Source organism: Oncorhynchus gorbuscha, linkage group LG05 (assembly GCF_021184085.1).
Source record: "Oncorhynchus gorbuscha isolate QuinsamMale2020 ecotype Even-year linkage group LG05, OgorEven_v1.0, whole genome shotgun sequence".
NCBI classification, from domain to species: domain Eukaryota; kingdom Metazoa; phylum Chordata; class Actinopteri; order Salmoniformes; family Salmonidae; genus Oncorhynchus; species Oncorhynchus gorbuscha.
Genome location: NC_060177.1, coordinates 59189897 through 59333529, shown reverse-complemented (window position 1 = coordinate 59333529; position 143633 = coordinate 59189897). Strand labels below are relative to the sequence as shown.

Below are 143633 nucleotides of genomic sequence, written 5' to 3'. Positions count from 1 at the left end.
GACGCAATCCAAGCGTGGGCTGCGCCGGAGATGCCCAACTCGGAGAGGGTGGAGAGGAGGATCTGATGGTTCACAGTATCGAAGGCAGCCGATAGGTCTAGAAGGATGAGAGCAGAGGAGAGAGAGTTAGCTTTAGCGGTGCGGAGCGCCTCCGTGATACAGAGAAGAGCAGTCTCAGTTGAATGACTAGTCTTGAAACCTGACTGATTTGGATCAAGAAGGTCATTCTGAGAGAGATAGCGGGAGAGCTGACCAAGGACGGCACGTTCAAGAGTTTTGGAGAGAAAAGAAAGAAGGGATACTGGTCTGTAGTTGTTGACATCGGAGGGATCGAGTGTAGGTTTTTTCAGAAGGGGTGCAACTCTCGCTCTCTTGAAGATGGAAGATTGAAGATGGAAGGGACGTAGCCAGCGGTTAGTTCTTTAAAGGTTCCCAGAACATTTCATTAAGTTATTGGAGTTGTTAGGGATGTTGTAAGAATATTCTTTGTTTGCATTGCACAGAACAATCCTACAATGTTGCACATTGTCACACAATTTCCATATAAGTCCGTCTTTATGACATTCATAGCCTATGTGTTTTAGGTTTAACATTTGAGGACAGTGTTGTAGCTGATCTAGGACACATTGTATTTTAATTTCATTCACAGGACATTTTAACAGCATTTGAATCATACACATATACACTTCATATTTTGACAATCTCCACATGTGGGCTTTGAACCTGCAATGTTTTGTTCCTAGGCCAGGTATTTTATCCTATGCACCACCAGAGAAGCTCTATTAGATCTTATTTTTTCAGTATATAACCATGGCAGTATGTTCTCTTAGGCATTCCATGCTTCCTGGTAACTGGGTTATTCATCATCACTTCACCCATCTTGTTTACATGCTGCATACTTCTGCACCCACATTTACAATGTAGCCAAGACTATGAGTGCTGATCTAGGATCAGTTTTGCTTTTCAGATCATGAAAAATAAGCCAAGGGGGACCATATCAAGTGTTATATTATATATTATTTTTTACAGTTAGTCTAAATTCTGGATTTATACATCTGGATGAAATAAAGGCATTCATTTTAGTAGATTATATCTGAGCATCCATTCCACTGTTTGTTTTCATAAGAAAATGGTTAAAGAATGTGTGTATTTTATGATTTTATTTCTTCATCATGTGTTGACGTTCTTATGAATTTTTATTTTAGTTGGATAGAGCTTCCCTTAAATAACTTGTATTATTGTCTATTCATATGCTTCTTAAATACAGACTCAGAACCTTCAAACAAAACTTTTTTTTAACCTTTTCTCAATTTCAATCAAAACACAAAGTGCCTTTAGAAAGTATTCACACCCCTTGACTTTTAACAAAACGTTGTTGTGTTGTGCCTGAATTTAAAATGGATTCAATTGAGATTGTGTAGTTTGCCTACACGAAAGACTCATAATGTCAAAGTGGAATTGTGTTTTTTAAATGTTAACAAAGTCATAAAAATTGAAAAGTGGAAATGTTCAACCCCTTTATTATGGTAAGCCTAAATAAGTTCAGGAGTAAAAATGTGCTTAACAAGTCTCATAATAAGTTGGATGGATTCATTCTGTGTGCAATAATAGTGTTTAACATGATTTTTGAATGACAACCTCATCTCTGTACTACACACAAACAACTATCTGTAAGGTCCCTCAGTCGAGCAGTGAATTGCAAACAGAGATTCAACCACAAAGACCAGAGAAATTTTCCAATGCCTCTCAAAGAAGGGCACCTTTTAGTAGATATACACTACCGGTCAAATGTTTTAGAAAACCTACTCATTCGAGGGCTTTTCTTTATTTTTACTATCAAAACTATGAAATAACACACATGGAATCATGTAGTAACCAAAAAAGTGTTAAACAAATCAAAATATATGTTATATTTGAGATTCTTCAAAAAGCTACTCTTTGCCTTGATGACAGCTCTGCACACTCCTGGCATTCTCTCAACCAGCTTCATGAGGTAGTCACCTGGAATGCATTTCAATTAACAGGTGTGCCTTGTTAAAAGTTAATTTGTGGAATTTCTTTCCTTTTAATGCATTTGAGCCAATCGGTTGTGTTGTGACAAGGTAGGGGGGGTAAATAGAAGATAGCTCTATTTGGTAAAAGGTTTCTTCAAGTGCAATCGCAAAAAAACATCAAGCGCTATGATGAAACTGGCTCTCATGAGGACCGCCACAGGAATGGAAGACCCAGAATTACCTCTGCTGCAGAGGATAAGTTCATTAGAGTTACCAACCTCAGAAATTGCAGCCCAAATAAATGCTTCACAGAGGTCAAGTAACAGACACATTTCAACATCAACTGTTTAGAGGAGACTGTGTGAATTGATTCAACAACAAAAACACTACTAACGGACACCAATAAGAAAAAGAGACTTGCCTGGGCCAAGAAACATGAGCAATGAACGAAATGAATGAATGAAATTTGTCCTGTGGTCTGGAGTCCAAATTTGAGATTTTTGGTTCCAACCGCCGTGTCTTTGTGAGATGCGGTGTGAGTGAACGGATAATCTCTGCATGTGTATTTCCCACCGTAAAGCATGGAGGAGGAGGTGTGATGGTGTGGGGGTGCTTTTCTGGTTAGACTGTCTGTGATTAATTTAGAATTTAAGGCACACTTAACCACCATGGCTACCACAGCATTCTGCAGTGATACGCCATCCCATCTGGTTTGGGCTTAGTTGAACTATCATTTGTTTTTCAATAGAACAATGACCAAACACACCTCCAGGCTGTGTAAGGGTTATTTGACCAAGAAGGAGAGTGATGGAGTGCTACATCAGATGACCTGGCCTCCACAATCGCCCGACCTCAAACAAATTGAGATGGTTATGGATGAGTCGGACCGCAGAGTGAAGGAAAAGCAGCCAACAAGTGCTCAGCATATGTGGGAACTTCTTCAAGACTGTTGGAAAAGCATTCCAGGTGAAGCTGGTTGAGAGAATGCCAATAATGTGCAAAGCTGTCATCAAAGCAAAGGGTGGCTATTTGAAGTATCTTAAAAAGAAAATATATTTAGATTTGTTAAAAACGTTTTTGGTTACTACATGATTTCATGTGTTATTTTATAGTTTTGATGTCTTCACTATTATTCTACAATGTGGATAATAGTACAAAATAAAGAAAAACCCTTGAATGAGTAGGTGTTCTGAAACTTTTGACTGGTAGTAGATAGATATAGATATATAAGATACAAGTGTCCTTCATAACTAATTTGCCGGAAACCGCTCAGGGATTTCACCATAAGGGAAATGTTGACTTTAAAACAGTTACAGAGTTTACTATTTGTGATAGGAGAAAACTGAGGATTGATCAACAACACTGTAGTTACTCCTCAATACTATTTTATTTTTTCTTTATTTAACCAGGCAAGTCAGTTAAGAACAAATTCTTCTTTTCAATGACAGCCTGGGAACAGTGGGTTAACTGCCTGTTCAGGAGCAGAACGACAGATTTGTACCTTGTCAGCTCGGGGGTTTGAACTCACAACCTTCTGGTTACTAGCCCAACACTCTTACCACTAGGCTACCCTGCCACCACTAACCTAAATGACAGAGTGAAATGAAGGAAGCCTGTACAGAATAAAAAATATTCAAAAAAATGCATCCTGTTTGCAATAAGGCAACAAAAAAATGACAAAAAAATGTGGCAAAGAAATTACCTTTATGTCCTGAATACAAAGTGTTATGTTTGGGGAAATCCAACACAACAAATCACTGAGTACCAGTCTTCATATTTTCAAGCATGGTGGTGGCTGATTCATGTTATGTGTCTGCTTGTCATCGGCAAGGACTAGGGTGTTTTTTTACCATAAAAATACCATTGGAATAGAGCTAAGCACAGGCAAACCCCTAGAGGAAAACCTGGTTGAGTCTGCTTTCCAACAGACACTGTGAGACAAATGCACCTTTCAGGGAACATTTGCCGGGACCTAATGAATGTTCTGGGAACTTTCACGGAACTAGTCTTGTTTTGATGGGAAAACATTAGTGGTACATTGTTTTATCACATTACCTGGAAACCTAATGAGAACTTTTGGGGAATGTTCTGTGGTGGTTGTTACAGATGCTGTGCACAACATTTGAATGAATGTTAGGAGAACAATCCAAGGATATTTCATTTAAAATATTTCCCTTTCAACGTCTTTAGTACGTTATCATTCTAATGTTAGATAAAACAAGAACTTATTGGGAATCTTAGCTAATGTTCTGAGAATGTTACCGGTTCGCTAAGAAGAGATTGAATGCAGCTTGGGGAACACAAGACATGCCCACCACAGAGCATGTGATACAGCTCATTACTGGGCACACAGAGTGGAGAGAGCAGGGGACAGGTAGGTACATCAACAACTCCATCACTCAATCGTCACACAACCTGTAACACTTCTCAAAACATTCAGGTGGCTATTTAGCTCCTGTTTTGAATACTACATGCGATATCGAAAATCAAGATACAATCCTGACATAGAAACTATCTAAGGGCTACCTGAGGAAACATTCACAGTAGCAGGCCCCAAACAAAACTCACACATGCATGTTACATGTACAGGTCAGGAAATGTAGCTGCTTTTTTAACAGTTCTCAACCCAACATCCAAACAGAGATTGAGCCATTAGCAGACTGTCCCCAATCAGAGGAAAGGGAAGGGAAGGGGGATAAAATCTATTTGGGTCAGCGACATTGATCTCCCACACTACAACATGGCTCTGGGGGTCAGGGCTGTGTGTGTGTTTGTTAGAGAGAGTGTGTTTGGAATGTAGGATTGGGGAAGAAGGGTATTGTGAACTGCAAACAGTCTTGTGAACCCTCCCTAACCTTGAAGCTATCGCATGACCTGAGACAAAGCATTACTGACATTAAAAAGGCCTCAACTTCTCAGCATTGGAGTTTCAAATACGTAATCAATGGGGCCACATGTGCGCACATTTTCTGCACCGCCAGTAGAGTGCTCTTTCTCCCCCTAGAACACAACGTTGCAGCCTGTTTTCCGCTGTGTGTTCATGTTAATGTCAGCAATAATGAAGACCTGAAGCACGCGAAGTGGAGACAGGAGCTCGGTTGGAAACATAAACAGTGGAAAATCCGGAGAAAGACCAGGATGTGAAAAACCTGTCAGATTCTCTGTGTCAGACGGCTCCTGTGCTACAGCACAATCGGCTCAGACTGGGAGGGGAACAAATGGCCTAATTCACACTGGGTGTGTGAGTGCCTCTGCTGTCTAGCACTGTGAGCGGGGAATTAGATCTATGGTTTGTAGCCTTCATCCCTTTCCAGACAGACTTGTTCCGGCTCAGAGGCGCTGCCTAATCCGCACCTCTCTCCCGCTTGCGCTCCTGGAAAATGACTTCACACAGCTGCCTCAAACGGCCAACATAGCAATTCTCGTATGACTGAACTCCAAAAAAACACCTCAGCAGACCTCCCATAGCTCATTTAACATACCAATCCCTCAAATGCCCCCCCACCTCTAGAAGGAAACAAAAAGGAAAACAACAACAGCCCCTTTTGATCATTTAAGGGCCCTTTTCTCTGGTGAACTGTCAGAATCAGCAATACTGGGTGAGTAATGCCTGTGGACATACTGTACCTACCCCCAATAGTAGGTGATGAATGAAAGACAGAGCTTCATCCAATAGTACATGGTTTAGGGCTAGACATAAAACAGGGCTAGACATACACTGAGTGTACAAAACATTCGGAACACCTACTCTTTCCATGACATAGATAGACTGACCAGGTGAATCCAGGTGAAAGTTATGATCCCTTATGGAAGGACCTTGTTAAATCCACTTCTGTCCGTGTAGATGAACGGGGAGGAGACAGGTTAAAGGCGGATTTTTAAGCCTTGAGACAATTGAGATGTGGATTGTGTATGGTGTGCCATTCAGAGGGTGAACGGGCAAGACAAAAGATTTACAGTGCATTTGGGAAGTATTCGGACCCCTTGCCTTTTTCCACATTTGTTGTATTACAGCCTCGTTCTAAAATGGATAAAATAACACATAATCCTCATCAATCTACACATAATACCCCATAATCAATGCGAAAACAGGTTAATACATTTTTGCACATTTATTACAAATAAAAAAACAGAAATACATTATTTGCATAAGTAATCAGACCCTTTGCTATGAGACACGAAATTAAGCTCAGGTGCATCTTGTTTCCATTGATCCTCAGCAAAAAATGTCTGCAGCATTGAAGGTCTCCAAGAACACAGTGGCCTCAATCATACTTAAATAGAATAAGTTGTTCCTAGAACTGTCCGCCTGGCCAAACTGAGCAATCGGGGTGAAGGACCTTGGTCATGGTGACCAAGAACCCAATGGTCACTCTGACAGAGCTCTGGAGTTCGTCTGTGGAGATGTGAGAACCTTCCAGAAAGACAACCATCTCTGCAGCACTCCAGCAATCAGGCCTTTATGGTAGAGTGGCCAGATGGAAGCCACACCTCAGCAAAAAGGCACATGGCAGCCTGCTTGGAGTTGGCCAAAATGCACCTAAAGACTCTCAGGCCATGAGAAACAACATTCTCTGGTCTGATGAAACCAAGATTGAACTCATTGGTCTGAATGCTAAACGTCACGTCTGGAAGAAACCTGGCAACATCCCTATGGTGAAGCATGGTGGTGGCAGCATAATACTGTGGGGAAGGTTTTTCAGTGGCAGGGAGACTAGTCAGGATCGAGGGAAAGATGAACAGAGCAAAGTACAGAGATTATTGATGAAAACCTGCTCCAGAGCGTTCAGGACCTCAGACTGGGGCAAAGGTTCACCTTCCAATAGGACTACGACCCATAAGCACACAGCCAAGACAAAGCAGGAGTGGCTTCGGGACAAGTCTCTGAATGTCCTTGAGTGGTCCAGCCAGAGCCTGGACTTGAACCCGATTGAACATCTCATGAGAGACCTGAAAAAAGCTGTGCAGCGACACTCCCCATCCAACCTGACAGAGCTTGAGAGGATCTGCGAAGAAAAATAGGAGAAACTCCCCAAGTACAGGTGTGCCAAGCTTGTAGCATCATACCCAAGAATACTCGAGGCTGTAATCGCTGACAAAGGTGCTTCAACAGAGTACTGAATAAAGGGTCTGAATACTCGTGGTCCTTCTGTAGCTCAGTTGGTAGAGCATGGCGCTTGTAACGCCAGGGTAGTGGGTTCGATCCCCGGGACCACCCATACGTAGAATGTATGCACACATGACTGTAAGTCGCTTTGGATAAAAGCGTCTGCTAAATGGCATATATATATACTTAGGTAAATGTTATATACATTTGCAAAAAATAACGTTTTTTTGCTTCGTCATTATGGGGTATTGTGTGTAGATTGATGAGGTATACAAACTATTTAATCCATTTAAGAATAAGGTGGTAAAGTAACAAAATGTGTAAAAAGTCAAGGGGTCTGAATACTTTCCGAATGCACTGTAAGTACCTTTGAACAGGGTATGGTAGTAGGTGCCAGGCGCTCCGGTTTGAGTGGGTCAAGAACTGCAACGCTGCTGGGTTTTTCCCACTCAACAGTTTCCCATGTGTATCAAGAATGGTCCACCACCCAAAGGACATCCAGCCAACTTGACACAACTGTGGGAAGCAACATGGGCCAGCATCCCTGTGTAATGCTCTCGACACCTTGTAGAGTCCATACCCCGACGAATTGAGGCTGTTCAGGGCAGAAGAGGATGCAACTCCATATTAGGAAGGTGTTAACATGTCAACCACCATACTGAAGCATCATACTCAGGTGAGAGAGGACCACTTTGATGAAACGTCACACTAATACTATCTGAGATGCCCTTGGAAGGAGGTTGGGTCACATGAAGTTTAATAATGAGCCAATCTTGTTCCGTGGTAAGACTTCTGTTGCTGGGAATTGCTCTGTTCCTATCTTGTTCCCAACACTCGCCCAGGGGGATGAAGACAGGTTGACTTTTGTCCCATGACAATATCAAGACCAGGCTCCCCTCCTCTCTGGGAACACCAGGCACAGCAAGTTCTCACATCAAATCTGACTATTGGGCTGAATGTTTCTGTTAGTTTTTATCAATGAAAAGGGACAAGCAAGATAGTGATGACTGGAGGGGGGATCGTAGGAACACTGGTCCATTTGGGTCATTCAGGGTAAGTCAGTGTAGTGGCAGGGCCCTCAGACAAACACTTGAGTACAGAAGACGGGAAACTGTGAGAGCTCCTTCACACGCCCTTGAATACCCACAATGCTCCATGAATACCCACCTAAAAGAATAGGTTTCAAAGCCCTGCACTCATTCACCTGCTCTTGTGCTTACTCAGAATAGGATGTTGAGGGAAGGAGTAGAGAAGGAATAGTAAGGGGAAGAATGAAAAGGGGAAATTCAAGTGGCTAGTACACTGAACAAAAATATAAAACGCAACATGTAATGTTTTGGTCACGTGTTTCATGAGCTACCAAAAAATCCCAGAAAAGCTCCATATGCATAAAAAGTTTATTTGTCTCAAAATGTGTGCACAAATGTGTTTACATCCCTGTTAGTAAGCATATCTCCTTTACCAAGATAATCCATCCACCTGACAGGTGCGGCATATCAAGAGGCTGATTCAACAGCATGATCATTACGCAGGTGCACCTTGTGCTGGGGACAATAAAAGGCCACTCTAAAATGTGCAGTTTTGTCACACAACACAATGCCACAGATGTCTCCAGTTTTGAGGGAGAATGCAATTGGCATGCTGACTGCAAGTATGTTTACCAGAGCAGTTGCCAGAGAATGGAATGTTCATTTCCTTACCATAAGCCCCTTTCAGCATAGTGTGGAAGGACCACTAGAGGGCAGGCTGGGCTCATGGATAGTAGCCCAACAAAGCATGGGAGACAAGGTAACCAGAGTCAATTAAGCACAGCTGACGGTACTAATGAGATACTCTCCTTCCCCTATAAAAGAGAGAATGGAACCAGCAGAGAGGGAGAAACTATCTCTGGAAAATGGTCACCGAGAGAGAGAAGCTGTGCTGAAAGAACCACGAAGACGGTGACAAATCCGTGATTTATGTTTGTTGTAGTTTAAAGATTATCCTATGGTGTTCTTGTTTCATCTGGAGAAGAAGATGTGTTTTTTCCTTGGAAGATTTTTCATTGATTATGTTAATGTTTTTGTTGACAAAATTCCCTCAATAGAGAACCGTGTTCAATCAGAAAAACCTACTCCTGACTCGTTTATTCCACCTTCCCGCTTTAGAGTGACGCCTAATTACTTGGTACGCTCACATTGGTGGAGGATGCGGGCATTAGGTGGACGACTGACACAAGGATAAGTGAGTAAATTAATATTCTTCCAGAAGACCCGGAGGAACCATTCAAGAACGATGGATAACGCCCTACTACAACAATTGATCACGGCACAGCAGACAACCATAGAACTCCTGCAACAACAGCTGAGTCGACGAGAAGAACCTAGAGTTAGGCCAAGAGCGGCTGCTCACGCCATCTTACCTCGTCTCTCCAAGGAGGATGATATTGAGGCCTTCCTCATGACCTTCGAAAGAACGGCCACCTTGGAAGAGTGGCCGCCCACAGAATGGGCTAGCGCATTAGCTCCTCTTTTGACCGGGGTGGCTCAGGAAGCCTATTTTGACCTGGATTCCCGCGAAGCTGCGGACTATGGGCGACTAAAAACCGAGATCCTGTCCCGGTACCAGCTGACTTCCAGAGATAGGGCTGTAAAGTTCCATCGATGGACCTATACAGCTGATCAACCCGTCCGTGCCCAGATCTTCGCCTTAATACGACTGACGAAACAGTGGCTAGAACCTGGAGTAGGACATGTGATAGAGACTCTCGTAGTGGACAAGATATTGAGAGAATTACCCAGTGACTTAAAAAGGGTTGTGGGGCAAGCCAACCCGTTGTCAGCCGATGACATAGCCCAGGCGGTGGAAACATATCGGTCTACAGGGGAGCTGTTAAAAAGTGACAAGGAGGAACGGAAGGAGTCTTCCAATCCCGTACCACGACTCACCCCGGCGCGCCCGCCACCGAAACGTCCAAGCCCCCCCGGAGGTGGGAGAAGTCAGCCACCACACAGCCGGGTCGGTGTTATAAGTGTCAGTCTCCCAACCATTATGCCCCACAATGTCCTAGCAAGGATGAGCCCATGGTCACGGAGTCGTCACTGCCTACCCCCACACATCCCGTTTTGAGGGGGCAGGATCAACACTGTTGGTTAGCAGAGATAGCCCCAGCCTCAGAGATTCCGGTGCGAGTTGAAGGACAAGATGTGGTAGCTATTCTCGACTCGGGAAGTATGGTTACGTTAGTAGAGGAGCGGATGGTGACCTCCGCAACACTGCTACCAGACAAAGTAGCCGTATCCTGTATCCATGGAGACACCCACTATTACCCCACTGTGAATCTGCCTATTCTCACTCCAAAAGGAAGGTGTACAGTCAGGGCAGGGAAAGTGCCCCAGCTGAAGGTGCCATTATTGATCAGGAGAGACTGTCCCCTATATAAGGAGCTTCGGCAGATGACGTTATGCACGGGAAGAAGGGGGACAGGAAAGAAGAGAATCTCCAAGCCCGAGGTAGTGGTACTACAAGGAGACGTAGCCGCGTCCTCGTCCTCTACTGCAGAGGAAGAAATAGCGACCCAAAGTTTACGACAGATATTCCAGGAAACCACCGATGAAGACACCTGTGAAGGGTTATACACCACGCAGGAAGGAAGGAGCAACCAGGCACTAAGGGATATATTTGAAGCTCCATCCGAGGAGGGAACCTGGAAGGGATTCTCCTCGGTCTCCCCTGATGGGGATGTGGAACAACCTCCACATCCCTCTACTGAGGTTGACCTGCCCCAGGAATTAAAGGGACAGTTCGGCACCTCGCAGCATAGAGACCCAGACCTAAGGGAGGCCATGAGGAAGGTGAAGGTGATCGACGGGAGGAACGTCGACGGATCAGGTAAGCCCCCTCTTCCTTACTATGCAATCAGGCGGGGTCTCTTATACTGGGTCGTACGACGAAGGGGGGAAAACCAGGGATTACTAATGGTGCCTAGACCATACAGGGATACAGTTCTACAGTTAGCCCATTCCCACGTCCTAGGAGGACACCTGGCACGAGACAAGACTATTGACAGAATCATGCAGAGATTCTATTGGCCCCGTGTCACCCGAGATGTGGCCAGGTATTGTAAGACGTGTGATCAATGTCAACGTACAGCCCCACGGCCACACCTACGTAACCCTTTGATTCCTCTCCCTATCATAGAGACTCCCTTTGAACGCATAGCTATGGACCTCGTAGGACCCCTCCCAAAATCCGCCAGAGGACACGAGTACATCCTAGTGGTTATAGATTATGCTATCAAGTTCCCGGAGGCCATACCCCTGCGTAACATGTCGTCAAAGGGAATTGCCAAGGAGTTATTCCTGATGTTCTCTCGTATGGGCCTTCCCAAGACGATCTTAACCGATCAAGGAACCCCGTTCATGTCCCGGTTGATGAAGGACTTGTGTCGGTTATATCAGGTTCAACAGATACGTACAAGCATATTCCACCCTCAAACAGATGGGTTGTGTGAACGCTTGAACAAAACAATTAAAAGCATGTTGAGAAGAGTGGTGTCCCGAGACGGGAAAAACTGGGACATGCTTCTCCCACACTTAATGTTTGCCCTGCGAGAAGTACCTCAGGCATCCACTGGATTCTCTCCGTTTGAATTGCTCTATGGCAGACCCTGTCGAGGAATCCTCGACTTAGCCAAGGAGACCTGGGAGACCCAACCATGCCCCTTTCGATCCACAATAGAACACGTTACCCTGATGAGAGACCGCCTGTCAGCAGTGTGGCCCATAGTCAAGGAGCATATGGAGAAGGCCCAAAGGACCCAAGGCCGGGCCTATGATAAATCTGCGACCCCCCGTGAGTTCACCGTGGGAGAGAAAGTGATGGTGCTTGTGCCCACGGCTGAACATCGCTTGCTGGCGCAGTGGAGGGGGCCCTACGAGGTAATGAAAAGGGTCTCACCGGTCAATTACCTCATCAAGCAACCTGACAGGAGGAAGAAGGTCCAACTCTATCACATAAACCTGCTGAAGATGTACCATGGACGAGAGGAGGAGGTGGCTTTGATGGCCCTGGAGGGAAAAGAAAAAAAAGAGGCTCTACCACAGGTGCGCCGTGGCCAAACTCTCCTACCGGAGCAGTCAAGACAGCTAGACAAGCTGATTATGAACTTTGGTCGAATATTCTCTCCATTCCCAGGACAAACAGATGTCCTGTTCCACCATATCCACACTGAACCCGGCAAGAAAGTGCATATCCGCCCTTACAGGATTCCTGAGGCTCGCCGAGTCATCGCTAAGAAAGAGGTGAGGGAGATGTTGAGGATGGGCGTGATCGAGCCCTCGACGAGCGAGTGGTCCAGTCCCATAGTCCTGGTCCCCAAAGCCGATGGTAGTATGAGACTCTGCAACGACTTTAGGGGCGTGAATGCCATCTCTACATTCGATGCGTATCCCATGCCCCGCGTGGATGAACTCTTGGAGCGCTTAGGAAAGGCCAAGTTCATCACTACCCTGGATTTGACGAAGGGATATTGGCAAGTCCCGGTGGCTCCGGAGGATCGCCCAAAGACTGCCTTCGCCACCCCAGAGGGGCTTTTCCAGTATGTGAGGATGCCCTTCGGACTGCACGGAGCCGCTGCAACCTTCCAACGCCTCATGGATGCCATTCTACGGCCCCATCAAGAGTATGCAGCGGCGTACATAGACGATGTGGTCATCCACAGCGAGGACTGGGATAGTCATCTCCTGCGATTACGGGCGGTGCTCGTGAGTTTGGAAGCCACAGGGTTGACAGCCAATCCAAATAAATGCTGCCTGGGCCTGTCCGAAGCGGAATACCTGGGGTATACCGTGGGGAATGGGAAAATACGCCCGCAGGCAGAGAAGACCAGGGCAATTCGTGACTGGCCTCGACCCCGGACCAAGCGAGACGTTCGGGCCTTCTTAGGGATAACAGGATATTATCGCCGTTTTATCCCGGGATATGCAACCATTGCCAACCCCCTCACAAACCTCATCAGGAAAAACCTGCCAAACCAGGTAGAGTGGAAAGACGAGGCGGAAGAGGCCTTTCAATTGTTAAAAGATGGCCTGTGTTCTGATCCCGTTCTACAGGCTCCGGACTTCTCACAAGAGTTCATTGTGCAGGTCGACGCCTTGGATACAGGGCTCGGGGCCGTACTAGCTCAGGGTGAAGGTGAAGCAGAGAAGCCGATTCTCTTCATTAGTAGGAAACTCAGCGATCGGGAACAGAGGTATGCGACCGTAGAGAAAGAGGCCTTAGCCATCAAGTGGGCCCTCGATTATCTCCGGTACTACCTACTGGGTCGGAGGTTTGCATTAGTTACTACTGACCATGCGCCCCTCACGTGGATGGCTGGTAAGAGAAACAATAACAACAGAATAGCCAGATGGTTTTTGTCTTTACAACCGTTCTCTTTCCATGTCATCCACAGGGCCGGATCGAGGAACGGGAATGCAGACGCGCTGTCCCGACGCGACCAAGACGGTGCGTCTGGCGCCCGACCCTCCGGTTCGGTCCTGGGGGGGAAGGTATGTGGAAGGACCACTAGAGGGCAGGCTGGGCTCATGGATAGTAGCCCAACAAAGCATGGGAGACAAGGTAACCAGAGTCAATTAAGCACAGCTGACGGTACTAATGAGATACTCTCCTTCCCCTATAAAAGAGAGAATGGAACCAGCAGAGAGGGAGAAACTATCTCTGGAAAATGGTCACCGAGAGAGAGAAGCTGTGCTGAAAGAACCACGAAGACGGTGACAAACCCGTGATTTATGTTTGTTGTAGTTTAAAGATTATCCTATGGTGTTCTTGTTTCATCTGGAGAAGAAGATGTGTTTTTTCCTTGGAAGATTTTTCATTGATTATGTTAATGTTTTTGTTGACAAAATTCCCTCAATAGAGAACCGTGTTCAATCAGAAAAACCTACTCCTGACTCGTTTATTCCACCTTCCCACTTTAGAGTGACGCCTAATTACTTGGTACGCTCACAATAGTTTTAGAGAATTTGGCAGTACGTCCAACCGGCCTCAGAACCACAGACCACATGTAAGGCGTTGTTTGGGCGTGGGGTTTGCTGATTCAACGTTGGGAATAGAGTGCCCCATGGTGGTGGTAGGGTTATGGTATGCGCAGGCATAAGCTATGGACAACGAACAATTGCATTTTATCAATGGTAATTTGAATGCACATAGATACAGTGACAATATCCTGAGGCCCAATGTTGTGCCATTCACCCACTGCCATCACGTCATGATTCAGCATGATAATGCACAGATCTGTACACACATCCTGAAAGCTGAAAATGTCCCAGTTCTTCCATGGCCTCCAGACTTGTCAACCATTGGGCATGTTTGGGATGCTCTGGATCGATGTGTACAACAGCGTGTTTAAGTTCCTGCTAATATCCAGCAACTTCACACAGCCATTGAAGAGGAGTGGGACAACATTCCACAGGTCACAATCAACAGCCTGATCAACTCTATGCGAAGAAGTTGTGTCGCTCTGCATGAGGCAAATTGTGGTCACACCAGATACTGTCTGGTTTTCTGATCCACGCCACAACGTATTTTTAAAGGTATGTGACCAACAGATGCATATCTGTATTCCCAGTCATGTGACATCCATAGATCAAGGCCTAATGAATATATTTCAATTGACTGATTTCCTCATATGAACTGTAAAATATTTGAAATTGTTGCATGCTGCGTTTATATTTTTGTTCAGTACAAATGGACAATATCTGAGTTTGGGCCATTATCGTCGAGACCCTGCAAGCACTTGGATCACTGGTGTAAAATGACATAACATGTATATGCCAATGCAGCCCACCAGTGAACAGAGGGAGTGACCTGTAGAATACAAGGTCTGAGATCACTAAGCAGATGTTCTGACTACGACCAGACGGCAGCAGTCAGCTGATGCTGAAAAAAAAAACCACATAACTTTCGAACTTCCCAAGAACTCCTGCAGCATCAACAGTGAAATATAAGAGAGATACAATATTAAAATGGAAGGGAAATCATTCAAACCTGAGATGCCAGGGTAAAGAGGGGAGCGAGAGAGGTGATTTATCTCCTTCACGGCCTTTTGACACTAAATTAAACTGTTGAGTCCATTCCCCCGTGCCAGCTAGTTATCTTTCCGGGCTAATTTAACACTATAATTTACATTCCATATAAAATACATCCTTATGTGGCGCTGTCAAGGCGTACATCATTCGCGGAGAGTGCTCCAGTTTCGGTGAAAAGAACTAAATTAGATCATATTCATGATGCAATTAAACACTTCAGTGGGAATCGATGTAAAACCGATGAGCCCTGAAAACAATGCATATGGCTGAGAACATTAGAACACATTACCTTCCCCTGGATCCCTCGCTCCAGACGCAATTTAAAATCCTCCACCATCCACTCTCCGTCTCTCCAGATTCATAACGCACGGCGATAATAAATGAATTTTTCACAAAATTATTCAACTACTAAATTGCCCATGGTAACTGAATATCAGATGAAAGTGATGTGAATTATTAAGTAGAGAAACTGTTTGTTCTCACCATGGGTGTAATAATTGCCCCAAATGAGGAGGAAAGGGGAGAGAGAGAGGGGAAGGTTACTGTAAAGGTTTTTTTACAATAAACATTACTGTTGACGTAAAACTGTGAAAACTTTGTCTGCCGCCTGGGCCTCCCGCTGAGACGATGGCATCGACCAATTTCCCTTGGGCGGTAGTGTGGGTTTTCTTATGGATACAGAGATGAGTACATTACCAGCCTCTGCTGCACATACACACACATAGATCTGACAACACACTCTCAGGAGCTGGCACACCACTGTAACACCAAGCCAATGTTGCACCAACATCACCACATTTTACATAATCAGACAGACAGATAGACAGACAGCACGGCACGACACAAACAGCAGCACACTGGATCACATCAACTACCTGTCACCGTCTTCTCCGCAGCCATCAACTACAATTTGACTGGACATGTCACAATTGGATTCAGTGGGAAAATAGAGAAATTGTATTTTTTAAATGCCTTTAGCTACAGTAAAAAAAATACATCTTTAGCACACCTTCCACTTTGAGTAGACAGCACTGAAGATTCCATTTCCACACCACCACACCCTCTTTTCCCTGTCAAAAGTCCAAACTTGTTCACAGTAAAAGATGGATCTAATGAAATTCAAAATTGAAGAGGCAGAGGGGGCAGGAGGGCAACAATTTGTAACCATTTCTGACAGAGTGAGTTCGCCTCTCCAACTGAAACAGTAATTATGCTTAATGGTCCTTTAATCTGTCCATCAGGCTGGAGGTGAGCAGCCAGGTTACGCTAAAGTGCTGGGCGCGTCACGCCGTGTCAGGGCCTAGCCAGTGGGGCGAACTCCTCCAGTAGAGACCCCATGAACACTCATATCACCATGCCAAACCACAGGTCTCTGGGATCCAGGCTGTACTGATAGACACATCACCTCCTGACGTTAGCACTTACTGCTTAACAATCACAATAATTGGGGTACAAGGGCAGGGGAAAAACTGAACGCACTCTCAGGGAAACACACCCCGAATTTTAAGAAGAAGAAGTGAAAAGAGGGCAAATGATTCAATTATGAAGGAAACATTTGGAAAGAGTTCCATACTTGGGTTTTTTGGAATTACTACCAATATGTTAAATAAAGTGAAATTAAAGGTTCAATTGAAGAGAAAAAAAGAAAAAAGGACTAAGTGAATAATTCATGTGATGTGTTGTCCACAGGTCCCAAACTATTCTCTCCAGCTGGAGTCATGGTACTCACATTAACTCCAGGAGGATCTGTCCAGGTTTCACAGAATTAGGACCTATGAAAGTAAAATGGGGAGGGGGTTCAACATGCTAATTCAACTTGAACTAGGAATCCAGGGATATGACCGGGGTGATCCCAGAGCCCTGCAGTCTGCATATCTGATCCAGAGATCCCCCTCCTTACTGGGGATGCCAAGATGGAGACATATCCATCAGGGAGATACTACTAGATTTATCCCAACAGCATTACCAGAAACACAGGAGCCGTGCCAGTACAGGGCCGAACAAATAATACCTTTGTACCCAGTGTCATTTGTACTCAACTTAGGAGTCTGGCTGTCTCCAGGGCTCAAAGAGAGAACTGCTAGTCCCGGCCATGAATCTACACTTCTGCCCGGCTTATTTTGTTATCTTGGACAAGCATTCTCCCACAGCATTTCACTGGTAGAATAAAGAGGGGCGAGAGAACGAACCACTCCCAACCCCACCACTGTTGTTCCCCAGGCTGTCAACACTTCTCAGCCTGCCTCACCCCCGCCTAGCCACATCGATACAGAGAAGTGACTGCCGTTTGCTTCATGATTGGCTTTCTTTCTTTTCCTCTTTCCTCTTTTCCCTTTCTTTTCACCACCCCCACTATTTCCGGTCCAATCAGTCCGGCTGGCCTGGACAACAGGACAGAGGCATTGTCTCTTTAAGTGAGAGCCGCAGACAGCGTATAACCTCATCCCCTTCCCATTTCCCCGCTTTATTAGCCCAGCGCTACACCACTGTTTATACTAGTGGGTATTCCGTGTTTGCTGGAACAATTACAGTATAACAAATGGTCCATCAATGCCCTCTATCAGGGTAGACCTGACAGGAATCCTATACGTAGGGCGGCCATTCGCCCCCCTGCTCCGCGTCTCTGGGGTCCCATGCTTTAGTAGCCATGACAACATGCAAGCCACTCTCCACGCTTGCCACTTGACGGTGAGAGATGGGCGCCCGTGAGTGGCTGTGGAAATTAGCCTTTGACATGTCGTATTCCACTGCATTCCCGCCCTCCAAGGGGCTCTGCACAGGGAACCTCCTTTTCACAAACAAACACACACCCTTTTTCACCCCTCGTGATACTGTAAGTTACAATCCCCTGTTCCATTCCAAATATAAAAAGCAGCGAGGGAGGGAACAAAACATCCCATAAACCAAGTGCATGAAATAGACAGATGGTGAGTGAGAGTGTAGAAGAGGTATCAATAGATTATCATCAGACATAAAGACCAAGCCTCAGACAACTGTCCTATTCCCTTTCCCGGTACATAAACTACTTCTCAAAAATACGATTCATCCCAGAAAACAAGACTGACATTTAATTGAGCAGCTCCTGTGCTCTACATTAAACACAGGAAAGTATTTGTTTTTCAGTCAAGAAGCAGCTGTTCATTATGCCTCACCTTTTGGCTTATTGATACAAGAAACTCGGGGGTTTTGGGAAGGGACTGAATTGCATGGGACTTCTCTGTGTTGAAGAATGGACTATGGATGTAATACACTACATGGCCAAAAGTATGTGGACACTTGCTCGTCGAACATCTCATTCCAAAATCATGGGCATTAATATGGAGTTGGTTCCCCTTTTGCTCCAATAACAACCTCCAATGTTCTGTGAAAGCTTTCCAGTAGATGTTGGACCATTGCTGCGGGGACTTGCTTCCATGCAGCCACAAGAGCATTAGTGTGGTCGGTCACTGATGTTGAGCAATTAAGCCATCATCCCAAAGATGGTTAATGGGATTGTGGTCCTTCTGTAGCTCAGTTGGTAGAGCATGGCGCTTGTAACGCCAGGGTAGTGGGTTCAATCCCCGGGACCACCCATACGTAGAATGTATGCACACATGACTGTAAGTCGCTTTGGATAAAAGCGTCTGCTAAATGGCATATATTATTATTATTATTATAGGTCAGGGCTCTGTGCAGGCCAGTCAAGTTCTTCCAAACCGATCTTGACAACCCATTTCTGTTTGGACCTCGCTTTCGTCTCGAATGTTATTGTATGATGTAGCATTAAGATTTTCCTTCACTGGAACTAAGGGGCCTAGTCTGAACCATGAAAAACAGCTGGCACTATCCATTTGGCAGGTAGCGTTATCCTAGCATCCGCCAAACACAGATTTGTTCGTCGGTCAGGCAGTGAAGCGTGATTCATCACTCCAAAGAACTTGTTTCCACTGCTCCCGAGTCCAATAGCAGCGAGCCTTACACCTATCCAGCCGACACTTGGCATTGCGCATGGTAATCGTAGGCTTGTGTGCGGCAACTCGGCCATGGAAACCCATTTCCTTTTTTTCTTCTTTTCTTCTTTTTTTTCTTTTACCCCTTTTTCTCCCCAATTTCGTGTTATCCAATTGTTGTAGTAGCTACTATCTTGTCTCATCGCTACAACTCCCATATGGGCTCGGGAGAGACGAAGGTTGAAAGTCAAGCGTCCTCCGATACACAACCCAACCAAGCCTTACTGCTTCTTAACACTGCGCGCATCCAACCCGGAAGCCAGCCGCACCAATGTGTCGGAGGAAACACCGTGCACCTGGCAACCTTGGTTAGCGCACACTGCACCCGGCCCGCCACAGGAGTCACTGGTGCGCGATGAGACAAGGACATCCCTACCGACCAATCCCTCCCTAATCCGGACGACGCTAGGCCAATTGTGCGTCGCCCCACGGACCTCCCGGTCGCGGCCGGTTACGACAGAGCCTGGGCGCAAACCCAGGGACTCTGATGGCACAGCTGGCGCTGCAGTACAGCGCCCTTAACCACTGCGCCACCCGGGAGGCCAAAAACCCATTTCATGAAGATCCCAACGAACAGTTCTTGTTTTGCAACTGAGGACAAAGACTTTTACACGCTACGTGCTTCAGCACTCGGCGGTCCAGGTATGTGAGCTTGTGTGGCCTACACTTCGCGCCTGAGCCATTGTTGCTCCAAGACTTTTCCACTTCACAATAACAGCACTTACAGTTGACCGGGGCAGCTCTAGCAGGGCAGAAATTTGATGAACTGACTTGTTGGAAAGGTGACATCCTATGACGATGCCACGTTGAAACTCACTGAGCTTTTCAGTAAGGCCATTCTACTGGCAATGTTTGTCTATAGAGATTCCATGGCTGTGCTTGATCTTATACACCTGTCAGCAAGGCTGAGGCTGAAATAGCTGAATTGACTAATTTGAAAGGGTGTCCACAAACTTTTGAATATATAGTGTATAAAGGCTGTAGTTCAGAGAATGATGCTTGGGTGGTTAATCTTCATGTCTGTGTTTCCTGTGTGTGAGGTTTTGAATCTTATAAACACTGTATCAAAGAAGAACTGTAAAGTCAAGACAATAAGGGAGCAGGATGAACATCAAACAGCTGGGGACAGAAAACCTGGATAGAGGGCCTCAAGAGTGGCGCAGCGGTCTAAGGCACTGCATCGCAGTGTTAGAGGCATCACAACAGACCCAGGTTTGGCCGGGGGGACTTTAATTGGCTCATCATGCTCTAGCAACTCCTAGTGGCAGGCCGGGCGCCTGCAGGCTGACCTCGGTCGTCAGGTGAATGGTGTTTCCTCCGACACATTGGTGCGCTTGGCTTTCTGGGATAAGCGGGTGGGTGTTAAGAAGCATGGTTTTGCGAGTCATCTTTTGGAGGTCGCATGACTCGACATTCGCTTCCTGAGCCCGTTGGGGAGTTGCAGCGATGAGATGAGATCGCAATTGGGGAGAAAAAGGGGGTAAAATACACACACACAAAAAAAGTTTACATACCCTTAGGTTGGAGTCATTAAAACTCATTTTTCAACAACTCCACAAATTTCTTGTTAATAAACTATAGTTTTGGCAAGTCGGTTAAGGCATCTACTTTGTGCATGACACAAGTAATTTTACCAACAATTGTTTACATACAGACTATTTCACTTATAATTCACTGTATCACAATTCCAGTGGGTCAGAAGTTTACATACACTAAGTTGACTGTGCCTTAAACAGCTTAGAAAATTCCCGAAAATATGTCATGGCTTTAGAAGCTTCTGATAGGCTAATTGACATCATTTTGAGTCATTTGGAGGTGTACCTGTGGATGTATTTCAAGGTCTACCTTCAAACTCAGTGCCTCTTTGCTTGGCATCATGGGAAAATCAAAATAAATCAGCCAAGATAGCAACAAAAAAAAGAAACGTCCCTTATTCAGGACCCTGTCTTTCAATGATAATTCATAAAAATCTAAATAACTTCACAGATCTTCATTGTAAAGTGTTTAAACACTGTTTCCTATGATTGTTCAATGAACCATAAACAATTAATGAACATGCACCTGTGGAATGGTCATTAAGAGACTAACTGCTTACAGACGGTAGGCAATTAAGGTCACAGTTATGAAAACTTAGGACACTAAAGAGGCCTTTCTACTGACTCTGAAAAACACCAAATGAAAGATGCTCAGGGTCCCTGCTCATCTGTGTGAACGTGCCTTAGGCATGCTGCAAGGAGGCATGAGGACTGCAGATGTGACCAGGGCAATAAATAGCAATGTCCGTACTGTGAGACGCCTAAGACAGCGCTACAGGGAGACAGGACGGACAGCTGATCGTCCTCGCAGTGGCAGACCGTGTAACAACACCTGCACAGGATCGGTACATCCGAACATCACACCTGGGGGACAGGTACAGGATGGCAACAACTGTCTGAGTTACACCAGGAACGCACAATCCCTCCATCAGTGCTCAGACTGTCCGCTATAGGCTGAGAAAGGCTGTACTGAGGGCTTGTCGGCCTGTTGTAAGGCAGGTCTCACCAGACATCACCGGCAACTATGTTGCCTATGGGAACAAACCCACTGTCGCCGGACCAGACAGGACTGGCAAAAAGTGCTCTTCACTGACGAGTCACGGTTTTGTCTCACCAGGGGTGATGGTCGGATTCGCGTTTATCGTTGAAGGAATGAGCCTTGCACCGAGGCCTGTACTCTGGAGCAGGATCGATTTGGAGGTGGAGGGTCCGTCATGGTCTGGGGCGGTATGTCACAGCATCATCGGACTGAGCTTGTTGTCATTGCAGTGAAATCTCAACGCTGTGCATTACAGGGAAGACATCCTCCTCCCTCATGTGGTACCCTTCCTGCAGACTCATCCTGACCTGACCCTCCAGCATGACAATGCCACCAGCGATACTGCTCGTTCTGTACGTGATTTCCTGCAAGACAGGAATGTCAGTGTTCTGCCATGTCCTACAAAGAGCCCAGATTTCAATTCCATTGAGCATGTTTGGGACCTGTTGGATCGGAGGTGTAACTCAGGGCTAGGGCCCTTCCCCCCAGAAATGTCCGGGAACTTGCAGGTGCCTTGGTGGAAGAGTGGGGTAACATCGCACAGCAAGAACTGGCAAATCTGGTGCAGTCTACAAACATACTTCCACTTTGACATTAAGGGGTATTGTGTGTAGGCCAGAAACAAAACCATCTCTATTTAATCCATGTTGAATTCAGTCTGTAACATAATAAAATGTGGGAAAGGTGTGAATACTTTCTGAAGCCACTGTAGCGAAAGAAACAGCCCAGGCGCTGTACTTATCAGGCACATTACACTTTGACACATACACCTCTTTGGTGTTTATGCTAAACTACAGTTGGAAGCTTAAAGTCATAAAATGCTTATGTGAAATAAGGAAACAAAGCTTTAAAAATGTCTTGCACTGTTAGGAGCAGGAGTTTTAGGGTTTGTGATTAATTCTATTTGGATAAACATGAAAGGGAGGGGAGAAATGTTTCCAGCTCTAGGAGGTAGGGTGTCAACTGATATAACCCAGCGCTGACATCGAGCAGAGCGGGCTCGCTCATTGATGTGGCAGCGTCTCATTTTCACCAGTTTGGGAGCAGACAGTTTTGCAGTGCCTTGCGGTTCTGAGTTATCTTCTGACTTTGTCTAATTCAATCAACACAACTCAGATCTGACTGTGAAATGGCACTCAGATCCCTTCAAGCTCAGCAAGTCAGAAAACACAGAATAAGTGGAACAGTCAAACTGACAAAATGAGCAAAGCACATAAGAAATAACTGCTACTTTATCTCGAGCTGAGACCTCGTCCACTGTGGATGATGAGGAGGAGGGCATGCAAGCTGGCCATCGGCTTTCTGTTGAAGTTACAGGATTGCATTCAGAGGGGACACAGGAGTCAAGTGCTGTGATGACGCTGCAGATGCTGCCTTGCTGTAATGTAGTGTACAGTAGGAGGTCAGCTTGTCACAGGAGACTGAATTCCCCCAGTTAATCACCTCCTCATAATGCTGATGTATCATTTCTGATACAACACTACCAAAATAGATAACATACAATTATCTCCAACATATACACTGGATACTGGCTCTACCAGACAAAACATTTTAGCAAACAGACACAACATTCGGATTTAAAGGCCATTAGGGATTAAATTGTTTGCCGATTTCGAGTGGGCGAAATGGTAGGAGAGAAAGGAACACAGGAAGGGAACACCCACCCTCAGCCAGCCCCCAAAATAAGCCCTGCCAGATCACCACAATCCCCTTCCATTCACCTCCTAATTCAAAGCGCCATTACATTATTAGATTTAATAAGCTCAAATAGCAGTTTGGGCCCCATCGTCATTATAAAGCCTTTACTTTCCTGCTGACTGCCAAATCTGTTTTGCACTAGCTACAGACTGCCAAACCCAACAATGGCAGATTAGTGAAGCCCTTCTCCCTTTGCAACAGAGGTTAATAAAAAGTGACGGGGCTAAGTCAGGTCCAATTAAGTATGCTGAGAGATATTATAGTAGTTTGTTACATCAGATGGTTATTGGATTAAACAGCATGCACAACAATTACACTTAAATTTTAATTTTCGGCACGCATAGGAAATAGGCTCTGAGTCTGAGAGCGCACGTGTCAGAACAAAGGCAGTATTACAATAACCCCTATTGTTCTATCTCCCACTTCGACTAGACATTAGGGCTGGGAATTGCCAGGGACCTCACAATATGATATTATCACGATACTTAGGTGCCAATACGGTATGTATTGCGATTTTCACGATTCTATATGTATTGTGATTCAATACTGTGATTTTGTTGAGATTCAATGTTCCAAACATATTACTCACCATATGTCTGCTGCAAAAGGGACAAGAGAGAGCCATGAGAAAATGAGTTTTAGATCAGTCATGGAATTAAAAGTGCTGAAAACAAATTGGCTCACTATTTAAAAAGAAGATGGAAAAACACTAGAGTTTTGGTGCAGGTACAGCAAACTAGCGCAAAAAAAAGAATATTGCGACAGTCAAAAAGACACGATATATCGTCAAAAATAATATCCCGATATGTAACTGTATCGATCCCCCCCCCGATGGTCAAAAAGACACGATATATCGTCAAAAATAATATCCCGATATGTAACTGTATCGATTCCCCCCGATAGTCAAAACGATACGATATATAGTCAAAAATAATATCCCGATATGTAACTGTATCGATCCCCCCCCCCCCCCGATAGTCAAAAAGACACGATATATCGTCAAAAATAATATCCCGATATGTAACTGTATCGACCCCCCCCCCCGATAGTCCAAAAACACGATATATCGTCAAAAATAATATCCCGATATGTAACTGTATCGATCCCCCCCGATAGTCAAAAAGACACGATATATTGTCAAAAATAATATCCCGATATGTAACTGTATCAATCCCCCCCCACTACTACTACTGTGGACAGATCTATGGAATTTGTGGACAGATCTAAATTAGATTACAATTACAATTTAACTAGGCAAGCCAGTTAAGAACCATTTCTTATTTTCAATGACAGCCTAGGAACAGTGGGTTAACTACCTTGTTCAGGGGAAGGATGACAGAATTTTACCTTGTCAGCTCAGGGATTTGATCTTGCAACCGTTCGGTTGCAAGTCCAATGCTCTAACCACTAGGCTACCTGCCACCCCAAACTGGAAGTGTACTAACCCTTGCTAGCATTTATTGAATTGACCAGGCTACTTTAAGCCTTAGTCATTGGTTTTATGTCTTCCTGAATACAGAGTTAGTCAATTTCTCTATACATTTCCATGTAGTAAATCTAGTCTAATTTACAGTATCTACCTTTCCCATCCATGAAACGACCAGAACAATGAGACAAAGTCAATCATCCAAAGACCTTATTTTATAGTGCAGATGAGAGGCCTGCAGTCTGAAATGAAAGCCCACCAGAGGAGATAGTAGCCTAAACACACAACTTTAACAATGGCAGGTAGTAGGGCATTCTGTCCAGTGGTCATCCACCCATCCCTGCACCCCACACTCAGACGGCCCAGTTAGCCAATGCATTGTTAGCACTGCTGGGGTCACTGCAGCCCACCATTAACCCATCCGATTTTTACGACCCTCTGCTTTATTAGATGAGAAATCAGCTGTCCGTATCTGCCAGAAAAATGGACTTCCTCATCTGCAGTCAAATGCTCTTCCCATCTTCTCAGAAATGGCCCATACATGTTCCAGCTCCGTTATACCTGCTGCAGCCAGGCAGCCAGAAGCAGGCCAGGGGAGAAGGGGTTCAATCAGCGTGTCTCCTGGGGTATTCCCCACTGTCCCGTTCGCTTCCATAAATCTCAGTGCTTTACGATTAAGTACATGAAATGAGTCATAGTTCTGGACGGTAAATAAGATCTTGTCAGTGGAGCTGAGGCCAAGCCAGGCTCCTCCTCCTCCAGAGAGACCCTCAGTATCCCAGCCCTCAGAATACTGCTATTGAACTGAAGCTAAAATGTTCCAATAAATAAGGCTGATATTTTCCTGTGGACGTTTATGGTGCCACCCTGAAGCACGATTTGTAAACATATATAAAAGAAGAAAAAATAACAAAACAGCAGTGTAAATTCAGACAAATTTACTCTTTTGCTGTAAATCCAGGCACTGGCTCCTCTCTTATCGATATTATGAAAAAACATCACCATTGGCAAGAAATCCACAAACCACCTGACCCTCTACTGTCTAACGCATTCACATGCAGTTGCTATGACAATGTACTGTGTTTGTATCTTTTGTAGAAATTCTTCTCACTGGTAAAAAGCTAGGTAATCAATGAATCAATCCAGCCATCTAAAGCAGGCATATCCATACTGTACATGTATGAATCAAAGATGTATTTAATGTACTGAAGGCATTTATTAGACTCTTAATGCATACATGAAAGTAACTATGCAGATATCCCTTTTGAGTAGATTCACTTTTATATTTAAACTTATGGCAATGTTTAGGAATTTGAAAAAACAGTGTGTCTGAAGAATGCTCTTGTGGACCTGACAGACCGGTCTCAGGACCGGCCCTGAGGGTTGATGAGCTCAAAATGTACTTAGATGCACTGATGGACACTTGCTTCCCAGCCTCAGCTAATCATTGTGGCCGGTTCGTTTACACTGGTCCAAAATGACTCCCTGAATGAAAGCCTTTGCATATTAAGTAGACAAACAGACAATGGAGTCACACTGCTGGTGCACAAGAGAGGAACCAAATATCAGCAGTGACCTGGTGGGAAGAGACACAGTGTGCTCTAGAGTGTGTACAAATGGAAATTGACAATCTAATTGATAGTCAGCAGCATGTTAGATAGATGGTATTCAAATACTGTGGATACTGGGAATGTATCTTGAACATAGTGCCTTCAGAAAGTATTCATACCGACTTATTCCACATTTTGTTGTGCTACAGGCTGATTTCAAAATGGATGAAATCAAAAACAAATCTCACCCATCTACACACAATACCCCATAATGACAAAGTGAAAACCTGTTTTTTGACATTTTTTAAAATGTATTGAAAATTAAATACAGAAATATCTTATTTGCATAAGTATTCATACCCCTGAGTTAATACATGTTAGAATCCCCTTCGGCAGTGATTACAGCTGTGAGTCTCTAAGAGCTTTACACACCAGGATTGTACAATATTTGCATATCATTGTTAAAAAAAAAATCAAGTTCTGTCAAGTTGGTTGTTGATCACTGCGAGGCAGCCATTTTCAAGTGTCTACATAGATTTTCAAGCTGGTTTAAGTCAAAACTGTAAATAGGCCAATCAGGAACATTCAATGTTGTCTTGGTAATCAACTGCAGTGTATATTTGGCCTATTAGGTTATTGTCCTGCTGAAAGGTAAATTTGTCTCCCAGTATCTGTTGGATAGCAGACTTAACCAGGTTTATCTCTAGGATTTTGCCTGTGCTTAGCTATATTCCGTCCTTGCCAATGACAAGCATACCCATAACATGATGCAGCCACCACCATGCTTGAAAATATGAAGAGTGGTACTCTTTTGTCAATTGGAGGTGTACCTGTGGATGTATTTCAAGGCCTACCTTCAAACTCAGTGCCTCTTTGCTTTTCATGTGAAAATCAAAAGAAATTAGCCAAGACATCAGAATTCTAGACCTCCACAAGTCTGGTTCATCCTTGGGATCAATTTCAAAACACCTGAAGGTGCCACGTTCATCTCTACAAACAATAGTACGCAGGTATAAACACCATGGAACCACGCAGCCGTCATACCGCTCAGGAAGGAGATGCGTTCCGTCTCCTAGAGATGAACGTACTTTGGTGAGAAAAGTGCAAATCAATCCCAGAACAACAGCAAAGGACCCTGTGAAGATGCTGGAGGAAACAGGTACAAAAGTATCTATATCACAGTAAAACAAGTCCTATATCGACATAACCTGTCCACTCAGCAAGGAAGAAGCCATTCCTCCAAAACCGTCGTAAAAAAAGTGAGACTATGGTTTGCAACTGCACATGGGGACAAAGATTGTACTTTTTGGAGAAATGTCCTGTGGTCTGATGAAACAAAAATAGAACTGGTTGGTCATAATGACCATCGTTATGTTTGGAGGAAAAAGGGGGAGGTTTGCAAGCTGAAGAACACCATCCCAACCGTGAAGCACGGGGGTGGCAGCATCATGTTGTGGGGGTGCTTTGCTGCAGGAAGGACTGGTGCGCTTCACAAAATAGATGGCATCATGAGGTAGGACAATTATGTGGATATATTGAAGCAATATCTGAAGACATCAGTCAGGAAGTTAAAGCTTGGTCGCAAATGGTTCTTCCAAATGGACAATGACCCCAAGCATACTTCCAAAGTTGTGGAAAAATGGCTTAAGGACAACAAAGTCAAGGTATTGGATTGGCCATCACAAAGCCCTGACCTCAATCCCATAGAAAATGTGTGGGCAGAACTGAAAAAGTGTGTGCGAGCAAGGAGGCCTACAAACCTGACTCAGTTACACCAGCTCTGTCAGGTGGAATGGGCTAAAATTCACCCAACTTATTGTGGGAAGCTTGTGGAAGTCTACCCGAAAAGTTTGACCCAAGTTAAGCAATTTAAAGGCAATGATACAAAATACTAATTGAGTGTATGTAAACTTCTGACCCACTGGGAATGTGATGAAAGAAATAAAAGCTGAAATAAATAATTCTCTCTACTATTATTCTGACATTTCACATTCTTAAAATAAAGTGGTGATCCTGACTGACCTAAGAGAGGAATTAAATGTCAGGAATTGTGAAAAACTGAGTTAAAAATTTATTTGGCTAAGGTGTATGTAAACTTCCGACTTCAACTGTATCTACCAATAGGTGCCCTTTTTTGCGAGGCATTGGAAAACCTCTCTGGTCTTTGTGGTTGAATCTGTGTTCACTGCTCGACTGAGGGATCTTACAGATGATTGTATGTGTGGGGTACAGAGATGAGGTAGACATTCAAAAAACAGAATGAGTTCATGCAACTTATTATGTGACTTGTTAAGCTAATTTTGACTCTTGAACTTATTTAGTCTTGCCATAACAAATGGGTTGAATACTTATTGACTGAAGACATTTCAGCTTTTCCTTTTTTATGAACTTGTAAAGAATTCTAAAAACATAATTCCACTTTGACATGATGGGGTATAGTGTGTAGGACAGTTACACAACATCTACATTCAGGCTGTAACACAACAACATTCGGAAAAAGTCAAGAGGTGTGAATACTTTCTGAAGGCACCTTTCCTGAGAGTCCATTTTTAGTCATGTCTGATTCAAAATAAATAATGATGTCTCAAGAGTGGTACAAAAGTAATAAGTTAGAAGGTTTTAAAAGAAAACCAGGCATGCAATCAAGGTGGAATTCAAAAGCCCGGCTTCCACAGTTGTAGAATCAGAGAGTGGATAGAGGAAAACAACCATTTCATAAAAACTCAAAATAACTTCCCAAGTCAGTAAGAAAGGAACCTTTTAAAGGGATACCAACGATTGTTCATCTTTGCACAATGCCTTTTATTTAAATACAATATGTGTACTTTAATAATGAATTATGCTGAAGCATCTTTAAACTGAGACACAGGCGATATTTGAGAGCAATTGAGAAGAGTGATAATAAAAGAGCAAACTAAATGAAAAACGACTCGTATTTCTCTGTAGATATTGAGTCATCACTAGATTCTGACAGCAGTTGTGGAGTGGGCATTGAACATTGGGTTTATGGGCCTCGTTATTTAACATGTTAAGAGTCTCCCCATGGCTCTATGAAAATTTGATGGCAGTATTACAGCTAGTTCGCTGGCTCCTCAGTCCTACTCAATGTTTATGCACATGCAAATGGGTGAGAGAAGCCAAGGCAGATATGATAAAGACCTCTCTATTGGACACACACATATAATAATGATTGTCCACTACTGTGTTTTCCTACAGAAATAGACACCCTACTACACCTTCAATATGGAAAACTGGAGAGAGGTAGATTTGCTGCAGTGGTGCACGGCCTGACTTAGCCTTTTCTGTCTCTGGATCTGCATACAGTAAAATAAAATAAAACATCCATGTAAATAAAGATGGCTGTCCGGCAACTGTCTTCCCAGCAACAATGGTATTGACCGTAGTCAGATGCTAAGCTGATTAAAAATTGATCCATTTCTAAAAAATCTAATCAACTGAACAGGATTCTTTCATAGGGTGGAGTTGGCGTAGTGGTGGGGTGGGGGGTGGGGGGGGTGGGGGGGGGGGGGGGTCAGCAGCTGACATAGAGGCAGACCTGTCATTAGCCCCTGCACCTCCACACAGCCCTCTGCACCCTGCACCCCAGCAGCACACGTCCCTTAGCGCCCTGGGACCAGACACGGCCCAGACGCCCTGAATTATTCAGCAGTCTAGTAGAGGCTACGGCCACCACGTCTATTTATGCGTGGCAGAGGAGGGTAGTGGCTCTAATGGCCAGTCCAGAGGAGCCCTGGGTCCCAGCGGAGTCACCCGTGGAGGGAGGAGGGGAGGAGGGGCCATAGCACAGGGCTGCAGGGGATGTGAGAGCGAATTCATCAGTGGCTGAGGTCACAGCGGGTTAATGATGCTGCACGTCTAGACGGACGCCAGGTTCACACCCTGCCCAAAAGGCTATGGGCAGTGAGGCCAAGGTCCACTAATACTTTTATCTCTAAAGGAAAACCGGTGCCAGAACATTAACTCTTTGGGGGCATTTATAATAAGCTGGTGTTATTGACTGTTGCCATGGATCCACTCATGGTTACACTGGGTGCATCCTCCCTTTCATATTTCAGCCAACACATAAGCCGAACGAAACAATGACCGGCTGATAATGATTTCTATTGGTATTTGCAATATGTTTTAATGGTGCCGTCTACCGCCACACGCTATCTAAACAAAAATCACTCAGCTGTAGAGAGAGTTCACTTCATATCAAACATAACTGAATAAATCAAATTAGAGGATAACTCTTCAAATGATGTTCACTAGGAGGAATTCAAAAGCTCGCCTGGGCAACCCCCTTGATTACTGACTCCATACACTTACCCCCTTATCATCACGCAGACAATTAAAACAGCTAGAGTGGCACCCTCACCGCGGCAGAGAGTCATTCAGTAATCAGGGCGAGAGGGTGAGGCACAAGGGTGGGGTACACTTTTGGCAACCGTGTTCCAGTGCATCCCGCCCTCTCCCTCTCTAAGGGATGAGCAACTACAGGAGAAACAGCCAGTGGAGACTACAACCCCCCCCCCCCCGTGTATTCCTGAGATTAGCCGATCAACAACAGCAAAGCACATATCAAGTCAAAGTAGCAACGGCAGAGAGGGGAGTGAGTTCATATTCCCAAACGGACTGCTCCCAGATGAAAGGTATCGTGTACTCAAGCATCAAGCCATTGTCAATTGAGAGGACAAATAGACAATAAAGTCCAGGCTGGTGTTGAGCGGCATATTTCTAATATCATCCAAAAGAGATTCAAGGTTGAGTTCTTTGAGAGAAAGAGAGAGAAAGAGAGAGAGAGAGAGAGAGAGAGAGAGAGAGAGAGAGAGAGAGAGAGAGAGAGAGAGAGAGAGAGAGAGAGAGAGAGAGAGAGAGAGAGAGAGAGAGAGAGAGAGAGAGAGAGAGAGAGAGAGAGAGAGAGAGAGAGAGAGAGAGAGAGAGAGAGAGAGAGAGAGAGAGAGAGAGAGAGAGAGAGAGAGAGAGAGAGAGAGAGAGAGAGAGAGAGAGAGAGAGAGAGAGAGAGAGAGAGAGAGAGAGAGAGAGAGAGAGAGAGAGAGAGAGAGAGAGAGAGAGAGAGAGAGAGAGAGAGAGTGATGAAGCGGAATGACTTCAGCCTTCAATAGATATAGGCCTATTTACGCCCAGTCTCTGCCACTGCATGCGCTCTCTGCTTACCCTGCATCTGATGCCAAGAACATTTACTGTTGAGGTCAACATCCCTGCCATGATTGAACCCAACCAAGGGCACCCCAGGCTATACAGGACACACATCTCTCCCATTTACACAAATGCAATTTCCACATCTCTTTCCGTCAGTGACTCTACACATAGCTCAACAGATCCACGTGGGCTCTCCTGATGGCGATGTCACAACAAAGAGAAAGGTGGGGGAGACGCACGATCAACATTCAAAACACTGGGAAAACAGTAATAGACAAAATACAACAACCAATGTCAAATGTGTCCTAAACACACATTTTATACACAAGCATTGCAAAATAGTTGTAAATATTACATTTACATTTAAGTCATTTAGCAGACGCTCTTATCCAGAGCGACTAATATGTGGTGTAAATCACAGTTGTCTTGTGTGTAGTATGGCTATGGATAATAAGCATGTGCTATATATATATATATATATATATATATATATATATATATAACATTCATCCACCACAGAATTCCTCAGTCACTCCAAAAATGGGCTTCATATTTTGCACACACATGCAATTTGAGAGCAACATGAACTCATCCTCTGTGCAAAGACGGTCATCCTGCCTAAAGCTACAACTCTTAATGTGAGGAGAGAGAGCACCTAGGGTAAGGGATGCGCCTTAAATGCTGCCCTGTTCAGCAATAGGTCCACTGGTGTCATAATAAAGGCCATGGCCCTTAGGTTTAAACCTCCCTATTCCTGCTCTTCTCTTCAGGGTTTTCTTCCTCCAGCCCCATCCTGCAGAAGCCTGGAGCAACGTTTAGCTAAACCTGCTGGCCTACGTAGGCAGAGAGAGTCCCCTGAGGGCTGAACAATCAGACAATTTCAAGATCATGAAGCATTAAACCAATCCCGGCAGGGTACACTAATTAAACAGCCGAGCCCGGTACAGCCAACCAATCCCCACAGAGCAATTAAATCCATCCCCTCTAAAACACTGTAGAACCTGTCTGGGGAAAACCGCAGAGGAGAGGGAGAGAGAGAGAGAGAGAGAGAGAGAGAGAGAGAGAGAGAGAGAGAGAGAGAGAGAGAGAGAGAGAGAGAGAGAGAGAGAGAGAGAGAGAGAGAGAGAGAGAGAGAGAGAGAGAGAGAGAGAGAGAGAGGGTGAGAGGGAGAGAGAGCGAGTGAGAGAGTGAGAGAGGGAGTGAGAGAGAGCGAGAGCGAGAGCGAGAGCGAGAGCGAGAGAGGGAGTGAGCGAGCGAGAGAGTGAGCCAGAGAGGGAGCGAGAGAGGGAGCAAAAGCGAGAGGGAGGGAGCAAGAGCGAGAGTGAGGGAGAGGGAGGGAGGGAGGGAGGGAGGGAGGGAGGGAGGGAGGGAGGGAGGGAGGGAGGGAGGGAGGGAGGGAGGGAGGGAGGGAGGGAGGGAGGGAGGGAGGGGGAGCGAGAGAAAGAGGGAGGGGGAGGGAGGGAGCGAGAGAAAGAGGGAGGGAGGGAGGGAGGGAGCGAGAGAGGGAGAGAAGGAGGGAGCGAGAGAAAGAGGGAGGGAGGGAGTGAGACAGGGAGAGAGGGAGGGAGCAAGAGAGGGAGGGAGCAAAAGAGAAAGAGAGTGAGAGAGCCAGAGAGAGAGAGGGAGTGAGAGAGCGAGAGAGGGAGCGAGAGAGGGAGAGAGAGGGAGAGAGGGAGCGAGCAAGAGAGAGATAATATATAAAAATGAATCTGGAAAAAGAGGAAAAACTATAGGGGAATGCAGTAAGAGACTAACATGGGAAATTGAAAAGGAGCGATTCAATTCTGCTCTTTGTTCTTCTTCTCCTTTATGTTACTTTTAATTACGATTCAAAATGCCTGAACAGTCCCTTTGTTTTAACTGGGGGGGGGTGGTCTGTGACCACATTATAATGCAAAAACAGTGACCCTGTTGCCATGAAAGATTGCATATTTAATTCCGATTAGAGAGTTCAGGAGCCACCTTGAAACCAGCAGAAAGAGAGACTGCCTTAGGGCCTACTTTACACACGCGCAGAGCTGCTAACACAGTCGCAACACACAATCAATACCCCCAACGTCCTCCGCCACCAAAATAAATTAGAAAGTGACAACAGAAGAACGACATCAGTTGCGATTCCAAAAGAAGTGGTTGCATGGAAACGAAGGCGTGTGGAATGGGGAGCGGGGAGCATGGCTATGTGGGGGCAGAACTGATCTCTGGGACATTGCTCTCTTTTATCCCTCAGGACATAGTGACTTCATCAGTCAGATCATTAAGGAAACACACTATAAATAAATCCTTATGAAACACATTCACTTTTTTTCATGTACATTTGCAGTCTGTTGTTCAACTACTTAGGCCAAAAACAATCCATTAGAAAAAGGTAAAGGAGCCAAATGTGTGGGGGCAATCAGTCTAAGTTGAGTCTCCATTTATCCACTAAAGCGCATACATCTTGAAACCCATCAATGATCATAGACAGAGCAAGACATCAATCAAGGACCCAATGAATGAATGAATGAATGAAAGACCCTATTGTTTAGTCTACATTTGTACGGCGAGTAGCAGAAAGATATCTCCTCCCATGTAAACTGTTACTTAGATGGAAGTTCAGCGACAAGACAAATGCATTTTCCTCATGACTTTATAAAAAGCAGAAATCACCAAAGAAGAGATACGACAAGAGCAGTAGTGGCGTCAGGGAAACAGTAGCCTGGATGGAGAGATAGACTTGGCCTCTCTTTTTTCTCGAGTGAGGCGGTGTATTAATCATAGAGCAGCGCTTCACGTCTACACTTCCTGTTCCTCTCCATTAAAAATGATAAACTGTTCCTCTTAAAGCCACTCGCTCGCTTCACGGTCCCAGTCTGCACCTTTCGTAGTAAAAAAGCAGAACTCTTCTCAGATTTATTCCATCCTGCTCCCATTGTTGGAGATGAATAAGATAGTAATTAACTGGAGCGGGGGTAGCAGCTGCACAAAGACAGGACTGGCTAACATAACAAGCCTGATCCATCTGTTTTTGCTGTAACCCACCTTTTGTATTATTTCTATAAAATGGAGGACATCTGCTTAGCGATAACAAACACAGTTTGGATTCTCAAAAGAACCATTGAAAGAGAGGGACCATCTTTTCTCAGGTCTTCCCTCTCCTGTTGAAATGAGGACAAATGGGCCCTAGAAAGATGTACAACACAGAGCCCACCGTATCCCTCCTCTCCAGTAAACACTTTGAGCAAAGACACATAATAAGAGCCCCGGGATCCCCATAGAGACCCTTGAGAAGAGCAGGGAAGCATTGATCTCATGAGCTTAGGGGCCCAGGAGCACCCTTCACACTACGCTCACCTCTGCTGCACAACAGAACAGGCCCGCCAGCATCACCAGCACACATCATACACCATACAAAGCCCAGCTCTCACACAAAAACCAGGGTTCCTTCTTGTTTTATCCCTGAAGGACAAAATGGACAATAGAGGGAATGAATTAAAGCCACTGAAGCCCTGCCAAATACAGCAGGGGAAGGGTGGAATAGGGACGAGAGAGAACGAGAGAGAGAACGGAGGAGAATTGAGGGGATTCAATAGAAGCTCGGTAAAATGAAAAAGAAAGGCTTGGTGTTCAATACGTCTGCAATGCCGTCACAGTCAAAACAAATAAAGAGGGGCCACTGTAGAGACACCGCTCAATATGGACTCGCTGGGCAGGGGACTGGCTGTCAGCAGGGAGAGAGGACACAGATTTATACCCATACCGATGAGCCATTACCTCTCCCCTGAATCCTCCGTCTCCCCTCGCCCGCTTGCCTGACGCAGTGCTAAGGAAGAAGAGCATGCCTCCTGCAGAGTAATGTGTCCCTGAAGTTTTGTTAAACCTGGTTATTTACTCCTGCAATGAAATTGCTTCAGTCTAGAAGCAGCGGAATAAAAATAAACAGGAACATGAAATAGATCATGACCTTTGCGAGAAAGCACTGTCAACTACCAAATGGGGATTACTGCTGAAAGATTGGGGTGCAGGCTTTGCATAGGATAGGGCTTTTAGGTAGGTCTGAATGCTAAAGCAGAGGGTGGGACACCGGAAGAGAATCCCAAGGGTCACGAACAGATGATCAGAAACGAATCTATGATTCTTAATGTTAATAACATCCGAATGTAGATCCTTGTTAGAAATGGTCTCACACCATTGAAAAAAGAAAGCCTCCTTCCGAGTGTAGTGAAAGCATGAACTTATCATCATTACAAAGACATCCTCACGCACACCCATAACAAACCGAGTGTACTTATTCTGCAAACAGGGAGATGACTGAGGCAAAATGGCTGTGGATGGCGGCTATGGAGATCTGCTTGAAGGAAGGTCAACGTGATTAAGCTGACAATAATGACAGGTCTACTCTTTCTGTGGGAATGCTCACCGTGGCTGTCTCTAAACCCATTTGTCATTCCACTCCAAATGCTGAAGCATCTGCTTTGAAGTCTCTACCACTAACGCTACATAGAGGTTAAACAGCTTAATGCTGAAGTCAGTTTCACATCTCTCTCTCTCATGTTGCCTGCATTTTATGTACCCGGGTTATGGCTCCTGGATTTCACAACTCAATTTACCCCAGCTAGTCCTGTAAAAGCTGTCTATATTATTATTTGCTTTGTATTCGCTGTCAAAGAATAAGAGAGGGGCTTATGGTAAACGAGACCATGACAGACATGAACCTTCTGATATCTCCCAATGAGGAGGAGGAGTGAAAGCATGTTGGAAGCATGTTTATCTAGCAGGGTACGGGACGCAACGCAGACCTGTGGTGGTGATGCTGCAGCTTATGTCCCACTGCTTTTTAAAATGATGCCTGATCCACTGAGGCCTTTTGAGAGAGGCCAGTCAAAGAAGAGATTGCCGTGACAGCTCCAAAGGGATGCTTTGCATATCTTCCCCTTACTCTAGTAACATTTGGTTTAGCATTTGAGGTCGGCTTCAAAGCTTAGCATCCATCTCTGACTCTGCATGTGTTTGTATGTGGGAGTGAGTCAATAAATAACTGCACATCTGCATTACCTTGCGTGCACGAGTATGGCTGTCCTTACGTGATGAGTATGTACCCGATGGAGGAGGTAAGTGGGGCTCCCGAGTGGCGCAGCGGTTAAAGCACTGCTTTCTCAGTGCTAGAGGCGTCACTACAGACCTTAGTTCGATTCCAGGCTGTATCACAGCCGGCCGTGATTGGGAGTACCATAGAGCGGCGTACAATTGGCCCAGCATCGTCCGGGTTAGGGTTTGACCGAGGTAGGCCGTCATTGTAACCGACTTGCCTGGTTAAATAAAATATATATATAGAAAAAAGTGCACAGGTGTGCGTGTATGTGTGTGCAAGAGTGTGTCTGTCTTTGTGTGCATTTTCTCATTGCATACCCTGGGGCTCTGTCTCCACCCATGCTGCCTCCCTGGGTTGCCCATGCTGTTTGTTGTTGAGGCTATCAATGGATGCCTCAGGAGCTATTCCCCCCTCTCCTCCTTTATAGATCACTCATTGGACACAGTTTTCTCAGGACACAAATCCTAACCCTCCTTTCAACCCTATAGTGCCCTAGACCTGGCATTTCCGGAAAATGATTAGATTATGGTAGCGCCTAATGTTACAAAAACAAAAGTATTAAAGCATGAATGAAAGGGAAACAGAGAGCTGTTTTCACAGCCAATTTCAGATTGCAGGGTTTAGGGGGGCGGGAGCTGCTAGCAAACGGCGTACAGAGAAAGCAGCCAGGCTCACAGGATGCAAAGCAATTTCACTGTTTGGCAATAGTGTTGTCTCTGTCTGTGGATTAGAGCTGACACGAGAGTGCCTGAGTCATGCTAAATGTAGAACAATCACAGCCTTTTGTTCCTGATCTCGACTCAATCCCTCAGAGAATGATGGAGAGAAGAGAATGGAGATGCATGGGGCTGGGAAATGACATCAAAAAAGCATATTGCTAATAAACCGTTTAAAATGAACACAGAATTACATCACTTTAAGACAACAGAGGGATCCTCAAATGAATTGAATATAAACTGGAACCACAGTAAGGATATTAAACTAAAGTTAGTGAGTACATTTGGATACACTTGATTGAAATGTTGAAAAACCACATGGCATTACACTTCTAAATGTACCTGATTGATAGTTGATTACTTTAAAGAAATACATATTTTGGAGAGCTAATGTGTGACTTTATATATGAATACAATACACAATGTTATTACAATGTAATACCTTCTCATAAACTGTGTCCTCTTGTAGTCAGACCTTACCTTGGGTCTGAGAATGCTCCCTACTGGCTGAATGATCTCCTGGGCTTTCTCCCTATTGGCTGAGAATTGGCTTGGGCCTGGCAGGAGCTGGCAGGACAGCTCCTGACCCGTCCTTTTCCATGGTCGCCAACAGAAATGCCATCTGGCTGGTGTGAATGATTACCGCGGCAATGGCCATGTGACCTGCGGCCAGCGAGAACCAAGGTCACTCCACTTCCATGCTCTCACTTTCCCTGCCCTGTTTTTACAAAGCTGTGGATGAATCATTCATCTCAGACTATTCTACCACAGAAATCTAGTTCATAGACATGGTATATTTCACAATCCTGTTTGTTGGTATTGATAATAGCACTAAAAGGGTGATGGATTAAAAATCTGTCTGTGATCAGAGGGGCATGTCACACTTTGATCTGGAATAGATGATTCATAGCAATGTTCTTTAAAATAGACACCAGGATGGTGAATTGAAATGAAGCGATAATGGAAGGTACTCTGATAATGTAACATGCCATGTGACATGTTTTTATCCTATGGCATCGGTATACCAAAGAGCAAGAATAAACTAAAAGATCTCCCCTGAGCTTCAATTATGTCTCACTTAGTTTATAAGCATATTATTACCATTTGCTGGTGGTGATCTCCAGATATAGATTGCCACTAGTATCCTTTATAACATGAATTGAATTTCAAATGGTCAATATGCAAATACGACCTTGACAATTATGGAAAAACATGTCATCAAACTAGCAATGCACAAAATATAAGATGATTTTGACCCTGGACAGACATAAATTGCAGCCTAAATGTTATGGTGAATAATTTCTGTCAGTGACAGTTGATTAATAGAATAATTCATAAATGACTGTAGGTATAGAGCTACAATATACACTGAGTGTAGAAGGACACCACCTCCTTCCATGACATAGACTGACCAGGTGAATCCAGGTGAAAAATATGATCCCTTATTGATGTCACTTGATAAATGTGACTGCAACTCAATATTAGGAAGGTGTTCTTAATGTTTTTTATTATCAGTGTATATATATATATATATATATATATTTATATATATATACTGAGTTCTTAATGTTTTGTCTAATGTATATATATACTGAGTATACAAAACATTAAGAACACCTTCCTAATATTGAGGTGCAGTATATATATGTTTTATAGCTATTTCTATAGATTCTAAAGTGTTTTCTTCACTACAGAAACTCCAACATGACTGACATCAACATTGAGATGTTCAAGATGTTTCTATTGAATAATATTATTCAGAAACGACATGTTAGACATGTTCTTCTTTTCAACCTTGCATTATAAACATTACGTTTTCAAGTTAAGGTAATGTGCACAAGTACAGTGAAATTCCTTTCTTGACAGCTCTAAACCCAACAATGCACTAATCAATATCAAAGTAGTAGTAAAAAATAACATAAGTTAGAATTACTATGTTACACAGAAGATCAGTGGCCTTCCTCAACGTTGTCATAGATATCTGGATCTTTTTGGTTGGAAATACTTTATTTTGAGCTAATCTTAGCACAAAAGCTTTCAGACCTCGTTCAGGTAGGAAAAATTGAATTTTCTCATTTAATTAGTCTGCTGAAACCTGAAAAGCGGTCCTTACATTGGATATTTGATTCTAACATTGGCCACTAATACAGGGTTGCAGCAAACGAATGATGTTAAAGCATGCTATTTTGTAGGCTAACAGGCAAGATGTGAATGAACCCCTACGTAACACAACACAGCTCAACTCGCCCTTTGGATCCCCGACTACATGAGTAGTCTAGCGATTGGGGGGCAGAATAACAATCAGCTCTGATTTCTTCTCCGTAGGCTTTTCCGCAGGACCTGACTTGCCATGCTCCTGTCATTTCTCATGTTACAGAACATCAATCATACGGCAGACAGTGCCCTTGCGCTGGCCGAGCCTGATTTACAAACATTAGCCGGGAATACAATTACACAGTCCTTGCCCGAATAGCCTAGTGCTCACAATGCGGCTTGAGATAAGGGAACCGGGCTGAAAACAGAAAACCTTATTTCGTACTGAGACGCACAGATAGGCGAATTATATCATCAACACTGTAGCTTTTTAGTGATGTCAAGTGTAACCGAAATGTTATTTAAACTGGTTAATTATAAATGCTATAACATATGCTACATAGGAAGTCAGCAATATATTGTGAAACTATTTGTCAATTTACTAGACAAGTTTGTAAAACCGACTGGATCATTGACAACTTTGTGATAACCAAGTCAAAATATGGGCTGTCTATTTTGTAAAAACATCATTCAGATGTCTGACTATTGATCATTGAACACGTTTTGCATTTGGCCTGCATCTATAGTCTACACACTATAATCATTTTACACGCATGTTACAACGCGCACCACCGGAATGACCAATAGCCTAAATAGCCTACATGATAACATCATAGGTAGACTAAGCCTATCTTCTAGTTTTCTGATTGGGCTATAGTCTAAAAGAGAAATAACAAACAGACAATCAATTAGCCTGGTTTATATTGCTGGAATAAGCGATCAAGATTATTTAGCAGATGAACAGAAAAAAACTTTAATCAATCTAATTGTGCAAACAAAGTTGATTTATATAAAAAACGAGAGACAACATGTTTTTATCATACATAAAAAATAAAGTAGAACCAAATGTCGCTAAAGAGAAGCAGTAGAATGCACGACCATCATGTACTCATAGAATAAAACATTAAGCTGGTAAAAAGTTACGTCCTCGGAGCTAAATTCATGAGGGCATAAAAAGTTTCCGTTCTCTATCTACACCACGATGAGCACTATAAAGAAAGAATCGTATAAAAAAATATAAGGATTAAATCGGTGATGTTGATCCCAGCGGTGAACGCAGAGCGAAGGCTATACAGTGCGCCTGTGCTACTCTATGGTCGGTGCTCCATCGCTGATCAATGATTGAACTGAACAAAGGCAGAAGAGGATCAATTTCTAATAACTATCAATGCAACGCCGCCGATTTCTTTCTCCATTCGTCCACAGTTTACACATTTCACATAATTTTTAAGTACATAATGTTATATGAACAAATATAACCAGAAGGGTAAAGGATAACACTAACCTGAAGCCGCCGTAGATTAAATTTCTTCCAATATTGAAACATCGATCCCACATCGGCGGCCATCTTGGGGATATTGAAGAGATTTTTTTCAGCGGCTGCAATAAATATGTGGGCTGGATTTCCCTCGCTAACAACGTTTACGATAAGGCTACTCGTTCTACTTGAACAAAAATAATAATGAACACATGAACGTCCACTGAACTAACACAAATATGTTTGTTAAAAAGCAGTGATATCCCGGTGGACCCCGAGTGCTCTTTTCTACATAAAAATAATAATAATATCCATCCATTTGTGCAGTCCCGGATATTAAACTGGACAATTGCACTTGATTTTGGTTTGGCAAAGTTATCAATACTGACGTAAGGGGTTGACCACAACCGTCTGGAAAATGGGAAGAGAACAACAATGTGACCTATGCATATTGTGTTTATGGAAATCCGTCTACAATGAATAAAACAGTTGCGTCCATATCTTGAGTCCTAAATACTAGTAGGCTACACAGCATAGTCTACCTCTATGTATGTTTACACCTCTCCTTCCATTAGCTTATGCTACAAATAACAGTGAATGGGTAGACTAGGCTATGCACTAAAAAATCTAAACCCATGAAGTGCATTTGTATTTCATCAGAAGCAAGCGGCGCAGATCGTAACCATTGCGAATGCATCCACCTACGCTGGTGAACGAATACAAAAATGTTTACTCTGTGACCGTGTTAAATTATGACCATGTCAAAATGTGAAATAATACTGCAAAACTGCTTATATAGTTTGCCGAATTTGAAATAATAACTTCATAATAACTTTAACTAACCTTCCACAGTCTTAACTTTGATAAATGATTCCTACATATAGGCCTATTGCTGCCACCGATTATATATATTTCACATTTCCATACAAATATGTTTTTTATTATAAATATTAATTCATATGTGAAAATGAATGGATCAATCTAACAACTGGCTCTATATTTGATCTCTGAACAGTTGCTGGTGTATGGTGGGTTAACTGGGTCTCAGAAGAAGTGGGTAGGCCTAGACAAAATACAAGTAGGCCTATCTATCTGGGATACATACTGGTAAAAACAAAGGCATAGAGTGCATTGTAAAGTATTCAGACCCCTTAACTTTTTCACATTTTGTTATGTTACAGCCTTATTTTAAAATGGATTAAATACATGTTTTTCCTCATCAATCTACACAAAAATACCACATCATGACAAAGAGAAAACAGGTCTTTAGAAATGTTTGCAAATGTATAAAAATTGAAAACAGAAATACCTTATTTACATAAGTATTCAGACCCTTTGCTATGAGACTCAAAATTGAGCTCAGGTGCATTTTCATTCATCATCCTTGAGTTGTTTCTACAACTTGATTGGAGTCCACCTGTGGTAAATTCAATTGGCTGGACATGATTTGGAAAGGCACAAACCTGTCTATATAAGGTCCCATAGTTGACAGTGCATGTTAGAGCAAAAACCAAGCCATGAGGTCGAAGGAATTGTCTGTAGAGCTCCGAGACAGGGTTGTGTCTAGGCACAGATCTGGGGAAGGGTACCAAAAAATGTCTGCAGTATTGAAGGTCCCAAAGAACACAGTGGCTTCCATCAAATTTGGAACCACCAAGACTCTTCCTAGAGCTGGCCGCTCAACCAAACTGAGCAATCGGGGGAGAAGTGCCTTGGTCAGGGAGATGACCAAGAACCAAATGGTCACCTGACAGAGCTCCAGAGTTCCTCTGTGGAGATGAGAGAACCTTCCAGAAGGACAACCATCTCTGCAACACTCCACCAATCAGGCCTTTATGGTAGATGGAAGCCCCTCCTCAGTAAAAGGTACAGGACAGCCTGCTTGAAGATTGCCAAAAGGCACCTAAAGACTCTCAGACCATGAGAAACTCTTTGGCCTAAATGCCAAATGTCACGTCTGGAGGTAACCTGGAACCATCCCTACGGGGAAGCATGGTGGTGGCAGCATCATGCCGGACGGATGTTTTTCAGCGGCAGGGACTGGGAGACTTGTCAGGATAGAGGGAAAGATGAACGGCGCAAAGTACAGAGAGCTCCTTGATGAAAACCTGCTCCAGAGCACCAAGGACCTCAGACTGGGGCGAAGGTTCACCTTCCAACAGGACAAAGACCCTAAGTACACAGCCAAGACAACACAGGAGTGGCTTCAGGACAAGTCTCTGAATGTCCTTGAGTGGCCCAGCCATAGCCCGGACTTGAACCCGATCAAACATCTCTGGAGAGACCTGAAAATAGCTGTGCCACGACACTCGCCATCCAACCTGACAGAGCTTGAGAGGATCTGCAGAGAAGAATGGGAGACACTCCCCAAATACAGGTGTGCCAAGCTTGTAGCTTCATACCCAAGACGACTCAAGGCTGTAATCGCTGCCAAAGGTGCTTCAACAAAGTACTGAGTAAAGGGTGATATTTCAATATTTTTATTTTAATACATTTGCAAAAATGTCAAAAAAACGATTTTTGCTTTGTCATTATGGGCTGTTGTGTGTAGATTGATGAGGGTTAAAAACTATTTAATACATTTTAGAATAAGGCTGTAACATAACAAAATGTGGAAAAAGTCAAGGGGTATGAATACTTTCCGAATGCACTTTATGGGAAGCACTTTATTTCCATCTTACTTGACCCTCTGCACACCATAGACTCAATATTGTCAAAATGTTATAGTGGTGATGATGGTGGTGGTTCTTATACCAACTCTGTACTTCAAACAAATAATTTCCCTCCAGCATTAAAACCACACCATATTCAGAGAAAAACTGGGCTTGAACAAGACCAGTTTTGGTGTTGTCTGCACACCCCCATCCCTCAAGGCAATACGTACATACATGATAATCTGGAGCCATGTGAAATCACAAATATAGGCAGAAGCCATTGACTCAGGCCACTGTGATATACATCATAATGCAGTTGATGTACATCATACATGCCTTATAATACGATTGTGAAGGGAAATAATATGCACATACTGTCATACTTCAGCAACTTGTAGTTTATTACAATCTAAACCATATATAAGGGAGAAATGTCATATACTCATACCAGACAGAAAACACCTAGGGGGAATTCTGAAGGAAGTTTATTAAAAGTTTCAGTATTATTGCGTTTTATTGGTGGCTCGAGGGTGGCAATGAGATGCAAGCCTCATATGAAAATAATAACATCTTAGTTAGCTGTGATTTATCTGGAAACAACATTCAAATCAGAGTTGATATGGAAGACAATTTCATGCCAGGGTTGTGGCCACAATAATCCCACTGGGCTGTGGTTTATGTAAATATGTTGTCATCCAAGGTTGACTGAACAATGCGGCGCTTACAGATTGAATTCTCAAGCCTATCGATCAATCACCTGAGCGAGTAGGCGCACACATGCTATTTGGTCATGTTTTGAGTTGTTTTATGTACATGTGCAGGGAATGGTGACCAACCAATATTGACAGGTACAGGAATAGATGCAGATGATGTCCACTTCTATTACATGGGTATCAAATGCAGTAGGTCGAGTAGAAGAGATGATCAAATTGAAGACGAACCCGAAGAAATGTACTGTATTAGTGGCTCCTTTTCAAAGACCAAGTTCAACTTGGTTTGACACATTGAAAGATGAGCTGCTAGCACTGCCTACTGGACAACATGGGTAAATGGTTTTCAAAGCCAAGGCAGTTGTATCCATTGCCACAGTATAGAGCATGTTAATTAACAGTCACAATTTGAGCCATCCCCTCCACTGTTAATAACCCAAAGAGATGAGACGACTTGGACTACAGAGAAGGGTGAAGGCAACTAACAAGTTTACAGAGAATGACATTAAAACATCCATGTAATGCCACTGAGAATGTTACATTTCTTCCTAGGGGAGAGCCTGAGGTGCAGTAGCTTGAGTGTTCTGTGTTCTGGAGTATGGTGAAACAGAAACATTGCAGGTAAGTGTGTTTTCAGGGCAAAATAAGGACATTATGTTCACATTTAATGACAAGGGTCCAATTTAGTGTAACCTTTTCTCTATTGATGTTCACTCCAAAATTCTCCTCCTGGTCCACAAATCCCTAAATGGTATCGGACCTGCCGACCTGTCAGATCAACACTCCCCCTATGAACCTTCACGCACCCTACTGTCAAGCCTCGCCAAATTGCTTCATGCACCCAGGACCCGGCTCAGAACAAGGGGGGACCGTGCCTTTTCCTCTCGTGCACCACGCCTTTGGAACTCCCTTCCTGACAATCTCATGGCTGTTCAGACTGTTAGGTCTTTTAAAGCAGGATTTACAGTAAGACTCATCTTTATCGGCTGGCCTCCCCTTCCTCCTAGACTTTGATTGTTGCTTTTATGATGTGGTTATATTTTTACTTTAAAAAAAATCAATATTATCTTTTATTTTATGCACTTTGAGATTGTTCTTGTAAAATGAAAAGCACTTTACTAATGTAATACATTATTATTACTATTATTATCTTAATCTTAATGTTTTGTCCTGTGAACAAAGATGTGGACCAGTAAACCTTCAAAACCAATTAATAAAAATATTGATAAAAAAAACTCATTGTCAATTACAATTGATGAGGTATCAGAAATTCCTATTGGTATTGTTTCATGAATGACCTGCTCCCCCATCATAAAACTAAGCTTGGGTAATAGATAAAACAATCTGTTTTTCTGTGGAAGAGGAAAATCCCAGTAATAAAATATTAATTGAGAGTCAAGTTCTACTGGAGACTGAAATACTTGGGGAAGAGGCTGGCACTATGGCAGCAGAAAGGCACAGATGCCACAGGGAGGCTCACCTAGCAAGGTTAGATATATTCTAGGCCAGTACAGTAGATGGCAGCAGCCATCAAATCCACCCAGAAGGTTGGCTGGCAGACTCCTTTGAAGTAGAAAAGTGGAGTAGGTTAGGGCCGTGAGGAGTAATGGCGCCTGGTAGAGTTTTTTGAGTGAAGTGACATGGTGGCAAATTCAAGATACAAGACCATTTTAACCGTTTTCTACTACAGCAGATGAAGGACTGGAAAGAGTGTGGAGATGTGGAATGGACAGCAAGGAAGATGGAAAGGAGCTGAGCGTAGAGGGAAGCGGTGTTGTGAGGAAGATTGGCGTCAAGTAGGCTTTCAAAAAGAAAGAACGTACTCTGGTAGCTCAGAAATTGAACCTGTTGAGAGTGAGGATGAATTTTGGCTCTCGAGGCGGGTCCTGGGTGCATGAAGGCACTGCATCTCAGTGTAAGCGACGTCACTACAGTCCCTGGTTCAAATCCAGGCTGTATCTTATCAGACCATAATTGGGAGTCCCATAGGGCGGAGCACAATTGGCCCAGCGTCGTCTGGGTTTGGCCGTTGTAGGCCATCATTGTAAATAAGAATTTGTTCTTAACTGACTTGCCTGGTTAAATGTAAATGTATACAGTGTATATATATATATATATATATATATAAATTACATGTGGTGTCATGTGCACTGAAGACTGCTGAGGTCCAGCCTCGTCCCGATGAAGATGATTCTGGTCAAGTGGAAGTGAGATTTTTGGAGAGAATGGATCTTTGCTTTCTGGCTGATCCATATGTGGTGTCAGGATGGGTGGAGAAGAGTTTTGGGACTGTTGAATCGGTGAAAGTAACTCGAGGTGGACTTGTGAGGATTTTTTTGTATGTCTTTCGTCCAAAGGGGTCAGGTGCTCCGCACCACATGCCTCGGGACAAGACCTGAGACTTGCTTTGCTCTCCGGAGCAGGGTGCCGTTGAAAGGAGTGATAAGTGGAGAGGCGTTAAGTGTTGAGGAGGATCAACTGAAATAGAAGATTCCTGGTGACTGTGACGCCCGCCATACCGTGCGTTGCAGAGAGCGTGGTGAAAAAGAGAAGACACTGTCTGTCCTGCTGATTTTTGATGCTGAGTCTTTACCGGACAAAGTCAAGTCAAGCTGTGTCAGTTATCTCGTGAGAGGTTTTGTCCCAAACCCATTACGGTGTTTTAGGTGCTAAGCTTATGGTAATGCTGCAGCAGTGTGTAGGAGTGAGATTCCTATATGTGTGCAGAAGGGCATGAGTCAACAGAATGTGTAGTATCAGTGAAAAAAGCTGTCTGTTAAGTGTATAGGGGTACCCATGTTGCTGGAGATTAGAAGTTCTGGTGAGAGGAGGGCGGGTCAAGATTGCCATGGTCAGAGTAGCACAGAAGGTGTCTATGCAGAGGCAGTGATGAGAGTAGTAGATTAATATGGGTCCAGGGCGAGGATCCGAAGAGGTTCCATGTGTGATAGGAATAACATGTGCTTCAGTAAGGTTGGCTTCTTAGCATTCATAAGCATGGTTATCTGTACCGCAGAAATGGAATGTAAATCACACAAAATAGATGTTGATGTGGCCGCTGCAGAGAAGTACTTGGGTGTACAAGATTTTACTGCTGAGGAGTTACAAGGTGTGTTGAACGATAGTGTCCCGTCCTCCCAGGCAGCCAGCCTGGTGTAGGATCAGATAGGGCCAAGTAGTGGAATAGTGGTGAGGTTTTAATGGGTGTAGGGTTAGTTGGTAGGGCAATTTTTCTTTCCTTCCCTTCCCTTTTTGTGTCACCCAAAAAAATGAATCATGTAATAATGTGTGTAATGAATTCACAACCCAGAACAGTAGGCGGAAAAACAGAAATGCATGAGTAGGGAGGCCGCCTCACACTCCAGTACAGTAGGTGGCGATGTATACACCGCCAAAATGTGTGATCCGCCAATACAAATGCAAAAGAGAAGTAGAATCAGGGGAAGTGATATGTTTCGGTAAAATTTGATTTTTTTATAGCGTTTATAGAAATGGTTGTCAACTGTACTGCAGGGATGTCGCAGAAAATGTAGGTTGTGGTGGCAGTTTCAGAGAGGTATTTGGGTGTAGGAGACTTGACGTCAGAAGAGTTACAGGGTGTCCCGTCCTTTTAGGCTGTTGGCCTGAGGTAGGACTAGATATATTCACATAGTGGGTGGTGGGTATTTAGTTCGTGTAAGGTTAGATGGTAGGGTATTTATTATTATTTTAAACAAAGTACATGAGAGTCATACTCCAGTCTAGTAGGTGGCGGTAATGCAACATTTATTGGATACCAATCGCCATTAAACCTCAGAAGAAAAAGAAGAATCAGAGGGCATTGCTAACGGCTAACGTGGATTTTGTCCCGATATACGGCTAATATTAGGCGTTGTTTTGGGAAATTTGTTTAAAACAAAGATGTTGAAGTAGGTTGTAAGGTATAGAATAACGTTGTAAGATAACCAATAACAGGGTATAATTTCTACACGTTTTTGTTTTTGGAACCAGTAATTTCGCGAAGCGAATTAATCGTAGCTAACGTTACTTAGCTAGTAACCAGCACTAGATTTTGCACTTTGCACTGCTCACTCAGGCCTTTTTTTCTGCGTCGCCATGGCCGATGTTGATAAACTCAATATTGACAGTATCATCCAGCGTCTTTTAGAAGGTAAGGAGTCTACACCAATGTAACGTTATTGCTGCAGTAATATTATCTGTTCACTTTGTTAAGATAGATGACTGTAGGCTAGTTTTAGCTAGCTAACGTCGTTAGCTGTTGATGTCGCATGTAAGACTGTATATTTTAGCTAACGTTAGTTATTAGTTAACGTTAGTGCATGATGTTGTTGCCATAGTAGTTAGATCATTTTTAACGTCAAACTAGTTAACCAGCTAGCCGTCTCAACTCCGCGATTTACGATGGAGTTGATCGGCGACTATTATGGGCTGACGAGTTCCGATGTCAAATAAAATTACGTATTTATTTTTACTATACCGAGGCAGCCGATAGTGGGCGCTAGATCTGCACTATTGTTTTGATGTGCTCAGCCGGTAATGCACTCGTGTCCCCCCTAGACCATCTCGTACAAAAGCATTCTCCATTCAGGCTGCAAAGTCAAAGGCATACGTTTTATTAAGACTGTACACATATTTGTCCCGTTTATTTTCCGACGCGCAGCAATTTAAAGCTAGTTAAGGAATTAAATGTGCTTTTGTACGAGACGGTCCACGGGGGACATGAGTGTATTGATTACCGACTGGGCAGGCACATTAATTATTTTTGATTGCGCAGATCTAGCGCCCAATATCGGCTGCCTAGTCTACAAAAACGACGGATTTCAGCACCCAAATAGCCCGCATTTACACAGGACAATGTCCATCGTAAATCGTTTAGTCAGTGGTGCCTGGAGAAGTGGGTATACTCAAATTTTGCCAAAAATGTCCCAAATGACCCGCCCAATGAAGGAAAGTTGTGGAGAATTTCGGACAGTGAACACTACTTACAGTTGAAGTCGGAAGTTTACATATACTTTAACCAAATACATTTAAACTCAGTTTCACAATTCCTGACATTTAATCCAAATAAACATGTTCTGTCTTAGGTCAGTTAGAATCACCACTTTATTTTAAGAATGTGAAATGTCAGAATAATAGAGAACGATTTATTTCAGGTTTTATTTCTTTCATCGCATTCCCAGTGGGTCAAAAGTTTACATATACTCAATTAGTATTTGGTAGTATTGCCTTTAAATGGTTTAACTTGGGTCAAATGCTTCAAGTACCCTTCCACAAGCTTCCCACAATAAGTTAGGTGAATTTTTGTCCTGTTCCTCCTGACAGAGCTGGTGTAACTGAGTCAGGTTTGTAGGCCTCCTTGCTCTCACACACTTTTTCAGTTCTGCCTACAAGTTCTCTATGGGATTGAGGTCAAGGCTTTGTGATGGCCACTCATTACCTTGACTTTGTTGTCCTTAAGCCATTTTGCCACAACTTTGGGTCATTGTCCATTTGGAAGACCTATTTGCGACCAAGCTTTAACTTTCTGACTGATGTCTTGAGATGTTGCTTCAATATATCCACATCGTTTTCCGTCCTCATGATGCCATCTATTTTGGGTTGTGCCGACCAACCCAAGCTGTACTCTGCAAGTATGCTAATAGTAGGCCAACTGTTGAAATGAATACATTAGTCTGTCAATAGTCTGATATAATTTTTTCAGGTTTTCGGTCTCACTTTTTTAATAGAAAAACAACCAAATTGGATGTAAGTCAACAACAATGCTTAAACCACATCAGGAGATTACTTTTGAGGTCTGGGAAACATCTAAGATTGCTCTTTAATTCAACTGTGCAGGCACTTGGCACTGTTTGGTACGCAGTGTTTGCGAAACAAATGGCCACTGGACAGATGCAAATAATCATGATATAATTCTGCCAGATAGGCATAGGCTACATTATGGCTAGTTAACATTTAATTGAGAAGTGAAAGCATCCCTATATTTTTCCTGTTCCTTAATTGATTGAAACCTGGCCATTTGACTTCATTTTATGAGGCATGCCTTGCTTCAAATGAGCCTATAGCCAAAGTCCTACCAATAGAAATGTGGAGGCAATTATTTTATGAAGACTTCCTCATGTGTGCTGTTCTGTTGTTTTACAAATTAACTTAATTTCATTGTCTAGCAGCCAAAGGCATTATCGTAGTCATATTAGCAACACATGATAGATGATGCTTCTTTAGAGATCCCCTCTTTCAAAATCTCTCCATGAAACTGGAGCATTTGCGCATAGGCCTACCTTCGTGTGCACATTGCTGCCATTTAATGTGAGAAATAAGTTTCTCTCCCGAGTGGCGCTGTGGTCTGAGGCACTGCATCTCAGTGTTGAGGCATCACTACAGCCTGGTGTTCGAGCCAGCTGTGAACGGGAGCCCCATAGGGCGGAACACAATTGGCCCAGCGCCATCCAGGTTAAGGAAGGGTTTGGCTGGGCGGCTCTCCTTGGCTCATCGTTCTCTAGCGACGCTTTGACTGTGTGCCTGCAAGCTGACTTCGGTCGTCAGGCGAACGGTGTTTCCCTGACACATTGTTGCGGCTAGCTTCCAGGTTAAGTAAGCAGTGTATTAAGAAGCGGCTTGGCGGGTCATGTGTCAGAGGACGCATGTTTCGACCTTCGCCTTTCCCGAGCCTGTTGGGGAGTTGTAGGGATGAGACAAGATCGTAACTACCAATTTGATAAATTGGGGAGAAAATCTAAATGAATTAATAGAAAGATGATAGTTTATCAACATTTTAAGCTAAACATTCTGATCTGTTCAGCATCCTTATTAATTGATACAGTGTATACCTCCACTACACTGATACGCATCGTGGGGATTAAGAAGTGAGTATACTCAATGCTCACAATAAAAGTGGGTATAAGGTCTGTACCTGCATATACCCTCCACTACACCACTGAGTTTAGTCGGCTAGTTAACCAGCTAAACTAATTAGTTTGTCCTGGTCGTCACATTTCAAAATGTTCAGTCAAATTAGCTAGTTGCCTAACGTTACTCTAGCTACATGGTCCATGGCACTGTCCCAGCTATCTGCCCAGTCAGGGAAAGATGAAGTCAATAACATGAGTAATCTGATATGATTGTCATCACTCACTCCCCTATCCAGAAGATATTAACAAGATATGGTGGCAATGAGCATGACGGCAAACTAGGTAGATGTATTTGCTTGTAGATTAATCTGAGTTTTCTTTTTTATAGTCAGAGGAGCAAAACCTGGTAAGAATGTGCAGCTGCAGGAGAATGAGATCCGAGGATTGTGCCTCAAGTCCAGGGAGATCTTTCTCAGCCAACCTATCCTTCTGGAGCTTGAAGCCCCCCTCAAAGTCTGTGGTGAGTAACCATCGCTATTTCGTGAAAATAACTGTTAAACGGTCTTCTATCCCCTTAGACTCAATGAGGGCTGTGTGTACTATAGCTACATCTTGAAGTTGTTTGTTTTCTGCAGGTGACATCCATGGGCAATATTACGACTTACTGAGGCTGTTTGAGTATGGGGGCTTCCCTCCTGAGAGCAACTACCTATTTCTGGGAGACTATGTGGACAGAGGGAAGCAGTCTCTGGAGACCATCTGTCTGCTTCTAGCCTACAAAATCAAATACCCGGAGAACTTCTTCCTGCTGAGGGGAAACCATGAGTGTGCCTCCATCAACAGAATATATGGATTCTATGATGAGTGTGAGTGATGTGTGGGGATGTTGTAATAATTATAGTCCTGCACTTTGACAAAGTATGGCATTTGTATCTACGTCGGTAGCATTTTGTTATAAATTCCTGTCATATGCATTGCCTAGCTCATGATCATCCTAACGTGCTATTATTATTATTCTAGGTAAAAGAAGGTACAACATCAAGCTCTGGAAAACATTTACAGATTGTTTTAACTGCCTCCCTATCGCTGCCATTGTTGATGAGAAGATCTTCTGTTGCCATGGAGGTATGTTGCTTTTTAGTTGTCCTAAAATAAATTAAGAGAATTAAGTGCACCTACCGCCAACAGCTAAACAATAAATAGGAGTACAAGGCTTTATTGTTGGCTTTTCTACAGAAATGCTTCTACATCTGCATTGCTTGCTATTTGCGGTTTTAGGCTGGGTTTCTGTACAGCACTTTGTGACGTCGGCTGATGTAAAAGGGCTTTATAATATATTTGATAGATTTGGTGATTGTCTAGGAATTCCTTGACTGTTGGTGACCACTGCTCTAAGACATTGCTATGATATTGAGGAATGTTATTTGCTTTTATTCAAATTGTTCTTCCTGTCCTTGAAATTTTTACACAAGTTCTGATTGGAATTGACCTCATTCCGGTTGTTCATCTGTATTAATCTTCTTCTGTGTCTCTCAGGGTTGTCACCCGACCTCCAGTCCATGGAGCAGATCCGGCGTGTCATGCGGCCCACCGACGTCCCTGACCAGGGCCTCCTGTGTGACCTGCTCTGGTCTGATCCAGACAAGGATGTCCTTGGCTGGGGAGAGAACGACAGGGGCGTCTCATTCACCTTTGGATCAGAAGTGGTGGCAAAGTTCCTGCACAAACATGACTTGGATCTGATCTGTCGCGCCCATCAGGTATGTTGTCTACAAACTGGTAACTGCAAAAATAAATAAAACGGCAACATGAAGTGTCTTAATTGGGCGTTGGGCCACCACGAGCCAGAACAGCTTCAATGCACCGTGGCATAGATTCTGTAACTCTCTATTGGAGGGATGCGAGACCATTCATCCACAAGAAATTCAATAATTTGGTGTTTTGTGGATGGTGGTGGAAAGCGCTGTCTCAGGCACCGCTCCAGAATGTTCAATTGGTTGAGATCTGGTGGCTGAGAGTGTCATGGAATATGGTTTTCATGCTCATCAAACCATTCAGTGACCACTCGTACCCTGTGGATGGAGGCATTGTCATCCTATGGGGGCATAGCCATGGTAGCCAAAATAATAGCCTGTCCAGCATTTCTATACATGACCCTAAGCATGATGTTTATTGCTTAAAGACATGTTCCGGAACTTTGGCAACTAGTAGGTATTTTTTAAGCCTCATGCTTTGTGCTGATGTGTCAGTGTGCAGTTTATAATTACTGTTTTACCTCAATTAGCCACGAAATCCCTAGTTTGAAAGCAACTCTTTACTGGACACTGCAGTGCTATTTGCCCTACATTTTCCCCCACATGGGCCAGCCATGTAGCAATTCGAGTTCCAGACAATAAGCTTCAGCCCCTCGCCATTTGAGTGTCAGCTGGCAAGATGCACATACTGCAGGCCGAGAGAGAAGTGATGTGGTGCACATAATCTGCACATATGTGACGAGAATCTCTAACTCAGGAACCATACCTGCTTTAAATATACTTTGTATCCTTCATTTACTCAAGTGTTAATATTATTTTGGAAGTAACCTGTAAATTAAGTTGTGGTCCGATCAGTGCTGATTAGGGCTGTCTCCGACAAACATTTCTTAAAAATCTGACCAATCAATTGGTCTAAATTTTCTTAATTGATTTTTCCATATAGACACACCCTATGTTTTAATCAAATCAACTATATGTAGGCTACTGAGCTTATCTGATGATTTAAACACTGATTTAAAAAAAGACGAATAAATAAAGAGGGAGCCAGAGATAAATATAGCTTAACCAGAAGGAAAAAAACCTGTTCCTGACCCGTTGCTGTCCTTCGCAGATTCTGCCCTTATGCTTCTGAATTTGTGGGTAATAGGCAACACCTCCTTTTCCATTTGGGAGTGCCAAGTTATCATACCAATTCTACTGATCTGCGTGCGTGGCAGTTATGATTTTTATATTCACATTTTTATTCACATTTTTGTGGAACAGTTTCATTTAATTTATAATATTCTTCATATCTCAAAATCAATGTCATGTGGTTAATCAAAATTATATCTAAATGAAAATGATACAAATCTAAAAGTAACTTGTATTGCCAATGTGTAAAAATAGCCTACATAAAGCCAACAAATAGAATAATTTTGCAGCTCGCAGGGTAGAAAATATTTTTATAAAAATATTCTATAAATCACATTGGCTAAGCATAGCGTATTAACTTGGTCCAGCCTAAGCTCATGCTAGCAAATTTGCAACATTGTATAAAATATGCTGGGCCCTCAGTTTCCAGAGCCAGTGAACTCCTGACAGATACGTAGTTGTAGGCCATTTTTGCAGGGATAAGAAGTAATCAGATAGGCCTATTTTATGACGTTTCCACTGGATCAGGGCATGACATTTTCTTCCCCCCCTTTCATGGTTATCGAAAGGGAGAGAGCTGGAATGTTTTTCCCAGGAACTATTGTCATTCTCAATGGATGTAAAAACAGACTTTTTTACTTGCTGTTTGAGGCAAAGAAAAAATTACTTTGAGAAGCTCCACAGTGATGCTGAGTTAAGACAATCAGAAATGGTATCATATCCCCAAATGGTCTACATTTGCGTGCAGGCCATGTAGCCTAGGCCTACTTCTATGCGTAATTAGGTCCTTACTCAAGATTGACAGGAGCACTCCAAACAAAACACACAGAATAAATTGACAACTCGTAAATGTAATAAAATAAACCAAAACTTGTTTCTCACAAACGTAGCCTAGGTTGTGCGCTCTGCAAACAACGTGTCCACTCTGACAACGAGAACGGTAAGACTGTAATAATAATATATTGAATGCATTTAACAGAAATGACCTTAGGCAAACATTTTTTATTTATTTTTTATTTGACCTTTATTTAACTAGGCAAGTCAGTTAAGAATAAATTCTTACTTTCAATGACAGCCTAGGAACAGTGAGTTAACTACCTTGTTCAGGGGCAGAATGACAGATTTTTACCTTGTCAGCTCTGGGATTCGATCTTACAACCTTTCGGTTACTAGTCCTCTAACCACTAGGCTACCTGCCACCCCTTGTGGATTAGAACAGTAAATGTACTACTGGTGTGCCATCCCCACAGCCTCAAATGGATTAGTCCACTCAAACAGGCCTGAATCAGACTGGTGTCTTGTGTGCCATAAAAACTATATTTATTTGCCACTGCTCGACTAAAGAAAATCTTGGTCGACCAACAGCATATTGACCAAACAATGGACCAGTCGACTTAATGGGGTCAGCCCCAGTACTGATAGTCTGGTGTGGAATTTGTTTTTATTTCAACCGAACTGTAATCAATGCTCTCTTTTCCGGTAGGTTGTGGAGGACGGCTATGAGTTCTTTGCAAAGCGACAGCTTGTGACTTTATTCTCAGCACCGAACTACTGCGGGGAGTTTGACAATGCTGGTGCCATGATGAGTGTGGATGAGACTCTCATGTGCTCGTTTCAGGTGAGGGATATTTCAATCATGAATGTGCTCCATCTTAACACAGGCATGTAAATGTCTCAGTGATTGTATTACTACTGTAGTGTATATGTTAAAGGGAAATTTCAAAATGTTTCATCTTCATATTCATCTCCAGCACCACCTCAACATCGACATATGTGAAAATGGCACATTTCTATGTTTTGTAGTAAAAGATAAAGGAAGATGTTTCCAGTGACGACATCGATGTGCATCATGTGATTTTAACCAATTATGTGTAGTCATTGCTTACTAATTGGTTGATGTCACTGGAAACATTTATCTTCCTATATTTTTTTTACTACAAAACAGAAATGCACTGTTTTCACATGTTGCAGTGGTGCTGGCGATACCAAATGTTGAAATGTCCTTTTAAAGTTATGACCAGTCTTGTCAAACTGTACAATGTGTAGACTATTGCAGTGGGCAAAACATAATCTTAATTTGATTACTTGTATTCATTCCACTTGTAGATTTTGAAGCCAGCCGAGAAGAAGAAGCCAAATGGCAGCCGTCCAGTCACACCCCCACGGAACATGGTCACCAAGCAAGGCAAGAAATGAGGTGGCATGAGCTCCCCGTTCTGCTTTCGTCTGTTGCATCTGAAGGGTTGGTTGCCCTTTGCTGCCAATACTGAAAATATATCCACTCCAACCTGATGAAAGCGGAATGTTTTGTTGTTTTGTCCACAAGGGTAAATGGATATGTCACCATGAAAACCTCAGGGGTTTTGCACTCCATTGCAACTAGTCTTTGCCACATGACTGTTCAATCAGGAACAATGTAACAATATGGCTAATAATGCACAGAAATGCCTTGTTTGAAGCTGTGTGCAAATTTTCCAATTTCTTTCATTTCATGTCATCAATTTCTGTCGTCACCTGTTTCTCACTGTCAATAATGAAATTAATGGTTCTTAAACAACTATGGAAATATTACATTTAGACATTTAGATGTTTATTTCGGTATAACTTGTTTTATCATAGGACATTGAATCCGCACTCTGCGCCTGCATCCTCACCATTTTTAAAGTATTGTGCTGAATTTAAATTAAGAAATAAAACATTCTTGTAATGTCTAAGTCTTTCTAATAAACTTTTAGCACATTTGAGGGGGAAATTGGCATTTAAATTGTATTTATTTGAGAATTGAGAAGCTCCCATATATTGTGTACTACTAGAAGTGATGTGAAAGATATGGTAAAGTTGCATAAAGATGATATGCAGTCCAGTACTATAAAAATTATATACTATAATACACAGTCACAAATTATTACAAAACTAGCAAACATGTTTTTTTTCTCTATGCAAAACCCACTTGACTTTTTAGTGTCAAGGGCAGCATTAGAAGTACGGTATGAAAAGGTCACTGGGTCACACTCGAGGCTGTTTGCCTCCAAGTTGACATTGGCCTTTACTGCCACAAGGGGTGTCGTAAAATCCATCAGAATCCTCGTAAGGCGTAGAAGCCATCATGTTTTTCTGCTGCACATTTAAGTTTCATAAACCTGAAATTAATTATTCGAAGGGGATGCTTTTTTTCTCCAAAGTAAACATTTATTTAAAAAACAAAAGTCATGGATGATTTTCAGGGTTAGAAGAATTGAGGAAACTCAAATTGTGTAAAGAGATGTGACGTCAGCCCAGTCACAAGACCACAGAGCAGATCACTCTGGCTCGCTCCCCCAGCATGTTTCAGAAATGTGGTAGGTTGTTCTACTGGCACGATGGCTGCAACGAACTTCGAACTTCTCTGGGAATCTGGACTTGTGATATCCTTCGAATTACGGAACAGTTGTTACTGATTTGGCAATAACTACTGTAATAAACTAAATAAAGGATAAGTATCGTCTGGGCTGTCGCATCAGCTGGCGCGCTGGTTTGTTTTGTTTCTGCGTGGCGAATGTTAACGTTAGCTAGCTAACTAAGCAGTACAGTATCAAGATTGTGACATTGGAGCTAATATAGCTAGCTAACACCTAGGTTGTTTCTAGCTTGGTACTCAGTATAGTGGGAGCTGGTGTGTAGGTGATGTTCTCCGTACTTTCATACGGTAGACTGGTTGCCAGAGCAGTAATTGGCGGACTCTCTCAAACGGATAGCCGCGACTACAGCCTGGTAACAGCAAGCTGCGGGTTTGGGAAGGATTTTCGGAAGGGTATCTTGAAGAAAGGGATGTGCTACGGCGACGACGCTTGCTTCATTGCCCGACATAAATCTGCCGATGTTTTGGGTGAGTAAACAATGCCCGGTATTGACAACTATTTTATAACGTGATGATATAACCGGCCTGGTTGTTTAGCTGGCTAACTAACATGCCAGACAGTGCACCTTTGCTAGTTACAGTAGCTAGTTTGCCTTAACTACGTGTTGTAGTATCAAACAATAACAAACCAGGGACACTTAGCATGGACTGTATTTTGTTTGATCATGTTGCACAATACGCTAACTCGGTTGTTATACTATTGGCTTAGTTTCAAGCGAAGAAAATACAATTACATTTGGGAAACCCTGTCCTAGAGGTCAGAGCTGCCTGTAGTCGTTTGATAATTGTAGTGATAGGGGGGCAGCCATTACCAAACGGTAACCAGTATGTACACATTCATAAATAGATTAGAAAGATGAACATTGAGAACGTATTTCTTTCTTTCTTGTTTTTCACTATAACTAGGCTACAACCAATCAGTCCCAGACAGACTTCATTTTTCATTCACACTTTACCCCATGTCAGAACTTATATGGTGTACCGTCCTGGACCTCAGAAGGTCACTATGTTACAAAACGTTCAGATATTAATGTAGTGTAGAACAGACATGATCCTCTGCCTTGTAAAATAAGGAACAGGCTCAACACTAAATAACAGCACATCAATCAGTAGCATCAACTCGATACCATCTACTGTATGCTGCTCTGTACCATCACTCATTCATATATCCTTATGTACATGTTCATCAATGTGTATAAGACAGTAGTTTTGGAATTGTTAGTTAGATTACTTGTTGGTTATCACTGCATTGTCGGAACTAGAAGCACAAGCATTTCGCTACACTCGCATTAACATCTGCTAACCATGTGTATGTGACAAATAAAATTTGATTTGATTGTACCTCCTGATCCCCACCAAGACTAATGGTTGGTGTCTCAGATTTGACATAATCATATTGATAGACAAACCAATAGTTATGCTGCAAATAGTCACATGTCTGTAGCCCACAGTTTAAAGGGCATTGTACATTTTTAGTATCAGGTAAGCTAAACTGTGAATGCTGCTTTATTGGTCATATGGCTAATTGACTAATTGCACTGTAATGCTAGAAAGTTCAATGATTTTGCATTAAAGCTATGATTTCAGGTAACACTGGCTTTAGAGAAGAGTAGCCTTTGTAAGCTATCAAAACAACTTAGAAAATGTGATTCAAAAATCCAGAAGTAGCCTAACCAAAGCCAGAATATCCTCCTTGACTTGTTAGAAAATCCCACTGTCCACTTGAGCCTACATGTCCTCTGTGTGGCTTGGAAGGAAGCTGTGAGGCAGGCCATGTCTGACTGTTGTCACATCAGTGAGCCAAAGGTTGGCAGGGAGAGAGTAAGACGACCCTCCTTGTATGGTCACAGCAAGAGCTGATTCTTGTGTCTGGGAAGCAGCTGGAAATAATTGCATTCCTAGGAAGAACTGGGACTGCCAGACCAACTGCTCCCATAATAGGCAGAGGTACATTTCAATAACCATAGAAACCAAATTTTTCAGGGTTTTAAGCAGTGTGATAATGTGACTGCAAGCTAGTGTATGGGCTTGTTGATAATGTAATGTGACTTGACAACTGCAGACAACATATGCTTCAGATATAAACCATTTTTACTGGTAGCTATGTACCAGACTGGCCAAATTATCAATGGAGATTATACCAGGAAAAAGTTTAGTCAGAAGCATGTCAAAGAAGTGCTTATTCTCTGAAGCGTCCCTTGTTTCATTCTAAGCACTTTCTTGCTCTATACACTTGGTGTTTTGTTTTAGTGAAAGTGCCTATTGTTTCTCCTGTCACAACTGCGTGAAGACGTTGAGTACTTGTTTCCGACTAATATGACCTCTTCCATTGTCGGAAAACTGTCTTCTTCTGGGAATGTCTTCGTCGGGAGTGTTAAGAATAATCAGAATACAATCTTGATTTTTTCCTATCCTGTTCTCCTCTATTGAACCAATACCTGACTGTGTGTGCTTTCATCAGGTGTGGCAGATGGAGTGGGTGGTTGGAGAGACTACGGTGTGGACCCATCACAGTTTTCAGGGACCCTTATGAAGACCTGTGAGCGGCTGGTAAAGGAGGGACGCTTCGTTCCAAGCAGCCCTGTGGGCGTCCTCACAAGCAGCTACTATGAGCTCCTACAGAACAAAGTGCCTCTGCTGGGTGAGTAAAGGCAGCCCTGGAGGATCAGTGTTTTGTGAACCTGGAGGCTGGTGCAAAATGAAATCACTAGTGTCTGCCTCATACTGACTAGAATAGGCATTTACAATAGAGAATACGGTCTTAAAGCAGTCTTAGAATGGTCTGTTTTCAGTCTGCGTGGTTAGGCTAAGTGACATGTGAGGTGCTGCTATTTAGATAGGATATTTGCGTGATGAGTCAGAGACCTGCTGCATGCCTCTATCCTGGGAAGTGTAAAGACGCGGAGAATCTCATCTTGATCCATTGCTTTGCTAGAATGGAGCATGCGGAAATGTGCAGGACAAAACAAATGGAGAGTGAGGAGTCGAGCAAGTCCGTGTCGTCAGTCTGTACTTTTCCATCCCAGCTCATGTAGAAGAGAAAAACAAGTCAGTATTGTATTTTTCCAGTGCTGAAGAGTACGGTCGTGAGGCCAGCAGTAATTGTATTACTATTGAAAAAACACACAAGAAAGGGAGTGAGAGTAGGGTGAGTCAGAGAGCGTGAGGGGTTGTAGGGAGCTCCCATAGAACATTCTGGTGGTCCAGATGACTCATCAGCAGGGTGTGGCTGCATGCGGAGCCATGTTTTCGCCGGTTCGGTTAACTTTTATGTTTCCTTAAATGTTATCCTTCCCAAATGTTTCTCTTCCTGAAATGTATTGACATGCCTTCCTCTTCTAACCACAGGTTTAGCTACAGTATGATCATGATATAAAGCAACCCAACAAAATCACTACCCATAAATCATCCCAACCAATTTATAAATTGTTTAATGGCTCTATTCGACTTCATTTGTTACAAATGTAATCAGGATGTAGGGCGTGCCACCCATATATTTATCATCTTGTGTTATCTCCTTCCAGGCAGCAGCACGGCCTGTATCGTGGTGCTGGACCGGCAGAGCCATCGGCTGCACACTGCTAACTTGGGAGACTCAGGCTTCCTGGTGGTGAGGGAAGGAGAAGTGGTGCACCGCTCTGACGAACAGCAGCACTACTTCAACACCCCCTTCCAGCTCTCTATCGCCCCACCCGAGGCAGAGGGGGCCGTCCTTAGTGACAGGTCAGTTTTGTGGCCCCGCCGAAGCCATATTTTCTATTGTAAAGAAGCTGTGTAGCTATGTTTTTGGTTTTGAAGCACAGAGTCTCTGCATTGGTTCTGCCCTTGTGCTGCTCTCTGGTCTGTCCAGTCCAGTGTTGATGCAGCATTAGTGAGTGTCAGTACTGCCACATGGTTGGGGCCATGTGCTGCTTTCTCCCTTGTGTAGGCATGCCAGCAGCAGTAGTGCTGCTGACTCCAGTGGGGCCGGTGTTGGCTCCCTGCCAACGTTTTAAGCCAGGCCAAAGTCTCAACACACACGTCCTCATGGCCCTCCTCATAGCAGCCTCACTGCCCTTCTCACAGCAGCCAATCCCTGGTCTGCTTACCCACAGGCCTTCTCAACCCAGTAATCTAGAACAGGGAGATTATTTAGAGCGGCTCATGTGGGTTTCTCTAAACTGGTGTGAGATGGAACTGAACTGTCACTGTCATAAATTTAGCTGATACACAGCATAGTACCCGTAGAATAGGCCTATTCACAACCGTAGCCTCATCATACATACCTATTATAAAATGGCTTGGTTTTGCTCAGTGCATAGGATATCTCCATGGCTTATCTCTATACAGAATAAACAGATATGGGCCCGGTTTACAAAAAGCATCTGAAGGCTAAGTTCATCGTTAGAACCTTCGTAGGAGCATCGGTAAATCTCAGAATTGTTTCCCAAAACCATCCTTTACCAAAGTTGCACTTGAAAACGCTTGTTATTTACCGACTGCCTCAGACCACTCGTGGAACAGCTAAGTGAGTGGTTAGATGCGTTCTTCCCTACCGTGTCACTTTATACACAGAAGATCTCTGCTAAACATAGAATCAATATGTTTATCTGCCTCTCTGCGACTGCTGATAACTTCACAACGAAGTCGACTACAAATACAACGTTCCCATTGTCTTTGCAATTATTACAAACAAGCAAAGGATAAAAAGAGAATTCAGTCATCTCTGTTTTCAATTTGAAGTAAAAGATAAATAGCCTACTTGCAGTATAGCCTATATATTTCAATGATATGGAAATACATTTCATGTTCATTCAATTGAGTTTTATTTCTGTTTGGCTTACTGTCTTTCTTTCCCTCAATATATTTCATGATGTGCCAAATCATGATTTAATGCATATTATAGGGTGAGCATTAGAATAAGCCGCCTCAATATTTGTAGCCTTAGGTGATATCTCTCCTAAGAGCTGGTCCATTGTCAGTATTGTGGAATAATTCTAATGTTAAGGTCAGATTTGAATGGAGAATTCTGATCCGAGAGCAGCGTTACCTTTTGATTCTATCAGTATCGTCACATGCCTCAACGACGCACTTAGTGAGCGTTCTCTCTGCGTGGTGTTTTGGGAAACTCATGTTCCATCTTCAGCCATTGTCGGAAAGATGCATCGTTAATACACTCGTAAGCCTAAGTTCCATCGCTATTGGGAAACCGGGCCCTAGTCAGTCCAAATTTCGGACCTATTTGACGTGGCCCTGTTGTATATAGGCTGGAAATTGTAGTCTTTCCATGAGCTGGAGGCGGCAGTATTTTTACCATTGATAGTATCATATTCAGGGTCATAAGCGTTGTGATTCTGTTGTAGTTGGTGGGAAGACTCTACGTTCATTTAATTTAGAGCTAAATCCGTGATTCCTTAATAGTGATTATTTTGAAATGTAGCGCTAAAGCCTCAAAGTAATGTAGGACTGTAGATCGAATGGTGGCTGGGTTACAGATGGTTTCTAGAACAGCCATGAGTGTCGGGGAGTCTGGGGCAGAATTAATGTCGCCTTCCAAGAACTAAACTTGATACTGCACATGGCTCTGATCTACTGTATGTGTGTGTATAAGTCGCACATCAACATTACAGCAGTTCCTTACAACTTCCCATGATGGCCAAGGTGTGCTATTCCTTAGATTATTTTCCACCATTCATGTGCAATTTGTTAGCAGCAGCATTTCACAGCTGGAAAAGTATTCAGTTTAAATGTATAACTGCATTGCATGATTTCTGTTTAAAAAATTGTACTTCATTCCAGTGTTTGACAGTGATCTGTAGCCATGTCTAACCTGAGGTGTGTACCTGTGTCTCATAGTCAAGACAGGAGACCGAGCAGCAGTGTCAGTGATCTAGGCTAATGAAGGGCTAGAGGCACAGATTAAACTGGGCTCAGACAGGGCAGATTTCCTTCCTGGAGGGGGGTATGAGAAGGGGGAGCAATTGGATAATGTTTGCAATTTGGTTAAGCACTTTAATGCTCCCTCTCTAATGGGCACTATATGATCAGGATATTTTAACTCCACAAGACTGTTATTTCCCCGCTACGTTGTATTAAGCTCTCTGTGCCCCCTCAGTCCCGATGCTGCAGACAGCTCCTCCTTCGATGTCGAGTTGGGGGACATAATTCTCACAGCCACAGACGGCCTCTTCGACAACATGCCCGACTACATGATCCTACAGGAGCTGAAAAAACTCAAGGTACACCCTTGCATAAACCCTTTCCGTACTCGTGTGCAACAGACAGGTTTACTGTTTCATTCTGCAGAGTATTGAAGTGGAGGTACAAGACATTGAAAAAAAACTAAGACACTCCTCCATTTTGTTTTTGTTTTTGCAGAACACCAACTATGAGAGTATCCAGCAGACAGCCAGGAGCATTGCAGAGCAGGCCCATGTTCTGGCATACGACCCCAACTATATGTCGCCTTTTGCCCAGTTTGCCTGTGACAATGGACTGAATGTAAGAGGTAATGATCATCACTTTTATCACTTCTTCATGCAGGTGGAAATTGGAGACAAAGCCAAGGTAGTCCTCATTTCATAGTCCATTTGCTCCATTCATACCCTGCTTCCCTTGTGAATGGTATCCAGGCTGAGAGGGCTGCTCTATAAATCAGGAAGAATGACACCCAGTGAGGAATAAGAAGTGTTTTATTAGTTTTCCTTCCATTGCTCTCAGACTGCTTCCTTTTGGAATGATGAAAATGAGAGATTGTTCTCACACTCATCCTTCTGACTGCATCTTTTTCTCTTCCCCACAGGAGGAAAGCCAGATGACATCACTGTGTTGCTGTCAATAGTGGCAGAGTACACAGACTAGAGACTGTATTGAGGCTAGGAGGGGAATTAGGAGAGTTTCCTCTTGCCATCTGTCTCTTGAAGATGTCAGACTGCTTTGATTCCTGCTGGTGGGGATTAGGGACTAGTGTTGGTGGCTGACTGAGCCCACCTTCGGCCCCCTGAGATAATCAGTCCTATTTCTCAGATGGAACACTTGACAATACATGCAGTTCTGACATATCTCTGTTTAGAATACCTGCTGCAAAGGATCTATCTGGGAAATGTCCCAGTTGTCATTGACATAATCCCTGTTCAGTGGGATGAAGGACATCAGCATATAGGAGATGAGGCTCTGGCTCTCATATTATTTTTGGACTTGGAGCAAAGCTCAGGATGGAGAGAGAGAGAGAAAGGTGGTCAGTATTAGCCAGTCAAAAGCGTCAGAATTGAAACTCTGTGAATCATGCCAATGAGGGTTAATCACAGGAACCGAGCTGATTCCAGACGGGAAGTAGCATCATACCATCAAGTTGAAACGATAGGGCCATGAAAACGCCACTTTTACAGTGACTCACATTACACACAAAAACAAACAATTAAAAGACGTTGAAGGGCAAAACAAATATGCGTGTATAAGGGCATGTGTCATTGTGATATTAAAGGATGTTAGAATGTTTTGGTAGATCTGTGGGAAAGGGACTACGTGGTATTTTAAGTTGTTTGACTGATCTAAGGGGTTGTATGAAGACTAGGTGCAGTTGACACATACTTTACCATATCAGTACAATTTGGGTCAAACACAGACAAAGTGAATAATTTCTAAGGATGTGAAATGTTAAAATAACTATTTTTTTTAAATGGCTCGATGTTTCTGTCAAACCTGTTCTCTGACCCCTGCTGCGACGCAAAGAGTGAGTGTGACTGCAAGTGATATTGAAGGTTGTTATGTGTGATGGAGTAACCTGGAGGCTGTCGCGTGTCAGATGTTGATATTGTATACATACGGAATGGATGGGTTTTATGTAGGCTACATCGCTGTTTTTATATCCACTGGGATGCAATGGTAACAACCATTTACGCACAAGGTTAAAGAAAGCATATCTAAAAGTTCACAGTGGACGTTGGTCAAGTGACCAAGCAGATATCATTGTATTTCTGCTTTGGTTTGATGGGGTGGGAATCTGGACTGTTTCAGTTTAGCTTCAGGGAAAATGGTTCACAATCATAATTTCTCAGTTGTCCTCGCTGTAAAGCTCCAATGGCACATTTGATGAAGTCTTATGAATCAGGTCACTAGTGTTTTTATTTAATTTAACCGCTTTTTCATTTTCTTTTTTGCTGCAGTCAAAAATGTGCACTTTGCATTTACAACATAACTCATGTGCAGAAACATTTTAAGAGTTATGCTTCCTTTGTAAAGGAAAATTCCACCACAAAACTATCTTTTGGTTATTTGTTTCATTAGTCAATTGTTTCAATAGTCCCGAAATGTATTGCTTGTCAGCAATCAAGTTAAGATAATTAACTTTAAAAATTAGAAAACATCACATGATGCAAAACACAGATTCATATGATGCTAAATGCATCATACAAGGATGATTTTTGTATTTTCAAAACTATATTGCTGACAAGAAAAACATTTTGGGACTATGAAACAAATACCAAAATATTGTTTTTGGGTGAGGTTTCCATTAACATGTACTATGTACATGTTGATTTATGGAGCTGATGTGCCTTGTATTGGATGTTATTGATAGTGGCAAAATTGTGTATCATATTGTTCCCTAAACCCCACACTGTGTCAGCTATGGAGACAGAGTAGAAATGGACAAGTAGCCATATGATTCACACTTACTTTTCCCACCATGCCCTGCTGTCTTAATGCTTAATCTGCGCCATCTGATGGGAGACCTCTCGTTCCCTTTCAATGTGTTCAATGCCTTTCACCATGGGACACATTCAAATTTGAATGGTCAAGCTATTTATTTTTAAAGGGGGGGGGCATGACAAATTCTTAGAATCCTTAAAGGCCCGATATAGTTTTTATATCAATATCAAATTACTTCGACACAATTAAGTACATCATTACTGTAATAGATTTCCATAAAATTTGAAAAAAATAGCATTTTAGAAGTTTGGAACCCGCACCTCTGATTCACAGGGGTTGGGTTAAATACCACATTTCACTTGTACAAGGTATCCCCTTTTCCCTTTTTTGTTATTAGTCTATTAACCAATTTACCGCATGGTGATTTTACCATGGAAAGCCCAAACTCCTGCACATGCGACATTGCTGATTATAAGGTCCTGTGCAGATAGGAAATAACAAATCTCACTTTTGCAGAGTTTCATCAGCTATGATACGATATAATACACAGGAAAACACAATTTTGACTGCACTGGGCCTTTTAACAAGGTTCTGTGTATCAACTGTAATACCCCTTGGTTTTCTTTCTGTTGATGTCATGGTGTTCCCTCACTACAGGCTACTGTCCTGCTTCAAGGGCTCTCTCCTAACTAGGAAAATAATATCTATGCCGGTACTGACCGATGTAGGGCTATCAGGTGTTTTATGACATTTAAAAAAAACTAAAGGGCTTAATGCCCTGCATACATTTCTTACTGCACTGGGAGTTGAAACACACCTGCACTGGATGGCCCAAATGTTTTCGCAAACATCATGGCACTGTAGAGATTGCCAAGAACCCCACCAGCCTTAAAATACAAGCAATTCTCCCTGTCAGACAGCACTATATCAAAGCTTCTCCATGATGTCCATATCCTGCTCCACACTGACTTAGTGACCTACCCGTTCTGTTGGCCAGTTCTAGACTTCAGTTAATCGTTACATTCAAAAAGCAACGTTTGTTACAGTGAGTGCTGCATGTAACGTTATCTATATTTTGTATATACAGTTCAACAATGCCATGTTTTCAAAGCTGTAACATATTTCAATAAAGTACAGTATTTATTACCCTCATTCTTTTCCTTTCAACCAGACCCTTGTCACATGTTTTTCTGTGTCAATATTGTTTGTTCAGTGGTCTCTGCAAGGTATTTGTCAACTTACACAGTAGACTGAACAGGTCCTGAGGTAATGAAAACCATGGGGGTCAAAAGCATCTAGAATCAGAACACTGCTACCATTTCCCTCCCCCCCAGTGAGGTAGGCCATGCTGCTACACGTGATAGATCATCTTTATGCAGTCTTTCCCTTTGAAGGTGGAATCCTACTGTTCCCTGCCAGGCAGCATATCCCTGCTCTGACTCATCCATTCCTCTGTCTCAGCAGGGGCCACAGTGGACTAGATTCAAGTGTTTCCCTCGCAGCTGTCTGCTCTCATGCAACTGAGGGGACTGCCTGAAGCTACATGAAAAGGCTCCATGTGATCTGTATGTTTGGTTACACGTTCCTCAAGCTTTAGCAAGTCTGTGAGATGTGTGGAGTTACTATCAGCACCCAGGTGTGGCATCCCCAGGCGCTTGGCTTGAGGAATGTTTTCATGGGCAAATCTAGGGCCTTTTCACAATTTTAGATTTCCTCACCTCTGTCCTCCCTGGCCTCCTTTTGAAAAAGGTCAAAGGTAATCGAGTAGGGGGAAAGTGGATGAAAATGCACTTGTATAAATTAGACTGGTCATAAACATGTGCTTCCTCGCCAAATGAAGGCTATCGAGGAGGGGAGGACCGTCTTCCATTTACCTATTAATGAATTGACAATTCTCAAGAACTTATTGGTTTCTGGGTCACAGGGAAGAGAGGACAGACGTTTACCCCAATTAATTTTATGCTTTTGATGTCTGACTTTCAGATCTACAATATATGTTTCTTGCAATAAATGCACATACCATTGGAATAACGTATTTGTTAGTAAAAACAAACAGCCATGCTTTATGAACTTTCATTTAAAGCACTCAAATTCATTGAAAAATATTGTGTTCTCATTTAAATGCATTTATAATATACAATGGTGAAAAGACTGGTCTGCTGAAAAAAACTTGCAGGGTATGAAAACAGTTCTTGACTTGGTCATTGTTCTGTGGTAACTTACAGTGCACCACTGGCCCTCTCCTCTCCCCCATCTTCTGTATCACTGGAACACACCAGACTGGGCAGCATAGAGGTGCAACCATCACCTTGCTCACAGGACACAGCCCCAAAGAGGAGGGAGCGAACCTAAGGAACCAAAACACGACTCATCCTTAATAGATAGCTGAGCAGACTATGAGCATGGGTGGGAAAAAACAGCAAATTGTGAAACAGTTTTTGCAATATGGTCTGGTGGTTCTTAGGCAAAGGGCTTGAGATATGAGGACTGTGCAACCAGCCACACACCTTACATACGTCACAATTCACCTTCACCCTGTATCTTTCAGGTCAATCACACATCACATGGTTAAACATTATTGCAATCTAGGCACATTCCAGGTTGAACGTTAAAGCAAGGCCTTATCTGTACTTTGGAACTTACCAAAGTATGGTACCAGTCGGAGCCTGCCAAAATAACAACACAGTGGCTTGAGGGCACAAACAGAAGTCAACCAAAGTTCATATTTTGTTCTAATTTACCTTGGAGGAAGGAGGAGTTGTGATGCCACGACCTCTGTGTGTGTAACGTGGTGTTCTGAGCCTGTCAGAATCTTCTCCTGTCCTGGTGAACTCTCTCATGAGGGCTGTTCCACTGAACACTAGGCTTCCCTGGCTGGATGCTATCAGCTCGCCTGCAGAGGGAAACCCCTGGGCCTGGGGGGGACCGGCATCTGCCTCACATGGGCCCTCCGTAGGCTCCACAACACCTCCACACCTGAGAGCATATAAGGACCATTACAGCAAGGCTGCCTTCAGGCATTTCCCTCCAGTGGTCTGCCTATAGTTGTTTTCCTATATAGCTTCATATTGAAAACAGATGCCTGCCAGTCTCAAATCAATATTAATTAACCACATTCGTGATAATCAACAAACTTAAGCAATAGCATTGCTAACAGACATCTATATATATATATATATATATATATTAGAAGTTATATGAGATGCGCATGCCACGTTCTATTGGGAAAAGGTTGTTTTTAGATAACTGAGCGGTGTGTTAGTTTGAAAGAAGTCTGCTCTCATGAACGTGTGTGTTACATGATATGCCGCGTGAGTTACTGCAGCTGCACGTGCATCAGTGTGTGAGGGAGAGAGAGGGGAGGGGCAGAGCTAGGGAGATGGCAGGGAGAGAAAGGGAGGATCATGGAGAGAGAGTAGAGGGGAGGGGCAGAGCTAGGGAGATGGCAGGGAGAGAAAGGGAGGATCATGGAGAGAGAGTAGAGGGGAAGGGCAGAGCTAGGGAGATGGCAGGGAGAGAAAGGGAGGATCATGGAGAGAGAGTAGAGGGGAGGGGCAGAGCTAGGGAGATGGCAGGGAGAGAAAGGGAGGATCATGGAGAGAGTGTAGAGGGGAGGGGCAGAGCTAGGGAGATGGCAGGGAGAGAAAGGGAGGATCATGGAGAGAGAGTAGAGGGGAGGGGCAGAGCCAGGGAGATGGCAGGGAGAGGAAGGGAGGATCATGGAGAGAGAGTAGAGGGGAGGGGCAGAGCCAGGGAGATGGCAGGGAGAGGAAGGGAGGATCATGGAGAGAGTGTAGAGGGGAGAGGCAGAGCTAGGGAGATGGCAGGGAGAGAAAGGGAGGATCATGGAGAGAGAGTAGAGGGGAGGGGCAGAGCTAGGGAGATGGCAGGGAGAGAAAGGGAGGATCATGGAGAGAGAGTAGAGGGGAGGGGCAGAGCCAGGGAGATGGCAGGGAGAGAAAGGGAGGAACATGGAGAGAGAGTAGAGGGGAGGGTCAGAGCCAGGGAGATGGCAGGGAGAGAAAGGGAGGAACATGGAGAGAGAGAAAAAGGGGAGCTGTTGTAAGAGTGACACTGCTGTTGGATGTTGGCATGCTCGGACAACCTAACTCTGTTTCGCCTGTTCTCCTGCACATGGCAGGTCACTGCCTCTGGCTGTTTTCCTAGTGTTCCTCAGCATAAACATGCCTTCCATAAACACCACTGACTGCACCACAGACAGAACCAGAATGTGCTGATAAAGAAGTGTCCCAGCAGGAGAGAGAATGTGAAGGAGCTGGGTTTTAAATATCTTCACTTATCTTCGTCAAGGTCAACATGAGAATAATGTGTGTGTTTGCCTGGGAGGTTATGGAACAGCGGATTCAGTAACATAAGAATATAAACTTAAATTGTACAACTACAACATAAACCTGTCATACAAAAATCTGAGTATTCCATGAAGGTATAAAAATGACATTTCCACTTTGGTCATTCGAACATAATGTATGAACGTTTCCTTGAAAAAGGAAGAAGCAGTGCAATGCAGCGACGTCATTAGTGACCCAGATGTGCCACAATCCAGCTGGGACTGGTGCAAATCCCACCTCAGGCGGCTCAGAGCAGACACTAAGAGAGAGATACATAGAGGCCGGGCGGGACACACACTGAGTGACATCATCGCCATAGCAACGTAACAGGTTAGTGACTGTGGGAGATGTAAGGATTACACTCTGTCAGGCCTCTAACCCAGCCAGCACAGCCTTTCCCCAGATAGCCAGCCTCTGTCACAGTGCTACTGCACTGTTCTGTAACACAACGCCCAATGAGGCACCAAAAAAAGCATGCTGGCCAACTGCCTCCGGTAAGGAGGACATCACAGGTACAGCCAACTCTAGGATTCTAGGAAAGGCTAGTTCAAATTTACTCTACTGTGACTGTCACATGACTGGGCAGGCGCTTTAAGGCTATCTAAGCCTGTTAACTTTTTTATTTGCTATTGAACTGAGAAACTGCTTCTCGCTTGGACAAAATGTCCTGCATTTCTACACACGATGCCTCTGAACAAGGGCTTCTCTGACTATTGAAATAATTTGGGCACTTCTACATACATTATTTGATATAGCGGTAGGGTTGCTATGGTGACTACATAATAGATGATGAAGATAGAAGGGCAGCATGTGATGCTGGTGATGTGGTGTATTACACAATGTTGGACCAGATACAGAACCCCCCTATCAGTGGTGGGGTAATAACTGTTTAACGAATGGTGACGGCTACCTTAGTGCAGCAGGAGCCTGGGCCTCTGTAGCCTGGGAGGGGGTCCTGCTCTCTGGGTTGACAAGAGTAGCCAACACCACACTGGCCTCCAGCACCATGTCCTCTACACTGAAGGCCACCGGCCTGACAAACAGCAGAACACAACATCAGCATACCTAGAACCCGGGCCCTGAGATTTCTCCAACCGTGTGAGCAGACCGGGAAAAACTCCAGACCTAATTTAGGACCTAAGTAAAAGAGGTGATAGTCACTGGGTATAATCACAAGAACCAGGATACTTACTTTCCTGCAGCACCAAAGTGGGCAGATACTGGTAGACCATGTGATTCAGCAAATGACAGCAATCCCTAGAGAAGAGGTTAATACATTAAACACATGCATGTTTGGAGTAACTGTTTGATCATTCACCACCAATTAAAATAACAGGTCACAATACTCTGGTACTCTGCTAGACAGCAATGTACATTAGATGACAGGGCACATATTACCAATGTTGCTGTGTACACTAGCCATAACCTTTCAATTTGTTGGGGTCAATCACAGTGAAAGGGGTAATCATGGGTTCAGTTGAATTGCTTTGTCCGATGCCCAGACACCAGAGCCTCTGTGTGTGTTCGACTAGCCCCTCTAACACACTGTGACAGGTAAGACTAGCAGCAATGTAGAGACTGGCTCACTGTCCAACTCAATCACAGGCTAGCATGGACACACAGCAGTCTATAGCTAGGCATAGCTTTACTGTGTAATGAGGGACTTCACAAAAGGGTACCCCCAACAACATTCCAGGACGTTAGGGTCGGGTCAAAGGATGTGGGTCTGAGCACAAATTGTGACACTTTAGTTGTACTTTATAATAAATAACACAAAAAAACATAGGATGCAAAATGGCTGCCTTTTTGGGGTCCCAATGTGACATATTTTGCTATTGAATCATGCTGAAGTTCTTTTCTCCTCTGAGGACTTGGATATATGTGGAACATGGTATGAGAGTTAGGCAATCAATGCATATGTTCTACTACTTATTACTGTCTGTTCACTAAAAATGTAGTCATGTGTGGGGAAAAAACATCATATTATAACTTGATTCATTAGGGTCATAAAACAAAATCCCGCCCAGGAGGGGAACGTTCCATTGAAAATGATAGGGTACAGAGTCTCCTGGACACTTGGGTCCTGTAAATAAATGAATTAACCCATGGGTATGCAAGCACAGACAGTGACACCCTCCCATATTCACAAGCTCATGTGACAAAAAATAAGGTCCATCCCAAAATAACCCCCTTACCCTCAGCTCCTTCAGACAGAAGGTTATGTCTGAGTCAACTCCAACCTGGAAGTAGTCAAACTCACTGGGCTCTAAAGACATCTCAGTGTGCATGGCCTTCATTTGATCTGCAACCCGAAAAATCAGGAGTTAGGCACAATATGTTACCGACTTTTTGTGGGTTGGTTTTTTCATACAGCGCAGACAGTGCAACATCTCACCCCTTTCATCTTCATAGTAGCTTTTCAGATTGACTCTCAGAGGAGACATGGACAGAGTGATCTCTTCCTGAGACACTGGGAAGTGCATCACCATGTCGCCTAGAAGTCTGGCCCAAAAATAATAATACAAATTTAATACAATTATAATAGATAGTACAAATGTAAATTACTAATGAAATAATCATCATATACTGTATACCCTTGTCATGACGTTGGCCTCTTTGGGTATAGCAAGCCCCATCCCCCTCTCCCTGCCTCCCCCTTTCCTCCTTCAACTAGGTTGCTCTCCCTGCCTCCCCCTTTCCTCCTTCAACTAGGTTGCTGTGGTCAGAGAGACGTCATAAATTCCTGAGGATCTCCTCATGGACACACAGTTTAGAGAGAGTAAATTTTCATAGAGGACAAAGGAAATCCTTCCACCTCACAGAACTTGAGGTACGAACAAATTTCATGTTCTGGAGAAAGTATAAAAGATGGGTGAAGAATCCAGCTACGAACTGGTCCTTTTGTCACAACTTGGGGAAGCTCATGGGAGAAGGTGTGGCCACATTACCATAAAGCTGTCTATATAATAACCTCAGATATGAGGTTTACATCTAATTGTTGCATAAGATTAATGAGTGAGTATGATACTGTTTGTATAATTGTGTAATATGATTTTGGACTGTTTAATGAAGAAAAATACAATTCCCTTTTGATTTTAACTAAATCAGAAGACTGCCCCTGAGCCCAGTTAGTTTCGGCCCTTCCGAATAAAACCCCCTCTCGGGTTTTCGATCAGCAGACCAAGCTTACCTCAATTACAAGATGGCTAAAGGTTGCAGACCATGTTTTTCTCCTTTAGGAGAGTACAAAGGTTGTAGACCATTGATGAATCTTTTAACCATACCACATGGTTAAACTCTTAAGACTATCGATACCGACAGAATAAGAACAAGTTTTGATATGAATTACTAGTCTGCAGCTAGGAATTCGATATCATTGAACGCGAAGAACGACAACTGGCGAAACATCCATTCTATAACGAAACAAATGAATGTCACTCTGAACTATCCACATTAACCACGACAGAGAGAGAGAGGGAGAGAGACGGACAATTCTACAAAAGAAACAAACTTTTCACCAGCGATCAAGACGACACACTGAGCGTAAATATATATATTGATTGCAATTGTTCCCAATGAGTGAGCGTTCATGTGCAAAGGATTAGCATTTCAATTGTTAATAATTATCACTTTGTAGTGACTTCTTAGTCGACCCCCACTTCCCCTTTTGTCTAACAAGCTGCCATGCCGGTATAACCCACTAGGGCACATTCTCCTACCATTTCATGTAACCACATTTACCTTGTTTGTTTGTTTGTTTATGCGTTTCTGTGTATTAATTAGTTAGTAATAAATAAATGATTTAAGACAATTGATGTATGGAAGACTCATAGTGAAGACTGGGTTTGTGCAGATAACCAACAATTTACGACATTTGGAATTAGACTAACGTGAGGTAAAGTAAATAATTAATTAATTCGAAGACTAATTGATCAGATGAAATATCTGAAAAGTTATTTTAGGAAATTATAACTTTGTAATCTGAATATTTTTCCTTGGTGCCCCGACTTCCTAGTAATTACGGTTACATGATCAATCAGTCTAATCGAGTAATAACTAATTAGAGAGAACCTTTGATAAAAAATTATCAGTCTTCAGTTAATGATAGTAAAGACACGGCACCCTGTAGTAATTCTTAGTCAGTCTCTGAATCACACTTCATCAATGTCACGAGGAGATAGATTGGGATATGTTTATGGGAGCTCACCTGGGCTGGGCCTTCAGGACATTGGGGCAGAGGTGAGAAGGAAACACTGCCTGCAGAGCTTCATTCTCCTGGAAACCCAGGTTGTGTGTTTTGGTGATACCTGTCACAATGAGTATGAGATGTTGGGACACAGCGCCATCTAGTATTGATACAATGCATTACAATCTGAGAAAGAATCCCCTTTGTTCCAAAATCATTGTTGAACACCTACTGGAATTTGCTCAACACACACCCACACACACACAAGTCCTTAACATATAAAACAAGATCTTATCTGAGAGCACTCTATTGGACTGTTCTCCTACCATGTCTGCAGTGAAACTGGAATATCACCCGGTTGTCTGGGAGATTGATGGATATTTGACAGCTATCCACATTACGCTCAATGGTAGCCAGGCACCGAAATAGCGGCAGCACTGACTAAAACCAAAAAGATGTATATTAATACACAGCTATTACACTATCAGTACTATAAAGTCTCACCCATTGTAAAAGCAATGATGCTTGGACTGTGCCATATGGGCCTGTGTGAGACATTTATTGAGATGTTGGGTTCATATTCAGCAGATTCAGAACAGCTTGGCCATTACCTTCATGACCAACTTGCATTTGACAGTTCCACAGTCCTGGGCTGGTCCTGTGTCTGGGCTGTAGTGTTGGAAGAACAATGGGGAGAAGAGGAAGCAGGCGTAGGCAGAATGGGCTGAGTTCACTGACCTCATTGCCAACTACAAGAGACCAGACCAGGCAGATAATTATATGCATAATGGTTAGAACAGGACAATGTTATGTAGCTAACACTTTCCATTGATAAAGCGTTGTAGACCATCATCAAATCAAACGTCATTTGTATAGTTCACTTCAAATGGACTGATGCTTACCCCTTTCATCATAGGATCCAACCATAATTCATCTCCTATGCGTGCCAGGGCATGAATAGCCTTCCCAAACACTGTCAGAAACAGAGTCGGAGATACTGTTTATGTAGATTAAATTAATCAATTATGTGTCAACATATTTAGCTATCTAAATCCTACATTTGAGCTATCTAGCTAAATGACTTTAGAGAACAATCCGCAGACTGAGGTAGGCTGTCAAAGCTAGCCAACTTTAGAGAATTAGCCAAGTTTAGAGAGTAAGTTAGCTAGCTAGCTAACGTTTATACTATCCTGTTTGGCACATTTAGCTAGCTAGCTAAGTTAGCTAGATATGTACTTTAAAATGTGTTGCACATTTCTGTATCAATACGTTACAGTTATCTATATTCCAAAAGATAGCATACCTTTAACACCGTTTCTTTCAATGACACACTTCATTTTGGCAGTCAAGTTCCACAAAGTTTGATTTTGTGGTGATCACTAATTAGAATGTCTGTCGGTGCAGTTGACGCGCAACAGCTACAAAACAGCAGCATGGAGATGATTTACTAATGAACCATATTGTGTAATATGCTAATCTATTACCATTATGGTTAGTATGACTATAGGTGGTCATGTAAGGTACATTAAGTTAAAATTCTAAAATCCTGAATGCATACAAAACTAGATTCAAGAGATATTTTACCAATATAATTAATTTATTGTCAAGCAGTCACACTGTAGTAAATGCACTGCAAACACATTGTTACATAATAATCTCACAAGCCTATTACAGAAACCTTCCCAGCTGTCATTTATTTCTCTTCAGATGTTTCTGTATATTAGTTTTGCCCCTGCTTTTTGGGGGGGATTATATTTTACATTGTTCAAATACTCACCACATTATCAACTGCAAATTAAGAGGTAGAGTCAGCAAAATGACATTGCACGAGCAGCTCTTGCAGATATTGTGATGAGCAAATGAGCCAGATGAAAGACTGCTCTCACACAGTCACACACAGTATCTGCGCATGTGCAAAGGTTCCCTTCATGCTCTTACAAGGTGGTAGCCACGGGACCAAAACAGTGAAGTTTAGACTCGCGATTCAACGACCTTGATGCAGAAATTGGCACACTCTGCTGTTTAATTTGTGCATCTACTTCATATCGCTGACTCTAACTTTAAGTTTTAAACCATTTATTATTACAATGACAACATTGTCAACAGACAATAAATGTACAGTGTGTAATAATGGTTTATAAACTATTTAAAAACTCGTATAAACAGTTTAACGGGAGACTCAAATAAATGTGTTACCAATAAGGAGAATGTGTTTTGAAATGATACAAATTATACTATACTTCAATACATTGTCAAAATAATAGAATGTATGACTGACTTCATTATAATTATTTCAAATACAATCTTCTCACTCTGCACTGTGACTGTCGGTAATCTTTGGGAGGATAACTTTAGAGTGCACTGTGGTGCCCTTCTTCTGTCCGTATGGCTTGATGCTAGATCCAGAACCTCTCTCATTGTCCATCTTTAACGTGAGCCGATCTTTAAGCAGTGGACCTCCAGTAGTATGTTTGGTTCCATCCAAAGAGCTATGACCTTGAGGGAAAACATTCAATCTAAGATGGGCAATAGGTGGTGTATATTCCATTCTAAAGTAAATACAATTACAACCCACCTGATTTAATACACCGGTGCAGCACATTGAGATAGCGTTGCTTCATCAGTCGCCTCATGTGCTCGGTGCTGTAGACATTTGCAATACTGTAGAGATATCGTTTCTGTCCAGTTGTGAGGGTTGGATGCTGGAACATGATAACAATATTTTGTAGAACACTACATTTACATTCAGCAATATATTATTTATGGTATATGGCAAATAACTTGCTGACGTGTTACCTGTAGAAATGGTGCAGTCATCATGGACTTGGGGACGTGTATGGTTTTCACCTGCTGGTGGTCAGGAACCTTGAAATGTGCTGTCCTGTGCATCTCCACCCTAGTGTTTTGTCCCTTATACACATGCTCAGAGTCTGTCATATAGATAGGTGTATTAATGAGGCCTCTATCTGCATGAATCACACAATTGTTGATTGAGTAAAATGTTAATGCATATTAGATCAATCACCAGTAATGTTTAATAGATTGATGTACCAAATTAACATTACACTAACATTTGGATAACTCCCCAAAATACATTTTCCAAAATACCATTTGGAAAGATATGAACTCCTATACCCGACTGGCTTCTGTGGTGTCTATTACATGCCACACGCAGGCTATTACATTTCATTTCTCTATCAACAGAGCAGCGTTTCGCCTTGAATTTCTGACTCACAAAATAGCCTATAGTTTCAAATTAACAATGTAAACATGCAAACATACAATGCACAAGTTAACAACCAGTAGGCTATACATACAGTACATACCTATATATCTATGATGGTACATGTTATTTGACTCCGCAGATCTACAAATATGAAATAATAGAAACTTGATCTGAAATGTTTGTATTGAACGCAAGTCATCATTAAAAACATATGTGTCTATAAATATAATGCACTCATTTCATTAACATTCATTACAGAAGCATACAACTAGTTCATTTTTGCAAGCCTACCTTGTTGCTAAAACGCAGCTACCACCGCGTTTTATCAGGCGATCTCCTTTTCTTATTTCCTCGACAAATGTAACCTGTTTTCTCATGATTTTGTTACTTTGTAACAAATCGATGAGGTCCATTTTAATATTAGTGGTTACAAGTATCAATCTTACATTGCCATGGTCGTGTGACCAGGGGAGGATGTCAGTCCATGGGGCAGATCCAGAGCAGACTACTGACAAGAGGTTAAACAGAGCATTCTCAAAGTATTCAGACCCCGTGACTTTTTACACATTTTGTTACGTTACAGCCTTATTATATAATGGTTTAAATGACAAAACGAAAACAAGTTTTTAGAAATGTTTTGCAATTTTTTTTTTTAAACAACAGAAATACCTTATTCACATAAGTATTCAGACCCGAGACTCGAAATTGAGCTCAGGTGCATCTTGTTTCCATTTATCATCCTTCAAATCAAATCAAACTTTGTCACATGCGCCGAATACAACAAGTGTAAACTTTACCGTGACATGGTTACTTACAAGCCCTTAACCAACAGTGCAGTTCAAGAAAAGTTAAGAAAATATTTACCAAATAAACTAAAGTAAAAAATAATAAAAAATAACACAATAACATAACAATAACAAGGCTATATACAGGGGTACCGTAGGGGTACAGGTTAGAGGTAATTTGTACATGTAGGTAGGGGTGAAGTGATAATAAACAGTGAGTAGCAGCTGTGTACAAAACAAATGGGGGTTGGGGGGGGCAATGTAATAGTCTGGTGGCCATTTGATTAATTGCTCAGCAGTCTTATGGCTTGGGGGTAGAAGCTGTTAAGGAGCCTTTTGGTCCTAGACGTGGCGTTCCTGTACTGCTTGCTGTGCGGTAGCAGAGAAAACAGTCTATGACTTGGGTGACTGGCGTTTTTGACAATTTTATGGTCACCGCCTATTATATAGCTCCTGGATGACAGGAAGCTTGGCCCTAGTGATGTACTGGGCCATATGCACTACCCTCTGCAGCGCCTTACGGTCAGATGCCGAGCAGTTGCCATACCAGGCGGTGATGCAACTGGTCAGGATGCTCTCGATAGTGCAGCTGTAGAACCTTTTGAGGATCTGGGGACCCATGCCAAATCTCTTCAGTCTCCTGAAGGGGGAAAGGTTTTGTCGTGCCCTCTTCACGACTGTCTTGTTGTGTTTGGACCATGATAGATCGTTGGTAATGTGGACACCAAGGAACTTGAAACTCTAAACCCGCTCCACTACAGCCCTATTGATGTTAATGGGGGACTGTTCGGCCTGCCTTTTCCTGTAATCCACAATCAGTTCCTTTGTCTTGCTCGCATTGAAGGAGAGGTTGTTGTCCTAGCACCACACTGCCATTTCTCTGACCTCCTCCCTATAGGCTGTCTCATCGTTGTCAGTAATCAAGCCTACCACTGTTGTGTGGTCAGCAAACTTAATGGTGTTGGAGTCGTGTTTGGCCATGCAGTCATGGGTGATTGATAGAGGAATTTTTAATTCCCTTATGTTTTATTGCCAAAACCAATTAAATTCGCACTCATTTCTAATTCATGATAAGTTGTAAGTTTATCATTTGCATGAATTAGCAAGAGACCAGTCTTAAAAAACAAGTTCAGCATTTATTCTCGATGAGTACTGACCCAAAATACAAAGAACATTACATTTTAAATCTGAAGAAGACATAAAATGACGTCATCAGTTACACCCCCTCTCCCAGTCTTACAATGGCGTAGTATTCGGTCCTGGAGATAGTTTCACTCCCCTCATAAACTACATTCCAACCTGCCTAAAGGATATACTTCTCTCTGCTAATGGAATCCAACCAAAACATTCTTATCTGTTTGAAGTACTATCTTATCTCTGCTTTAAAACTTTCCCAGGAGACACAGACACAATTAATTTCTGCTTACATTTTCAGTAACAGTACAATTAAGAACCCATACTTTTCAAATCATAACATAATAGTATTAGCATGAATGGTTCTAATCATTAAAGTATACATAATTGATCATCTAAACTATATTTTCCTCTATCAGTGATCAGGGAGTATAGGAAGGGACTAAGTACACACCCCTGAGTGGCCCCAGTGTTGAGGATCAGCGTGGCAGACGTGTTGTTCCCTACCCTTAACATCTAGTGGCGGCTCGTCAGGAAGTCCAGGGTTGAGTTCCAGAGGGAGATGTTTCTTCAACTTGATTGGAGTCCACCTGTGGTGAATTCAATTGATTGGACATTATTTGGAAAGGCACACACCTGTCTATATAAGGTCCCACAATTGAAAGTCAGAGAAAAAACCAAGCCATGAGGTCGAAGGAGATGTCCGTAAAGCTCCAAGACAGGATTGTGTCGAGGCAGAGATCTGGGGAAGGGTACAAAAACAATTCTGCAGCATTGAAGGTCCCCAAGAACACAGTGGCCTCCATCATTCTTAAATGGAAGAAGTTTGGAACCACCAAGACTCTTCATAGAGCTGGCCGCCCGGCCAAACTGAGCAATTGGGGGGGAAGGGCCTTGGTCAGGGAGGTGACCAAGAACCCGATAGTCACTCTGACAGAGCTTTAGAGTTCCTCTGTGGGGATGGGAGAACCATCCAGAAGGACAGCCATCTCTGCAGCACTCCACCAGGCCTTTATGGTAGTTTCCTTTATCAATCAGGCCTTTATGGTAGAGTGGCCAGACGGAAGCCACTCCACAGTAAAAGGCACATGACAGCCCGCTTGGAGTTGCCAAAAGGCACCTAAAGGACTTCAGACCATGAGAAACAAGATTCTCTGGTCTGATGAAACCAAGATTGGCCTGATGAAACCAAGATTGGCCTGAATGCCAAGTGTCAGATCTGGAGCCAGTGGCGGATTTAGGCATAGGCGACATGGGTATGCGCCCAGGACGGCATCTTGCCGGGGGCGGCATGGGGCGCCGCACAATTTAAATAAATAAAAATTCGGAATCGTGAAATTTGCGCGATCGGGTTTCTATCACTCATTTGCATGTCACGTCAATGATATCATGTCACCGTGTGGGACTGTGGATCAATTAACCTTGTCGGAGTGGGCGCCCTGTTTCTAGTTTGTGAGCTAAGCAGGCTACTGCCTGGGAATGTCTCACACTCAGCAGTATGAGATGGCGCGGGGGCGGGGTAGGTTGATCTTTGGTCTCCCCACTGGAAGTCCGATCAAACATTTCTGGAAAGACCTAAAAATAGCTGTGCAGCGACACTCCCCATCCAACATGACAAAGCTTGACAGGATCTGGGAGATACTCCCCAAATACAGGTGTGCCCAGCTTGTAGCATCATACCCAAGAGGACTAGAGGCTGTAATCACTGCCAAAGGGATTTCAGAAAGTACTGAGTAAAGGGTCTGAATACTTATGTAAATGTGATATATATATATATATTTTGTAATACATTTGCAAAAAATTAAAAAAACTGTTTTGGCTTTTTCGTTATGGTTTATTGTGTGTAGATTGATGAGGGGGAAAAACAATTTGATCAATTTCATAATAAGGCTTTAATGTAACAAAATGTAGAAAAAGTCAAGGGGTCTGAATATTTTCAGAAAGCACTGCATTGATAAAGTATTCAGAACCCTTGACTTTTTCCACATTTTACTACATTACAGCCTTATTATAAAATTGACAATAGTTCTTTTCCCTCATCAATCACCACAGATTTATTTGCAATTTTCTTTTAAAGAACACACTGAAATATTACATTTACACAAGTGCCAGGTTTCCTCCAGGCGTGACACTTGGCATTCAGGCCAAAATGTTCAATCTTGTTTTCATCAGACCAGAGAATCTTGTTTCTTATGGTCTGAGAGTCTTTAGGTGCCTTTTGGCAATCTTCAAGTGGCTGTCATCAGTGGTGGAAGAAGTACCCAATTGTCATACTTGAGTAAAAGTATAGATACCTTAGTAGAAAATGACTCAAGTAAAAGAAAAAGTCACCTAATAAAATACTACTTGAGTAAAGTCTAAAGGTATTTGGTTTGAAATATACTTATGTATCAAAAGTACATTTAATTGCTAAATTATACTTAAGTATCAAAAGTATAATTATATTTATAATTATATTAAGCAAAGCAGATGGACCCATTTTCTTGTTTTTAAAATGTAGTTAGACAGGGGCACACTCCAACACTCATTACTTACAAAAGATGCTTTTGTGTTTAGTGAGTCCACCAGAACATAGGCAGTAGAGATGACCACGTGTTCTCTTGATAAGTGCATGAATTTCACAATTTTCAGGGAAAATGTATGGAGTAAAAAGTACAATATTTTATTTAGGGATGCAGTGAAGTAAAAGTTGAGAAAAATATAAATAGTTAAAGTACAAATAAAGTATAAATACCCCAATTTTTACTTAAGTACTTTACACCATTGGCTGTCATGTGTCTTTTACTGAGGAGTGGCTTCCATCTGGCCACTCTACCATAAAAGGCCTGATTGTTGGAATGCTGCAGAGTTGGTTGATCTTCTGGAAGGTTCTCACATCTCCACAGAGGAACTCCAGAGCCCTCTCAGAGTGACCATCAGGTTCTTGGTCACCTCCCTGACCAAGGCCCTTCTCCCCTGATTGCTCAATTTGGCCGGGTGGCCAGCTCTAGGAAGTCTTGGTGGTTATAAACTTCTTCCATTTAAGAATGATGGAGGCCACGGTTCTTGGGGACTTTCAATGCTGCAGAAATGTTTTGGTACCCTTCCCCAGATCTGTGCCACAACACAATCCTGTCTCGGAGCTCTACGGACAATTCCTTTGACCACATGGGTTAGTTTTTGCTCTGACGTCAACTGTCAACTGTAGGACCTTATGTTTGCCTTTCCAAATCATGTCCAATCAATTTATCACAGATGGACGCAAATCAAGTTGTAGAAATATCTCAAAGACGACCAATGGAAACAGGATGCACCTGATCTACATTGAGTCTCATAGCAAAGGGTCTGAATACTTATGTAAATAAGGTATTTTATTTATTTATTTTTTATACATTTGCAAAGATTTCTAAAAACCTGTTTTGGCTTTGTCATTATGGGCAGATTGTGTAGATTGAGGGAGAAAAAAATATTTAATAAATTTTAGAATAAGGCTATAACGTACCAAATGTGGAAAAAGTCAAGGGTCTGAATACTTTCCAAATGCACCTTAAGTAAATTGACACATTTCTTCTCTTCCCATCCGATTAGACCAACACTAGATAAATAAAACAAATACAAAAAGTATGACAGTTAACACATTTTATTGAGCTCATGTCAAATACACATGGCATAAACATAGTGGTAAACACAACAAACAAGGGGAATAGGGTGAGATAACAGGATTACCTGGGAAAAACACGATTGAAATGATCAGAGTGTATTGCTTCATGATGTTTAAATGCACAAAGTCTCTTATGCAAATACAGTGAACACCGGTCTGAGGTGAAATCTAAAGAGTACAAAGCCTACACAATACCATCAATTGTAAACCATATGTCTCATCAAAATATATGAATAATACCTGCATTTGTATGCAATCCCAGCATAGCCAATTTGTTGGCAAATTAACCTGCAAACATGACTGCTTGTGTCATTAGTGGTTTTTCATTTGATAGTCCTAAAGTATCGGTCATGACTATGACATTGTTGTTGATGATGATTTATTTGGTGTCGGCTTTAGGGTGGCTCTAATGAACACGACGAAGAAAGCAAAGTTGGATTATTAAGCCTGTGGCAAAGCACCCCACCACAATTCAAACATTGATTGTTATGCATAATATTAAATCAACATGCATCAGAACGCTGTCCATTTTCTTCTTTCTTTCAGAATAACACTTGATACCAGATGACTTTTTAAAAGTTTTCCATTCCTTTTCACATGTCAACAATCCAACAGCAAAATCCCATGTAACAGACAAAACAAACCTAGATACCTTATGCATTTGAAACACATTTCTAACTAATGGTGTAATCACATGCCTCCCAGTAATTTACCACCTGGTTTCACCAAGAGTAAATAGATGGTGGTTAATATCATGAGACTTCTGTCATTCCTTAAAGAAAGAAACACGTTGTCCACAATAGGCTGCGCCAATAACAGAACATTAGATGGCCTTAGTTTGAGACTTTTGCACTCATAATCTGAATGCACAAATCAGAATATAAAGCTAGGGGTAGATGTGAATTCTACAAGATCTGATTAAAAACATAACGGTACACATGCACCAAGAAGCCAAACGTGCCACCCATCCCCCAGAAACAACCTCAGAGGGACAAGTCATGTCAATCACATGTACAGCTCCCATGTAACACTAGACTAAGAACAAATCAAACAACTATAAAACCTAAAATATGTAATCATTTTAAGTTGAGGTAAATTCAGATGCCAGAAAACCGGTATATCCACTGAATAATCACAGCTTAATTCTTAACAACATAGAACTTTTTGGTTGTTTTGGAAAAAGTTTCATTAAAGCAGAGTGACCTCAGAGTTGACTAACATGATTGGTAACAGACATTGTGATTATGTGGGTAGAGGACCCAGTCAACAAGCACACTGATCAAACCCTCCAGGGAGAAGACAACCGCCAAGAGGGAGTAGAACTAACATAAGGCAGCAGTGATCAATTGACAGGTGTTGAATGACGAAAACATGCCTGACAAGGCCGGCATTCTGTAGAGGTGACTGAAGATGGGAAACTTGGTGAGAACCTAAGAACCTAAGAAGAACTGGCTTTCATTTGATTTAAATTCTTCAAGCACAACAAACAAATTGCATAAGAAACCTGGTATAAAGTAGAAACTGTTCAGCAGCAGATAAAAAAAAAAGCTAGTTCATTTACAGTAGTGACATATCTTACATTATATCTTTCCAAATAAATTAAATTAAATCTATAATTCCAGGCAGGAAATGGAGGGAAATATTTGCTGGTAGGTTCTCACATTCATTCTTCGTTTGAAAAAAAAGAAAAGTGGCTGACCGACCAAATCCCTTGATTGGCAAAAGAAGGGGTGCAAAAGCCTAGTCTGAACTGACTATTTTCCTTCTGAAGCCATTTCCTTTAGCTAGATGGAAGAGGGGAAAAACATTCAATGTTTTCTACCACAGTCAAGTATGAAACAGAACAGTCAAAACTGAACATTACAAAAATAATGATTGCATTCCGTTAAAGAACAACAAGAATGAGTAGTGAGGTGAATGTTGCTTACTCACCCTGGAACTTTGCCATTGAGTCTGGGTTCTAGTCAAATGCCATCTCCTGGCTTTTCCGTACACAGCGAGCCACCTTCCTCTTGAATTCACCATTAGGATCCTCCCTCCACTCTTTCTGTGGGACAGGCACAAACTCAATAGCACAATTGTCATTGTCACTTTGACACAGGTTCTGGACGTACTTGGGTATTGTAACACAGTTTAAATACATTTATTATTACAACTCACCGCAGCATCCACATTAGCAGGCGAATCACTGTTAGGGTCGGCCAGCATGGAGATCACACTAATCATAATCGTCTCTACAGTGTGGATTGGAAGCCAACGTTCCTCTGGTTTCTCATAGCCAAACTTGTCCTCTCCTGGCTCATGCAGTATTGAGATACATACATCACCATTCTTTGCCACTAAGAGAGATGAAGTGATTATATACACTAGTAAACAGCAAACTTGGTAGGGGACACAAATCCCACTCCAATGATTCTAAAATGGTTACAGCTCTGGGTTTAGTAAGGCTCATAACGTGTGACCAGTGTGTTTACCATTAGGATGCCAGATTTCAGTGATGAACTTCATCTTGGGAGGCCGTAGTGGATAATCATAGGGAAAGGTCAGGTACGCTTTGAAAAACCCTCCTTCACTGTAAGGGAGAGAACAGAGAAAGCAAAGCATTTCACATTGGGGTCAGTTAGCAGACTCTTATCCACAGTGACTTACAATTAGTGCATTCATCTTAAGATAGCTGGGTGAGACAACCACATATCACAGTAAGTACCCTTTCCCTCAGTAAAGTAGTTATCAGCAAAGTCAGTGCTAGTAGGACTATATACACACAGTGTACAAAACATTAAACAACTTCCTAATATTGAGTTGCACCCCCTTTTTCCCTGAGAACAGCCTCAATTCGTCAGGGCATGAACTACAAGGTGTCAAAAGTGTTCTACAGGGATGCTGGTCCATGTTGACTCCAATGCTTCCCACAGTTGTGTCAAGTTGGCAGGATGTCCTTTGGGTGATGGACTATTCTTGATACACACTGGAAACTATTGAGCTTGAAAATCCCCAGCTGCGTTGCAGTTCTTGACACTCAAATCGGTGTTCCTAGAATCTACTACCATGCCCCGTTCAAAGGCACTGTCATCTTTTGTCTTGCACATTCATCCTCTGAATGGCACACATACACAAACCATGTCTCAATTGTTTCAATTCTTTAACCTGTCTCCTCCCGCCAAGGTTTTAACCCGTCTCCTCCCGCCAAGTGGGCAGGCCTTCCCCGGGAAGAAGAGCAGCTCCGTCAAGGTCAAAGCAGTCATCATCCCCATTTACCCATCTGAGAGTACATTCAAAGTATGTACTCCTCTTCTTTAGGAATATCAACCTGTTCTACAGACACATTCTCAAATAAATGTCCTAACTTACAAGAGGGTGTCCTGTGGCCCTATGATGACCACCTCCCATTTGTATATATCCTCATCATCTATTAGGCCAGCTGAAAAGCCCTCCACTGGGTTCTTGTTGAGCTCTGAAATAGAGAGACACAAGGTAACAAAAATGCAACAACTAACAAAAAAGACAAAAGGAACAGTGAAAAGATGTTTAGACAGGGGTAGAGAAAGAGAGTGACAGGTACCCATTGTCAGTGTGGCCAACTGAAAAGGTGGCCTGTATGTACCCATCCCCTCCCCTCAGGTGCACAAAATTGAACTTCCATTGGCTGAAGGAATGTTCATGTGTCTGACAACTTCAAAGATATATAAACTTATAGCTATTTACTCAAATAAAGAAGGGGATGGGTTAGTTAATAATTTGCCTTCAGAAACTATTCAAACTCCTTGACTTTTTCCACATTTTGTTGTGTTACAGACAATATTTAAAATGTATTAAACTGAGATTCTGTGTCATTGGCCTGCACACAAAACCCACAATGTCAAAGTGGAATTATGTTCAGACATTTTTACAAATGAATAAAAAATGAAAAGCTGAAATGTCTTGAGTCAATCAGTATTCAAACTATTTGTTATGGCAACCCTAAATAATAATGTGTTCAACAAGTCAAGTAAGTTGCATGGACACACTGTGTGCAATACTAGTGTTTAAACAGACATAGCATCTCCACCAATTAGATAAGCAGCTTCAACGTTGGGTCACTCAAAAAGTGGAATATTTTACATAGACTGTACCCATCACTTTGTAGCACAGATAGTTGGATGAAATACAAACAAACCTTGCTTACACTTCAAAGTGAGGGCATATATTTCAGCCTTGTGGGAAAAAACGGACAACAAGTTTTAATTCCACCATGGAAAACACACGGCCATCCGACACCAGTCCAGGTCCACTCACCAGCATTATTTCCTTTCAAAATTTGAACAGGGCGAGGGAACACAAAGCACACACAAGCTGCATTCAGTAACAATATTCTTATTTGTCTTATAAATATAAGGCAGATGCTCCCTGACAACACAAGGAACTTTGATCCTATCAAAAGGGCAGGGGAGACTAGCCCATGCAAGCTGCATTTAGTCAAATTAACTTCTTCGGGGTCGGGGGCAGTATTCGGAAGTTTGGATGAATGAGGTTCCCAAAGTAAACTGCATGTTACTCAGGTCCAGAAGCTAGGATATGCATATAATTGCTAGTATTTGATAGTGTTTTCTAAGGTTTCTAAAACTGTTAAAATAATGTATGTGAGTATAACAGAACTGATATGGCAGGCGAAAACCCGAGGAGAATCCATCAGGAATTTTATTTTTTAGAGCTCACCACTGATTTTTATGGCTCTCTATGGGAATGTAAAAGGAATACATCCCAAATTGCAGTTCCTAGGGCTTCTAGTAGATGTCAGTCTTTAGAAAGTTTGTTTTTTGAAAAACTAGCTAGAATTTGTAGTTTTTTTACGTGGCTCCCATTTTGGCTGTAGTGTTTTTACATGAGCGTGGATGAGAGTGCGCACTTCATTATCTATCTCCGGTAATGAACATACTATTCTCCGTCTTACATTGTATCATTTATTTACATATTAGGGTACCTGAGGATTGATTTGAAATGTTGTTTGACTTGTTTGGACGAGGTTTATTGGTAACGTACAGGATTCATTTGTATGCATTTTGAACGAGGGAAACCGGTGGATTACTGAGTCAAGCGCGCCAACTAAACTGACTTTTTTGGGATATGAAGGACTTTATCAAACAACAACCATTTATTATGTAACTGGGACCCTTGTGATTGCAACCTGATGAAGATCTTCAAAAGGCAAGTGATTTATTTTATCGCTATTTCTGACTTTCGTGACACCTCTGCTTGGTTGGAAAATGTATGTAGTGCTTGCGTGTGCGGGGCAGTGTCCTCATATAATCGCATGGTGTGCGTTCACCGTAAAGCCTTTTAAAAATCTGACAAAGCAGCTGGATTAACAAGAAGTTAAGCTTTTAAGTGATGTATGACACTTGTATTTTCATGAATGTTTAATATTATGATTTTTGTCATTTGAATTACGCGCTCTGAAATTTTACCGGATGTTGGCCCGGTTGGACGGTAGCGTCCTGTAGTGAATATCCCTTTGAGCATGTTATTAATTACACTTTGGGTGGTGTATGAATACACCCAGTCACTACAAAGATACAGGTGTCCTTCCGAACTCAGTTGCCGGAGAGGAAGAAAACCGCTCAGGGATTTCACCATGAGGCCAATGGTGACTTTAAAACAGAGTTGAATAGCTGTGACGGGAGAAAACTGAGGATGGATCAACAACATTGTAGTTACTCCACAATTCTAACCTTAAAGACAGAGTGAAACAGAGGAAGCCTGTACAGAATAAAAATATTCCAAAACATGCATCCTGTTTGCAATAAGATACGAAAGTAAAACTGCAACAAAAAAAAGGCATAGAAATGAACTTTATGTCTTGAATACAAAGAGTAATGTTTGGGGCAAATCCAACACAACATATCACTGAAAATCTTCACATTTTCAAGCATGGTGGTGGCTGCATCATGTTACTGGTATGCCTGTCATCAGCAAGGAATAGGGAGTTTGTGTGTTTGTTTTTTTTTACAACAAAAAAAACCTGGTTCAGTCAGCTTTTCAACAGACACTGGGAGACAAATTCACCATTCAGCAGGATAATAACCTAAAACAAAGGCCAAATACACACTGGAGTTGTTTACCAAAACAACATTGAATGTTCCTGAGTGGCCTGGTTACAGTTGACTTAAGCCAGCTTGAAAATCTATGGCAAGACATGACAATGGCTGCTTAGCAATGACCAACAACCAAATTGAAAGAATTTGAAGTAGTTTTAAAAGAATAATGTGCAAATATTGAACAATCCAAGTGTGCAAGCTCTTCGAGACTTACCCAGAGAGACTCTGCTGTAATCGCTGCAAAAGGTTATCCTAACATGTATTGACTCAGGGGTGTGAATACTTATGTAAATTGGATATTTATACATTTCATTTTTAATACATTTGCAGAAATGACTAAAAACATGTTTTCATTATTGGGGTATTGTGTGTAGATGGGTGAAATAAAATAAAAACAATTGAATCCATTTTGAATTCAGTCTATAACAACAAAATGTGGAAAAAGTCAAGGGTTAAGAATACTTTCTGAAGGCCCTGTATAGCAGAATTAAAACCAGCCACCCCACCATCCCTTTTGATTTAAACAAAGCTTTCCATAGATGTTTGCCTATGGAAGAAGTGGACAAAGTTACTTTTTGTACCTAAATGCAAGAATATTCAGGAGATAAAGGTGCTCAAAGTTGACTCATTTTACATACCTCACCATACCATAAGACATCCATGTCTTCATCACTGGAAAATATAAACGGTTGAGTTTTATATAATTTAAAAAGCTTACAAAGAGTGTTGTCAAACTAAAACTAAGTTCAATCAAAATTGCCATTTTTAAACCTTTGATGTCAATGATCTTAAAACAACTAAACTCTGATTATTTTCATATTCGCATGTTGTAGCTTAGACCCCATTTCAGATCATCTAAGGTGTTTGTGTTGTGCCTACTAACAGTTGAGAGACAAAATGCTCTTGAATACAGAGTGGGTGTCACTTCACCAATAGAAATCATAAAATTGACCTATTCCTACAGACCACTGCAATTTAGCTGGTACACCATTGAACTTGAATAAAATGTTTTACCTGAATTACTAGATGACCACCTCTCCACGTCGAATGTCAACTTAAATGGTTATTTCTATTATCAATATTTCTATGATTTCAAAACGTTTCCTAAAAGACGATTGACAGTATAATTTAAAACAACAGTGGCCATTCAAGTCAACATTTGCTGATGTGTGGAGCTCCAGCGATCTTTGTGGTACAATTTTAAAGTCGACATTTCATTGTTATTCAAATTTTAGTAAATTTATCAGCCAAAACATGACATTCACCATGTATTAAAGAGCATGTTGTGTCTCAACCGATTGTGGTCACAACAGAAAAAACAGACATGTCAAATAGGGTCTAAACTACAACATACGCACATTTGAAAAAAAATCGATGTTTACGCGTTTAGATAATTGACTTTAAGGTTAAAAAAAATCATTAAAAAATATATATAATACCAAAAATTCTGAAATTATAAAACTGTTTGACAACTTTGTTTGTAAGCTTATAAATGAAATCAACCTCAACCTTTTATATTTCGCAGTGATGATGGTGGGGTACCCAAAATGGGTCAACTTTGGTTACCTTAACATCTTGAACGTTCTGGCATTCAGGTCCAAATAGTAACTTTCGGAGCACTTATACAATGAGCAAATGTGTATGGTAGGTTTCGTTCAAATCAAAAGGGGTGTTGTCAAAAAGTGACTGAATTTAAATAGATTTACCCGTATACGCTAGCTGTCAACCCCTAATGGAGTTAGCTACAGTGACTGTATGCCATTGCCAGAACGAATGAACAGGATAACAATGATGTGATGTTCCCACCATTGTCAGATGGGCCTGGGGACGATTATTCCTTTGTTCCTTGGCTATCCTGTCAGCTAGCTAATAACAAGCCAGATCATGTTTACAGCCCACTACGGTTGTGTTTCACTGCAGACAGAGGTTGGTGTAAGATTAGGTTAGGGCTAAATTAGATAGTTATTTCCTCTATAGCTCGAATCAGTAACAAAATGTTGACTTCCTAGCTAGCCAACTAACGTAACGCTGGTGACGTTCTCATTGACAGTCAATATGTTAAACTAGCTAACTCGCTGGTTTAGACTACGTCAATGCATAGTTTGGGTTAGTCGTGCAGTTGAAATCCGTCATCTTAACATGATAATTAAGCGGAAAATATATAACTAGACTGTGTTTACAGCCAAGATCATTGCACTAATGTAAACAAACAATCGTGGCTGCCCTTGTTGAACCCGGCGGATGGTTAGCTAGGCTAGATAACTACGTAGCTTGGGGGTCTCTTTCTTTCTTTAAACCTTTGTCTTACCTGCCAATTGCTTTCGAAGAAGTAATGCTGATTGTTCAGTCATTGTATGTGGGCTTCAACCAAAAAAAAGTGTTGCCAAACACTGAGAGAAATAATAAAATCAAATTGGCAACTAGATAGGCTACCTCCGTGTTATGACAGTTTGTGGTAAGATTTGTTCCAACAGCGCTTGGGCAGAAACTATAGCTGGCTAGACTTTCTCCTGATCATGAAAACTTTGAGTGGGTATTAAAAAGCAATTAAAACGATGTACAATTTAAATCATTTACACCAAGGAGAAGAAAAAAATATGTATGACACATGTATCAAGGATAGGATGTTGTTTTTTATAAAAGCAAAACATAATTCATGGGTCCTTCAACTTGCCAACTTCCGGCGCTATATTTAATACATCGCAGTTTGTGATGAAAGCTAACTGTAACTGACTAACTGCAATCGTATAACTTTAGATTTTTTATCTCAAAGACACCCATCAAAATACATCGAAATGAACGTCATAGATCATGTACGGGATATGGCCGCTGCGGGGCTACACTCAAATGTTCGGATAATGAGTAGTTTACTGCTGACAATGAGCAATAACAATCCGTAAGTATTAGCTTGTTGGCTAACTAGCTAACGTTATTACTGAACATCCACATTTTATCTAACTAACTAGCTATTCATTCCGTTCGATCAGCTTTGAAAGCATATAATTCTGTACAATTGGTAAAAACATGTGTCCTAATGAATGCATGTTGATCGTAACGAGACAAGTTGAAGTTGACAAGCAATCACTTGTAGCAAGCTAGCTAACTAGATCGCTTAAGATGGGTGTAAATGTAGTTAGTAAATGTAATAAGATGGATTAATTCTGGCGTTGTGAATGTTGTATGTTGATTGCTATTGATCTTGACCACAAGTTATTGTCAGTCTAATACTGTGCCATTGATGCGAGTGCCACATATTTTCCTGCAGAGAGCTGTTCTCACCATCCCAGAAGTACCAGTTGCTGGTTTACCATGCAGATGCCATCTTCCATGACAAGGAGTACCGTAATGCTGCCTGCAAGTACAACATGGCACTGCAGCAGAAGAAAGTGCTCAGCAAAACGTCCAAAGTTCGCCCATCTACCGGGGGAACGGCATCCTCCATACAGTCACAGGTGTGCAAGGCTCCCAACTCTGTCAATTACAACACATATCTATATTAGCAACAAGCATTCATGTCATTAATTTAAAATAATGCACATTTGACTGACCTGCTCTACAGACAGTATACAGTGCATTCAGAAAGTATTCAGACCCATTCACTTTTTCCACATTTTGTTGTTAGCCTAATTCTAAAATTGATTAAATTGCCCCCCCCCCCCAATTACACACAATACCCCATAGTGAAGCAAAAACACGTTTTGAAAAATGGTTTGCAAATCTATTAAGTAAAAAACTGAAATTACATTTACATAAGTATTCAGACCATTTACTCAGTACTTTGTTGAAGCACCTTTGGCAGCGATTACAGCCTCTAGTCTTCTTGGTTATGATGCTACAAGCTTGGCACACCTGTCTTTAGGGAGGTTCTCCCATTCTTCTCTACAGATCCTCACCGGTCTCTCCAGAGATGTTCGATCGGGCTCAAGTCGGCGCTGGCTTAGGTTTGTTGTCCTTTTAGAAGGTGAACCTTCGCTCCAGTATGAGGTCCTGAGCGCTCTGGAGCAGGTCTTTATCAAGGATCTCTGTACTTTGCTCTGTTCATCTTTCCCTCGATACTGACAAGTTTCCCAGTACCTGCTGCTGAAAAACATCACCACAGCATGATGCTACCACCCCCATGCTTCACCGTAGGGATGGTATTGGCCAGGTGATGAGTGGTGCCTGGTGTCCTCCAGACGTGACGCTTAGCATTGAGGCCAAATAGTTAAATATTGGTTTCATCAGACCAGAGAATCTTGTTTCTCATGGTTTAAGTCCTAGGTGCCTTTTGGCAACTCCAAGGGGGCTGTCGTGCCTCTTACTGAGGAGTGGCTTCCGTCCGTCCACTCTACCATAAAAGCCTGATTGGTGGAGTGCTGCAGAGATGGTTGTCCTTCTGGAAGGTTTTCCCATTACCACAGAGGAGCTCTGTCAGAGTGACCATCAGGTTCTTGGTTACCTCCCTGACCGAGGCCCTTCTCCCCGGATTGCTCAGTTTGGCCAGGCTGCCAGCTCTAGGAAGAGTCTTAGTGGTTCTAAACTTCTTCCATTTAAGAATAATGGTCGCCACTGTGTTCTTGGGGACCTTCACTGCTGCAGAAATGTTTTGTTATGCTTCCCTAGATCTGTGCCTCGACACAATCCCGTCTCGAACTCTATGCACAATTCCTTCGACCTCATGGCTTAGTTTTTGCTCTGACATGCACTGTCAACTGTGGGACCTTTTATAGACAGGTGGGCCTTTCCAATCATGTCCAATAAATTGACTTTAGCACAGGTGGACTCCAATGAAGTTGAAGAAACATCTCAAAGATGATCAATGGAAATTGGATACACCTGAACTCAATTTCAAGTCTCATAGCAAAGGGTCTGAATACTTATGTAAATAAGGTATTTCTGTTAAATTGTATTTTTTATAAATTTGCAAAAATGTCTAAACCTGTTTTCGCTTTGTCATTATGGGGTATTGTGTGTCGATTGATGAGGAAAACAATTCATTTAATACATTTTAAATTAGGCTGTAACGTAACCAAATGTGGAATAAGTGAAGGTGTCTGAATTCTTTCCGAATGCACTGTACATAATTGTGCACAATGTGCTGGAAGGAATCACATTACCTTCTGAATTGACCAATGACATTTTTCTTCTTTCCAGAGTTTGCCCTCAGAGATTGAGGTAAAGTATAAGATTGCAGAGTGCTACACCATCCTGAAGCTGGATAAGGATGCCATTGCAGTGCTTGATGGGATTCCATCTAGACAGAGAACCCCAAAGGTAGGCAGCCAAGTTCGAGGTCTCCTCCTGAAAGCCCCTCCCATCTTCTCTCAATGTCAGCTAAGCTTGCAGTGCCGTTTATGACTATTTCAATAAAGTAAAGTAGCCGAGATTCTTGCGAGGTATTGCATATTTGTTTATCCATTTCAGATCAACATGATGCTGGCAAATCTGTACAGGAAGGCTGGACAGGAACGCTCTGCTGTCACAAGCTACAAAGAGGTCCTGAGACAGTGTCCTCTGGCACTGGATGCCATCATTGGTATGGACTAGTGACTGGGATGTTTCTGTAGTGCATCACACAGACATTCCAACACCCCGTGTTATTGTGCTCTATGTTTTGAAGGGTTCTTTTACCTCCTTGTCTGTTGTAGGTCTCTTGTCTCTGTCAGTGAAGGGAGCTGAAGTGGCATCCATGACAATGGATGTGATCCAGAGTATTCCCAACCTGGACTGGCTCTCTGCATGGATCAAAGCCTATGCCTTCATACATGCAGGGGACAACCACAGAGCAATCAACACCATCTGGTGAGCAGACCAGTGCCTCACCGCCATGGAGGCGTTATTCATTTCATGAATCATCTCTGGTATTGTTAAGCTCGGGCTCTCATTCTGGGTATTTGTCTGTTCTCCTTTTCAGCTCTCTGGAGAAAAAGTCTTTACTGCGGGACAATGTGGACCTGCTGGTGAGCCTGGCAGATGTGTACTTCAGGGCAGGCGACACAAAGAACTCCATCCTGAAGTTTGAGCAGGCCCAGATGCTGGACCCTTATCTGATCAAAGGTACTGGAAAGCTGGTATCAGAAAAACCCATCATATACATTTGTTTCTTAGTACTCACTAAGCCAGGCTAGCGATGCTAACATCTAAGACATTAACTAATTATATATATATTGATATGAATTATTTGGACTAATTCAGTTATGTTGTCTATATTTGCTGTCAGGCATGGATGTATATGGCTACCTTATGGCACGTGAGGGGCACCTGGAGGATGTTGAGGTCCTTGGAGGAAGACTGTTCAACATCTCAGATCAGCATGCAGAGCCCTGGGTTATATCTGGGTAAGTGATCTTCAGTGACCAGAAATAAACGTACAATAAGATCCAAGTCATTGAAATACTAAATTAAGTGGTTTTTATTTTTATTCATCTATAATAACGTGTTTGTATTTTGTTATAACAGTTTGAAAAACAGGCTTTTAATGTTTTTTTTATGTCTACGTACACTAAATACATGTTCCTACCCATCTGATTTGTGGCTCAGATGTCACAGCTTCTACAGTAAGCGCTACTCCCGGGCCCTCTACCTGGGTGCCAAGGCCATCCAGCTGAACAGCAACAGTGTGCAGGCCCTCCTCCTGAAGGGGGCAGCACTGAGGAACATGGGCAGAGTGCAGGAGGCCATCATCCACTTTAGAGAGGCCATGCGCCTGGCGCCATGCCGTCTGGACTGCTACGAAGGCAAGGGGACCTATTTGTTATGATAATCATTCTAATGAAAATCTATTTTAAACTTGGGAACAGCCCTCCACATCAAACATCCAATGCAAGTTTGCTTGCAAATTGGTTTGTAGTTTTGTACAGCTCAGAGGGTAGAACATGGCGCTTGCATCGCCAAGGTTGTGGGTTCTATCCCTGGGGCCATCCATACTCAACATTTTGCACACATTACTCTAAGTCACTTTGGATAAAAGCGTCTGCTAAATGGCATATATTATTTGTTGCTACTAGTATTGAGGTAGTAATGAGACTTCTGTCCTCAGGTCTGATTGACTGTTACCTGGCATCCAATGGGATCCGAGAGGCGATGGGGATGGCCAATAACATCTATAAAACCCTGGGAGCGAATGCCCAGACTCTAACCATCCTGGCCACAGTCTGCCTGGAGGATCCTGTGACCCAGGAGAAGGCCAAAACCCTGCTGGACAAGGCGCTAGCTCAGAGGCCTGACTACACCAAGGCTGTGGTCAAAAAGGCAGAGCTGCTAAGTATGTGGCTTGGTACCTATTCTTATCAGCTGTTGTGCTGTAGAGATTTACAACCATTGCATCTTCGTAAGTGTAAGGGAAAATATTTTGGATATTGTTTGTTGTCCTATTTCAGGTCGGGAACAGAAATATGAGGAAGGGATTGCTCTTCTCCGGAATGCCTTAGCCAATCAGAGTGACTGTGTGCTGCACAGAATGCTGGGGGATTTCCTTGTGGCGGTCAATGATTATCAAGAGGCAATGGACCAATACAGCATAGCACTTAGGTAATGTTACACCCAAGTCCAGTGTTTTACACACCTCATGAAACGTTAAAGCACGGTCGCCCTTAGGCCTATTTTAAATGTTGCACTTTTGATCTTGAGAATGCCCATGTTTCTCTATCATCTGACACTGTTGGGTCTCTCAGCCTGGACCCAAATGACCAGAAGTCTCTGGAAGGAATGCAGAAGATGGAGAAGGAGGAGAGCCCTGCTGATGCCACTGTGGAGCTGGATGGAGATGACATGGAGGGCAGTGGGGAGGATGGAGACTTGGAAGGCAGTGACAGTGAGGCAGCGCAGTGGGCAGACCAGGAGCAGTGGTTTGGCATGCAGTGACCCAGCAGGCCCACTGCAGCGATCCCAAGGGCACAGAGGGGGGCAGGGGGAATAAACCACACATGGGCATCATGGGCTACCTGATGTACTGCTCTAGACACCCACTCAATATGGGTGTGTATAGCCCCATCCCAGAGTTATATAGAAGTCAGCATAGCAGCCCCTGATTTTTTGGGGATAGACGCATCATTTTACTCATGACTCCGATGGGCAGAGAATTCAGTAAGCTTAACTCCGCCTTTCCTAGTTGGCGATCGTCACTGATTAGTTGACATGTGAAAATGTTACTAACTTATGTCCTAGAGTAAAGGAGGCGAGATGAGGCGGCCATTTAGGATTGCTGGGTCATGGCCTTTGAGTTTGCCATTACTGTTTGCTTGTTTTCTCTGGTAAACAGGAAATCCTATGAAACCAGTGACGTTAGTTAATTTGTTGCTTTACCCCTGTAACATTTGCACGTATTAACATGCTTCTCTTAAGAAAAATATTGGTGTGTAACTGGTGACACTTTCCCTTTCTCTCAATGTTTAACGTGTCAATCATGTGGTCATTTCGTTTGACTCACATTCTTTGCAAAGTAATGTTACTAGTTTTCCAATGCAAATGTGTATAAGCATGTATTGTATATATGTTTTGAAGATATACATTAAAATCATGACAAGGTCTCATGACCTGACATTCCTTTATTACAAAGGTTGTGCTCATTTGCTTTAGTGACCAGTTGAGGAGCAACTCTAAAACATCCTTGTATGTAGGTTACAAGCAAGGTAGCTTCAAATGAAGACCTCTCCAACCTGGCATATAGACGATAAGCAACACATCATGTACAATCGCTTTATTTACCTGAAACCACAAATCATGTGATACATAATACAATCGTCAGCTCGGCGAACACGTGCCATTGAAGGGACTGACTGCTTTCGAGATAATGTATGTATCACCGCACCTCCGCCCTTCCCAGATACTGCAAACACATCGCACATCACAGTGCAAAGCAAATAGTCTGGTTATTTTACACATCCTATTCAAAAAAAGATTTCCTTAGGAAAAGATAGGCATTTCAGCTTAACATTTGTACTATTGTTTGTAAATGAATGTCTTTAATTTATCAATACTATACATTAACTATTACACATCTGATCAAATAATTTGCTGTTTCAGAGGGCATGCATCATGGAATATTGTACATTAATATAAAACTATGACATTAAGTTTATTAAGATGGCATGAGAACTCTGTCTTGTCTAGTTTGAAGGCTCCCCATGCAGTAAGGATTGAGGGACTTGGGATTGGTTCATTTGATTCCAAAAACACTTCATACTCATTTATGCCCATTCTGTTAAATATTTAACATTTGATTATTAGTACTTTTTTTGTTGTGATGGAATTGCTTATGAAATGTATCAATCATGTCTTGATATCTCTTTATTGACATGCAGGTCTTGGAAGATGTGGTGCTGCTCAAAAAACACATGCACAACACAAACAAAACCTTACAGTTCCTGCAAGGGATTTAGAGGGGCGGGTTTACACGGCACTAGCTGCAGAGAGAGAACAGAGAAAGACAGAGAGAGAAACCAATCAGAGGACGACAGAAATATGGCATAGGTCAAAGAAGCAAAAGGTGCAAACCCGAGGCATGGCTTCCTCACTAGGCATTTAAAAAGGCATGGTGAACAAAAAGCCATTATTAAAAGGTAATCTACTGCTTCAATTTCTACATACAGTCATAATGTCTAGGGCCATGCCACGTGCAAGCAGGATGGGAATAAATGCAGTAAGCCAGATTAAGTGAAACACTATGACCTGCGAGTCGCATGTCAGAGCTCAAAACTTGCTACCAGTAATGACGCTTTACACATCAATCCCTTATTGAAAACAGACTTGATCCAGGTGGAACTAAGACAGACACAGGGTCTTAATCCTATAGTGTAGGTTTGGCTGGCACTTAGTGACAAAGGGATGTTGAAATGAAGGCGCCTCCAATTTTCCTCCATATTACAAGATCCTGCCGATTGCCTCTGCTGGCTGATAGATGGGACCAATTGGTAATATCACTCATGGAATGGTACCCTTAGTAGAATGTATCAAAGACCAAGAGCACGGACTCGACACTTATTCTTTCAACAAGGAGAAGAGTTACTGCTGTCAGACTCAGACAGCAAGGCTCGGTGTGTGACAGTGCCAGGATGAGAGGAGACATTAGTGGGGCAGAAAGCATGCAGGCAGAGGGTACTCACTCTGTTGGGTTAACAGGCAGAAGGCATTGGAAGAAATAGCAGTTAGGTTTAAGAAAACTCAAGCGCTTACTGGCCTGGTATCGGCGAGGGCATGCTTTCCAGGAATACCTACCTACAGTGTGTCTAAAACACACTCAAGTAAACTAGTGTAAAGGTATGGAGCATCTGTAAAACTCCATGCACATAGATACTATTTTGTGTGATATGTACAGATATACAGACTCTTCTACCAGCCAGTCATCTTAGCCTTTTAGAGTTGGGCCTATATACTATGGCCAAAGCAGACTCCACTTAGTGACACACCCAAACAGGCAATCCAGACCACATAAAGGTCCCATCAAGCATCCATCTTGTGCTCAACTGATAAGATAAATCAGCCCCTTGGTGCATTTATATATATTCAAGTACAGTATGTGCACAATATACATAATCTATATCATAATTATTGTAATAAAGAAACTACAGTGCCCGTAAATTAAAGATGAACCTATAAAAAAAGTGAACCTTTATGGGAATAACAATAGATTATGTTGTGTTCAAGTAAACGTGTTTAACGACAGGCTTGTCTATATAAAATAATTGCTTTGAATCGAACTAAAGGTAACATTTCGTCCGAACCCCACTCAAGGAACATAAAAAAAACACAGATTAAAAACTTTTTAAAAAGCTCTTAAAATAACATGGAAAGGCAAATGAGGGCTTTATTTCTTTCTGCAAAAGCAAAATGGTGCATACCTCAACACTCAATATGACAATGTTTATGAAAAGCTTAGTGAGAAACACGGGTAGTTATCAATAGTCATATTATTAGCGTTGAGGTAGCTGTGCCTAGTGCAGAAAAGAAACATGGAGATCAAACGGTAAGGAAATCTCAGTTCCTCATGCCAGGGCAGAATACATGCATGTCTTTGTGCAGACTTCTGAGTCAGTGCAAATGATGGTCCTTACAGTTACGACACACCATACTTATCCACAAGGTCTTTAGAGGTCAAAGTTCACACTGAAAACAAGAGTCAAACGTCTAAGTCCTGTGCACGTCGCTTATGGATCCCGACTGCCCCCCCCCACCCGTTCCCAAAGCTACAAAAATCTTCATCTTGATAAAATAGTGTTAATTCTCTGTAGACGTCTCATAAATAGATGATTTTTACGCCTGTTCAAAAAAGGGGGGGCAAAAAAACCAAACACAACCAACAGCTTGATATTAAACGAAGACACATGGACAAGTGATTAACCTCAGGAAATAGTGAACGGTAAAAAAAACTGAATGGACAAAAATGTCCTGGAGACAAACCTAGGAGAGGGCTCACAGATAGCATCTGTCATCCACACAGGTACAAATGTTGACTTGAGCGCCCACTGCAGTTGATGTAGTTGTTATAGTTGGGGGGGGGGGGGTTAGACGTGTGTTAATCTCCACTCACACTGGTGCATTGAGAGAGTTGTGTGCTGGAGTCAGGACCAGAACAGGGCAGACACGTTAGTGTCGATGCTGTAGAGCCACAGCACCAGTGGGAGGGTGATGCCCACAAAGGGCCAGGAGATGCCCTCCGTGCATGCAGAGGGGGACCAGCCTTTGCCGGATGACTTATACTCTGGCTGGTTACCGGGTTCCAGGTAGTTCCTGGCCACGAACTTAAGCAGCTCATCAAGCAGGATGACGGGCAGGGAGATCTTCAGCACCACCAGCCACTGGGTCAGGTCCAGAGGGGTGATTTGAAAAATGACCTGGAGAGGTGGAAGAAGAGGGATGAAAAGAGTGAGAATGGGGCAGCTAGAGAATGACCCGGGTTGAGGTTGATAGGAGTAAAGCTGACTTACGGGCAGTGGCTCTACGTAGAGGATGAGGAAGTGGAGGGACATTGAGAGGCAGATGGCCCCCAGCAGCCAGATGTTCTCCCAGGGGGGCATCCGCAGCAGGGACTGGTTCTCTGACAGGCTGGGGATAGAGAGGTTGAAAGTCACATTAAGATATTTTTTAGGGTCCACATACAGTACTCTATATTCCATTCTTGTAATTAGAAAGTTGTAGCTGTCCTCCACTGAATGCTAATTATTCTTTGAGGATGAAAGAACGCTCCGCTGACTACAGGGGACCCACCTGTTAAGGGCATTGCACATCTCAATGGTGACAAGCACAGACAGGGCCATGGTCATGGGGTAGGGGGACTCAAACACATGACACTCCAGGTCGGCGAAGTCCGGGTTGTCAGGGGAACACTGCAGGAAGTGGCTCTGTGTGGGGAGGAGTCAGACAGACACGAGGGACTTAGGCAGGGAGGTATAACACCACACAGACAGTAACGCTGACCTCTAGGAGCTAGTCTTACCAGCTGGTACAGGGAGATCATAGGGCCGTCCTCAGCGGCCACGAACCACCAGGTAGCAGCTCCCACTGTGGCAGCTCCCACATAGCCTGAGGACAGAGACGTAGAAGAGTTGACCGACTGTGGGACAGACTGGCTCTCTGACTAGGGGGGTGGGGACAGAGGAGTGCACAATAACACTATATGGTAGGGTATGCCAGTAGTAGTAAGCTTGACCTTAAGATGGAGCTATTTGAGACAAAAAATGGAAATAAAGTCCTAAACAGTCCTAATAACTCACATCCGATGGCCAGGTATCTGAAGAAGAGCCATCCGGAGATGAGGGGCTCCTTGGCACTGCGGGGGGGCTTGTTCATGATGTCCAGGTCTGGGGGGTTGAAGCCCAGTGCAGTGGCAGGGAGACCGTCTGTCACCAGGTTGACCCACAGCAGCTGAACTGGGATCAGAGCCTCAGGGAAGCCCAGAGCAGCCGTCAGGAAGATACTGCCCGCACAGAGAAACATTGTTAACACCACTAGCACCACTACAAAGACCTCAGTACCAGGAGGAGGTACGTCAAACAGCTGACTCACCAGACGACCTCTCCCACATTGGAGGAGATGAGGTAGCGGATGAACTGCTTCATGTTGTTGTAGATGGCCCTGCCCTCCTCCACAGCCGCCACGATGGAAGAGAAGTTGTCATCGGCCAGGACCATCTCAGAGGCTGACTTGGCCACGGCAGTGCCAGACCCCATGGCGATGCCAATCTCTGCCTTCTTCAAGGCAGGGGCATCGTTCACTCCGTCACCAGTCTGTGTGGGAGAAAACAGAGATACTTAAGGATGGATAGGAGGCTACATGACAACAGCAATGCAATAGATATATAAGCTTTACAGGTACAGTAAGGATACGGATGGGGGATGTGAGCGGGGGGGTTCATTGTACCATGGCCGTGATCTCATCCATGCCCTGCAAGAACTCAACAATCTTGGACTTGTGGGAGGGCTCGACACGGGCGAAGCAGCGGGCGTTGGTCACGGCATCACGCTGTGCCTGGGGAGACAGGTCGTCAAACTCGCGGCCTGTGAACGCCATTTTGTCCACGTCGTCCTCCTCGCTCAGGATGCCGATACGGCGGCAGATGGCCACGGCAGTGCCCTTGTTGTCGCCGGTGATCATGATGACTCGGATGCCGGCCAGGCGGCACAACTTGATGGAGGCAGCCACCTCTGTCCTGGGAGGGTCCAGCATGCCAACGCAGCCCACAAAGGTCAAGCCAGACTGAGCAGAGAAACACACACACAAACACGATCAGGGCTGTCATCAGGGTTCCTACTCAACGTCCAACCGTTATACTAGATATGATAGTAATAGCATCCCGCAGTGTAAGTCAGATATAATCTACTTTATGCAACAGTGGTGATGAGTAACCCTCACCTCGTAACCAGCGAAACGGGCACAATCGACCAGCACCATATCCTCCTTCCTGGGTGGGGCGTCCCGGGTGGCCAGAGCCAGGCAGCGCAGGGTGTCACGCCCCGTTCCATACTCTCGGATTGTAGACATTATCCTATCCTTGATGCCTGGGGTCATGGCAACCTTGTTGGTGCCCACCCTGACATGGGTACATCTGTCAATAACGCCCTCTGGGGCACCCTGTGGGGTAAGAACGAGTTTGAGGTTGAAACACCGATTCAAACACGGGCGACTCAAAAACACTTGGTTCAAAGTGAGTCAAGCATAGGAGTGTTGCTAAAAGCTGGTGATACCTTGACAAACATCTTTCCGAGGGAGGAGCGGGCCTTGTTGGCGGTGCAGTACACAGACATGGACTTCCTGTCTCTGGAGAACTCCAGGGTGAACTCCTTCTTCATCAGCTGCGTGATCACCTAATAGAAGACACGCAGACACACGACTCAGAAAACCTGCTCACAAACCAGCGGTGACGTTTCACACCGTTCAACAGTTGCGGTTAGTGGACTTACAGAGTTGCAGGCATTGGCCCTGTCGATCTTGGACAGGCCTTGGATGTCGGTGTCAAACGCATTCATCTTTTCCACCAGGCAGGTGAGGGCCGTCTCTGTGGCCTCGCCAACCTTCTCATACACACCTTTGGCCTGATGATACAAACATAAACATTAGTCACTTCTACTCCACGTCCCATGATGAGCGATATGAAGGAAAAAAGGCAGGCAGGCGAGCGCACGGACCTCATTATAGTCCAGAGAGGAGTCATTGCACAGAGCACAGATGGTGGCAATCTCCACTAGACCATCGTACGCAGAGGACTTCACTAGTCTGCCATCCTGGTACCTGGAGGGAGACACAAAGGACAGGACCGGACACAAGAAGAAACGTTGGAGGGAGTTTAACAATACATGTAACTAGAGGTAAATCAATAATTGTAGCATGAATGGATTAGCATTAAGAGTGTATTTGGTCCTCACACTTCTCCCTCGGGGGCGTAAGTAGAGCCAGTGATGGTGAACTCGTTCAGAGAGCAGCTGTTCCCCTCGGCCTTGTCAAGGATGAACATCTGGAGACCCCGACACAGCACAGACAAGACAAGATTAGGCCTAATCATCTCACACCAATGTATGGTTACAACATTACATTAGAGGCTGTTTCTTAACTGACACTGTAGATGGCAGCAGACGGACAACTTAATAGCAGAGTGGACTGCAGCAAGTCAGCGCCACAGAGTCTGTGAGGGCTGTAGACCACCCTATACTGTGTGTGGTTGGCTCTTCTATCCTAGTGGGGGACCTAAAATCCCTGAAAGTAAAACAAGGACAATTCTCCCTTGTGAGGGCATTTCCCACATCCCCATGAGGACAAAGGCTATTTTAAGTTTAGGGGTTAGGTTTAGGGTTACAATTAGGTTTAGAATTTGGGTTATCCACGAGGATAGAAGAGCATAACGTGTGTGTGTGTGTGTGTGTGTGTGTGTGTGTGTGTGTGTGTGTGTGTGTGTGTGTGTGTGTGTGTGTGTGTGTGTGTGTGTGTGTGTGTGTGTGTGTGTACACTCTGGGCTGCAGGGATTTAGATGCCCTCTCTGGCTGTGTGTGGGGGTTATGGTAGGAGTGTAGCAGTGAGCACTGGTTGTTTGGTTTAGTCAATACCACATAAGTAAAATAGTGGAGGCCGTCTGTCAGAGAGCCTGAATAAAGAGAAGAGAGTGCTGGAGCCCAGAGGGCTGGGCCTTTTCCCTCAGGAAGAACTGGACTGGTCCAAACCTAAGAGTAGGCACATGCACACAAACACTGTCACAGCCAGTCAGCTGGGACACCACCACAGCAGTCTCAGTCAGAGATAAAAGGAAGGAAGAGTGATGGTAATCAGTCATGTCCTTTCCAGACGGAGGCCACACTTCAAAGAGCTTTGCTGGCGTCAGATGATTAGAAAAAAAATGACATTCTTTTTCGCTGGATACATTATGCTTCTGTTACTGTGAATTCAACACAAACAATTTTGTGGAAGACTTTCTTTCCACGCATCACTGACAGAAATGAAATGGGAGATGTTTGCTGGGCAGTTACCTGAAGAAGGCTTGGCTCACTTTCGGCTCCTAGCCTCTACCTCAAAGATCTTAAAGGGATACTGTGAGATTCTGGTATTTAAGCTCTTGATATCCTAGTAGCAATGCTACTGTACCTGTAGACTTCCAGTCATTGCGCTAAAGCTAGTTAGCAGTAGTTTCTCGAGTCAATGCTAACTTCCTTCATCCTGCACACAGAGACATCAAAATGATGTCCATAAGTTCATCTGACTATAGGGCAAGTAAATTAAAAAGCCAGAATCTCGCAGTATCCCTTTAACCTACTGGATAGGGGAAAGCAATGTGGAGGATGTTTGGCATATTACTGGCAAACTACTGGCATATTAACATGATGCGCTGCTTAAACAGATGTCCTCCTCACTTATGTTATGTAAACAATGAGATAAGCACCGTAGGACATGATGACTAGTAGTTACTAGTGCATTAAGGCAAAAATTGCATCATCCATTCTAATAATCTCAGTCTGCGCCAGAGGAGAAGGGAAATGACTAGAGAGGGAAAAACATTCAAATAAGACCATAGAGACCCATTGGAATGCTAGATCAAAATAGATGTATTCTGGGAAATAAATAGCCGCTGGCCGATAAAGAGTCACTCATCCAGAAAAGAAAATCATGTTTTAAAGGAGTGCAGTCAGCGGTTCCGTACAAAGTTCTGTGCATATTCAACAAAAAGAGAATAAACATGCTCAATGAATAATTAAATGTCTCACTGCTCTGGGACAGAGAATGTAAGTGTGTTGGAGAGCCACTCAGAAAGAGGGAGGGAGGGGCTGGATGCTTTGCAGAGCTGTGACGCAAGGTCAGTTATGCAACAGCACCGCGGCTGATCAGTCACCCCACGGCTGAATGTAGATCACAGCCGCAGCACGTCGCTGCCTCACCACCTCTGTTACACAGCTCACTCTTGATTCCCCACGACAAAGAGCCTTCTGCTTACACTATCTCAAACCCAATCACAGCAAGGTAATGCGACAGAGCCATTTCAGAGGCAGACCTCTCTGTTCAGTCAGTGTGTAAAGCAAGATAAAGAAAACAACCAGACTCACCCTGCAGACAGACATCTGATTGGTCGTGAGGGTGCCAGTCTTGTCGGAGCAGATGACAGAGGTGCAGCCCAGGGTCTCCACAGAGGGAAGGCTGCGAACGATGGCGTTCTTCTTGGCCATGCGGCGGGTGCCCAGGGCCAGGCAGGTGGTGATGACAGCGGGCAGACCCTCGGGGATGGCGGCCACAGCCAGGGCCACGGCAATCTTAAAGTAGTAGACAGCGCCGCGGATCCAGGAGCCGCCGTGGACGGGGTCGTTGAAGTGGCCGATGTTGATCATCCACACAGCGATGCAGATCAGGGAGATGACCTTGGACAGCTGCTCCCCGAACTCATCCAGCTTCTGCTGCAGGGGGGTCTTCTCCTGCTCAGTGGCTGCCATCTCGTCACGGATCTTACCAATCTCAGTGTTCACGCCCGTAGCCACCACCACACCAATAGCCTTTCCAGACGAGATGTTGGTGCCCTGAAAACACACGGGTGGAACATTATGGCCACACAGTCCTGCACATGCTTGAGGAGAGCAGACTAAATGGAAACTCAAACTCTATATTCACAAACCAAAATAACATCTGCATTTGTAAGTACGTTTGATATCGAGTGATAGTGGAATAATTTGTGCCCAAATGTTAAAGATCCATGCATCAGGCCTTCAACTTGAAACAAATAACTGAAGGAGAAGCTCAAACTACTAGCTGATAGTGCAGAGTTCAATCATCATACAGCCACAAGAAGGAGAAGTAAGGCGTGAAGAGTGTTGCTTACAGAGAAGAGCATGTTCTTCTTGTCCTGGTTGACGGCTCGGGGGTCAGGCACTGGGTCGGTGTGCTTGATGACAGAGACGGACTCGCCTGGAATCAAAGTGGAGAGCAGTGCAGATCACATATCACACTGATATCCCTTTGTCGGTGTCCATCGCCTCAGGGAAAAACTACATCAACTTCAATCATAGACTCCCACGCCACAATCAATGTGTAACATTCCTCGCTCTGAATGCTTGTGCACATGATGCAGGGCAAAGCCTCTAATCATATGGATCAAGAGGAAATCAACCCTTGCTATTAACCCAGTTCAGAGGTGAACTCAGTTCGTTCATTCATTCATTCAGGCTCGACATTAACGCTGATTAGGGCTCTACACTGACTTTAAAACCTTTTTTTACAAGGAGCAGGTCTGTGCCTAAGTTGAAAAATGTAGGCGCACACAAAGAAATTAAGGAGCACAAAATATATTTGAGGTTATAAAGCTAGAATCCTTGCCTTTTTCTAGGCACACTGGTGCTCCAAAATAAAAATTCCAAAAAGCACAAATTATTTAGGCAACTAAAATGGTCGCACTGTAGAGCCCTGTTGTCTTGTCCAGGACAAGTAAAAAATTATCACAATATCAAACGATTACTCTGATCAGAGGCCAACATTGGAAAAATCAAATCTATTTTTCATGTACATAAATTAAAAAAAGCCTACAGCCTCATGTCCAAACAGATGTGGACTTGAGGGAGGTGGCATAAAATGTAGCCAAACTTTAATGAAACTTTTAACTACATAAATATACGTTAAATACCAGTCACGTTTGACAAATATAATTTGTAATTTAGCAGACTCTGTTATCCAGAGCGACATAAGTGAGTGCATTCATTCTCGTGCTGGTCCCCAGTGGGAAACGAACCCACAACCCTGGAGTTGCAAGCGCCATGCTCTACCAACTGAGCCACATGGGACCAAAAATGAAGGGTAATTAACATGAACATCTATAGACTTGATTCTGTAGACATACTCAAAGCACAGCGCCTGTTGCGCACCGCACATCACCCACCTTGAATCTCATCGAAAATGGTCAGCATTTTAAAACTAATTAACAAACGTAGTTGTTTAAAACCTGGATGTTTAATGTCATTTTATGAAGCATGTATTTTTTCCAAAGTAGCCTAGCCAAAATACGACCATTGAACTGTTGAGAGAATTATTTAAAAACCCGTAATGACATTGAAACCAGCATTTTTCTCATGTTCTATTGGTTTTCAAATCAACTTTCTTTCATTGTCCAGCAGCCAAAGGAATAATCCTATTCATATTAGCATCCATGCTAGTTGATGATTCTTCAGAACTCCCGTCTTCATTTCTAAAATATATTTTCATCGAGGTACGTTAGAGAACAGGGTTTTCCGCTAATTGCATTTTGGAATATTCGCGCATAGCTTTCAGCCATGTGCGCATTGTTGAGTTTAAAATATGAAGAAATACAACTATCACATTTTTAAGCTAAATCGGTCTGATCCGTTGAGTCAGCCACATTGCCTTCTTAAATGTTTTAATGTGCAGCGGTTGTATGATTTTGGGATCTGTCATCCCATGACTGTCCGTTTGAACCGTATAGATTTTTTTTATCGTCGCAGGGACGCGAGCCCTGGAAGGAATTATTTTTATAACGGTTGTAATTGTCATTTTGCAATATTTTATAGGCTACCAAGGGTGGCCAACCATCCTCCAGGAGAGCCTTAAAAAGGGGAGTATAGCGTACATGTTTGCCTGGTAAAAAAAATAGAAGATAATTATATTTTGTAAAGTGGCATCCTTGCATCATACAACGATGTGAAAATTGTGTTACAGACCAAGTGACTTATCTGTCCTACTTGTTCAATGGACAAGTGGCAAAAAAAAGCGAATGTCAAGCCCCTTGTCATGATATTAAATGAACAACAAGCTAAAGTAAAACATGTGTTGTGCTGTCCTGAGCAGTTGGGCTGCCAGTGTACCGAGTGTAGAGCAGCTTTGCAAACTGTCAGACCAGCAAAGAGACATTTACTTTAGAGACGCGAGTCATCTATCAAACTAAGTTTTGAATAACAAACTCTAAAGGAATAAACCTTTAGAGTTTGCCTATGTGAAATGAATGCAAATAAACCTGTGGCAGAGGACAATCAAGAGCAAGTCATACAGTATGCTTGCACGCTCAGAGTAGCTACTGCTATCAGTAAAGCCAGCTGTAGAACACCTGGAATGAGCATCTGTCAAAATCTATTTTTACTAGAGAAGAACAGTATCCTAAGTTGGTTCAGTATAGGCAGGGTTGCCAGATCTAGATAACGTTTCCAGATCAAATGACCACTTAAAACCTGCCCAAAAAGCCTGAAAACTACCCTCAAAATGGTTTTACAGTATTAGAGTAGTTGCCACATTTATACAATAAACCCGTTATCGAGCCAATTAAGGAATAGACGGAACATGTAATAACATTAGAAGCTGAATTCGGTTTTAATCAAAATAATAACTCTTGTGAGCTATGACATAATAAAGGAATTTGAATATGTCGAAAGAGAAAATAATTTGCCCTTAAACTCACCTGATCATTTCCATCAATGGATGTCGGTTTAACTAGTTTGACTGCTATGATTAAGCAACAAGGCATGAGGGCAGTATTGTATATGGCCAATATACCACAGCTAACGGCTGTTCTTATTAATAACCTTTTGAAACTAAGGGCCACTATTTTTATTTTTGGAAAAATAACGTTCCCAAAGTAAACCACCTATTCCTCAGGATGAGATGCTAGAATATGCATATAATTGACAGCTTAGGATAGAAAACACTCTAAAGTTTCCAAAACTGTAAAAATATTGTCTGTGAGTATAACATAACTGATATTGCAGTCGAAAGCCTAAGAAAAATCCAATCAAGAAGTGACTCATGTTTTGAAACTGTTGTATTCCTATGCACCCCTATTGGCCATTGAAAGGGATATCAACCAGATTCCTTTTTCTACATATTCCCGAAGGTGTCTACAGCATTTTGACGTAGTTTCACGCCTTTATGTTGAAGAATGAGCGTAAACGACTACATTGCATAAGTGGCCAGCTGAGGGCTCTCAGAGTGATTCTTGCATAAAAGACAGAGGTAGTCATTTTTCCTCTCGTTCCTACTGAAAAGCCAATTTTCCCGGTTGATATATTATCGAATAGATATTTGAAAAGCACCTTGAGGATTGATTATAAAAAACGTTTGCCATGTTTCTTTCGATATTATGGATATCATTTGGAATTTTGTTCTGCGTTGTCGTGACCTCTATTTCCGGTGGATTTCTCAACATAACGTGACCAAAAAACAGAGGTAATTTGGGTATAAAAATTATCTTTATGGAACAAAAGGAATATTTGCTGTCTAACTGGGAGTCTCGTGAGTGAAAACATCCGAAGCTCAAAGGTAAACGGTTAATTTGATTGCTTTTCTGATTTGTGACCAATCTTCCTGCTGCTAGCTGGACATAATGCTATGCTAGGCTATCGATAAACTTACACAAATGCTTGGCTTGCTTTGGCTGTAAGGCACAATTTCAAAATCTGAGATGACAGGTTGATTAATAAAAGGCTAAGCTGTGTTTCACTATATTTCACTTGTGATTTCATGAAAATGAATATTTTCTAGTAATATTTTTTGACCGTTGCGCTATGCTAATTAGTGTAGTTGATCACAATTCTCCCGGATCCGGGATGGGTAGTTCCAAGATTTTTAAATATTTTTTATTTATCCGTTATTTTACCAGGTATGTTGACTGAGAACACATTCTCATTTGCAGCAACAACCTGGGGAATAGTTACAGGGGAGAGGGGGATGAATGAGCCAATTGTAAACTTGGGATTATTAGGTGACCGTGATGGTTTGATGGCCAGATTGGGAATTTAGCCAGGACACCGCGGTTAACACCCCTACTCTTACGAAAAGTGCCATTGGATCTTTAATGACCGCAGAGATTAAGGTGTGCCTGGATACAGCAGTTAGTCGTGGTATATTGGCCATAAACAACGCATCCATGGGGTGCCTTATTGCTATTATAAACTGGTTACCAACGTAATTAGAGCAGTAAAAATAAATATGTTGTCATAGCCGTGGTATATGGTCTGATATACCACAGCTTTCAGCCAATCAGCATTCAGGGCTCAAACCAAGTTTAAAATGGTAAATAAATCACTTGCGTGGATGTGCATAACTATAGATAAATAAGACAGGAGAGTTTAAGTGATGAAAGTTGGACAGAGGGTCTCAAAATCTCTGAGTAAGAAAGACTTGGACGAAAAAGAAAAAAAAACGAATGTTAGGCTATTTTCTGGCAATTGTGCCATCATTATGTGCCAGATGTTAAGACTACAAACCGTTATAAATGGCCTATTTGTGAGACTGACTTGCTCCCAGCTGTGCCCTGGATACCATATGTGAATTGATTGCCCCCCCATCTATCTTCAGATTTCGTTCTGCTAGGTGACCTAAACTGGGATATGCTTAACACGTCCTACAATCTAAGCTAGATGCCCTCAATCTCACAAATTATCAAGGAACCCACCAGGTACAACTCTAAATCCGTAAACATGGGAACCCTCATAGATATTATCCTGACCAACTTGCCCTCTAAATACACCTCTACTGTTTTCAATCAGGATCTCAGCGATCACTGCCCCATTGCCTGCATCCGTTATGGTTACGCGGTCAAACGACCTGTCAAACTCTCCCGAAAACACTTCTGCGGACAGGCCTTTCTAATCGACCTGGCCCGGGTATCCTGGAAGGATATTGACCGTCAGAAGAGGATGCCTGGTTGTTCTTTAAAAGTAATTTCCTCACCATCTTAAATAAGCATGTCCCTTTCAAAAAATGTAGAACTAAGAACAGATATAGACCTTGGTTCACTCCAGACATGACTGTCCTCGACGTACTGCACTAGCATCGAATAGTCCCCGCAATATGCAACTTTTCAGGGAAGTAAGAAGGGCTATATAAATAAATTTGATTCTATTGTTATTGACTGTACTGTCCCATGTGTTGTTGTTTTTGTCGCACTGCTTTGCTTTATCTTGGCCAGGTCGCAGTTGTAAATGAGAACATGTTCTCAACTGGCCTACCTGGTTAAATAAAAATAAATAAAAGGCATAGGCTACAGACTTAAATCTGGGTTTATGATTAATTCAACTTTGCCATGGTTTGGTTGAATAAATGCAGGTAGCCTATAGCCCCTGATAGGCCTACATATAATTTCAGATAGTCTACAGTAGTCTACAGTAGCCTAGGCAAGAAGTAAACTGAACGACTTAGCAGCTTGCTTAGTTCAAATTAACAGACTAATTTATTAAACATGAATAAGCGAGTCGATTTCAAGATAAGTGTTTCCCAATAGCCTGCTGGAATAGGCTACTGAGGATGGGGGTCATCATTTCAATCACTGAATTAAATAACATGTATATGATCTGAATATGCTTGTCAACAACAGCCAGTGTTTATTTGTCTCCATTATGTATTGATGTGCATCAGCTCTAGCCTGTTAATATGTTTTATGGGAAAAGGGTTGGAGAAAAATAGGTGTTTTTATAATGATAATCTAAAAACAGTTGTCACGATGTGACGCACATTCTGCTATGGCTCCTCTCATTCATGTGACTCAGCCAATAGTGGACTACGCTGCGGTTCTCCCCCCCCCCCCCCCTCACTCACTCACTCAGCAACAGCCTGCCTCGCTGCCAGCAGCAAGTCACAGTGAAATATATATCTATATTTCTTTTAAGAGAAATGCCACGGCGGTCGAGGTGCGATTTAGAAATAGCCCAAAAACCCGCAACCAACACATTTTCACCCGCAACATAATTTTCAAAGTAGCCCAATTCGGCAGGAAAACCGTGGACATGGCAACCCTGAGTATAGGATAAACAGTGCAGCAAACAGCCGTGTGTCTTACCGGTCAGGATAGACTGGTCTACTCTCAGGGTTGTAGATTTGATGGAAGAGAGACGGATGTCTGCAGGAACCTTGTCTCCAACTAGGGGGGGAAAGAAGACAGACACACAGAGAGAATTAGAGAAACAGATTACAATGTCATAGACGGACAATGATGCATTGCAAATCAGCATAAAGTGGACACATGATACCTCACATGACCTCCATAACATCTGCCTATGATGTCAACTCATTGTAGCACAAAACAGACACAATATAGTTACAGGTCTCTCAAGACAAACTGGTTATGCATGTGCAAAGCCATAAACAAGTTTAAGCCTACGCTATAAGCAGAACATTATGAAGAAAACCACCCTATACAGAGTGCTTAGACTGATGGACCTTGAAGACTACCAAGCTGTTCACTGAAATATAGATGCAATTTATTCAGTATCACTGTTAACTGACAGACTATAGCTCATTTCAAGATTGGTTGCTGTGCCACACAAAGGCAGAGGAAGGGTACTGGGCTTCTATCGCTGTAGGGGAGAAAGGAGCACCAGAGCAGGAAGAGGAAATGGAGGACTGGTGAGCCTTAAAAGGCCGGTCCCTAAGAAAGAACCAAATTTGGACCACATCTGAGTTGTGGTGACCCGATTCAGCAACCTATTAGCGCATAAATGCTGGGAGATGGGGAAAACAGTAGTTTAAAGCACGGTTCTTCTTTCAGTTTCAACGTGCAGAGCAGTTCTACATAAAACATGTCAATTTGCTCTTACAGATATGGGCCCTGTTTCCCAAAAGCATCTTAAGGCGAAGTAAGTAGTTACAACTTTTATAGGAGCATCGTTAAACCTCCGAGCTGTTTCCCAAAACCATCGTCACCAAAGCAGGACTTGAAAACGCTTGCTGCCTCAGACCACTCGTGGAACAACTAAGTGAGTCGTTAGATGCGTTCTTCCCTACCATGTCACTTTATACACAGAAGATCTCTGCTAAACATAGAATCAAGATGTTTATCCGTCTCTCTGCGACTGCTGATGACTTTGTTGTGAAGTTGACTGCAAATACAATGTTCCCAATGTCTTTGCAATTGTTACAAACAAGCAAAGGGTAAAAAGGACACATCAAATTAAAAACAGAATGACTGCATTAAATGATATACCGTGTAGGCTATAGGCCTATATATTTATGTTCAATTAATTGACTTCTAATTTGCAATTTGTACCCTAAATGTCCAATTTTTCCTCAATATATTTCATGATATACCAAATCTTCATTTAATGCATTATTATAGAGTAAGCGTTAGAATAAGCCGCCACAATATTTGCACCCATAGGTGATAAAATCTCTAGGAGCTGATCCCCTCCACACAAAGACAATCTCACAAAGGAGACAAACAGGAAGACGTGCACCTGTAGTCAACTTTAAACTATCCCAGGACGAACAAGGTGATGTCGTGCAGACAGAAAAGAAAATGGGAAGGCTAATAAATGGTTTGTTTTTTAATTATGCAAACATGATCCCCCTGTGCGCTTGAGGGGAGAGGAAAATAGAAAACTATACCGAAAAAAATTATAAATGCAACTTGTAAACTATTGGTTCCATGTTTCATGACCTGAAATACAAGATCAAAGAATATTCTCTCAAATGTTGTGCACAAATTTGTTTACATCTCCGTTTGTGAACATTTCTCCTTTGTCAAAATAAATCATCCACCTGACAGGTGTGGCATATCAAGATGTTGATTATAACAGCTTATCATTACACGGGTGAGCCTTGGGCTGGGAACAATAAAAGGCCACTCTAAAATGTGATGTTTTGTCACACAACACAATGCTACAGAAGTCTCAATTTGAGTGAGTGTACAGTTGGCATGCTGACTGGAGGAATGTCAACTTGAGCGGTTGCCAGAGAATTGAAAGTTCATTCCTCCTCTACCATAAGCCGCCTCCAATGTAATTTTAGAAAATTTGGCAGTATTTAAACCAAAATTGAACACGTTTCATTATTTATTTGAGGCTAAATTGATTTTATTGATGTATTATATTAAGTTAAAATAAGTGTTCATTCAGTATTGTTGTAATTGTCATTAGTACAAATATTTCAAATTAAAAAAATATATATATATTTTTCTTTTAAATCGGCCGATTAATCGGCATCAGCTTTTTTTGGTCCTCCAATAATCGATATCGGTTTTGAAAAATCATCATCGGTCGACCTCTAATCCAAATGCAAGTTGTTTTTCGGTTACAGCTCATGAAGTACGCTTCATCATCTTCTCGCCCGTCTCCGTGGTCAGGCTTCTCACCTACCTCTTCGTTATTGTTCAGGGGACGCGCCAGCTATCCTTTCACACTCTCTCTTTATTTCCATAGCGCTCGCTGACGCTGTAACTAGCACATTGGTTGTGTCTCCTCTCTTCAGTCACGTGCTGCATTCTGTTATGTGAACGATTGGCTGAGCCTTGGATACAGCCCGTATTTCTCCAAACGCGCATTACTCATTCACTTACAGCTAGTAGTGATCCAATCCAATTGTGTGTGTGTGTGTGTGTGTGTGTGTGTGTGTGTGTGTGTGTGTGTGTGTGTGTGTGTGTGTGTGTGTGTGTGTGTGTGTGTGTGTGTGTGTGTGTGTGTGTGTGTGTGTGTGTGTGTGTGTGTGTGTGTGAGCGTATTGTGGCGTACCGCGGACAAGCCACAAGGGGGAGACTCGTCGAGGCCTGGTGGTGACAGACATTCTACATCATGCGGTGGTGGCTCCCTCTGCTGGACATGCCAAGTCTCGACGGGTCCTCCGGCCAGGACTAATTGGGGCTGATTGCTCACCACCCATACGGGGCCCATAAAGCTGCCAGGAGTGCAGCACACGGGACGGTTGGAGGTAGTGAGAGGTTGCTACCGAACAGAGGTCCTCGCGTTCTGCTAGAACCAAGGGGCTTGGTGTTCGACCCCAGAGGAAGCCGGGTTATTTTTCTTTATTGTTTTAAATAAACATCATTGAAACTGAGGTAACACACTTGTCTGATCTATGTAAACATTTTGATCAAACCCTGGTCTGCCACAAGTGGTGGAGAACGCGGGCAAGTCTGAAAACATGGTCAGACCAGGGTTGACGTTTACGCAGTATCAGCCCGGACGAGTTGATAGCGCAGTTCGTTCGGGCCCAACAGGACATTCTGGACCGAATGCTGGAAGAACAGCGTCTACAGAATGTCCTACAGCTGGAGGAAGTCAGGAAGCTGCGAGGAGAAACACAGACCAAATCGCATCCCAATCGGTTTTTAAATCAAGCTAACGGAGGATGATGCTATCGAGACCTACCTCTACACGTTCGAATGGACAGCACTCCGTGAAGGTTGGCCCAAGGCGAAGTGGACGAGTCTGCTAGGTCCGTTCCTGTCCAGAGACGCCCAAAAGGCGTATTATGATCTCAACACCAAACAGGCGGCTAAAGACGACTGTTTCAAGTGGGAGGGACTCAGCCGCTACAGCTACAGCCTGACCCTTTGGTTCCAACTGGAGGTTCTTGGCAGAAGCTTCCCCCCGAGCCCAAGTGAGCGAACTACTGCGCATCACCAGAGCATGGCTCCTAACCGATGTCGCCACCTTCCCCATTAATAAAAAAAGTGGTCATGGATCGCTTCTTACGGGTGCTACCTCACGACATGAAGAGGGCGGCAAGCCTACGCACGCCCCAAACCTCGGGAGGACCTCTTGGGAGCCGTGGAGACGCACCAGAATACAGAGGCCCTACTGAAGAGGACGTAGGCAGAGTCTGAGAGCCGTCGAAGGGAACGGAAGGACGATCCCACCACCGTACTTGCCAATCTGACATTCAGCTGGGCTTAAGGACTGCAGACCCACAGGGAGACCGCCAGGGGAGTGTCAACCCACCACCGACAACCCCAGGTGGATGAAGACCAAAGGTGATGTTTTGAGTGTGGCACCCAGTGACACCTTGCATGGAATTGCCCGGGTCGAGAGGAGTCGATGCCATCAGGGGGCCCTGGAGACGAGTCGGGCCACACAGTAAACCATCACCTCCTGTTGGGCCCACAGCGAACCACCAGCACCCATGGGCCCCGGTGAAAGTTGACAGTCATGACACCCACACTCCGGGAGTGTGGTAACACTCATACAAGCACGCCTGCAGGCCCATCTGACCGAGCATGGTGAGGAGATGTCTATCTCCTGTGCCCACAGCGGCTCCAAGCGGCACCCCTCCTCGTGGAACAAGATTGTCCGCAGCACTGTGGAAGCACAAGCTGGTAAAAAAAGGAGTATGAGCCCATGCTCCCCCTTCTTGATTTCGAGGGACCCCTGAGACACCTGCCCTAAGCCCCCCGAGGGGGACAGTTCAGGACCTCCCAGTGGGAGGATCCGAACTTGAAAGCCGCTGCAGCCCAAGTGATAGAGGTGGATGGCCAGCTTCTTCTGGGGTTGAATGACCGGCAATACCCCCATTTCCAAATCGAAAATAACCTGTTGTATCAGGTATCGCACGAGCAGGGAGAACTTTGAGAGGTGCTGTTGCTGCCCCACTGGTACGTCGGGAACCATACTTTAGCTAGCCCACACCCTTTTGTTGGGGGCGCACCTGAGAATGGAGAAGACCCGGTAACGGATTTCCGCCTGGGTTGAGGCGGGCCGTGGAAGGCTATTGGCGAAGCTACCCAGAGTGTCAAATCACCGCTCCAAAAACACACGGTACGAAAGAGGCCATACCAGATCGAAGGAAGGCCGTGAAGCAGGAGGTGGAGGCTATGCTGAGGATGGGAGTCATCTGCTAGAACCGAGGGGCTTGGCGTTCTACCCCAGAGGAAACCGGGTTATTTTTCTTTGTTTTAAATAAACACCCTTGAAACTGTGTGAATATTCAGAGTAGCACATTTTTATGAACTGTTAAGCAGTCTTGGGTCTTTGCGGTAGCAGAGAAAATAGTCTGACTTGGGTGGCTAGTGTCTGACCATTTTTAGGGCCTTCCTCTGAAAAAAAAACAAATGATCATCAACCTCTCTTTGTCTATTCAGACAAAGGCAAACTGTTACAGAATAATATCTAAAATGTCAAAGAAAGATATGTTTGGGAAGAGTTTATTATACAATCTGATGCCAAACTGAACAGAAAGAAAACATGACCAATCAAATGTTTCCCCTTCAGCCATGAAGTATAACGGCCACATCCTAAGGGTTGTGTAATACTTCCTGTGCTAAGAGAAAATACATTTTTTAAGAAACACTTATGACTGCAGGACAGGAGGGAACTAGAGAAACAAATTGGGACGGCTTGAAGACGTTTAAAATTGCACTTGTTGATGTCATAAGAAAAAAGGAAACGCTAACAGTCTAAGAGTGAAAAGCACACAAGGCACACATTACATTGTCCTGGTGCAGTTCAACTGGCCCGCAGGACTGCTCTGGATGAAGTGTGTGTGTGTATATATAATCTGTCCCTTTATGTCAACATCCTACTTGGTACCAGGCCAAACCTCTGTGACAGTCTCCACACCTAGGAGAGTGAGACAGGCAGCGTAGCAACAAGACGCACAGACTCAAGAGTCAGTGCCAGACATGACTCCCAGGGGTGTCCTTCTTTACAACAGAGGAGTAGGTCCAAGCGAGGCCGCCAAACCAGGAAGACAGACGGACACAAGCCCTTGCGTGTATGACTGCATGACACAGCAGGTTTCTGTGTGTCCAATCCTGAGGGTGCAGGTGCTGATGGCAGATACAACAAAAGGCTGAAAAGCTGCTATTCTGAGGGCGCTATTTCAGAAGCATTCAACAGGTAATAACGTTCTGGAACTCTTAAAGTGCTCTTAACCAGCTGTTCTTGTCTAGGCAGCATCCACTACTGACCAAGTGTATAGTACACTAACTATTCAGGTAGATGGTAATGGAATGGTACTATAGAGGCACAAAATAGGTAAGAGGAATAAAAAAAAGAAATGGAGGTACTTATTCAAGAGCTATTAAGTGTTATGTACTACAAAAATAAAGCAAATTGGATGGAAATGTATACATTTTTCTTGAATCTTAAACATACAAATACTACCAAAAATAATTTACAGAAACTCATAACAAATGAAGTCATCCATGATTCACCAAATTATATTTTGAAAGAGGAAGGAAAATATTTTTTTCAGTCTCCTCCATTTCCAATGAATGATGTTAACTGTAAGGATTTATTTTCTAATAATAATCTAAAATTAAGACATTTACAGAAAGACCTGTGTGAAGGCCAACTTACAGAAGATGAACTTTGAGGCAATTTTAATTACTTTCATGTACTCAACAAGGTCTGATTTCATTACTACTAAAACAGGACCCAGGTGGTAAGTATAAAGATCCAGTCAATTTAAAAAAAATCTTACACTTTAATGTTGTAATGCAAAAATTCTGGCGAAATGCATAGCCCAGATATTGTTAATCCTGATCAGACAAGTGTTTTACATGGACGATATATTGGAGATACTACACGACAATTACTTGAAATCATTGAACATTATGAAACATTAAAAAAGACACCAGGCCTGGTCTTCATAGCAGATTTTGAAAAGGCTTTTGATAAAGTACAACTACAATGTATATATAAATGCCTGGATTACTTTAATTTAGGTGAATCTCTTATATAATAGGTTAAAGTTATTTACAGCAACCCCAGATGTAAAATAGTAAATAATGGTTACTTCTCAGAAAGTATTGAGCTTTTAAGAGGAGTAAAACTAGGCTGTCCATTGTCTCCATATCTATTTATTATGGCCATTGAAATGCTAGCTATTAAAATGAAATCCATCAAGAAGATCAAGGGGTTAGAAATCCAGGGGATAAAAACTAAAGTGTCCATGTATGTTGATGACTCCAGTTTTTTATTAAGTCCTGCACATCCCTGCACAGTCACATTGAAGATCTGGATCACTTTTCTAGCCAATCTCTGGACTAAAACCTAATAATGACAAGTGTACCATATTACGTATTGCATTGATAAACTACAAGGTAGTGTAAATACTAAAAATGAGTGGATGGTGAAGTAGACATACTTGTTATTCACATCTAAAACTGTACAAGAACTTACAATGAATTTAAATAGAATGTTTGCAAAAATAGATAGAATTCTGCAACCATGGAGAGGTAAATACTAGTCTATTTATGGAGAAATCACATTGATGAACTCTTTGGTCTTATCACAGTTTACTTACTTACTAATGGTGCTGCCTACTCTAAATGACTCATTTAAAAAAATCAAATGAGCAAACAATATTTCATTTGGAATGCTAAGCAAAACAAAATTAAACGTGCCTATTTATATAATGAATGATTTTGGGGGGGCTAAAATGAGATATTAAAGCTTTAAACCTCTTACCAAAAGCTTCATTCATACATAAGTTAAACTTAAACCAAAAATGGTTCTCCAGTAGGTTATCAAGAAAGGCTCATCCTTTGTTCATAAATTACCTTTATACAGATTACAATTCCTGAAGATTTGTAATTTTTAATTAAGTATCGCCCTTCCTTAAAACAAGCCATACAAAGCCGGTTACAATTTCAGTTTTGATCCTCCTGAAAAGATAGAACAAATGTTATGGTTAAACTCAAATATACTGATTCATAAAAAATATGTATTATATTTAGTAATGATATTATGAATAAAACGGTGGAGTTGTCACATATGCAGCTATTGAAAATATATGGGGATGTCTGCTCAATCCATACGCATAACTAACTGATGGCAGCATTACCACAAAAATGTAGGAGGCAAGTGGAAAACGGAAAAGGTAGGGAACTTGTTCGCCTTCCATATATTAAAAGTTGGCAAAATACCAGTTTCATGAGGACAAAAAATGTTGACAGCTGCTCCATACAGGTCTCAAAATAAATGGGAAGAGATTTGATGTACTGTTTCCATGGCACGTGTTTTTTGTACCAGTTCATAAATCTTGATTCAACACGTCAAGTTTTTCAATTTAAATTATTATACAAAATTCTTGCCACCAACAGAATGCTATATATAAATAAAATAAAATGTTATTTGTCACATACACATGGTTAGCAGATGTTAATGCGAGTGTAGTGAAATGCTTGTACTTCTAGTTCCGATAATGCAGTAATAACCGAGTAATCTAACCTAACAATTCCACTACTACCTTATACACACAAGTGTAAAGGGATAAAGAATATGTACATAAAGATATATAAAAATATATGAATGAGTGATGGTACAGAACGGCATAGGCAAGATGCAGGAGTTGGTATAGAGTACAGTACATACATATGAGATGAGTAATGTAGGGTATGTAAACATAAAAGTGGCATAGTTTAAAGTGGCTAGTGATACATGTATTACATAAAGATGGCAAGATGCAGTAGATGATATAGAGTACAGTATATACAAATACATATGAGATGAGCAATGTAGGGTAATTAGTAATGTAGTAATATATGGGGCATACAACCTCTCTCAGCCCTGTAGATTTTGCTGCAAAGAGACAATCCCTAGATAATTTATTCTGGTACTGCCCCTATGTAGCTTGCTTCTAGTCACAGGTTCAGGAATGGTTAAAACAAATTAATTTCACAACATTCACTTAAAATGAACCTTACAAATAGCAGTGTTTGGCGATTTGGAAAGCCATAGTCGGTCAATAAATAATCCTTGTAGGAAAGGTTCTTTAGCTCATAATCTATGTATATATGTATGTATGTATGTACATGCATGTACAGTATATCACAAAAGTGAGTACACCCCTCACATTTCTGTAAATATGAGTATATCTTTTCATGTCACAACACTGAAGAAATGACACTTTGCTACAATGTAAAGTAGTGAGTGTACAGCTTGTATAACAGTGTAAATTTGCTGTCCCCTCAAAATAACTCAACACACAGCTATTAATGTCTAAACCGCTAAACCGCTCCAAATTGGGCCCAATTAGCCATTTCCCCTCCCCGGTGTCATGTGACTCGTTAGTGTTAAAGTTCTCAAGTGTGAATGGGGATTAATGGGTGTTAAATTTGTTGTCATCGCTCTCACACTCCCTCATACTGACTGGTCACTGGAAGTTCAACATGGCACCTCATGGCAAAGAACTCTCTGAGGATCTGAAAAAAAAGAATTGTTGCTCTACATAAAGATGGCCTGGGCTATAAGAAGATTGAAACTGAGCTGCAGCACGGTGGCCAAGACCATACAGCGGTTTAATTGGACAGGTTCCACTCAGAACAGGCCTCGCCATAGTCGACCAAAGAAGTTGAGTGCATGTGCTCAGCGTCATATCCAGAGGTCGTCTTTGGGAAATAGACGCATGCATGCTGCCAGCATTGCTGCAGAGGGGGAAGGGGTGGGGGGTGAGCCTGTCTGCCGGCACTGGGGAGCTACAGTTCATTGAGGGATCCATGAATGCCAACATGTACTGTGACATACTGAAGCAGAACATGATCCCCTCCCTTCAGAGACTGGGCCGCAGGGCAGTATTCCAACATGAGAACGACCCCAAACACCTCAAAGACGACCACTGCCTTGCTAAAGAAGCTGAGGGTAAAGGTGATGGACTGGCCAAGCATGTCTCCAGACCTACACCCTATTGACCATCTGTGGGGCATCTTCAAATGGAAGGTGGAGGAGTGCAAGGTCTCTAACATCCACCAGCTCCATGATGTCGTCATGGAGGAGTGGAAGAGGACACCAGTGGCAACCTGTGAAGCTCTGGTGAACTCCATGCCCAAGAGGGTTAAGGCAGTGCGGAAAAATGATGGTGGCCACACAAAATATTGACACTTTGGGCCCAATTTGGATATTTTCACTTAGGGGTGTACTCACTTTTGTTGCCAGCGGTTTAGACAATAATGGCTGTGTTTTGAGTTATTTTGAGGGGACAGCACATTTACACTGTTATACAATCTGTACACTCACTACTTTACATTGTAGCAAAGTGTAATTTCTTGTCACATTTCTTGTCACATCACTTTTGTGATATACTGTATGTACGTATGTATGTATGTAGAGTTGAAGTCGGAAGTTAACATACACCTTAGCCAAATACATTAAAACTCAGTTTAAAATTCCTGACATTAAATCCTAGTAAAAATTCCCTGTCTTAGGTCAGTTAGGAACACTACTTTATTTTAAGAAATGTGAAATGGCACACTAATAGTCGAGAATTATTTATTTCAGCTTTTATTTCTATCATCACATTCCCAGTGGGTCAGAAGATTACATGCACTCAATTAGTATTTGGTAGCATTGCCTTTAAATTGTTTAACTTGGGTCACACGTTTCAGGTAGCCTTCCACAAGCTTCCTACAATAAGATGAGGAATGGGCAAAAATTCACCCCTGACAGAGCTGGTGTAACTGAGTCAGGTTTGTAGGCCTCCTTGCTCGCACACACTTTTTAAATTCTGACCACACATTTTCTATGGGATTGAGGTCAGGGCTTTGTGATGGCCACTCCAATACCTTGACTTTGTTGTCCTTAAGCCATTTTGCCACAACTTTGGAAGCATGTTTGGGGTCATTGTCCATTTGGAAGAACCATTTGCAACCAAGCTTTAACTTCCTAACTGACGTCTTGAGATGTCGCTTCAATATATCCATAATAATTGTCCTGCCTCATGATGCCATCTATTTTGTGAAGTGCACCAGTCCCTCCTGCAGCAAAGCACCCCCACAACATGATGCCACCCTGTCCTTCACGGTTGGGATGGTGTTCTTCAGCTTGCAAGAGTCCCCCTTTTTCCTCCAAACATAACTGTTCATTATCGCTAAACAATTCTATTTTTGTTTCATCAGACCAGAGGACATTTCTCCAAAAAATATGATCTTTGTCCCCATGTGCAGTTGCAAACCGTAATCTGTCTTTATGGCGGTTTTGGAGCAGTGGCTTCTTCATTGCTGAGCGGCCTTTCAGGTTATGACCCACTGGAATTGTGATACAGTGAAATAATCTGCCTGTAAACAATTGTTGGAAAAATTACTTGTCATGCACAAAGTAGATGTCCTAACCGACTTGCCAAAACTATAGTTTGTTAACAAGAAATGTGTGGAGTGGCTGAAAAACAAGTTTTAATGACGCCAACCTAAGTGTATGTAAACTTCCAACTTCAACTGTAAGTAAAACATCACAGCACAATTGAAAAATACATGGCACATGGAAACCAAACGAGGGTGGTCTATAGTGATAGGAAGGGATGAGCTGAGAGGTGGGATTAAAGAGTTTGTTTGGTAATATATTACTGTTATGTGATCGCTTTATGGAAAAGTACCAAGTATGTCAAATGTATATGCAGCAGAAAAGCTGTTAGTTTTTTTTAACAAGATGTGTCCTCCGAAAAAGGGGGCGGGTAAAAATGGACGGGTAAATACAAGTCATTTCTAAGAACTTGTAGAATCAGAGAAAAAGACAAAGGCCATGTGATCTTATTTAATTATTTTTAACCTTTATTTAACTAGGTGTCAGTTAAGAACAAATTCTTATTTAAAAATGACAGCCTACCCTGGCCAAACCCGGACGACACTGGGCCAATTGTGCACCGCCCTGTGACTCCCAATCACAGCCGGTTGTGATACAGCCTGGATTTGAACCAGGGTGTCTGTAGTGACACCTCAAGCACTGAGATGCAGTGCCTTAGACCACTGAGCCACTCGTGAACATCATACCGAGCTGGAGTAACAACCATTTGTCTGACCAATGTATTTAATCGTTACTTCCTGTATTCATGCAAGGTCGAAAATATACAGGTTTAAGACAACTTTAATTCCATCCGGGAGCGTTTTGAAAATAAACAAATACATTGGACCAGCGCTGTTGCACATTCTACAGAATTAGCCTGACATGTGACTAGCTATCAATAAATCAAGTGGCTGTAGATCATTTGAAAAATGTTTAAATTAATAGAATGACAGCAAAGCAGTTATGCTATGTGTTTGCTAAGTAGTTAGCTGAAATTCACTACAATTTTGTTTATTTTCCATTTTGATGGTGAACTTTCTGTACAGCCAACATTCACATTGTCATTTTTGCTCGCATTGCTAGTCCCACTGTTTAGAACACTTCCCCATTATTGCAGATTTAACAGATATTAGCATGCTGTTGTCTTTTTCATCTTCAAAGTAGTTTAATAATAATTGTGTGTGTTTATTTGTCACATTTCATGTGTGAATTGGACATTTGTTTTTTGCATATTCAACTACCCCGGAGACACCCTCGGAGAGTGGGGTTACAGCCAGGGTCTGTGATTAAGGTTAAGTGCCTTGCTCAAGGGCACATCAGATTTTCCACCTTGTCGGTTTTCAGTGGGTGTACTGAGATCTCCAGTCTCCTCTCGTAACCAACTGAACAGGGCTGTGTGTAGGACTGTACAGCACACTAGACACAGACAGATCACCATGTCCCCTCCTGGGCCAGGTATGGTTGCCGTGGTAACAGGACAGCGACAGAGTCAAATGACACCTAGAAGACCAGTGGGAGGGGCGTCAACAGTTCAGGCTGCTGCAGTCACTATGGGACTTTTGGTTCTAGTGCGCCCAGTGAAATTGTGTTTAGGATTTGTTTTAAGTACTCTCTCCATGGTGAAAGTAGTAAGACATATGTCATTTGTTGTAAAGATCTGTGTGAGCTTCATTTACTATAATCCTAAATCAAAATATTTAATTTGACATATTCAATTATTTTATATTATGCACCTGTCGGTGCGGGACTGCAATTCACCAGACTGTTGAATGTAATTTACCAGACCAGGGTGTCAGGAAAAAATGTGGGAATTTTTTTCGACAAACTTCTCTAGCCTCAACACCACACATTGATTTGAGGGTCAAACTATCACTCAAATTAGAGCCAACCCCTGTCGTCATTTAGAGATCAATATGAGAATATGATTCACCGAAGTTAAATCAGTAGAAAAGTGTAGCATTTCCTTCTGAATCATATTCTCACATCGATTTCTAAATGGCGACAGGGGTCGGCTTTCATTTGAGTGATAATTTGACCATCAAATCGGTGTGGCATTAAAAGGTCAGAGACATTGTAGGAAGATCGCCCACATTTGTTCTTGTCACCGTGGTCCCAATTCCATTGATTTCAATACAAATACCAAATGTGAGTGATTAATTTACGTGTGCCATTGATTACAGTAGAACAAGCTAATCAATTCCAGTCTAGAGCTTTAACGTACTAATTGAGTAAAATACAAGTTCTGGACAAGTGTATAGGAAGCAATTTTGATGTCTTGGTTTTCAAAAATATCCCGACTTACATCAGCATATTGATTATGTATTTGTACACTTAAAACCAGTGTGTGGACACTGAAAAATGAAAAATTAAGGAAGTAGCAACAGTATCATATTCGACTTATGTTTTAGGAATAATTTTTTTTTTTAAATGGTACTAATATTTTTAAAAGGATTCTACTTCAAATCAGGCAAATACTCCTGAATGAGCACAAAATCGTGCTATAATGTATTGATTTTGATAAGGGAAATCTCCAAAATGTGTTTGTCCTTCCTACCAGTGGCCTGTGCTGTGTGGAACATAGAACAGATGCTGCCTGACTGCCAGGGTCCTGCTGGGATATATGAAGTAACATAGCAGAGGTCAGGGGTCAACATGCCTAATGATCAGTGACCTCTACACACAGCCAGTTTATTACGAACACCACCCCATTCGCAAAAATTAAAATCGCTCCTACAGACAGTGAGCCGTGGCTTGCTATATAAAGCAGACAGGCATCCAGCTACTGTTCGATTGAACAAAACTAGTGACCTAAGCGACTGAGCGTGGTATGATCGTCAGTGCCAGGAACACTGGCTCCAGTATATTAAAAATGGCCGCCCTCATGGGCTTTTCACACACAACAGTGTCTAGGGTTGAGCGAGAATGGTGCAATAAACAAAAACCATTCCAGTCAGCGGAAGTCCTGTGGTTGAAAACAGCTCTTTGTCGAAGGAGAATGATGTACCACTGTCCGATCTGTAGCAACTGCATGATACCATCGCGTCAGCATGGACCAACATTCATGTGGAAAGTTTGACACCTTGTAGAATGCCCTGAGGAATTCAGGCTGTTCTGGAGAGAAAGGGGGGGGGGTCTGACCTGGTACTAGATGTACCTAATAACTGTCGGGTGAGTATATGCTGGACAAAACATCTGTAATGTTGAATAATTCAAATAATACATAAAGTAGACAAGTACAGTTGAAGTCGGAAGTTTACATACACTTAGTTTGGAGTCATTAAATCTTGTTCTTCAACCACTCCACAAATTTCTTGTTAACAAACTATAGTTTTTGCAAGTCGGTTAGGCAATCTACTTTGTGCATGACAAGTCATTTTTCCAACAATTGCTGCAGTGGGTCAGAAGATTACACACACTAAGTTGACTGCCTTAAAACAGCTTGGAAAATTCCAGAAAATGTCATGGCTTTAGAAGCTTCTGATTGACTCAAATTATGTCAATTAGCCTATTGGGAGGTGTACCTGTGGATGTATTTCAAGGCCTACCTTCAAAACCCAGTGCCTCTTTGCTTGACATCATGGGAAAAATCAATAGAAGTCAGCCAAGACCTCAGAAAAAAACATCTAGACCTCCACAAGTCTGGTTCATCCTTGGGAGCAATTTCCAAATGCCTGAAGGTACCATGTTCATCTATGCAAACAATAGTACGCAAGTATAAACACCATAGGACCAAGCAGCCATCATACCACTGAGGATGGAGACACATTCCGTCTCCTAGAGATGAACGTATTTTGATAAGAAAAGTGCAAATAAATCCCAGAACAGCAAAGGACCTTGTGAAGATGCTGGAGGAAACGGGTACAAAAGTATCTATATCCACAGTAAAACGAGTCCTATATCGACATAACCTGAAAGGCCGCTCAGCAAGGAAGAAGCCACTGCTCCAAAACCGCCATAAAAAAGACAGATTACGGTTTGCAACTGCACACGGGGACAAATATCATACTTTTAGGAGAAATGTCCTCTGGTCTGATGAAACAAAAATAGAACTGTTTAGCCATAATGAACATTGTTATGTTTAGAGGAAAAAGGGGGAGGCTTGCAAGCCGAAGAACACCATCCCAATCGTGAAGCACAGGGTGGCATCATCATGTTGTGGGGGTGCTTTGCTGCAGGAGGGACTGGTGCACTTCACAAAATAGATGGCATCATGAGGCAGGACAATTATTATGGATATATTGAAGCGACATCTCAAGACGTCAGTTAGGAAATTAAAGCTTGGTCGCAAATGGGTCTTCCAAATGGACAATGACCCCAAGCAGATTTCCAAAGTTGTGGCAAAATGGCTTAAGGACAACAAAGTCAAGGTATTGGAATGGCCATCACAAAGCCCTGACCTCAATCCCATAGAAAATGTGTGGGCAGAATTGAAAAAGTGTGTGCGAGCAAGGAGGCCTACAAACCTGACTCAGTTACACCAGCTCTGTCAGGAGGAATGGGCCTAAATTCACCCAACTTATTGTGGGAAGCTTGTGGAAGGCTACCCGAAACGTTTGACCCAAGTTAAACAATTTAAAGGCAATACACTCAATTACTATTTGGTAGCATGTAAACTTCTGACCCACTGGAAATGTGATGAAAGAAATAAAGGCTGAAAGAAATAATTCTCTCTACTATTATTCTGACTATTCATATTCTTAAAATAAAGTGGTGATCCTGACTGACCTAAGACAGGGAATTTTTACTAGGACTGAAGGTCAGGAATTGTGAAAAACTGAGTTTAAATGTAGTTGGCTAAGGTGTATGTAAACTTCTGACTTCAACTGTTCAGTGCAATCGGAAAGTATTCAGACCCCTTGACACATTTTGTCATGTTACAGCATTATTCTAAAATTGAATAGTCCCCCCCCCTCATCAATTTACACACAATATCCCAGAATGACAAAACCAGTTTATTACATTTGCATAATAATTCAGGCCCTTTATGCAATACTTTGTTGAAGCACTACAAGCTTGGCACACCTGTATTTGGAGAGTTTCTCCCAATCTTCTCTGCAGATCCTCTCAAGCTCTGTTTGGTTGGATGGGGAGCATAGCCATTACAGGTCTCTCCAGAGATGTTCAAATCGGGTTCAAGTCCGGGCCAGTCAATGGATATTCAGAGACTTGTCCCGAAGCCACTCCTGTGTTGTCTTGGCTGTGTGCTTAGGTCATTGTCCTATTGGAAGGTGAACCTTCACCCCAGTCTGAGGTCCTGAGCGCTCTGGAGAGGTTTTTCATCAAGGAACTCTCTGTACTTTGCTATACATTCCTCTTTCCCTCAATCCTGACAAGTCTACGAGTCCCTGCCTCTGAAAAATATCCCCACAGCATGATGCTGTCACCACCATGCTTCACCATAGGATGGTGCCAGGTTTCCTCCAGACCTGACGCTTGGCATTGAGACCAGAGTGCAATACTGGTTTCATCAGACCAGAGAATCTTGTTTCTCATGGTCAGAGTCCTTTAGGTGCCTTTTGGCAACTCCAAGGTGATTGTCATGTGCCTCTTACTGAGGAGTGGCTTCGATCTGGCCACTCTACCATAAAGGCCTGATTGGTGGAGTGCTGCAGAGATGGTTGTCCTTCTGGGAGGTTCTCCCATATCCACAGAGGAACTCTGGAGCTCTGTCAGAGTGACCATCGGGTTCTTGGTCACCTCCCTGACCAAGGCCCTTCTCCCCTGATTGCTCAATTTGGCCGGGCGGCCAGCTCTGGGAAGAGTCTTGGTGGTTCCAAACTTCTTCCATTTAAGAATTACTGAGGTCTCGGTTCTTGGGTACCTTCAATGCTGCAGAATTTTTTTTGGTACCCTTCCCCAGATCTGTGCCTCGACACAATCCTGTCTCGGAGCTCTACAGACAATTCCTTTGACCTCAGGGCTTGGTTTTTGCTGTGGGACCTTATATAGACAGGTTTGTACCTTTCCAAATCATGTCCAATCAATTTAATTTACCACAAGTGGACTCCAATCAAGTTGTAGAAACATCAAGGATGATCAATGCAAACAGGATGCACCGGAGCTCAATTTCGAGTCTCATTGCAAAGGGTCTGAATTACTTATGTAAGGAATCTTAAATAAGGTATCTGTTTTTATTTTTTATACATTTGCAAACTTTTCTAAAAACCTGTTTTCATTTGTCATTATGGGGTATTGTGTGTAGATTGTTGCGGGCTTTTTGTTTTTAATCCATTTTAGAATAAGGGTGTTCGATAACAAAATGTGGAAAAAGTCAAAGGGTCTGAATACTTTCCCGAATGCCCTGTAGCATCTCAAGACTGAAATGATTAGTTAAAGAAGACCTCTGGATGGTCCTTTCCCTATCCCATTACTTAGTGTTGCCATCGACACCATGAAAAGGTTGTAATTAAAAGGTAGACTTAGCGATATGACGTAGACTCAGAAAGTAAACAGCATAGTGGGTCAATTTCCGCAACAACTAAGAGCATTGAAGTGCGAGGCTCCACCTCTGCTGTTTTGTTCCTGTGGCTCCCACGTTGTGAACAGTGTGAAGCGAACCCCTGCGAACCCCTGCACATGCACAGATACTGTGTGTGACAGAGTGAAGTGTTGCATCTCGCTCAGCTCAATATCTGCGGTGCTGCTCGTGGCAACGTCATTTCGCTGAGTGTACATTTAAAACATCTGCCTGCTAATCCCTATACCTAGCCTAATGAAAGGGGAGTGTTGATGACTCATGCTACCTTCCCTGTCTACACAGCAGTCTTGTAATGCACCGTTCCACATGTGGTCATGAGAAGCTGTGGACCAGGCTACAGTCTGACCACGGTAAAAGAGGAAGCTCCGAAGGGTCAATCTCTGGCTCCTCTTAACAGCCTCTCCAGACCATTTTACCGTGACTTCTATTAACCAGACAGCATAACGCAGATTCCCAGCAGTCAATTCAGGACATGCCTCAAGGTTAGCTGCCACAGTGCAGTTCAAAACTCAAACGCAGGGGCAATGCAAACATGCCGAAAATTGTAGCTTAACTGTTGGTTGGTACCCTTAGTCTTTATTGACATTGAAATGTCTAAATGAATTGATAATGTTGAACAACAATATAGGCTAAATGAACAGCAGGTTATTTACTGCAAACTGCTCTCTTTTCAAGTACATACAATTCCCTCCGCCTCATTCATCCAAAACCCAGCCAAACATTGTGCCTCCTGCTGACCCGACACTCACCAAAAGACCCCACAGTGACAGCAAACGCTGGCCAGGCCCACACAAAATGCCACATGCCATGCTGGGTGTCTGGAATCCCAGGCCATGGAGGGTGCTGATGGGTAGTGTCTGCGCATTAGGCTTGGAGGGGTGGGATCACCATCTACCACCGACTTCCATACAAGGTCATCTTGCTGTCCAAACAATAGGAACAGCTGAGCAATCCTCCCCCCTCATCGTTCACCCAACCCAACACTGACTGGCCCCTATCAACATGCACCAGCCAGGGACCAGAACCCCCAGATTCCTGCAGAAATGCAACACCTCTGGCTACAGACCACATTATGCTGATGCAACGGCTGTTGCATTTATGGCCAATGTTGAGCTATTCAGGGAGAAGAGAACCATCGCTTTAATTTCCCTGAAGTTCTGGGATAAATTAAGAGTGACTATGGGTAGAGAGATAAGTGAATCTCGTAGCAGGAGCAGCAACAGTCAACCACGATGCTGTGAGGGACAGGCTAGAGGGCGCAGCTCATCAGACCAACATTTTCCCTGGTGGCGTCATGTAAAAATCTCCCCAGCGTGAAGAAGATTCTTCCCAATCGTTCTGATTGTGCTCAGATTGTGACGTCATACTTTAACATTTCTCCCAGCATGAAAATGTTCCCAGTTGAATAATCAGACGAGCAGCTCTTTACGCTACGTGGATGGCTGAGCAAGTGTGGATGTTTCGCTCATTTCCTTGACCTCGAAAAACTGTTCTGTGGGCATACGTATTTGCTTCACACATCTGCCAATCAATGGTGGCCAGGAGTATTGACACTGACCAAATCAGAAGCTTGTTGAGGTGTGAGGTCAGCATATAAAACACAGACTCACACGTCAAAGTAGTGGGGGTTGATGTGAGGAGAGATTTTTTTGCGATTGCAAAGACTTGGGCGCTACGGGAGGGTGTGAGAGACATCCGGCCCTGCTCAGACTCGAGGCTGTAATCGCTGCCAAAGTTGCTTCAACAAAGTACTGAGTAAAGGGTCTGAATACTTATGTAAATGTGATATTTCCCAAAAAATAAATTATACATAACATTTTTGAATAGTTTCTGTTTTGTCATTATGGGGTAGTGTGTAGATTAATTAGGGGAAAATACTATTACATTTATTTTAGAGTAAGGCTGTAACGTAATAAAATTTTGAAAAGGTCAAGGGGTCTGAATATTTTCTGAATAGACTGTATTTTACTGTTTGACCAAATAATGGTTTAAGCCACCTAAAAAAAAAACATTTTGAGTGAGGTGACCATGTAGAATGGGAAGCTCCCACCAATGAGTTCAATTAAATCATGAATTCGCACAGCCAAGTCAAAGGGGCTGGAACCCAGCCTGGAACAGCAGTCAAGGAAAGCTGACATCACATAGCTGCAGATTAGTTTAGTAAGAACAGCAATGACAGCAAACCATCCCTGTATTGACAGTGCTGGGTCAGACAGCTTGGGATGGTCAAGGATGGACAGAGATACAGCAGGAGGACAGCCAGCCCAGCCAGAGGATGTACTGAGAAATGCATTAGCTACAATCAAAACAGTAATGAAAAGCAACACTGGGCTATAATCTTCCGGACAGTAAACACATCTGCAGAGAGTAAAGCTCCATCTCTAGACTGTGGATGTCCCATGTGGGCTTATGAGAGTAGAGAAGGAGAGCACCAACTGTGTCTACCTCCAGAGGGCTTACAGGAGCTGGGAAGGAGAAATGGGCTCGAAGTGGAGCAGAGCGAGAGGCTGTCAGACAGGCAGGGCCAGAGATGGCCCGTTTAGTATTCTGCTCACAGCTCAGCCAGTCACTGCAGCCTGCGTCCTCTGCCTCAGCAGTGAGCTGGCATCTGCGTCACAACCAGCCCTCCTGCTGGCAGGAGGGGGGGGGGTCACACTGGAACTTTGGGCACAAAACATTATTCAGAAACAAACATCACAGAAACCAATATAAAAAGGTCACTGCAGATTGGACCCATATGCCCTCTTTTAGGTGAGCTTCTCCATCTCCACCTGACAGCATGCACAACGCATCACTCTGACAATATCTGCTTTACCAGCCACTCTCTGGAAGTCTGCTTTCCGAGCAAGGATGTTAGCCATTTTCCTGGGTGAACATAGAGCACACAACCAATCATGCCCACACTAAACAATCATAGGAGGCACAGAGGCTGGAATTCACACGGCAGGACCAGTCTTTGACAACAATTCATGTGCACCAAATAAAGGAAGAAATATACAGAATACCCACTAAGACTTCCAGGTCCCACTTAGATAACCATACTATTACATCTACCCCCCCCCCCGATCCTAATTTTCCATCACTAACTAACACAATTGGTTTAATAGAAATTGGCGAGCAGCAAATGCACGCAGTGTTGACGGTGCCCTTGACAAGGTGACTTTGGAGCCCTGCCAAAAACTGTCCCACACTGCAACAATGTTCCCCAGAGAGGGGGTGGGTGGGGTGGGTGGGGTGGGCACCAGACACCGGCCATCTTCACTACTGTCACTGCCTGCTATAAATACACCATGATTTTATAATCTAGACAGGCTCTCCAGGCTTAAAATAAGCCCACCACTTTGCGCAAAAAAACACAGCATCACCTCAACAGCTTAGGGTTAAACGAAGTATCATGATAACATTAGCCCTTCAAGGACTCCAGCATTCAACTCCACATCATTTAAATACGTCCATCCCACGCTGCACTGCAGCCAGGTGCTGCCCAGGGTGCATTCCTCTCAAAACCAGAGACGTCTCACTCTTCGCTAAAGTGCTAGAGTCACTGTCTTTGGGTGAGTCATACCAGCCTCTTTTACCAGCTGCACTGAGAAAACGGGAGACAAGCCACTCAAAGGTTGAGTTTACCGGCTCCAAGGGGGATGTTCTAGCTACGGTTGAACCGCATGAAAGACTCATCAAGGTGGTGTGTTCAGTGCACCCTGGTGAGTTAAGCACCCCCAGGAAACATGAGCACATGATCCGAGAGGCCTTTAGCAGCACTAGTGCCTAGTCATCTGGGACAATGGGTTAATAGAAACATCCCAAAATACACCACTCCTGTAGGGTGAGTCACCTCTGCAGTGGGACTAGGGGAAGAGGGGAATTGAAATGAGCTTTTACTGCTAAAACGTCAGCTTGACCTTGCCTGGAATCATGAGCCCTTTTAAAAATAGCATTTACCTGAATGAGGAGTCATAAAAAGCAAAGGCTAAAAACAATGCTGTTTTGCGTAAAAAGAGATCAGGACTGTCCTTTTTTCTACAGTGCTAAACTACTACAGGGAAATATTTTTCTAACAAAGAATAATAACCGTTTTTAATTCAACCTTAAACAATACTTATTCATAAGCAAACTTACTGAATGATCAGAAATAGTCTAGGCTTAATGCATCCTAAAGCACAGAGAAAGACAGGGCTACCTTACCAGAAACCTCTACGATGTCTCCTGGCACAATTTCTTTGGCCTTGATCCTCTGAACGGTCTTCCTGTCCTGGCGGTAGACCTTGCCCATCTCAGGCTCGTACTCTTTTAGGGCTTCAATGGCATCCTCAGCATTGCGTTCCTGTGTAGATAAGAAATGTTGAGCGTTTGCTCACATATTTGAACTTGATGATCTGACGACATTATAATGCCAATTCAAATAAGCCCATTTAACTTTTTCATTATCCCGCAAACTGCAGATATGTGGGTTCATTTAAAGGCAAACTTCAACAGCCTAACCATGCTACTTTGTTTTGTTAACTGATGGATGGGGCTGGTGAAATATAACCATTTTTGAATTCAAAGACAGCAAGAGATCTTAGAGATTGTGCCTTTAATTACATGACAAGGACCAGGCGATTTGCCTTTGCATATTTTAAAATCTGAAAATATATTTTTTTAAAGTGCAATATCGCTCCGCCATTTCATGGTTGCTAAAATTCTAATCGTTTTCCTAATTATTGTACAATCTAAAACACTGAAATATCTTTCGGCAGACATAGGTGGGTTAATTTAAAGGCACAAATCATAGAAATAGCACACATAGAACAGATCTACAGCTTCATATACCTGCTTTCAATTAGAATAACAGATATATAACTCTAATTTCTGTGTGAATTTAGTCAGGCCGACATAAAAAGAAGAAGTTACATATGGCAACTGAATAAACTTAAGACAACAGAAGTGCAAGTAGTAAACATTGTGTCAGTCACATATACTAGTAATTTATGAAAACAGCAGCTAAATAAGAACCTTCACACCGTGAATAGAATGCTTAGTTCTAAAGTCCACATTTCTAGGCCAACTTCAACGTATCAGTTAGTGAGAGCCTACCAGGGCAGGGATGGCCAGTTGCATCACTTCCTGTTGAGTAAGTCTACTCCATGGCATACACTGGCTTAGCTTACTGGACATTCCTCCTAGGGGCTGCCTGGCAGTGCAAGCAAAGTCAACCAGCGTGACAAAAGGTCTGGCAAGAAAATGGGCATCGAAAAAGAGTAAAAGAGACAACTACCAACTTGTGGATTGAATTGCCTATCATTTATTCCATTCTTTGACTACACAGAAATTCTTTATGGACTGGATTCAAATGTTCAAGACCATTTGCTCACAAACATGCCATCTATGGAATGTTAAACTCCAACAGACTGAGGAAATGTAACCTAGTTCTGGACAAACTCATGCAGGAATTTAGACTGAATGAATAAATCCTAAGGGAACATCCAGCCAATTTGTGTTGGTAGTTGCTACAGACAAATTTATCTTTGCAAAGACTGCAAACATTAGAGAATGGCTAAGAGACCATGGGTGTAAACATAATTAAAGCAACAGACGTGAAGTCTGAGCAAGAGGAGAGGTTGTCACTTTAGTCACGCCTAAACCTTCTCAAATGTAGTCAGTGACCCACTTACTTCCTTGCCCCATTTTTTATCTACCATTGAACAGCAAGTCCTTAAAAAGGAAAGCATAAAACTGCCATGTGGCCAATGAACAGCATGTATGAGACTTGTGGATTCTCCTACCTACAACTCTTTATGGTAGCGGCCGCTAGCTAGTTTCATACAATAAATATTCCTTTCCACAGCCTGCACCAAAACAAGAGTTTCTGAATAGTGTCACTGTCACTGACATTGCAACGCCACACTGAACATCGACATTCAAAACACTGTAAAAGATGTCTAAATTACGTCATGCAAGTTGCTCACCTGCCACACACCCACAATGGCATTGGCTATAAGAATGAGTAAGATTACAAAAGGCTCCACAAAGGCTGTGATTGTTTCTTCTCCATCCTCGAACAAGGCCAAGACCTAAAGGTAAACAAGACAACGATGATCCATTACTGACATGATTCCACATTGGAGATAGCACAGCAGTAAATTAACAACATCCCTCCCCCTGGTTACGCTTACTACTATGCATTTAAGCGATCATAATCATGTTAAGAAAACTGTTGTGAAATAAGGTTAAACTAAATGTCTACGGAGAATGTGTATGCATTCTGATACGACTGGTTAACTTAGCAGTGGTAGAAATGCATAGAAATGTACATTTTGTTGAGTGAGCTCCATTTTTTGCATATACAACAAGATGAACATACAAAAAGTTACATCAGAAGATTTACAACAGGATATCAGTGCAAGAGTAACACATTTAAACAAGATGGATACAACACATTTAAACCGGACAACATTTTCGAAGTTCAAAAGCAATGTGCTAAAGGTGCAACACAGAATTTTGTTGAATTTTTGAATTTGTAATTTCAGAAAATGTCCATAATATAGCTGCAGTAATACCGGAATGATAGTGTTTCACAGTATTACTTACCCGCCAGTGTTTTGATTGGCTGTGATATTAGCCTATTGATTTCTCCCGTCAGATATCGGTTTTACAGCTGTTTGAAGCTAGTGGACCAGAACAGAAAGTAACTTTTTTTCCCCCGGTTTTGGTCCACCAGCTTCAAACAGCTGTAAAAAAAAAAATGTATTTGTTCTTATTCAAAATATATTTCACAACGATTTAGATGGTACAATGATTCCCTACACTAGTCAGCGCTTATTGTCTCAAAAACAGAAATTGAGCAAACAGTGTAGACTTTTTGCAACCATTTTCATAAGATAACACAGTCCCAAAGTCAGAACATTTTTGACAGATGTCACTCAGGCAGGAGCCCTAAATAGGCGAAAATCACAACACTGGTGGGTATGTAACACTGTGAAAACACCATCATTCCATTATTAGCGGCAGATATATTGTGGCCATTTTCTGAAATTACAACGCAAAAATTCTAACAAATCCTATGCGTAGCACCTTTCAAATACCATAAACTTCATCGTAATCTAGCACCGTGATTTTATTTTGATTATTTAACTAGTTTGCTGTACTGAGCAATACATAGCCACCTCTTTATAAACGCACATTGCTGAATTAAAGTTCCAAATGAAATCTCTGTTTTTATATAATTTATGGTCAATTTTGCACATAAGACATTTGAAAGTCGAAAACTTAAACCCAACACCGAAAATACAGTTAGACTACAATTTATAACAGATCGTCTTGATGTGTTGCTGTATGTCATTTCAGTGTCAGCACATAACAGTACATTTGGACAAATTAATCAATGGCCCTCAGTAGCCATAAGTATCATGCATAGAATGAATGTCAAATATGAGCAGTTGAAACAAACAGCCAGCCACCTTACCACCTCAAACAAACCAGTTACCAGGACTACTGCTGCAGTAATCGGTCACTTTACATAGCCATTCTCCGACTCTGCACTCTTCCTCCCTCACAAACCAGAGATAAAAACACTCTTCTGGGAGCAAGACTAATTTGCATGTTATCTACTGAGAATAAGAGCACACAACACGTGCTGCACAAATTCACTTGAACGGGACAAAGCCACATCATGAACACTCTGCTACAAGTTCTGCTGCAAGTTCTGCTGCACCCGCTTGTTATTTCATTAACCTACTACTCGCACTCATTTGGATCTGACTTAACTGACAACCGACCAAAAGTATGAGAGTGAGGTGCATGGGAGAAGGGGTGGTGCATTCATCTGGGGAATGCCCTCCCACTGAAGGTCAGAGCCCAAATTTGGTCTTGAGTGGTGCCCTGTCCCCGTCAGACAGCAACCACCAACATCACCATATCGCAAGGCTGGGCACTGCATACCAGCTCCTCTAGCAGACAGACACACTGGGATTATAGATTACAGCTCTTGACACCTCCATACTGGCCTCAAAGGACCTCATCTCCTCAAGTCAATGTACATAGTATCTGACACTACATTGCAAACCGTTCCAGTGCAAAATCATCCATCTGTCCACTACCAAAAAACATGAATAGTAAACATTGATGTAGCAGTACACTGCTAATACTGCAGAACAATTAAAAATAGTCTAGATCACTGTATGCTGCCAGTTACATTTCTATCAAACCATTTAGCTTGTGGATAGGCTTCTTTACTCCAAATAACGAGGCAGAGGAGAGGAAGTGATTACACTGCGAGAGTAAAAGACGACTCAAATGTCTTGTTAGACACATGGTGATAGCAACTCGAGTCAAGCAACTGCTGTCATCACCATTCCTCAAATGTGTGGCTAGCCTTTTCAGCTGTTTGGCTGCCTGATCTGTGAATGTAACCTCAGCCTAGGCATTCAAACAGAAGACATTTGCACTTGCTGTCCACACGTCTCATGCCACTAAGCCAAACATACACGTTCCCTTTCCATGCCAGACAGCCCACTCCTCCTGGTGTGCTTTCATCAGCAAGCAGATGATTTAAGAGTCTGTTTCTATGACAACTTAACACTGCATGTCCGGGGGGGATTGTCACCTCTATGTAATAAACCAAAACAATCTAATACATTCACAATACTCTTCAATACAGCGGTCACTGTAAAGGATTGTGAACAAATTCCAGGCCCATGGCAAGCAGCAGCAGTACTAGAGTCTAAGCGATATACTTACAAAAGATATACAAGCTGCCAGCAGAAGAATTCGTACAAGTAAATCTTCAAATTGTTCAACAACAAGCTCCCATAGAGACTTCCCTGTGGAATGAAAGAGATGTACAAATACATCAAATCAAGAAGAATTTGAGGCACATAGTTTGTTGTAAAAGTTACATCTTTTTAATCATGTATTGTTATTACCTTCTTCAGCAGGTAACTCTGGAGATGGGCCAATCCAAAATACATACAGGGAAAAGAGAACACACCATTACATTAGTAATGTTTTAGTAGCTAATGCTGTTAATTTTGACAATCAAACATATGGCACTGCAATTTGTTTATCTCCACCCCATTTGACTCCCAATGACCCCATATGACTCCCACTAAACCCCATATGTCCTGGTTTAGATTTAGCAAAGCTAAAACTTTGCTATAGGCAACATGGAAAAACAGGGTTTTGATTTAATTGCATTCACCGAGTGAAACCCCAGTCTTGTGTTCGGCTGAGTCATTAACAGTAGCAAGTCGTGGATGGTAAGCATATTGCCCAATCAATGTTTGAATTCATGGTGGTGACACATTAGGTAACTTTTTGAACCCATGTTCTCAGAGGTCACCTTGAATGGTGTCAGACGCACCCAATCTATTTTACGTCATCCAGTAGACGCTTTCATGAGCTTAAATCGGGAATCGAGCCTCGTTTCTTGTGTTTACAGCTAGGAAAAACTACAGAACCCAAGATTCTATGAACCGGCTTGCGTTAGCTAACTAGCATCATTAACTGTTAGCTAGCTAGGCCTGTGCCATGCCTATGGCGAGCGGCTATGCTGTCCCAAATGTCATAGGCTAGCCATCACATCAGAATGCCAAGGCACACGTCAGCGGTCTATACTTGTATACCTGGTTTAAAATACCCTTACACTAATATAACAATTCTCCCATGTAACTGACTACTTTTTAGCTAGTTTGTACAAGATTGAAACCCACGAGGTTGTCTACGATGACATCAGCCAAATTAATTCAGTCCATGACGGAGCGGAGTGATGGGGCTGACATTTACCCCAACTCCTAGGTAACTTTAGCTAACAGTGGGACTAAATGATGGTATAATGTTCCCTCATGAGTGACATATAGTGAACATTAGCTAAATAACTACCGGTACTACTAGTAAAGGTGTAGAGGTACACATACCGTTCGAGCCCCATTTCTCCTTTTGACGTTTCACCTGGTCCAAACCAAGTCCAGTGCTTTCGTTGACAGAGAAATGGCTATAAACTTCTTCAACACTCTTTGTGTGAGCGTTATCCATGGTGGTTGGTGGGCTTTTTGTCAGTTGTACTTTGTTTACTCAGCCGCCTCAGTCTCTGTAAAATTAAAACCTTTCAGCAGTAATACAGTTTACCAACTGTGAAATATGCATTCACAGAAAGGCCAGATGTCGATGATACGAGTAAAAAAATGTCCGTAAATTGTTAGGCTGATAAACGAGCTAATTGGAACGGAAAATGACTCTTCCTCCCTCAATAAATGTTACTTTGGGTGTCCTCTTATCTCCCCAAAAATGGTGGAAAAGAGTGCAGCAATCGCCAATGGTAAGGGCTGCAATCAGCCGGTCCAATCCTTGCGCTGACCTAAATCCACCTCTCCAGGCACAGCTCACAGCTTCAGTGGTATCAAACTGTAGCGCTGATCTGATTTTGTTGAAAGTGCCTCAACACTGGGTCGTCATTAGTTACCACAGCCACAAAGTCAGAAGGCCCGCATACTCGACCAATCAGATGAGGGAATGTGATGACAGCCAAAGTCAGAAGGTTCGAATACTCGACCAATCATATGAGGGAGTGTGATGACGCGTAGGCCGGTTTACAGGTCGTTGGAAACGACCAATCAGATGAGGGAGTATGATGACGATTGCGCCGACAGTCTTGCAGAAGCAGACGAGAGACGCATTGCTCGATTGTCCATTGTTTGTAATCTATGTATGCTTGTGTTCCCTCATGTGCTTTATGTATTGATTTGTTGTTAATAAAACATTTTTAAAAAGAAAAAAAGACGAGAGACGCATTTATTTTATCTAGATTTGGTTCATCAAAGATTTGGTTATTTATTATCTATAAACCAACCGTTCTAAATGCAAAGTGGTAATTGGATGCTTTATTCAAAAACTCATCTTGCAAGCTTATCAAGATGTTTGCCCTTACTCATAGTTACTTGTCTTAACCCAAAATAGGTTTACTCCAACATCTGCATTTCATTTTAAATGGCAAGTAGACAAACAAATTGGTACATCTTGATTTTAGATTTTTATTTTCAGAATCCATAAGTAATCCACAAGTAAAACGTACATGGTTTCACAGAAATGTTCACAGAAATGTCAATGTTTGAAATTGGCTGATTTAAGATGAACACTTCAACCCTGTTACTTTATTTGGCACCTAGGCACTTACCCGAGTGGATCTCAGTGCAAGAGGTGTAACTACAGTCTCTGGTTCGAATCCAGGCTGTTTCACATCCGGCCATGATTGGGAGCCCCAAAGGGTGGCGCACAATTGGCCTGGCGTTGTTCGGGGTAGGCCGTCAATGTAAATAAGAATTGGTTCTTAACTGACTTGCCTAGATAAATAAAGGTTCAATAAAAAAATACTAGTCAATTGTTTATTAAACTTAACATTGCCTTGTAGGCCACCTTTTTGGTATTTTGTGCCAGTTTCCATCTCTGTACAAAGTCATAGTCTTCAAGCTATGGAATATGGCAAAACATGTAATGATAATAATTGATTGTACTTACATGGCACTTTTCTAGACACACAAAGCTCTTTATAGTATAAGGGGAATCTCACCACACTAACTTACTCTTTATTTGCATTTATTTATCTAGCCCATCCACCCCCCTCTTCCGAGGACAAAAGTATATATACATTTTTTAAACATAATTTAGTTTAATATAATATCATACACTTTACATACATGGTACTTTTATACACAGCATTACATTATAGGAGTGCAATTTAATATACAGATAGAACATAAAACGGTACTCATCATTACCTACTCTTGCAATGAGTGCCATGGGATCTTTAGTGATCACTGAGTTGGGACACTCGTTTAAAGTCCCATCTTCAATTTCATTGAGGAACATTCCATAGTTTGTACTTCAACATTATTAAAATTAAATGAATGTTGTGAAAGTGTATGGTTTAAACGACAGTGATCTGTCTTTGAACTTAATGCCACCTGGTTCATTGCAGCAGCATATTTCTCTTTGGCTTTTGTTTGTATGTCTTTCCCCTGGTGGCATGTATACGTCTCTGTGCCCACAACTTCCAACGGAACACCATTGAATGGGATATTTTTACTCTTCCAACTGAGGTTTTTCCCTGCCAGCTGCTGTGCATCTTTTGAAAGTCCAGAATATGACATGTTACTATGAGAATGAAAGGCTTGTAAGGAAACGATCAACGTTGGTCTATCAAATAGAATAACTCATTTTAGCTCTCTCAAACTTTTGGCTCCATTCTGCCATCTCACTAGTTTTCAGCCATTAGCTTAGCACATGACTGCCTCATATAAAATACAATCCCAACGCTGTTTTTTAACGTTTAGAAACGTCAATAATCATTGCTTGCAATAAGGCTTTCGAAACATATGGACATGTTCTCTTTCATCAGCGAGAAAGAATCCTTCAAATAAGAAATATACACTTACAGTTTTGCAGAGATTTTATTTCACCTTTATTTAACCAGGTAGGCAAGTTGAGAACAAGTTCTCATTTACAATTGCGACCTGGCAAGAGATCCACACAGCTATGGGTGCATCCATCCATCCAACAAAACTACACTTCAGCTACACTTTCAAAACAGGTGTTCGGAGCATGCTAGAAAGCTACAATTAACAAAAATATAAAATGCAACCATTTCAAAGATTTTCCTGAGTTACAGTTCAATTTAAATACATGCATTAGCCCCTAATCTATGGATGTCACATGACTGGGAAAACAGATATGCATCTGTTGGTCACAGATACATTAAAAAAAAGTAGAGGCGTGGATCAGAAAACCAGTCAGTATCTGGTGTGACCACCATTTGCCTCGTGCAGTGTGATATCTCCTTCACATAGAGTTGATCAGGCTTTTGATTGTGGCCTGTGGAATGTTGTCCCACTCCTCTTCAATGGCTGTGCAGTTTGTGCAGAAATTCTTCAGTTGAGCAAACCTATAGTTTCCTTAGCTGTCCAGGTAGTTTGTCTCAGACGATCACGCAGGTGAAAAAGCCGGATGTGGAGGTTCCTGGGCTGGCGTGGTTACAGGTGGTGTAACGTACTGGGTGCCGTGAGTATGAAGTCAGGTGCAGGGAAAACAGAGAGTTCAATATAA

The 143633-nt window shown here is 42.6% G+C and overlaps 8 protein-coding genes and 1 non-coding gene across 14 annotated transcripts in view; 3 read left to right on the top strand and 6 right to left on the bottom strand.

The window, feature by feature from the left end:
• LOC124036191 (homeobox protein cut-like 2) overlaps positions 1-41196 on the bottom strand; it is a 126571-nt gene extending 85375 nt beyond the window's left edge. Inside the window, 1 exon segment of the mRNA XM_046350435.1 lies at positions 40953-41196. Within this exon segment, the coding sequence (XP_046206391.1) occupies positions 40953-41015 (63 nt within the window). The 5' untranslated portion in view covers positions 41016-41196.
• A 6586-nt stretch (positions 41197-47782) lies between these two features.
• On the top strand, positions 47783-56774 carry LOC124036188 (serine/threonine-protein phosphatase PP1-gamma catalytic subunit A). The gene is made up of 7 exons (XM_046350429.1): positions 47783-48439; positions 51526-51657; positions 51773-52003; positions 52158-52262; positions 52674-52897; positions 55506-55640; positions 56129-56774. Exons 1-7 carry the CDS (start codon positions 48385-48387, stop codon positions 56216-56218), a joined length of 972 nt encoding a protein of 323 aa, XP_046206385.1. The 5' UTR covers positions 47783-48384; the 3' UTR covers positions 56219-56774.
• Positions 56775-57163: 389 nt separating this feature from the next.
• Positions 57164-66215, top strand: pptc7a (protein phosphatase targeting COQ7 a). The gene is made up of 6 exons (XM_046350431.1): positions 57164-57887; positions 59881-60060; positions 60944-61142; positions 63514-63637; positions 63777-63906; positions 64201-66215. The coding sequence occupies exons 1-6, from the start codon at positions 57686-57688 to the stop codon at positions 64257-64259; spliced, it is 894 nt and encodes a 297-aa protein (XP_046206387.1). The 5' UTR covers positions 57164-57685; the 3' UTR covers positions 64260-66215.
• Positions 66216-66220: 5 nt separating this feature from the next.
• On the bottom strand, positions 66221-76474 carry rad9b (RAD9 checkpoint clamp component B). Of its 2 annotated transcripts, none has more exons than XM_046350428.1 (11): positions 76360-76474; positions 75485-75555; positions 75194-75331; positions 74909-75023; positions 74604-74703; positions 72792-72898; positions 72592-72698; positions 71589-71653; positions 71307-71429; positions 68789-69023; positions 66221-68395 (listed from the first exon to the last, which is right to left on the bottom strand). In XM_046350428.1, exons 2-11 carry the CDS (start codon positions 75494-75496, stop codon positions 68267-68269), a joined length of 1131 nt encoding a protein of 376 aa, XP_046206384.1. In that variant the 5' UTR covers positions 75497-75555; positions 76360-76474; the 3' UTR covers positions 66221-68266. The 2 variants fall into 2 exon arrangements, with proteins under 2 accessions (XP_046206384.1, XP_046206383.1); XM_046350427.1 differs by lacking the exon at positions 76360-76474 and adding an exon at positions 75886-76021.
• Positions 76163-78484, bottom strand: LOC124036190 (protein FAM216A). Of its 3 annotated transcripts, none has more exons than XM_046350433.1 (5): positions 78100-78484; positions 77909-77949; positions 77379-77512; positions 77158-77284; positions 76163-77078 (listed from the first exon to the last, which is right to left on the bottom strand). In XM_046350433.1, the coding sequence occupies exons 1-5, from the start codon at positions 78219-78221 to the stop codon at positions 76891-76893; spliced, it is 612 nt and encodes a 203-aa protein (XP_046206389.1). In that variant the 5' UTR covers positions 78222-78484; the 3' UTR covers positions 76163-76890. The 3 variants fall into 3 exon arrangements, with proteins under 3 accessions (XP_046206389.1, XP_046206388.1, XP_046206390.1); XM_046350432.1 differs by having other exon boundaries at positions 77379-77548; positions 78100-78330; XM_046350434.1 differs by lacking the exon at positions 77909-77949 and having other exon boundaries at positions 78100-78232.
• Positions 78485-83330: 4846 nt separating this feature from the next.
• Positions 83331-91941, bottom strand: LOC124036185 (ubiquitin-conjugating enzyme E2 G1-like). 2 transcript variants are annotated; one of them, XM_046350426.1, is made up of 6 exons: positions 91750-91941; positions 86719-86821; positions 85842-85939; positions 85528-85661; positions 85300-85414; positions 83331-85151 (listed from the first exon to the last, which is right to left on the bottom strand). In XM_046350426.1, the coding sequence occupies exons 1-5, from the start codon at positions 91790-91792 to the stop codon at positions 85328-85330; spliced, it is 465 nt and encodes a 154-aa protein (XP_046206382.1). In that variant the 5' UTR covers positions 91793-91941; the 3' UTR covers positions 83331-85151; positions 85300-85327. The 2 variants fall into 2 exon arrangements, with proteins under 2 accessions (XP_046206382.1, XP_046206381.1); XM_046350425.1 differs by having other exon boundaries at positions 85528-85706; positions 91750-91937.
• Positions 91942-92125: 184 nt separating this feature from the next.
• LOC124036184 (anaphase-promoting complex subunit 7) lies at positions 92126-97948 on the top strand. Its single transcript, XM_046350424.1, has 11 exons — positions 92126-92337; positions 92707-92893; positions 94575-94694; positions 94845-94956; positions 95069-95222; positions 95335-95477; positions 95641-95758; positions 95961-96157; positions 96460-96684; positions 96800-96950; positions 97094-97948. The coding sequence occupies exons 1-11, from the start codon at positions 92237-92239 to the stop codon at positions 97281-97283; spliced, it is 1698 nt and encodes a 565-aa protein (XP_046206380.1). The 5' UTR covers positions 92126-92236; the 3' UTR covers positions 97284-97948.
• Positions 97949-98103: 155 nt separating this feature from the next.
• On the bottom strand, positions 98104-140954 carry LOC124036183 (sarcoplasmic/endoplasmic reticulum calcium ATPase 2-like). Of its 2 annotated transcripts, XM_046350423.1 has the most exons (21): positions 140453-140953; positions 139463-139480; positions 139278-139360; positions 136508-136612; positions 134745-134883; positions 113155-113235; positions 107203-107288; positions 106439-106903; positions 104279-104367; positions 104042-104144; positions 103817-103948; positions 103601-103720; positions 103269-103487; positions 102777-103112; positions 102423-102643; positions 102131-102333; positions 101854-101939; positions 101625-101758; positions 101345-101462; positions 101131-101251; positions 98104-98824 (listed from the first exon to the last, which is right to left on the bottom strand). In XM_046350423.1, exons 1-21 carry the CDS (start codon positions 140568-140570, stop codon positions 98811-98813), a joined length of 2991 nt encoding a protein of 996 aa, XP_046206379.1. In that variant the 5' UTR covers positions 140571-140953; the 3' UTR covers positions 98104-98810. The 2 variants fall into 2 exon arrangements, with proteins under 2 accessions (XP_046206379.1, XP_046206378.1); XM_046350422.1 differs by having other exon boundaries at positions 98104-101251; positions 140453-140954.
• Positions 108084-108159, bottom strand: trnaa-ugc. Its single transcript has one exon. It is a non-coding gene; the product is annotated as a tRNA-Ala (tRNA).
• Positions 140955-143633: the final 2679 nt, after the last annotated feature.

Bases quoted from the DNA above. Each gene is read 5' to 3' on its own strand.
- LOC124036188 (XM_046350429.1), top strand. From the start codon at position 48,385: ATGGCCGATGTTGATAAACTCAATATTGACAGTATCATCCAGCGTCTT. The intron at 51,658-51,772 runs GTGAGTAACCAT...TGTTTTCTGCAG, and splicing joins AGCCCCCCTCAAAGTCTGTG to GTGACATCCATGGGCAATAT. The intron at 52,004-52,157 runs GTGAGTGATGTG...TTATTATTCTAG, and splicing joins ATATGGATTCTATGATGAGT to GTAAAAGAAGGTACAACATC.
- LOC124036183 (XM_046350422.1), bottom strand. From the start codon at position 140,570: ATGGATAACGCTCACACAAAGAGTGTTGAAGAAGTTTATAGCCATTTC. The intron at 107,289-113,154 runs GTAAGACACACG...CTTTGATTCCAG, and splicing joins AGACCAGTCTATCCTGACCG to GCGAGTCCGTCTCTGTCATC. The intron at 104,145-104,278 runs GTGAGGACCAAA...GTCTCCCTCCAG, and splicing joins TACGCCCCCGAGGGAGAAGT to GTACCAGGATGGCAGACTAG.
- pptc7a (XM_046350431.1), top strand. From the start codon at position 57,686: ATGTTCTCCGTACTTTCATACGGTAGACTGGTTGCCAGAGCAGTAATT. The intron at 60,061-60,943 runs GTGAGTAAAGGC...ATCTCCTTCCAG, and splicing joins GAACAAAGTGCCTCTGCTGG to GCAGCAGCACGGCCTGTATC. The intron at 63,907-64,200 runs GTAATGATCATC...TCTTCCCCACAG, and splicing joins CAATGGACTGAATGTAAGAG to GAGGAAAGCCAGATGACATC.
- LOC124036184 (XM_046350424.1), top strand. From the start codon at position 92,237: ATGAACGTCATAGATCATGTACGGGATATGGCCGCTGCGGGGCTACAC. The intron at 92,894-94,574 runs GTGTGCAAGGCT...TCTTCTTTCCAG, and splicing joins CATCCTCCATACAGTCACAG to AGTTTGCCCTCAGAGATTGA. The intron at 95,759-95,960 runs GTAAGTGATCTT...TTTGTGGCTCAG, and splicing joins GAGCCCTGGGTTATATCTGG to ATGTCACAGCTTCTACAGTA.
- rad9b (XM_046350427.1), bottom strand. From the start codon at position 75,919: ATGAAGTGTGTCATTGAAAGAAACGGTGTTAAAG. The intron at 72,699-72,791 runs GTGAGATGTTGC...TTCGGGTTGCAG, and splicing joins CTACTATGAAGATGAAAGGG to ATCAAATGAAGGCCATGCAC. The intron at 69,024-71,306 runs GTAGCCGTCACC...ATATGCTCTCAG, and splicing joins CAGGCTCCTGCTGCACTAAG to GTGTGGAGGTGTTGTGGAGC.
- LOC124036185 (XM_046350425.1), bottom strand. From the start codon at position 91,792: ATGACTGAACAATCAGCATTACTTCTTCGAAAGCAATTGGCAG. The intron at 85,940-86,718 runs GTAAGTTAGGAC...TCTCCCTTACAG, and splicing joins GGGCCACAGGACACCCTCTT to TGAAGGAGGGTTTTTCAAAG. The intron at 85,707-85,841 runs GTAAACACACTG...CATCTCTCTTAG, and splicing joins TGAAATCTGGCATCCTAATG to TGGCAAAGAATGGTGATGTA.
- LOC124036190 (XM_046350432.1), bottom strand. From the start codon at position 78,221: ATGGACCTCATCGATTTGTTACAAAGTAACAAAATCATGAGAAAACAG. The intron at 77,285-77,378 runs GTAACACGTCAG...ATCATGTTCCAG, and splicing joins TGACTGCACCATTTCTACAG to CATCCAACCCTCACAACTGG. The intron at 77,079-77,157 runs GTGGGTTGTAAT...TTTTCCCTCAAG, and splicing joins GCACCGGTGTATTAAATCAG to GTCATAGCTCTTTGGATGGA.